This window comes from Pleurodeles waltl, chromosome 6 (assembly GCF_031143425.1).
Source record: "Pleurodeles waltl isolate 20211129_DDA chromosome 6, aPleWal1.hap1.20221129, whole genome shotgun sequence".
Taxonomy (NCBI): Eukaryota; Metazoa; Chordata; class Amphibia; order Caudata; family Salamandridae; genus Pleurodeles; species Pleurodeles waltl.
In genome coordinates, this window is record NC_090445.1 from 1,167,594,789 (window position 1) to 1,167,738,967 (window position 144,179).

General features: G+C 43.6%; 1 pseudogene; it reads right to left on the reverse strand.

Moving 5' to 3' along the window:
• Nucleotides 1–118,764: 118,764 nt before the first annotated feature.
• Nucleotides 118,765–119,225, reverse strand: LOC138301750 (testican-2 pseudogene; annotated as a pseudogene).
• Nucleotides 119,226–144,179: the final 24,954 nt, after the last annotated feature.

Genomic DNA, 144,179 nt, shown 5'->3' on the forward strand with positions numbered 1-144,179 from the left:
CCTCTGCATGCCTCGAAAGATCTACAAATGGATCCTCACGGAAACCAGAAGAACAGTCACCCAAGCCCTCAAAAGCAGCAAACTGGCCTACGGCAATGCCCTCTACGCAGGAACCATGGCCAAACTCCAGAAAAGGCTGCAACGCATCCAGAACGCCTCCGCATGCCTCATCCTGGACATGCCCCACCACTGTCACATCACAGGCCACCTGAGAAACCTGCACTGGCTCCCCGTCAACAAGAGAATCACCTTCAAACTCCTCACTCATGCTCAAAAGGCACTGCACAACAAATTGTGGACCAAAATACCTCAACAGACAGCTCTCCTTCTGAACCCCACCCCAACAGCTCCACTCCGCCAACCTCGCCCTCGCAACCGTCCTACACATCCGCAGAGCTACAACCGGCGGCAGATTATTCTCGCACCTCGCCGCCAAGACGTGAAACACTCTTCCCACCCACCTGGGTTAGACCAAGGACCTCATTACCTTCAGGATACTTCTCAAGACTTGGTTGTTTGAGCAGTAGCAGCGCACACCAACCCCCCACCCCAGAGCCTTGAGACCCTCAGGGGTGAGTAGTGCACTTTACAAATTCCTTGAATGATTGATTGATTGTAATTGGATGACGGCAGGGATAGCAGCAGCAATAAAAATGCTGTCCAAGTCAAAAGTAGTGTATATCAAAACCTTCAGGGCCACAGTCTCACACGTGCCACATGTCTTTCTAGCTAAAATGATGGATCACACCCAGTTTGCTCTTCGTGTTGCAGGCATCATTGTGGCTCCATCAGTCATGAAGGATAATCTGTCTGACATCAGCAGCACACCCTAAGTCAAATACCCTGCCCTGGCACTGCCATACGGCTTGGCTGGCAGCCATCTGCACCTGCACCCTGGAAGCTGCTAAGCTGCGATGCCAATATGACCTCCCAATGTACTACTTTGGCTCCATGTCCTACCCATTACAGATGCCAACAATTATCTTATGGAGTAGCAGTGGCTGTGGTAAGTATAGATTACTTCCTCCAACTTCAAGCTACCCCACATTGCACTTTAGGGGGGCTGAGAAGGTGGACTGAGTGGTGTGGGTTAAATAACACTTTTAAGGCTGTTCTTGAGTCTTCACCTTACCAGTATATTAAGGAAAACGCCACAAACTCTACAATATAGTCTTCATTGAGAAAGGCATTGAGCATGTTTTCAGGCATTTCCGCTGGCTCTGTGCTGTCCCTTGATCCGTCAGTTTGACTTACTACTACACTATTACATATAGAAAGGGTTGTTCTCTTGCTATATGTATAGGGCAGTGAGAGGTGTGCCCCATCTTGATGGGCAGGGTATGGAGGTGTTAAGCCCTAGGACACGTTGCTGAGTGAGGGCATGGGAGACACTGAGCATTCTGGAGTCCTCTTTACAGACCGCCAGTGGAATCTATGGACAGGTAACTTTTTGGATCCACCCACCTTTGCTTATAATACAGTCCCATGATGGTACTCCATTTTCTCCTGTTGCCAGCCTGCACCATCTTCCAAACTAGCTGTGTCATTTGCAAAGCCATCACAACCAAAATCCCCACCTATCTTGCAGACACGTCCACCATCTCCGGTGGTTCTCTGCATACCCACAGCCAGGACACCATCAGACTGCAGACTAAGTAGTGTAAAACATTAAAACAGGCAACAGGCTTTTTTCATCGATGCACCCAGGATCTAGAACAACAACCCTGTATCCATCATGGCTCCCTTAACATTGCTCCTATAATTTAGGACAGACTAGAAGACTCACCTGGTTAAAAAGCATTAGGTCACAAAGCAATAGCAGTCCACTGCTCAGCTTCTTCTCCTATTACTCACTGACTTTAAGCTTGCCTTTGATCATGTACAGTTTCCCGCTGATCTTTGGCTAGATTCGCCCTTTAGAAATACCATATGCATACATAAGCGCATGCAGTCTGATGATATGATTCAACAAAGATGCACATCTATTATACACCAATTTCATCTCAGTATTTGTGTTTCTTGGAATGTTTGCGTTTTGCGAGTATTTGCTTAGTTTCTGGATTATCTATCTGCATAATTGTTTTCTTTGTGAAGGTGGGAGATCAAGGAGTTGTGTGTGAGGGTGCAATCTATGAAATATTCTTTGGGTGTGTAGACTGTGGCTGGAGGGTATTTGTTGTATTGGTATACTGTTTGTAGCTGGATTATGCTTGCAGATTTGCTGCAGCAAGTGTGTGTGTTTTGAATAGTTGCAATGTGAGTGGTGACACATTGCATAATTGGAAAGTGTATAGGTGGTAGCAGCAGTTGTACAATTTGAGTGTTCATCCTCATATCTGCAATGCGTTAAACACATATCTGATGAGTGGGTTGATGGTAAGTGTGTTGGGTGTGACTGATGGTATGTTGAAAATGTGTTCTGGAGCCGAAGCAATAGATGCATTAAAAAAGGCAACAAGGCGTCCACTTCTGATTACCAAAGGACTGAGCTGGAGATCAAGCAGGGTTTTATCATAAGTGGGAGACTACCTTCAGCTGCAGACCCTGCTCCGATGGGAGCTTTGCACCGTTGGCTGTCCCCACTACCTGGACCAAGGTGACAGCGAACACCGCGACCCTCAGGTCCAGAAAAGCCATTGTCCTCTTACTATCTCCAGGCTCAGAGAGACGCTCAAGCCTAATCATAGAACGCAATGTTTGGTCAGTTCACTAGATATAACGCACCTTGTTTAAGCGCAGTCTGAGTGACATCCTGATCATCAAGATCCAATGGGTCACATATGTGCAGATGCTGGTATGGTACTATGCCAGTAGCAACTGAGAGTTTGAACCATCTCTTCTCTCCCTGGAAGCAGGCACCCTGATCTGCCGCCTGTGGCCAGTGGGGTGCCCGCAACTCAGGGCTGTCCGAGACACCTCCAACAGATAAAGGCAGATAAAATGCACTGCGGTGGCAGAAAGGGAAGATAGAGCAATGGAAAGAAGAAGCATGGGATAGGGAGATTGGTGGCAGAGAAGGAGACGCATGAGGACCCAGGAAGTGGAGGGCACAGCAGGGGAAAGAAAGACACAGCAGAATAAAGAAAGTTGCAAGAGCCACCTCGAGGGGCAGTGCAGGTGAAATGGTCAGAGGCGTAGCTACCAGTGGTGCAGCCGGTGCCCCCAGGCAGGAGGGGATCAATTACAGCAGTCCCTTGAGCCCTGAAAGGGCAGCAAAAAATCCATGGTGTATTTCGGAATATGAACGAGAATTAAAGATGACTTTACATTTTCTTTTTGTTTTTTTTCTGGTCACATTTGCTGTGCATTCAAAGACAGAGATCAAATGTCAGTCTATTCTGACAAATTGCTGTTTTTTTCTTTTAACATTGAGACTGTTATTTACTTTTCTTTTGCTTACTGCAAGGTGCAATGATTTTCGTATGTGAAAATCTTGCTGGTGTGAAAGGAAAGGTAGTAGGCTGTCATTTTCTTCTAACACAACATCATTTAAATACCCATAATGAACTGTACAAATACTTCAACATAAATAAACATGGAAGCACACACAAAGCTCTTTTTTCCTAATCTTAACATGTGAGGGAAACAAATATTTTACTATGGTCAAAACAAATCAAGACACCTTACTTGGTTAAGTGCAAAAGACAAATATTCACTGATACCCAATTTCCAGTTTGTGCACGATGTTGTTTTATTCAAAACATTGTATCTTTGTGGAAATGTAATGGTCATTTCAATAGAAAATGTGCTGTCTGTAAATGACAGTGGCTACCACACCATATTTTAGTGATATATTTGTGGCAGTGTGCTCCTAAAAGCAACACCAGCTACATACTACACACTAATGCCTCCTCTGCTGAATCGGCATGGATCATTTGCAGCACATATTGTTTGTGTGATGCTTGGATTTTTCAGAATTGCAAAGAGTTCAGTGATGTAACATTGATGGCTGCACCACGGACCTGAAAATTGTTACAGCACTGCAGGCTACTAGGGCAGCAGCAGGTTTTACGCACTGGGAGGTTGCTGTCAGCTCCTTCCGATTCACTCAGCTGCAGAAGTCAGACTCTGAGCAGCAGCATCTACTAAAGCACTGGCAGTAGCACTGCGAAACCTTCATTGCACGCGTAATGAATGGCCGAGCAGTGTGCATGCTCCCTTTTGTAAATGCATAGTGCACCATTCTGCCCTGGCTGCTTGACACCACCAGAGGTGAAGTAAGTTATGCCCATGCTGCTGGGTAGATTCTGAAGACAAGTCAGTCACAGTAATCACCATGTTCAGCCTTACAGGTGGAGGGGCAGATGATAGCAGTTAATAAATGAACACACAACTTTGAAAAGAGTGCTGGTCAAATTAAATATTTCAGTGCTATTTGTTTCATTTTATGCTACAAAATGCACAGGTATCTCTAATCAACTTCTTGGAGTCATGAATGCACAATTCTTCCTCATTAAAATAAGAAGTAGAAATAGTTATACTATAAGACCTGCGGATACAGGTCAGAATCTCTGAAAACAAGATGTTTCTCCTTAGAGCGAGCTACTGAGAGAGGTGGAACTCAAATAACTGTTATACACAGTAATGTAGTGGAGGTGGGTGAGACAACTAGTTAACACGAAGAGCAGAGTTAAGGGTCTGCCTTGGCACTAGAAGCCGTCTTGGCTCTAGGAGCCCAGGCCCAAGGTGAGCTATGGGCGCATTTGTAATGGAAATTGTCCAACAAAAATTATGTAAAAGTATGATAATGTATCTTCAAAATTCAAAAAAGTATATTTCTTTGAAAAGTGTTTCACCTTGGTACACAAAGTTATATCACTGCATTGAGAGGTGTATATTAAAAGTTTGTAAACATGAACTTGGAAATATTCTTGCCCTCTCTTCTCATTACCACATCAATGGTATTAGTGAACTAAGAGGCAAGTCAGGTGTCATGAGCACTATATCTGTGGGCTATCTTCTTATTTTACAAGAACCAACATTATAGCCCTATGAAGTCAAGCAAAAGAGAGTTTTTTGGACAGCATGCATCCTCACATATCAAGGTTTCTCATATGCAATAATGAAAAAATAGAAGGCAAGTTAAAATAAAATGTCTACGATCACACAACTTGGTTAGGTGTCGAAGCCATGACTAATCCCTGGTTTTTTGGTCTCACGTGGTGTCCTTCAGCCTCTAGATTACTATCCGTTGTCACTCGTGCTTCACATTAAAGTTGAAGGCTTTTTCTTTCATTCTTGCTGCATTGGGACAGGGCGCGACTAGCAAGCAGAAGACCCAAGAAAGCTGAGCTTATTTTGGGGCTTGATGGCTCAAGTGGACTTAGAGCTGAACCAGAGCCTGGCAACTGGCTCAAACCTTCAGTAGCGCACCCCTTCTATGCTTTACATTAGGTGTTCTGTTTCTCAAATAAGCTTAGATGTTGCTGCCAATGTGATACTTGTTTTGTATGTTAGGCTACCTTAGATTACACTGCTGATGACCATCCTGTACCTGAACTGTGTGTTAGGGGAACTTATACTGCTGCCAAATGATGCACATTGTGTATGTGCATTTACACACAGGTTTGTCCTGCTGCTGCTGTCCATGTTCAGTGCATGTGATGGAAACTTGCATTGTTCCTGACCTGATCAGTATGTGTTCAATCGGTGTGAGGGAACTATTTACTCCTGCCTGGTGCTTTACCAGTTATGTGTGTGCAAAACATGATATGCATGAGTCAAGCTTGTATTCACACACCCCAGTGCTATTCCGTACACTTATACCAAGCCTGAAATGCTGTTTGTTCATTATATCTATGCGATGTCCCAATACCCAATGCCACACCTGTTCCAGATCTTTCAAGGAGGCTTGCACTGGCATTGCTATACTACACGTGTTTCATGTCTTTAAAGGAAGCTCGGACTGACTGGGCCTTCAGTACCATATGTGTTCCATATTTTTGAAGCAAGCTTGCACTGGCCAGACCACCACATTAGTTCCATGCCTTTGGGGGACGCTTGCACTGTCTGGCACTGAAGTGCGACACTTGTTCCTTGTCTTTAAAGGAAACTTGCTCTGGTCCTGCTGTACCACATTTGATCCATATCTTTCAGTGAAGATTGTGATGCTCTTAACCAGTGCCGTATTTTGTATGTCTGTGAGCTACGGAGCCCCTGCACTCCAGCTTGCTGTTCTCTCTATATTTCTGTATATTTTAGGTCTGACCAAAAGACTGTTGCAGTTGTCGCACCAGCCTAACATTTTCTCAAAAATAATACATAATCTTGCTTAGAGGAAATTGGCATTGGGTAAGCCCACTTCAGTTACGAGAGTGTCATTCACAACTAGTTCAGCCCTTCAGAACAGCATACATACAAATGGGCAGTGGATCAGCCATTGTCTTTGTTGCCAATGTTTGCCTTTGTCTAGTACACAACCACTGGTCTTTAGGATATCAGGTAGTCTGAGTGACAGTATTTTGCCTGCTTACTCTGTATTACTCTGCATCTATAAAGTCCAACTTCGGGAGCTAATTCTCCCCAGAGCAACTCCTTGCAAGTGGGAATGTTAGAACCGGCAGCCTTAGGGTGGTCATCCACCAACTTTTTGCCTGCCTCCCTACACTTTTTCTGACACTTGTTTTGCTGGTTTGAGGACTCTGTGCACTTTACCACTGCTGGCCAGTGCTAAAGTGCATGTGCTCTCTCCACTAAAAACTTAATATTGGTTCCTACCCAATTGGCATATTTAATTTACTTGTAAGTTCCTAGTAAAATGCAATACATGTGCCCAGGCCTATAAATTAAATGCTTCTAGTGGGCCTGCAGCACTGATTGTGCCACCCACATAAGAAGCCCATTAAACATGTCTCAGGCCTGCCATTGCAAGGCCTGTGTGTGCAGTTTCACTGCCACTTTGACTTGGCAATTAAAACTTCTTGCTAAGCCTTAAACGTCACGTTTTCTACATATAAGTCAGCCCTATAGTAGGCTCCAGGTAACCCCAGGGCAGTGTGTTATTTAGGTAAAAAGCAGGACATGTATTTATATGTTTTACGTGTCCTGGTAGTGAAAAACTCACAAAGTCGTTTTACACTACTGTGAGGCCTTCTCCTCTCATAGACTAGCATTGGAACTGCCCTCATATACTTTTAAGTGGCAGATTCTGGTCTGGAAGGGATAGCACTGGTCAGGTTTAGTATGGTCAGGATGGTAATAGAAAATCCTGCTTATTGGTAATATTACTATTTTAGAAATGGCACTTTTAGAAAATTGGCATTTCTCTGCACTTTCTGCCATCTGTGCCTTACAGTCTGTCTCCAAACCACACCTGATCTGTGCTGGTTGACAGCTCTCCTTGTGCATTCCACCCAGACAGCCACAAACACAGGACACTCTGTCATATCTGCATTCATCTGCATAACAAATGGGTCTCCCTGAGCGGGAAGGGTGGATGGGCTCTCCCTTACATTTCAAAGGCCAATGGCCTGCCCTCACACAAAGGACTGATAACCGCCCACAGGGATCTTGGCAGACAGGACTGGGCTGAAATGGGAACTTGTGTACTTCAAAACCACTCTTTGAAGTTTCCCTCACTTCAAAGGCATTTTGGGGTATATAAACTGGGTCTCTCTGAGCCCACCAAATTGGACACTTGTGGATCTACACCTGAACTCTGTCAGAGGAGCTGCCTGGCTGCCCAAAGGACTCATTTGGACTGATTTGCTGAATAGCACTGCATCCCTGCTGTTGCTTGCTCGCCTCTGGCTATGCTGGAAAGACTCTGCCTTCCCCAAAAGTGCTCTTCAAGTGCTTGGATTGAGCTTGCCTCCTTTTCTGAAGTCTCAGGGACATCGAAGACTTCACCTATTAGCTTTTAGCTAGTTGTCTGACTTCAGCGACACCAGGAACGACTTCAGTGACGACAGCACAGACGCCGCAGCCTGCTCCCGCTGCGTGGACATCGCTGCATGCAACAACTGCGGCATGCAGCTCACATCCAACGTTGCTGTGACACCGCTGACTTCACGCAGGGTCACTGCGACACTGTGAAGTTGACACATCACGTCTTGACTGACTGAATCCATCCACCCACTGGGTCACAAGGAACTGATGTCTCGCTACTGATGCTGCACCAGCTCCCCCTGCAACCAGACAGAACCGACACCTCACCTCCCACTGCCTTGCAGAGCAGAACTGATGCCTCATCTCCTCGGATGCCATTAGGGACTGACGCCGCACCGGCCCCAGCTACTCCTCATCTCCCCAACTCCGTGTGACTTCTTTGTTTCTTCGTTTTCAAAATGTACTGTACCTGGTGCTGTGCGCGACTCTGTGACTGGCGGCTGTGGTGTCGGATTATTTGGAACGACTCAGTCAACGACGCCGTGATAACCCCAGTGGAGCTATTGTGTTTCTAAGTGTTTTAGTGGGATTTAATTGTTTTAAATTCATAACTTTGCGTGTGTACATTGGATTTTAATTATTTAACATTATGTTATTCACACATTGCCTTCTAGGTTAAGCCTGACTGCTCAGTGCCAAGCTACCAGAAGGAGGGCACAGGATAATTTGGCTTGTTTGTGACTTGCCCTGGCTAGGATTGTGGTCCCTACTTGGACAAATGTGTATACCTCTGCCAACTAGAGACCCCATTTCTAACAGAGAATAATGCTAATTGAGTAATACGAGTACCAGCAGCTCTGCTGCCATTTCTGCTCGACCATAACTTTCTTATGCAGAGCGCCAGGCATCACTGCTGTGAGTTTCAAAACCATTCCGCCATCTTGAAATGGTAGTCTGCATACTCTATAATGTATTTTACTGTTACAAAAATGGAAGACCAGTGTGCATCTTTATTTTTTAATGTATTATTAAAACACAAGCCCTCCACATTTAGCTGGTATATTTTATTTTTTTATTTTAGCCTTTGCTAGCAGTACAAATAAAACCATCACCTTGGTTCCTAAAAGGCAAGTAGGACTTTTTTTCTTTATACCAAGAGGCTTCCCTGAAGTACTGATGTGGGTGTAGCTATTGGGAGATTAGATAACATCAGTGTACATTCAGGCTTCAGTGTAGTTTACTTCAAGAGCTTTAAATTACACTGGTGTACCAATGCACCAGGTATTGAACCCATGTCTCCTATGCCACCATCTGACCAAACTCTGCTCCTTCCTGGTGAGTGGTGTATCTATGTGTGAGCAGAGTGTTTGTGTGAGTGCAGGATAGCCATTATATTTTGTGATTGCATTGTGAGGGATAAGCATGTGTGAATACAGGATAACAGTGTCTTTTGTGAGTGGAGGGTAAATGGTATACAGGGTGAAAGTTGTTCCTGTGTGATGGCAGAGTGAGGCATAAGGGAGTAGTGCGAGGGATGTGCCTATGTGAGGACAGCAGTGTGAGTGTGGGGTCCCTTCATGTTATGTCTTGTGTGCATGGACTTTATAAGGGCCAAACCTATAGGCTTTGCTAATGCTTTTTAGGGTTGTGGCTTTGACTTGCAGATTTGCAGTGCAGAGAGTGGAAATACAAAATGTGTGTATAAGAATGGTAGTGAGTTTCGATATGGGAGATGTAGACTCTGTCAAAGGAGGTTGAGAAGTGTTGAGGGCAGCTGACAGACTGAGATGTCACCCTGGTGATGGACCCATTCCTTTGCTTGCACTCGGGCCCATGGCAACCTAGTTATGCTACTGCTCAGGTCACAATTCCGGAAGTAAATTACTGGCGAAGGAATCTGCTTCTGTTGTGAGACGACCTAGTGTATCTATTTTCTACTTTTACAGGGATGGTCATACACACCTTTATTTTTACCCATTTCGTACTTCACCTTAAGGCCTTTATTACAAGTTGACCATTAAATTACATAGGTACAATAACTACTGCACATATTATAATTACGACTATCGGGTTTCAAATCACAACAGAACTCACGTTACTTCCCACTATCGGCTAAAACGCATAATTGTGTGGTATTTATCACACCCAACCCTGCAGAGTGAGATTGTATCGTGAGTAATAAATATTGCAGCAATTTTATTACAAACACGGAGGCTCCTATTATGCTAACTTCTCTTGCTTTAATTTGAACAGCAGCCAAGATAAACTACAAATCCCAGCAAACCCAGCTGGGAAACTACTGAAATATGTCATACAGTGAGTAACCAATCAGAGTCACAGATGAGTATAAACATATTGGCTGAGAGCAGCAAGTCCTCTTTTCTTGCTGCTCGCAATCAAGATAAGTACTATCTTTCTTCTCATTTGTCTATTTGCCTTTAGTATGTTTATTTGGTGTTTTTTACATTATATGGTTTCGTTGTGCCTTTATTTTTAATGTATACTTCCTTTTACCAACCCTTTCTTCACACGGGCCCGTTTATTTTTATCTTTTTCCATGTTATTCGTTTCCCTTATCGCGTCCCCAACGTTCTAAAGTGAACGCCTGGGGCGCGCGCTGTGCACGGCTGCGTTTTCCTTGTGAGACGCGAGCCGGCTCAGCACTTGACAGCGCCTTTCCCCAGCGCGGGCTACAACAGCTGTTTTCTGTTTACTCGCGGCATCGCGGTCACGCTTTTATTAGCGCGCCCGCTTTCAACAGCAATAACAACTTTGTATCGGTGAGCGTTTCTCTTCCCTCATCTATTTTCCACCGGTCGGCCTCGCGTTAATTAGCGCGGCTATCTTTCAGATTCCAAAGCTTCGGCCACACACCTTTTTCAACTTTCTTGGTTTTTCTCACAAAGAATTATTTAATTATCTTTTCTCTAGTGCAGGCTACTAATATATTTCAAAAATTGTATAAAAATTTACAGAGACTATTAGAAATCCTTCCTTTTGCCATGGAAAATTATTCTGAAGATGAAGAAGCTCAACAATTTAAAGAGGATTTAGACTCCTTTATTCAGGACTCAGTCCAGAAAGCGGTCTCCTCCTCAATTTCAGATTTTTCAAAGACATTCGAGGCCTCTGTCAAACGTTAACTTTCCACCGCTACCCCTTCCAAGTCCAGGAAAAGAAAGACAGACAATGTCAATGTTGATTCTGACTCTCCGTCAAAAAAAGTCCCTAACCAACCGTCCACCTCTAGTATTTCCTTTCCCATACAAATCACAAATCTGGGAGATACAGATGACGATATGGGTGATTCCGACTCGGATAAAGACACAGATAAGGATGATCCAGACATAATGATCTGGTCAGGGCCTGTGGAGAAGAGGCGTAAAACTTCTCTAAACATATTGGGAGAGTCATCTAAAACCATTCCAAAAAATACCTTATTGGATTTCGCGCGTCAACCAATGTTTGACCCATCCCTTATCCGTCACCCAAATTCCACTGAATGGACTCCCTGTGACCATGTCTCTGACTATGTTTTAAAGAACCTACGACAACCTTTAGATAAATTGGTACGCAATAGACTCAAATCTGAGTGCCCCAGACCCTCCCTCCCCAATAATATCACTAATACCCCGGTAATTGATCCAAATATGATAATGTTTTTTACCAAATTTGGGAAAGATCCCAAGAAAGGTGTTGACAGAGCCTGGACCAACTGCCAAGACAGGTTGCTTGACCTCTCTGGCCCTCTCACCAGGATTTTGGATTTGGCAGAAGAAGCCAGAATGGAAGGCAAGAAAGTTGACCCGGTCATCCTTTCCAATTGGGCCCAACGGGCGATTTGTCTACTTGGCAACACAAACGCCTCAATGGCGCATGAAAGACGCAAAAGCTTGCTACTTAAAATCGATCCCAAACTTAATACTCTAGCCGCTAAGGAGACGGGTCCAGAAGCCAACGGCTTGCTATTTGGAGATTCTTTTATAAAATAACTCAGTAAATATGTACAAACCTTTACCTCCATTGACAAGGCGCAGTCTTCCATGCAAAAGATTTTTCACTCCCGTGTTTTTGGAAGAGCCGGCAAAGGAAGGAGCCGCTTTGCCGTCCGATACACCCAGAGAGGTGCGGTCAACCAGACCAGAGGCTCCACTTCCTACCAACAGGAATACAAGCCACAGTTTTATCCACAAAGGTATCGTTCCTTCAGACGTGGCTTCAGATCCAGAGGTTCACAAAACTCAGGTAAGCGTTCCTCTTTATGGTCCATTGTTGGTGGGAGGCCGGACGGCATTATTTATGACAAATTGGCGGTCCTTGACCACAGATCCATGGGTCCTGCAGACAGTCTCAGGCTATCATATAGAACTCTATTCCGTTCCTTTTCAACATCACGTTCCAAAACCCCTAATTTTTTCCAAACATCAAGACACTCTTCTCTCTCAAGAGATTCATTCGCTAATTCTCAAGCATGCGATAGAGCCATGCTCCCCTCATCCTTCAGGCTTCACCAGTACATTATTCTTGGTCCAGAAAAAGAACAAACAATTTCGTCCTGTCATAAACCTCAAATTGTTCAACAAATTTGTGGTTTATCACCATTTCAAGATCGAAACTATCCTCCATCTTCGAGATTCGTTATTGACAAACGACTGGATGGTTAGTTTAGACTTACAAGATGCTTATCTCTCCATTCCCGTTCACCACTCCTTCAGGAAATTTCTACAATTCCAATGGAAAGACCAATTTTACTGTTTTACGTGCCTTCCTTTTGGCCTTTCTTCGGCCCCTTGGTGCTTCACCAAGGTGTTAAAGCTGGTGATAACTCATTTGAGAGCACAAGGGATCAGAATTATAGTATACTTAGACGACTTCCTAATTCTACACCAGGACAGATCCTTACTCACACAACAATTAGACATGTTTGTTTCTCTCCTTCAGAGTCTAGGGTTTCTTATAAACAAAGACAAATCCAACCTCATTCCGTCCCATCACATGGAATTCTTGGGGTTTCTCATAGACTCTACCGAGGCCACACTCCATCTTCCGGCTCAAAAGATTTCCCACATAAAAAAGGAGATACACTCGGTTCTCAACAAATACCAGCTTACGATCAAAAGTCTTGCCCGCATAATTGGGCTTTTAGCCTCATCTATTCAAGTCATATTTCCAGGTCCCCTTCACTATTGAGCGCTTCAGCAACTAAAAATTTGACATCTCCGCGAAGGCTCCACATACGAGGATCTAATCCTTCTAGATCACGAATCCCAGATTGAACTCCAATGGTGGCTCGACCACCTAGACACTTGGAATGGCCGGGCAATATTCTCTACATCACCAGATCTTGTCTTAAAATCCGATGCAAGTCGGACTGGTTGGGGCGCAAGATGCGCTCAGTTCTCAACTGGAGGTTTATGGTCAAGAGAGGAGTCATCTCTGCACATAAATTGTTTAGAGATTCTTGCAGGTTCCTTTGCGATCCAAACCTTTGCCAAAGACAGGGTAAGTTGTTCTATTCTCCTCCGGATGGACAACCTTTCAGCAGTTCGGTATAGAAATCACCTTGGAGGTACTCGGTCAAAACCCCTCGCCGAACTAGCGAAAAGTCTATGGGAATTCTGTCTTCAAAATCAGATTTCTCTACGAGCAGAATATCTGCCGGGAAATATGAACACAATCGCAGATTAGTGCTCCAGATATCTTCGGGACTCCAGCGATTGGCGTCTTCACCCTTCTATCTTCAACAACCTCTCTTCCAAATTCGGTCCCTTCTCTGTCGATCTTTTTGCCTCTCGTTTAAACTCTCAGATCCCTCATTTCTACAGCTGGCGGCCAGACCCTCAGGCTTTGGCCACCAACGCCTTCCAACAGGATTGGCCAACCAAACCAACTATGCCTTTCCTCCCTTCATCATGATACCCAGAGTTTTGGCGCAGGTATGCCGTCAATCCACCAGGGTACTTTTGATCACCCCCCTCTGGCAGGGTCAGCCTTGGTTCCCCTCAGCTCTCGAATTACTCGTAGATCCCCCCGTTCTTCTTCCACTCTTTCCCTCTCTTTTATTGAATCCTCAAGGTCAACCTCACGATTTAATTCTCAACCACACTCTTCAGTTGGTCGCATGGATGGTTTCGGGTCTGCCTGGAGAACCCCAGGAATTTCGCAGGAAGCTGCAAGCTTCATACGTCAAGCCTGGGCTCCCGGCACAACTAAAGCTTACAAGTCAGCCTGGTCAATCTGGCATAATTGGTGTTTGGTCAGGGGTGCCGATCCCGCTTCAGCAGATGTAGTCCTAGTTGTTAATTTTTTTGCCTCCCTGGCAGCCCAGGGCAAGGCCTACAGAACAGTTAACATGTACAGGTCTGCGATTTCTGCAGAACATGACCGAGTCAATAATAAACCCATTGGCGAGCATCCTCTAATTTGTCGACTGTTAAAAGGAGTTCGTTTTACCAAACCCCCTTTACCTAAGTACAACACTATGTGGGATGTTAATGTGATCTTACAGTTTCTTTTATCTCAACCATCTAATTCCCTTTTATCCCTAAAATGTATTTCTGCTAAACTAACCATTCTCCTATGTCTAGTTTCTCTTAAACGTATTTCTGATGTTAGAGCTTTAGATGTCTCTTCTGTACAGTATACTCCTCAAGGTGTTTTCTTTCAAGCTCGAAGAAGAAAAAAAACTAATTTAATGTCTGTTTTTTATCCTTATTTCCCTGATCATGCTAATTTATGCGTAGGAACTTGTTTGAGAGAATACATTTCAAGAACTAGAGATTTGAGAAAGCCTTCCGAAACTCAACTCCTTGTCTCATTCAGATCCCCTCATACTCCTGTCACTTCCACTACTCTAGCCCGTTGGGTAAAATGGATTATGTACCTGGCCGGTATCAACATTTCCCTTTTTGGGGCCCATTCCACCAGAGGAGCTATGGCTTCCAAGGCCTTTTGGGCAGGATTGAGTTTGGGCGACATTCTCAAATCAGCTGATTGGTCAAATGTCTCAACCTTTAGAACCTTTTATTGTAAGCCTGTTTCCCATGCAGCTAATTCAGTAATTTCTATGCTTTGAACTAGCATAATAGGAGCCTCAGTGTTTGTAATAAAATGGAGATTTTCTTAGCTTTAGTGAAGGAAAGTCTTGATTTTATTAAACACACGGAGGCGAGTATTATCCCACCACTATTGTTCTTCTACTTAACCCTCCCTTTATTTTCAGCAGGTACAGCTACTGCTACCAACCAGACATCCTAAGGTTCTTTCTTCGCCCCACCAGGATTCTTCGATGGGCATATCTCCTTCGATTCAGAAAAGGACTCTACTTCAAGACCTTTTCATCCCGGATCTTGATCAAAAGACTGTTCATATAGTATACCGTTTTGAAGCTTTATTCTCAATTTTATTGGCATGTGCTATTTTACTCCTGATTGTTCCTTTATTCAGAGTGTCTTAACTGCTCTACAAGAAAAGAGGACTTGTTGCTCTCAGCCAATATGTTTATACTCATCTGTGACTCTGATGGGTTACTCACTGTATGACATATTTCAGTAGTTTCCCAGCTGGGTTTGCTGGGATTTGTAGTTTACCTTGGCTGCTGTTCAAATTAAAGCAAGAGAAGTTAGCATAATACTCGCCTCCGTGTGTTTAATAAAATCAAGACTTTCCTTCACTAAAGCTAAGAAAATCTCCATTACTTACCATCTCGTTGTTGGGGCTTAAATCAGTTGAATGCCAAAATGCTGTGGTCAATACTATCGACCAGACCATAAATAAACACCAGAATATTGACTACCAACATATCAAGGTAACAATACACATTGAAGTGTAGATTTACTATTCTTAACTCAATATCTGATAGCCATGTCAGCATGTTTGTAGTCGATATTACAGAGTTGATATACGTGTAAGTTGATATAAGAAAGTCGATATTTCGGCAGAATATCCTCTAAATCAGTCTATATATGCTGGTGTTCGCCTCCACTTCATATTTTGGGAGAAATAGTAAATTTACTTGTTACGCTAACTCAAGAAGTAATTACCCAAAGGGTTCAAGCATTTTGCATAACACAAAGAGGATGAATCTTATTTATGGCTTGGTGGGTACCTTTTCAATGTTGATTTTCACAAACATCGCCAGCAGCAAGCACAAATGCATGCAGTTTCCTATCTCTTGCAAAACACCTATACAGTGTGTCTTTACAATTTCGAAACTGCCCTGATTTGCAAATATGGCCCATATTTCAGCTCTGTGATTCGCTAATGGGGGCAGAGGGGAGCAATCTTATTCTGATGCCTGGGACTATTTTCGACACCAGTCCGAACTGCCCCACAACCACCAGTGGTTTACAATTTTGGACTGAGAGAATAGGAGCAAGCGGCGATTCCTGAGGCCAGCTGCAGTGGGTCCCTTTGTAGAGGTGCCAGTGAAAGGTCAGGTGCATTAATTTTAATTATTTCCAAAATAAGACCTGTCAACGACCAGCTTGCTGAATGTCACAGATTCAGCTGGGTTGTGACCAGTCAGCCTGATTCTCTCAGGCTTGAGGCACACAAGCACCAAAAATAAAGAGAAACACGATGAGAAATGACAAAATGGATGCCGCAGTGAGCAAATACGGAAGCAGCTCTTGGCTCTGTATGCTGAGAATCCTCAAGCTGAGTGGACAGAGGTGGCGCCTAGCAGACCTACAGGCGTCAAGAGTTATAGTGATCATTAGGGCCGCCGGCATAGGGACACAGTTCACGTGTAAGGGGCTCTATGCCACAACAGTTCTCTTCTACTCCCTAACTAGGGGGAGCACACCACTCTCCCTTCCTGCATGCCACCCTCGTGGCGCAACTGCTTGGCAGACACTAAACACAAAGGTTTCTTACAGATGCTGGCGTAGGAGTGTTCAAATGTCTCAAAAAGCCTTTTCGTAGCTGTGCTCAACCACAAAGTTCATGGGTCATTGGTAAAAAAACTTGTAATTTTCAGCTAATGGGAAATGCTGCTAGCAATAATATACTTTCCGGTCAAAAATACCCCTCTTTAGCGGAATCCGCCCTACTGTTTACTGACTGTATACCCCTGTAGTAAAGTTACTGCTGGTGATAGTGTCATTGCAAAGACGTTCCAATTAGAGGAAGTAATACCATCTTAAAATGTGGCTTTTATAGCCCAAAATAAGAGTAACTGTGAGTTGGTCTTAACGTGTTAACACCTTAACGAGAGGCCAATACCTGACACATAGACAAGTTATGATAATAAGTTACTCAGGTGAGGATAATCGTCAATTACAGTACCATGAATGTCACCACCCGCTGCAGTGGTAAGGTCATCAGTGTGTTTTTTACCATCAGCAGTATTCGTTTTGAAATGACAAACAATGAAGAAGCGGAACATATAAAGACAGAGAGAAAGTGATTGACCCCTCCCTCTCCAAAAGACTGTACACTACCCGGAAATCCAGTTTTAAATATCGTTCTACAAAAATATCACAGCCGGAATATTGACTACCGCTGGGTGATCTCCAGTGCAGTGTAATCTCTCTTTTTGCTAAATCTAGGGCAATGTCAATGAATTTGGAGGTGACTTTGTGTGACCCAGGACGTGGAAAGTCCCCCAAAAGAGCCACTGGAGAGGCAGGGAGTCTTCTAACAGTCACATAATACATGCTTTGGAACACTTCTTCCCAGTTCCTCCCTACGTGGGGCTATGACCACATCATATGGAGAAAGCCGGACATCGCACATCCTCAACGCCAAGCTGCTGGGATATTTTGTGCGGGTTGAGGTACGCCCTATGAAGGATGTAAAAGTTCATCAGTTTAAAGCGTGCATTTCTGGAAACTTTGTATGTATGCGAGGTGATTTTGGCCCATTGCACCTCATCAAGGGGGGGCACCAATATCAATTTCCTAGTAATGTCCCAGTGTATCTAAGGGGACCAGCACGCCTTTCCCCATCGCCCTGTACATGGAGGTTATTGCTTTCTCCCTGCCGGTGATTGTGCTGGCAGTCCGCTTGTGTTGGCACCTCTGCTGTTCCTTCATGCTAGTGTAAACTAATTGTGGTTGTCAATGCTCTAGGTACCTAGAACTGCCCCAGGGGAAGCCCGTAATCTCAACCAGGGTATCAAATTGTAGGAGCTCTTCGTCTCTGTGTAAGTCTCCAAGATTTGTAATATTGTGGTCAACCCAGCTGGTCACTCCCCTCATGGCCAGGCTCCCTGATATAACAGCCCACCCCCTGAGGGGTATCCCTGGGGCATAAGGCAAGGAGGCCCAGGTGCATCGTAGACTAGGCAGCCAGCATCTCCTTATGACCTGCACAGCTGGTGAAGATGGAGGGCGCCGCCCTCTGGGGTTCAGGAGGATTTGCAACAAATCATGATAGGGAGGAGTGCCTTGTTGCCAATTTCCAGTAAGCTGGGAACAGTCATGCAACCATTGCGTGAACCATTGAAGTTGGCTCGCCAGGTAGTACAGATCTATGTCCGGTGCCACTAGCCCACCATCCTCCATGTGGTGCTGAAGTTTTGCCAGGGCTATTCTACACCATCCTGTTCCCTGGATGAAGCCGGTCAGTATGGAGTTAATTTTCCGAAATAGCGATCCAGGAAGATACAGTGGCAGGGTGACAAAAAAGTAAAGCAAATGAAGCAGGGCCACCATCTTAAAAAGGGCGATAAGGCCTGCCACTGAGAGAGGGAGCATCCCCCAAAATGCTGCTTCTGGCCTGACACCCCAGACCGCCCTGCACACATCGCCCTCATGGAGATCGGCCAGTTTGTGATTGCTCTGTACACCTAGGTAGTTAAAAGTAGAGGAAACCCAGGAGAGTCCCTATAGGCCCCGGCTCTGGGACGGGTGCTGTTGTAGAGGGAATATGAGAGACTTCTGCCAGTTTATATGTAATCCTGATATGTTCCCAAAACTCTCAAGTAGTGCTACTACCTCCACCAGCTCCTGATCAGCGTTTCGGAGGGAGAGCACCATGTTGTCCACATAAAGTGCAATTTTATGCATGCGTCTGTCTGTTTCTAATCCCCTGGATGATGTCCTGTTCTCGCTGCCTGTGCCAGAGGCTCCACAGCTATTACAAATAATAGGGGGGAGAGAGGACAACCCTGTCTCGTACCCCTTCCCACCTCATAGTGCTCTGAGATCGTGCATCTCGGCTATGCAACTGCCTCTGATTGCCACCTTAAAGGCCTCACATTCTACTGCCCGGGAGGCCCCAGTGGCTTCATTGTCCGCAAAGTAATTTTGAATGGCCTTCCCGATCTAATGTCGAAAGGCAGCATTCTCTAGTGTTTCAATTCCAAGCCACCAATCCAGTATAGGGGGGCGTGCCATGTCCCATTCCAATGATAGCAATAGGAGATTGTGGTCAGAAATCATGCAACGAAGATATTCTGTTTTGCAAATGTTGCCATGGACGTCCAGTGTTACCAAGAAGGCATCCAACCTGACACGCAAGTTGTGGAGGCCTGAGTAGAATGAGTAGTCTCGCTCATCAGGGCGCAAGTGCCTCCATGTGTATAGGAGTCCCCAGTTGTGTTGCCATTCGCTAAAGGCCTTAGCGGGCCGGTATATTGGTGAGCTTGGCAGAGGGGGCTGTACTCTATCTGGAACAGTATTGGAGACACAATTGTAATCCCTTCCTTTCACAGCTGCTTGGATTAAGTGGGGCCCCAGTGTACTGGACAGAGTTGAAAGGAAGGCGCCCTGTTCATGATTGGGTGCATACACCCCTGCTATACTAAGTTCTTGGCCTTGTAAACTACCAGAAACCGGGGCATAGCGGCCCTCTGGGTCAAACAGTTCCTGCGTGGTCTGGAAGGGGACCTCTGGGCGAATCCATATCAGGACACCCCTGGCAAATGCTGAGTAAGTGGTAGCTTATATTTGTCCACGCCATCTCTTTTTGAGGGCACTGTGTTCTTGAGTGGAATAGACCTTGTAGAGCTTGAACATACCTTTCAGTCCTGTGACACTACAAGTGATTAAGTTATACATTAAGGGGGCACCATGTGGGGTTATTTATGACTAGGAAGTGTGTGTTGCAGTGTTGCGTGTGCCCACAGCCTGCAGGCCCCTCAGAGACCCCTCAGAGGCATGTAGCAGAATGAGTGAGCAGATGCAACCACAACGTTAGATCCCCTACCCAACATAACATTTAAGGGAACCACCCAGCTCCCCCTCCCCAGGGCCAGGATCAGAACTATCCCCGTCCAAATCTTTTACTAAAGTTAAATCGATTCCGACCATTAACAATTAGGGGGGTCCATGTGAGGCACTTCAGGCAGTCTTTTCCGGTGACCACACGTGCCGTCCAGTCCACCAGAAGTAGCATAAGGTCCCCAGCTGCACTGCTGAGAGAGCATAACTCTTGTCCATGGGTGAATGCCGTGGAGAGCCAATGGGGACCTCCCAGAGTTGCAGACAAGGTGACCGGGCTCAGACTTCCTGCATCAGTGATCCAAGCCATCAGTGCAAACCCAGGTGGTGTCCTCCGAAGCTACGGCGCCCAGCAGCCCCCTCTGGGCCCGGGCCACCAGTGCTATCTCATGAAGCAAAAGAATCATATGATCTCATTGGATGTTCCAGGCAACACCACTGGCGGCAGGTCCACCAAATCCATGGAGGAGATCAAAGGTCAGTCCGACAGTGAGTCTCGGTCCGACTGATTATCTGTCGGCGGCAAGATGCTATGGTTTACTCCACTAAGGTTTGCTGCCTTCTCTACAGCCCTGCACATCTCTCTGAGTGCCTAAGTGCGCGACAGCACCAAGTCAGTTTTAGGTTGCCGACCGCCTTGTGCTGGCATTCAAGGGTGGCCTGGTCGGTCCTACTGGCTCCCTCTCAAGTCATTGGAGTTTGACCCTATGCAGTCCCACACCTGCTGAGAGGAAGTGAAGAAAAGTGTGGAATTGCTGGTAGCCACGCAGAGCCTGGCAGGGAATATCATGGCATATTGGATTCCCAGATCGCTCAGCTTCCTCTTGACCTCAGTGAATGATGCTCGTTGCCTCTGCATTTCCCTAGTAAAGTCCGGGAATATCATGATACGGCTATCCTCAATTTTAAGCTCTCTGCACAGCCACTCTTGAGCCAGGATGTGATCCCGGCCCCTAAAGTGGAGCAGTTTGGCGATGACCAGCCAGGGACCTACACCTGGTGGTGGAGGCCGGAAAGGAACCCTGTGAGCTCCCTCAAGTGCAAAGTATTGGAAAAGTCCCTCCAGGGCCACCTCAGTTCAGAGCCAGTTTTTCCTGGAAGGCATTCATATTCGCTGCTGTATCTTAGATTTTTTTAGGCAGGTTGACAATGCGTATGTTACCTAGTCTTGCTCTAGTTTCAGCATCCTCAGCCCTCACCTCCAGAGACTTCACTTTGCCTTCCACTTGGGTCATGCGTTTTTATATTTGTCGAAAGTCTGGAGCAATGCCATCCAGTGTCGATTTTGAGCTCCAATGCCTCCTGGGAAGTAGCAATGGCCTGCAGAATCATGTCCAGTGTGGTTTCTGTGGATTCCCAAACCGGCGCCACAGTTCCAGAATCCCCATTCAGGTGGTGCAGAGTAACAGGGCCATCCGGGTTCACCAGGCCTCTCTTCCTTGTGAGGTTGCCCATGGTGATTTGCGCGGGAGAGCGCAGAGTGGGTCAACGGTCTGGACAGCCGGCGTGCCAGGTCCATCTGTTCAGTTTGCGGTCATGGATGCCCTGACCAGTGGTTGACCGACAGGGTCTGCCCTTGCCACCCCCTTGTGTAATGCAGAGGTGCAAAGCAGAGGCACAAGCCCGAAAGCAGACGCCCCCATAGGGCTCCGTGTCACTCCCTCACTTCAGGTGTCCATTCACCCCTGTCACAGTCCTCGGAACTCACTCCAGTACCGGCTAGGGATCTCTCTCTTCCCAGTGGGCTTCCGCACTCTTTCTCTTTCCCAGGGTCTTGCCCGCACAACCAGCATTCGGGCCTCTACATGCAGAGGAATCGCCCCCACAAAGGCAGCAGCTGGGGGCAGGGCTGCACCCAGGCCTACACTGCCTGCCCCAGAATAGGTCAACCGCCCGTGCTTCCTCTGGGGCCCGGGCTCACAGCACACTGGAGGCTCAGTGGCCTGTTGATGTCAAGGGGGGGCAGAGGTGACCGGAGTCATTGGATAGCTCCGTTTTGTTACAGCGCCTCCTCCTCTGAATTCCACCTCCCCACTCTTATCTCCGCCACAACCTCAGACCGCCATCTTCTCAATCTCCGTGGGCTCACCGTTGTGGTTCGCCGATGCAGTCACACTGTCGGCCAGGACTTCTCCTCCAGGGCAGGGTCACCTCTTCTCCAGTCTTCGTGGCTCCACACCCTGCCAGCGTCCTCCCGCAGGTGTTCGGAGTTTCGCTCTGAGGGTAGCTTTGGCCCAGGCGCCCGCTGCTCCCCTCTTTACAGGAGGTCACAGCTAGCCCCAGATCTCCAGTCTCGAAGTCACAGCCTCAAGCAAGCAACGTGCACAGTGCAATCACTGTGTGCTGTAATCCGACCCAGCAGGGCCTCCACTTAGGCCGCACGCCTCCGCCTCCACCCTAGCCTCCCCCAGGTGGGCCCATCAGTAGTCTCTTCTCGGGTGCTCAGGGTCTCCTTACAGGGCCGGCTTTGTCGCACAATGTTCCCCATGCCACAGGAGGTCCCTGGGCAGCCCAGGGGCCTTGCGCCCAAAGCCAGTGCCTCAAGTAGGTTTGCGTGCTCCGGTGCTATCACCCCGCGCCGCCATCTTGTTAATTCAGCCCTTCGCTCAGGTCACCCATCTTGGTCTCTCCCGGGCAGGTTCGAGCAAATCTTTGCTCGTAGGATATTGGGGAGCATCAATGACCCTTTGCTGCAGTAGTGTGAGGGTTCCCCATGCGGCAAGGGCAGCAAGATTACTGTGGATGGCGGCAATCAGCCGGGAGACTCACGCAGTGAATGTTACTCCATTGGCTCCAAGCCACGCCCCCAGTCTCTAGTTCATGCTGAGTTATTAGCATGTTTATATGGGTTATTTTGAGTCTTTCATGTTTAACTATAAGCCCGAAGTGATGTAAGGAGATGTCACACTGTACAAACATCTGATTTCACAGGGATCACAATTACAAGCTGGTTAAGTTTTACGCACATAGTAATTACCGTGCGCGACAAACATAGAACCCCCATGTTAATTTCTGGAGGATAACCCTGTTGAAATTTAACTGGGGGAAAGCCCTGGTAAATGGGGACACTAGGGTTTTTGGCTGTTTATAAACAAACGTACAGCTGGTGTTTTACAATTTTTACTGCTATATGACATCAAGTGAGGAGCAATTTGACATCTACCAATTTATCAAGAAGAAAAAAAATGTGAATAGGAAATAACTTTATGTAAAGGGCCCAGTTTCTTAAACGTACAAAGCAAAACAGCACCCTTTAAGTTTAAAATCCTAGTCTTTATGATTTTAATGGGCGCGCTGAAATATCGGCGGCACTTGTAATGGTGGAAAAGTGAGAATCATTTTCTAGTCGGAGGTTATATTGGATATCTAGATGAAACCAGATTTGAGGGCCTATGTTGGACACCGCTAGGGGCATATTTATACTCCCATGCAAAAATGGCGCATGGGAGGGAGGAGGGGTCAAAAAATGGTGCAAAGCTTGCTTTGCCCCATTTTCTAACACCTGGGTCAGGGCAGGCATTAGGGGACCAGTGGGCCTATTTCCATGGTGGAACACCATGGAATAAGCCCACAGGTGCCCTCCCCAGGCCCCGGGGACACCCCCACCTACGCTTGAGGGACAGTGGAGGATGGGGTACCCAATCCCAGGTAAGTACAGGTAAGTATTTTTTTTAAAGTGCCATGGGGGGCCTGAAATTGGCCTCCAACCATGGCACAGGGTGCAATGGCCATGCCCAGGGGACCCTGGTCCCCCGAGCTGACCATTGGGGTGGTGGGCATGACTCCTGTATTTTCTAAGACAGGAGTCATGTGGTATGGATGGTTTTGCGTCAGAAAATGACTCTAGGCAGGTTAGAGTCATTGTTTTTTTACTCTAACCTGCCTAACGTCCTTTTTTGGTGCAAAACCCCCTTCTTTCATACCGCCAGCTCCACCCAACTAACGTCATTTTGTTTTTACACTACCCTACCCTTTGCACCGCCTTGCACCATTCCATAAAAATGGTGCCTGGCTGGTGCACAGACATGGTGCAAGCCGGTGCTAAACCTTTTGGTGCAAAACTTTGTTTGTACAGTTTTGCACCAAAAAGTATAAATCAGGGCCCTAGTCTACCCGCTGCCAATGTACAGAAGGAAACAGGACGTATGCTATTTGAAGACAGTTTATGTTCCTCTCCTTTGCTTGAAATGCTAAAGAAGCATAAATTGTACCTGTTCAGGTTTTTATGGTCAATGTCCTGCAACAAACCTCCACATAGAAAGGTCAAGTAAGCGGTTAGCGCGGCTGTCATTTTCTCTGACGTCGCAACAAGAAAAAAAATAATGGTAGAAGCTGAACTGAAGCTTCCCCTTGGTTATCCCAATAACATGCGCAGAGTAGAGGGTACAGATGCCTGACCCCTGTACTGCTCCTAATCACAGTATATTGAGAATCATTTTTGAAGCTCCGGTCTTATTGGTTTACAGCTAATGTCTCTCGGATGGTTACAGCATGCCAGATTAGGTCATTTCCCAGGTATTTTTCTAGCGGGAACGATTTCTGTCTCGCGGCACTCTGATACCACCAGTCTCGCTCTTTTCAGCGGCTGTTTGTGTGCTATGGTAACGATGCGTTGACTTGAGGGCTTGCTGTGGGTCTCTGCACATTTTTGGCCACAGCCTAGTGAAGCAAGACCACTAAGTAAGGACTTAGCAAGTGTGCAATTATTTTTAGTTAGTGTGTTTTTTAGAACGTATGTAATATGCACAAAAAAACTGGAAACACTATAGAAAATATAAAAATAAAGGGGTGAAGTAGGAAGCTAGGTACACCACTACTGGCAGAGAAGAAAATGCCTTTTCCGGCAGCTGTGCACGAGAGCGCGCAAGATGGCCCAGGACAGCCAATGGATGGAGTGGGCTGATCCGTTGTCCCGTTCAGTAGCTGTCGTGGGCGAAGCAAAATGGTAATGACTCTTCAGTAGACTACTAAATGAGGAGGGAGGTTGACCGAAAGCAACTGATCCATGTATTAATTTTTATTATGATTTTTTGGAACACATGAGGCAAGCGATACAACTAAAGCTCTTCTCTACGCCAGACCTAAAAAGAAATAGGGCCTAGTAGTTAATTAAATCATACATAGGGCTCCTTTATTTAGCAGGGCACATTTGGTCAGCATCTCCCCTTTGTTGCCTGAAACCTGTGATAGACAATCACTGTGAAGTTCCCACCTAACATTGTGGAGGAATCAGCTGTGCAGGCAATCGCCCAGTGTACTCATTGTTCACTTCACCTAAAACCTCGTTGCAGGTGCAGCCATGTTGCATTGAGGCCTTTAAAAAAAATGCTTATACATGTGGCGACCAAATGCTTCAATGTGCCCAAGAGACCACAGGCAAGATTTACTTTTACTCAGCAGCCCACTTCCGCAACATTAAACAACACTGAAAAGTTACTTGAAATTTCTACTTCATGCTAGACAGCCCTGGGTCACCTTTGTGGGTAGCGCAAAGCTTAGCATTACCCTTGTCACCTCTATCTCTTCTTCTCTAGCCTTCGTTTCCTCGACATTCTGCCCCCCCCCTGTTCTCTTTTTTTGTAATCTTCCATGGTCTTTCTCCCTGCCCCGTTCCATCCTCACCGCTCTTGTCTCATACCCCTACCTCCTTTATCACGGCCTCCTCAACTTCCACTTCCCTCCACAGCTTCCTTCCATCCCTTACCCCCTTCTATTTCACTTCCTCTCCTAACTGCCCTCTCCCTCTCTGTTCTCTCTCTCTCACTCTTTCCCTGTCTCCCTCTTTCTCCACCTCTGACTCCCTCTGTCTCCTTTTCGTACCCTCACTCATCTCTCTCTATAGCTCTCACTTTCTCCCCTTTCACTCCTCTCTCCCACTACTCTTATTCTCTCCCCCTTCACCTATTTTTTAGTTCTCACATCGACCTCATTATCCTCATCTACCTCATTCCCTCTCCACCTGTCGCGTTCCTACCTTGCCTGCCAACTCTCTCCAATTCTGACCTCCTCTCAAGTCCTCATGTCCTCTTTCCTGCTTCTCCTTCTCCAATAACTCATTATCATGGATCTATTGTGAACTTGATGAAGCAGAAAATGAAGGTTTTACATTTATTAACGCGTAAACGTAGTGTGAAATAATCATGTGTGACTTTAACCGAACTAATAAAGATTGTACGGGGACAAAATGTGCCCTCAGAGTAGTTTGCCAACATTTATAAGCGTGCTTTATATAACGTGATGTATTAGAATTGCACTAATCCGACATAATTATAAACGTGTGCTATGGTTTGCTTGTTTGAAATGTTCTAGCTTAGCATAACTTTAGCGGAGGCTTTGGCCTAGTTGCCTGGTCTCACGGTTTAAATGCTCGTATTTTTCCAATGTGCTAATAAACGTGTATTTTTGCTTGAAGCTGTACTTTTCCACTGAGATCGTTCACATGCTTATCTTAAGGTTTCGTGCCAGCCTGGCATATTTCTCTTTACTCCAAGGTCGATCTGCAGGTGCGGACAATGGAGGCTCTGAAAGTGAGCTAATTGGTATAAAATGTTGCAACTTGCGTACCCATCTCCAAGGATAATGTATGCTTAAGTAAAAGCTTGAGAACTGTCGTTTTTGATTGGACAATTTGAAGCTAACCTATGAACCCTCCAATGGAAGACCCTACTGGATTTGAAATGTTGTCTATTTAAACCAGGTGCACGAGAAGAAAGCAGCCATTGCAGCCATTACCAGCTCGATACCCGCCATTTTGCAGGACATTGCAGCTATTATGGCCCACTTTGCTGCGACGCCATTTTGAAAGAGACTTTGATGCTTTCTCTAATCGAGAGAAAGAGACCTTAAATGATTCTTGCCTTAGAGACTTTAACTTTGATTTGTCCCTTTGCATGAAGTAGTAGTTTTACCTTGCCGCCGTGAGGCAATTGCCCCGTCCACCCCTGCCCCTTTGCCCCGTCCCATGCCGATTGAAAAGGTACCCATGCAGATCGAGAAACGGTACCTGTGAGACGAAGACTTCCTTGTATGCTGATCGTAATTGGTAAATATGAAAGGAAATTGTACAATTGCATTGTGTTTCTTTTAGGTAACCAACTGCTGATTTTGATAAGATCCCTAGCTAGGAGTTTTTCCAAATTAATGTTGCTAAATTGTTTTTGCATGAAGTCCCACATGCCGATGCTAATTTGGGTTAGATGAGGATTCCTTTTGTTGCACGGTGCAATTTGAGACCTTGTTATGCTGACTAAATGTATGCCATTAGTTCATTACAGATTATCGTATTAGTGATTTGCATTGCTATTATCGAATGCCTTGTGATTCAAATGCTACATAGATTGCACCTGTTTCGCCGCTACGGACAGCTATTAATGTTCATTTATGTTTATCATCTGATGTTGAGACACATCTATATTGTGCTAGCTTTGTTAATATAGGGAAATAAATTCACTAACTTTGAATAAACTGGTGTGGTTATTCCTGACTGAAAGGTCAGGGTTCGCCGAAATGTATTCTGGATTAATTGTTAAGTGTTATGTTGATCAAGGTATTGCTTATGTTCGTTATTGATTATTGATTTAAGGAAATCGATCGATATAGAGTACAGAGAGTCCCACTTAGTCAAAAGATTCATCGGCCTAAAGAGCGTCCGGATACAGGTAAATTATTAGTACGGACCGCTCTATCAAACTATATGAATTGATCCAGAGCTTTCATACCTCTCAGTGCTATAGAAATCTTTTTACATGAACATACGACATGCAGCTTTTAATCAACAAGTCATTATGGCCATATTTTTAAGATACATTTGTTGTAATTTCTATTAAATTTGTTCTCAGGTTGAAACAGTTAAAGAGGAAAAACTGGACAACAGAAAACATTAAAAATGAATACATTTACAACACAAGTGGTAAACTGCATGTATTTACTGCACTCTAACAGAGGTAGAAGAAAATGCTGATGCTTGACTTCTACACTCGAGTTATAAAGTACTGATCACTTTTGGATATGAATACACCGAATCAACTCAATTTATGCATTGCCAACTGAGGGCATACTTAAATCTCCAAGAAACGAATATGTGTTCATTAAAGCTGTGTGAGTAGCAACATTTTCAAAAGATTCAGACGTAATGGCAGACCAATACTCCTCAGAAATGCCTTCAATCTCTTCGTGGAACCAGAAGTTCGTTGAGTTCTTCCTTGGGGCCATCCGAGTACTTCAAAGCATCCATCAGGGAGGCTGATTGGTCAGATGTCATGATTCTTATGGGATGATGTGCTTCTTTATCATGGGAGTTTCATCATCTCTTCCTCCTTTAAGTAGCAGGGGGTCCAGGTGAGCCTGCTCCTCGGCTTGTCTGCTGTCTGTGGCCATATTCTTTGGTGGGACCGATTACTCTCTTCTCCTTGTTTTGCCATTCTGTCTTGGCATCTCGTAATCTCTGACCCACAGTAATTACATAGCACATGAGAATAACCCTTCACCTACACGCATATCTTTGTTAAAGAGATTTTGCCTCACCTCACCTGTACTTAGGTTTCTGAGGTTAGCACCACCGTGAAGTCCAGAGTGGCTAAGAGGTCTGTGATAAGTTACATTAGGGAGTCATAACTTCTTTTGAATTAATGTCTCATCCTACTCCTCACTGCCATTTGCCATCACTGCTGATAACTGCCAAGAGTTAAGGTAGAGAGAATGTGCAAAATGGAAATGGCTTCCACAGGTCAACTCTTTCCATGTGCTGCAAACCATAGAAAATGTGAAGTCAGAGACACCTGTAAACTTGTTATAATTTGGGAATGTGAGAGGAGAGACCAACAGCTGTGCAAGTAATAGCAAATATATCACTAGTGAAGGATGCGTTCCTGAATCCTGATCTTCTGCCTATCCAACAAGATGAACGATCACCTCTTCCTGTGAGTGATCTCATTCATAACCTCTTTGGGGGGGGTGGTTGGTGAAAATGTGTACTAATGTGTTATAGTGTATCAAATTACATGCACCAAGCTGCAAAGCTCATTGCTTCTATGTTGTCGGTGTAAATAAATATGTGTCCAGTTCTGCACAATGTTACACATACGGGACTCTGTTCTCTGATTGGTGGATGGAGAGGCTTGCAACGATTATTTCAGTCACACTCTTCAACAAAAACCGGCATACACCATCATGAATGAAGGATTGCCAATCCTTGTTGGCCTAACATAGGCGTCGCATAGACTGAGATCGTGACATTGTACTGATTAGCAAACGTATGATATGTTAAACATCCGCTCTGGGTTCGTTGACTGTAGGATGTCTAATAATGTGTATTAAATTAGAACAATGTGTTGATGTTTAGATTAAAAAAAGCAATGGGTTTATCTGCCACAACACAACAGGAACCAATGCAAAAAAGAAATCGAGCAACAAATCACCCTCTCCAATATGTGATATGGTGTTAACAGTTCACCAATTGGCAGTTCATGACCATTAGGCCGCATACCGCCCTTTCAAAGCGCACTGACATAACAGTTATGAAATTAATGCTTATAAGATGTAGATTCTCCATGGGGCCACGACATTTTGAGAAAAATAGATGGCTTCCTCATTCTGCCTCCCCTTTGTTGAACAACCACCCCTTCTCATTTCAAGATATTTCTGCCAGGACATCTGACACACAAACATCCACACATCCACATTCGGGCCCAACACAAACATATACACACGCTCACCCCTTACAATTCCAAATCCCCATTTCATTACAGCACCACAGATTCCACAATACGCACACACTCACAAATATTCTCCAAGCCCCACATTTCCAAACCCCATTCTATCATACCTTCACAAACCCTGCCACACACCCACACTGCACAGCACCACATACACTCTTCAAACACCTCAAAAATCCACTTATACCCGAAAACAATACACAAAAATACAGAAACATGAATACTTCAGCTAACTACACAATACATTTTTTTTTATAAAAACAATAAAACATTTTAATTTTAATGGATGGGTTAGATATTTCGAACGGTATTTTTATTTCTAAAAGACACAGCAGTATGCTTGACTCTAACATTTCACTTTTACTTTTGTTTACTCCTAATGCATGCTTTTTTATGTCAGCAAATACCAGTGCTTCAATCGAGGTCACCAATCACCCATGGGTGATTCTGTTTGCTGTACTTGCGCTGCTCTTAAAACAACTCCAAGGATAGCAATCTAGGGGCAAATATTCATGCCTCTTGCAACACCACTGCATCACTTTTTACGACGCTCTGGTGGCACAGAGTGCAAACCCATATCTACGACGCCACGCAAAGCCACTTTGTCTATTCCTGGCCTCATATGTGTGGTGTAAGGCAATGCAGCGCATGTCGCTGCATTGCCTTACCCTGCATTGGGGGGATGCTTTACGCCTCCCCAGGGCGGGCACAACGAGGAGACATATCTTTATTTCTCCTCGTTGTTCCCTCTTTCTATGTGTGCTGGATTGCAGCACATATAGAAAGAGGAAAAAGCCCCATGGAATGTTTTTGTGCAAGAAGGAGGACCGTGATGCACATAAACATTCCTGCCAACAACACAAACACCCTTCCACCAAGGTGCAAGGGTGCCTGTGTTGACACTAGACAGCAACTGTGCGCCTGTGCAGGGGGAAAGGACAGAAGTGCACTGTAACCATATTTTGTCAATACTGTGCATTTCTGCCCTTTCGCTTTGGCGTAGGGCAGCGCAGCAGAAAGACTTGCAGCGCTGCCCTAGGTCAAATCCTTGAAAACAGGCCTCTTAGGCCCATATTTATACTTTTTTAGCGCCGCATTTGCGCCGCTGTTTGACGCAAAAATGGCTCAAATTTACAAAATACAATTGTATTTTGTAAGTTTGCGCCGTTTTTGTGTAAAAAAATGACGCAAATGCAGCACTAAAAGAGTATAAATATGGGCCTTAATCTTTAGCCTCCAATTTCAAACTCCTTCACATTTCTTGAGCATTCGAAAATTTTCGGCTTTACATTTTGTTTTTTTAAAGCATAGATTTAAAACAGCTGTAGACTGAGTAGGTGCCAACGACCCCAAGGGGTCCACATAACCCAGATTAGAAACCGCTGTGGCAGAGTCCCAAGGGCTGTGCACAATGGCGCATAAACACAAAACGCACTTAGTCAAGGGTGTGAAACATAAGCTGCATCTGTGGAAACTAATTTAAAAGCACCTACCTATTGTCTGAAAAAATTTCACAGCGAGAGGATGTGCTGGGAAAGCAAAATAAAAGGAAGCATCTTACTAATAACTTGAGAATCACACCGGTGCATGCTGCGTGAATTTCTCTGTGGAGGTGAAGGGAGTTTTGTCTAATTGGATAATTAATTTTTCACCCGCCACCCATGTTTCGTCACATGCCAGGCAGTGAAATCAAACAGGTTAATGTCACACCCAATTCTCATCGCCAGAGCTGCTGGCAGGGAGAATTGTGAGCTCACTATAGCAATGGCGGATGTTATTATGTATATTACCAGTTCCAATTAGGGAAAAGAGCATAGGACCCAGCTCAGCTTTGTCCAGGAGAGTTTTACTCAGGAAATCCTCCTTATAATGTTTTAAAAAATGTGTCCAAAGGCTTCATTTGACAGCACAGTTTTACCAATATTTTGACTAAAATGCTACAGCTTTACAGACTGAAGAAGCTTTAAAGTGCTGAAGAGCATCTTATGAAATATTCCACTATTTTAAGGTCTGGTCTAATAGCAGCACGCTTTATTGTTCTTCTTTAGTGCATCCTGCACTGAATGTGTCTTTAAGATTGTTGTATGCCCCGCCCTCATGGCCGTCTTGAGGGTTGCGTGAAGCTTTGTTCTCTCAACCAGTGCTACGTTTCTGCTGGAGGTTGGTGGTGATGGAGACAGGTACTCTTTTTTTCAGACCATGACTTATTTTTCACAATGATACTTTGACCCACAGTAGGAGAAAAAAAGACAGAAAGATAAAAAAATACTGATAAAGAGCACAAAAAGGGACAAAAAGCACCCGAAAAGTAAGACAAAGAGACAAGAAATGTAGACTTATAAAAGAGACATGAGATGGAATCAAGAGGAGGCAGTCTTGGTGTTTGGCAACCCCAGCATTCAGGAGTACCTCAGAATGATTCGGCGAAAAACTTTGGTGCCTGCACTTATTATCTATCTATCTATCTATCTATCTATCTATCTATATATATATATATATATATATATACAGATTAAGTACTGGCAGTGACTGAATTTAACAGTATCCTGATGGGTTTCAAGAAGCGGGTCCTCACCATTTCTTTTTTTAATTTCATCAAAATGATTAAGTTGACAGCCAAATTTTACAAATATTTTAGTTAAAACACCATAGGTTTAACAAGCAGTTCTGAAAAGAAGCTCATTAGGTAAATGTTTCAGTTTTTTAGAGTATTTCACAGCACCTCGGTGCATGATTGCTGCAGTAAATCTAGTAATCTAGTACTGTATGCACTTATAAAATAACTGAGTTCTGAAATCATAGCTGCCACGGCTGGGTCCCTCAGCATAGCACCCACTCTGAGCAGTACTGTCCGTGTCCTACAGGGGGACTTCTGTATGTCATGTAGCTTGTCCCGCACTGGGTACTGAAGAAGTTCATACTCTAAGCAGAATGCTTTGCTGGTATTGCGAGCGATCGGTAGTGGGGCAGTGTGAGATCCTCGGTGGTGTTAATTCAATAACAGATTTATTCAGTGAATAATGGCAATGCTATGAAATGTGCCGGTGTTGTAGATGACTTAAGTATTGCATTCCTGCCTGGAGGGAAGTTGCTTCTGTAAAAAACTGGAGGAGAGGCCCATAACGAAAGGCCGCAGATGATCAGCCTTCATTGGGAAAGAGGAACTGGACAGTGTCCATAAGTAGACGGGTGGTCAGGAAAAACTAAGGCGGAATCCACCCATTTTGCTTCTGGTTCAAAACGGGTTTATCAAATAAAGTGCTTTCAAACCCTATTCTTTACGTTTTTACTGATTGGCACATACAGTGCTCTGCTTTTCAAGAAGGAGTTAAAAATACAGTATATGTTGAAAACTAAAATAAAACAACAAGCTCAAACAAAAGTGTGAATTTATAATAGAACATTTTAGTAGGTACCAGAAGCACTGGAAATTTAAGTATTAAATTAGGGAATCTCCTTTGGCATCATTCTATGCTGTTGGTGCATGTGGGAACCTGCTATTCAAAGTAGCTTTTTTAATGTCTTGTTGAGCCAATTAGTCAAGATAGTAAGTTGACATGAACTCATCCAGTCAAACTGGTTGCTTACTGAGGTAAATATGGGCTTATAGAGTTATACTGGTGTTATAGGAGGTACACATGAAATCAATATAGTATGTTTTATTTCAAATAGAGAATCTATGCTGACTCAATCAATTTACTTCGCCAAGCAGCTGCCAAATTAACCTAGCATTTTGACAAAATATAGCTTATTTTTCCAAGTAGCCAGGCATACTCTTAACCAAATACCTAATTACAGTCAGAAACCCAAACCACCTCCACTTCATTCACCTCAATGACATGAAAATCATGACACAAAGAGGGCTTCAGCGCATCGCTGAATCTGTAAATCTAATCTCCAACCATGCCTAAATTACAGCGATCCTGAAATTCAAGTCTACCACCTGCAGATCCTTCCTAATCCACAGTGCTTAATTTGTAAAAGAATAAGGGGGTCATTATGACCCTGGCGGCCGGCGGTAAGCTGGCGGTAACACCACCAACAGGCTGGCGGTGTTCCGCCAGCTATTATGACCGTGGCGCAATAGCCACGGCCATACCGCCGGCCCCTCCACTATACCGCCAGGCTTCCGCCTGGCGGTCATAATCCCCAGGGCAGCGGTGCAAGCACCGCTGCCCTGGGGATTATGAGTCCCCGACCGCCAGCCTGTCCATGGCGGTAAACACCGCCATGAAAAGGCTGGCGGTAAGGGGACTTGGGGTGCCCCTGGGGGCCCCTGCACTGCCCATGCACTTGGCATGGACAGTGCAGGGGCCCCCAGGTATAGCCCCGTCGCGCATTTCACTGCCCGAATTTCGGGCAGTGAAATGCGCGACGGGTGCAACTGCACCCGCTGCATATCAGCATTGCCGCCGGCTCTATTACGAGCCGGCAGCAATGTTGATGTGACTTTTCCGCTGGGCCAGCGGACGGTAACACTGTTACCGTCCGCTGGCCCAGCGGAAAAGTCATAATAGGGAGCCAGGAATACCGACGGCAATGGCGATATTCTGGCTCCCGCAGCCTTGGCGTTCTTTTTCCAAGACCGCCGAGGTTGTAATGACCCCCTAAGTGCCCCCGGCCAAAGATTTTCACAGAAGCCCGTGACAGGGTGACAAGCAGCAAATTCAGATTACTTTACAATCACTCAGTTTTTCTCCTTTTATTTGCTTTGAAAACCATTGCATTTTTTTGTACAACGTTTGCCTTGCAAAGTCTATGGTGCCGTTAGACAAAACCGTGTTCTTTCAGATTTCTATAAATTCTGTGCTGTTTTTTTTGCATTTAAAGTAAAACAGGGAAAATTATAGTGCTTTAAGGGATTATTTTAAGATTCCCTTTTGTACACTGCGAGCAATACTAATAGAGTGCCAGTGCTGGCCCATGACGGTTGGATCCAAATAGATTTTCAGGGAAATCACTATCTAAGTTATTCATCCAAAGATTAAAATGATGTAAATATGTGCCACGTAGCTACCTTGACATCCTGCCCTGAATTAGTTGGGCCAAAGTTGTAGACCCTAAGGTTAGAAGCCTTCATATGTGGCCTGTATTTGTTTATACATATGATGGACCACTCATTCTGCCACCACTGATTTTAAATCCATTGATTTTTCTGTCAACTTTAGTTTATAGCATGTTTACAAACAAAATAAGGTTAGGGGTCATGTTCTAATCAAAACTCCACACACCTTAGATTTCAGCAGTTTTCATTGGTCTATCTGGCCATTTCATAAAGTGACCTTCGGAAGAGCTGGTGGTCGAGTCACAAGGGGACTGCTGAGAAAGTTGGAAAGGTACTGCTGTAGACTTAATTTTATTTCGGGAGCAATTTTCACTTTCTTGAATTCTCAAGACTTTTTATCAGTATTCCTGAAAAGCAGGGCTAATCTCAGACCCCCTTAGTATGTTTGCATACAGTAGTGTCGCACTAATGTGAATTGACACCAAATAACTTTTTTATCCATGGAGAACATATTTTTCTCTTATAGAAAACTCTCCCCTTACATCACTGTCAGTATTTGGAGGCTTTCCAACCGTTTGCCACCCTGGAACCGGATTTACCTTGTCTTTAACCCTTTCCCCTGCCATTGTGGCTGGTCAAACACAGAACAGGGAGGAAAGCAGATCTGCAAACCCAAAACATCGAAATTAGCAAGAACGTTATTTGTTTTTAATGAAGCCTCACATAGTCGTTGGTCCCATATCCACCCTCTGCAAAACATACATTATTTTGTACAATGGGGATGACATTGCATCCAATACAGTGAGTATGTATAGAACTCTCCACAGTGTGGTTTCGATATGGGCACCCGGTGGGGTCTGATTTATGAATCCTGAGTCATGACCACGTTAAGATTGCTTAAAAAGGAGGTGGAGTGAAGGTAACACTTTCAAGAATAGGTTCACGGAGGAAAATTCTGTCAAGTCAGTGAATCTGGGAAAAGGTTCTGAGAAGCCTTGATTAGAATTACTGGCTCTCAATCCGCCTTGGAAGCAGGAATGGCATGGTCATCAGTTTCACTGGGATGATCCTTCCGCTCCAGCCTACCTGCGTGCAGTGGCATTCAGAATGCTCCAGTGTAGGGGAAGTGGTATGGATTTAGAAGCTATGCTGCAGCTGCCTCCGGCTTTGGATGCAGGAGGCATCCCTTCCGAGCAGTGGCTAGAGGACTCTGCCTGTAAAAAAAACAAGCATTTCCAATGCAACTGGGTCTCGCATTACGTCGAGTTAGGGCTATTAGCGTTGTAAACTCCTAACCGGACTTTTCTTGCCACGAAACCATACGGAAAACATGAAGCCTCTTATGTTTCCAATAATTTACCGGTGCTCTCCAAGAGGGCTAAACACTGGAAAAGGCATGATGTATGCATGCCTTTCACGAATGAAAACAAGCGGATTTTAAAAGGCAAGCCCACAAACCAATTAAAGTTACTGACGTAACATTGGGATTGTTCAAATCCCCCTAAAGAGAGATTAGAAGAGAGATGGAGCGCTTTGCGCTTTCCCCTATAAATGAATGCTGGAGCCAGTGTAAAGATCTGGTGGTTTTTACTTTTTCGTTTCTTGCCGCCCCCGTTAATGTCTCTTCATAGGTTGCCCAGATTATCTTTCAATAAAAAGAGTGATATTACCATTTCATTCCACATGGTCATATGAATGACATTCACAGTTCTAAATGCAGGGACAGAAGAGCAATGTTAAGCAAGCCGACAAAGCCCAAATAGCTTCAGACATGTTTTGAAATCTGCATAGCATTTTCACATGTTGTTGGCCTCACCAAGGGAAGGGCTGCCATGGCCACACACCATCTGTGGCTCTAAATTGCTCTGACATACCAGAAGAGGCAATTAGATAATGGTTGAATACATTTTGACTGTTGCATTTGGTCTCTTTTGTGGCCTATTTGGATAAATGTACAAATCCACCTGTCAGTCCCATATGAGCTTTGGGTTTAGACTGCCATTTAGGACAGAAGACAAGCAGCCTCGTTTCCCGTAAGATAGCAATTGTATACTTTCCCCTATCAAATAATCATGTGCTTTCCTTTCCGTAGGAGCCCTGGGAGCATGTGCAGGTTAAGTCTGTAGATTGCGATTCTGGGAATTCTATATTAAATCTGTCATATAATGTTTTCTTCCAGGCACAATTATGGTTCAATCCTTGCATGGGTGCTGTGTTTTAGTTCCCAAATTCTCATATTTTCCGTGTAAAATGGAATATTATTGCTTGACATTGTTTTTAGCATTGTGGTCCTCCTATTCTTCAGGAGATCTCTTTGCTGGGCTGCAAGGTCAGGAATGTGGTGTGTCTTTGAAAAGATTTTCTCAAGGTCAGTGGCCAGCATCAGTGCAAGCTTCCAACACACGCACTCACAGACACACAGGCTCTCTCTCTCTCTCCTTCTCCCTCTCTCACACACTTTTTCTTCTGACTGACGATTATGAAGATCAGTAAATGTATTTACTTAAAACTGTAACTGGTGGGGAAACATAGGGGCGTAACGCAGGCCCCTCTTGCCCCTGGGGTGCAAGAGGCCTCAAACTCTTTAAGGGGGGGGGATAATTGAGTCCAACACCAATGAATATCTGCGCAATATGTAATGCTCAGGAGCTCCTCGTCATATTCTGCAGGGGCTCATTATTTTATGTTATGCCACTGAGGAATCAATGTGTGGCTTCTGTGGATTCATGTGTGGTCTTGGACCTGTGTTGCCACAGCTTGACAAAAAGTGTGAATGGGTAGTAGCATATGGGTCCAAGACATTGGGTGAATTAGATGTCAACTACTAGGTTATAGAGAAAGAGATCTTAACTTGCATCTGGGCTGCAGACATGTCCTACATTTTGTGCGGGATACCATTTCATTCCGAAGATGAACCATAAATGTCAGGTGAACATGTTTATGCCTGACATGGCAGAGTCATGACAGCCAGATTGGCCGGACTCACAGCCATATTTGAGAATTACCAATTTATGATTGAGCATGTTTGTGGGACGAATAACACATAGGCTGACAGAATAGCTTGTCTATCTTTGGCTAACACTGGTCTTGATAATGGTGTATGTAATGGTAATGTTGTTTAATCACATGGGATGTTGCGCCAACAGGTAAATTGGTTCGTACTGAAGAGGAATGGTTGGAAGTCTCAGAATATGAGTCATATGTTAAGTCAAATTGTATAAGAGTGAACGTTGGTCAGAATAGCGAATGTTGCAAAATTCAAGGTCAGCTGGCTTCTTAAAATTGAAATCTTATATATGGACATAAAGCCATTCTGCTGCATGCTTTCAGAAACAAGATTCTTGCCCTGGGCCCTATGTAATGATGTCTGTTATCAAGCGGCATACCTGGAATTATTACTGGTGGCTTGGATTGGATAGGATGGTGGATCATGAAGTAAGGTTTGTGCAGGATGTGTTCTAACAGTGATAAAGTCACCAAATCATGTGGGCTGGTTCAGCTGCCTGTGTCTTTGCCAGCTGGACCATGGAATGTTGAAGTTTGACATAATTTGTCCATTCTGTCCTCCCAGTCACAAGGAAGTATTTAATTCGGTTTTGGTCGACTAGTATTGAAGTGGCTCAAAGTGAAGGTGATGGATGAGGTATCCACAGACAATAGGTTTTCTGGGAAGTGTTTTGTAGAGAGGGACTGCTTGAATGCCTGGTTTCCGACAATGATCAACAATTTTGTAGCTCAAGGTTTGCAGCTTTTCTAATCAGGTTTGGGCTAAATCTCAAACGAGTTACAGTTTATCATGCTGAGGGAAACTTACAGGTGAAGCTTTATTCAACCACGTCATAAAGGATTGTATAGAGTTGTCTGTCAAAAGATGTGATTAATTGAAAGAAAGTGTTATTGGCTTCCTTCCTATTCAACAGAACCACCTCCAATTCTTTGATTATTTATTCTTCATTTGAACTAAGGTGACGAAAGCCAGGTTAATGTTTTGCTTCGTGGTGGAAGAAGGAATGGTCGGGAGATGTTGAGGGCAATAAGAGCCCGATAGGTGACCTCCATCATGAGGTTAGGTAGAAAGTGGAGGAGCGCAAGCAGAATATTGGGTTTTCCATATGACAAATGAGGGGAAAATTGTCTCATAATACCTTCAGGTTAGCAACGTCGGTGAGGTTGAAGTTGCAAATTGAAACAATGGTTTTTCCAAATAGTCAGATCCTGTTAAGGTTGTTGAAATTTTAACTGGTGGCGTGACAGCGGAGGGAAGTTCAGTTTGGAATATGAGTAGTGTGTCAATTTGTGGGGTTGGCAGGACGTTGGCTCACCCCTTTCTTCAAGGAAAGAGGACGAGAATAGAAATGTGTTTTTTGAACACGGTTTGAAGAGGCATGATGGAGGGGTGGCCGAATTATTTTCCTTCTTAAGAGAGTGAGCACTCTGTTGTGTTACCTATCGTGTCACAAGGTAATGAAGCTTTTGAGGTGGGTAAGGCAAGATCTACATGGAGCCTGAAATTCACACAAATGCCTGTAAGGTAAAACTATGGCCCATATTTATACTTTTTTTAGTGCCGCATTTGCGTAATTTCCTGACGCAAAAATGGCGCAAACTTCCAAAATATAATTGCATTTTGTTTAGTTTGCGCCACTTTTGCATAAAAAAATAACGCAAATGCAGCACTAAAAAAGTATAAATATGGGCCTATATGTTTTATCATAAACCACTTTGGTTGTATTCAGGGTGTTGCCTTTGTTTTCCTTTTTTTCTGTTTTTCTTTTAATTAGGAGTTGCCGTAGATTTGCTTTTTTAATGGTATTTGGGTTTTGAAAGGAGACAGTGTGTGGTATTCCTTGCGTTGTGATATATTGGCAGAGGTGATGCAGTATGTCTGACATAAAACTTGGAATGGTGTTGGACATTTATGCATTTGGATGGTTGTTTCAAGCTATTCTGTAGGGAATTGGATGTGAGCTGGTGGAAACACTTGTGAGAATTTGCCTATTGCTGTTGGACCAGAATCGGTGAAAATTCTGTTATAGAATTTCTAAACTGCTTACATTCCACTTACCTGGAATCAGAATCAGACACCTTTCTGCAAGCCGTTTGTCAGTCTGGAGCAGTTATAGGTGGTATGTTACAAAATACTCCAGGTTGCAATTAGATTTTCTGTTTATTTCTAGTTGGTTTAATCATCGGATGATATGTATATTCAATCTAGCACTTTATTTTCACACAAGGCAACTTAGATCTGTATGCAGTGTCAATGACATATAGTTGGATTTGCATTATGTACACTCACACACCATCTGAAAATATTTGAAATTATGTTGATTTTTGGGGAATTAGGATTAATTTTGATAATTCAGTGAGTTAGATAAAATGCATCCAGTTCAGAAATGTTTAGGCTTTTGTATTCATTTTGATGTTATATTATTATTGTTATGTAACTTGTGGATGTTTGGAACAACTTCCAGGAGTATCATTCCCCATGATCATGCTAATAAGCATCTACCTGTTAAACAGGACTTCATGCCTTGTCAGCCGGAGTTGCTCAAGGCTTCTCTGTATGCCCTTGTCACTCAAAGACTTTTAAAGACACTGAGAGCCAGATTTATCATTCTTTGACGCATTACAGCAAGGCACCTTGTTGTGCTGCATGAAAGCACAGAAAACTGCTGTATTTACCATTATACGGCATATTCCTGTACTTTGCTAGCGCCGGGACACTATTGGCCGTCTAGCGCCAATGGAGTCACTCTTGTGTCATGGTGCAAGGGTGCATGTGTTGTAGGTAGGATTGTTTTTGGGCAGGAAGGAAAACCTTCCTGCACAAAAACAAATCTAAGGGGCATTTTCCTCTTTTTATCTGTGCTGCAGGTTGCAGCACACACACAGAAAGAGGGAAAAACGAGGAGAAATAAAGATATTTCTCCTCGTAACGCCTCACTTGGGGAGGCACAGTATTTTAACGAATTGCCAGGTCTATCACTGATGGTAAATCTGGGAAGGCTCCAAAATCCATGGGGGGGGATTCGTGGGAACAACCCCACCCCAACCATGGAACTCCTCCCTTCCCCAGACTAACGCAAGGCAGTGATTTGCTCTAAAACTCTAGTTTTATTAACCCATGCAGGGTCACGCAAGGTGGCTTTGTGTGGCTTGATAAATCTCACTTGGGTTTTGCGTTGCCCTTGCACCCCCTTGCGTGGTGTAAGGGCAACACAAAATATTGATAAATCCGGCTCTGAACCTTTAAGGAGATTATTAAAGAAGGTTTTGTACATGGTGCAAAATGACACAAAGTGGCACAAAACAAGCAAAATATTGTGTTGATTTATTTATCGTTATAGAGGCCTGAGGGTGGTGAGTAAAATTCCGCATTACCACACTTTATCCTGCCATACCACACTTGTGCCTACATAACCCATTGTAAATAACCCTCAAAACGTAATAGCAAAAGCATAAAACATAACATATTTGTCGAGGTCTGCTGGGGGATTCTGCCAGAACAAGCGCAAGAGTGGGAAGAAGACTTATTTTAGTAAGCGAGAGACCTGGCTGGGAACGCAGTAACTAATTATAATTCTAGGCAACCCGTGAAGAAAATTAATCAACTGTTGGTAATTTAAAATGTCATTAAATATTGTGCCTAAGATGCCAGCATGGAGAGCAAGAGCCATGAAAGATTCCAATCTCTGCAGCATTTCCAGCAGACCTAGAGCAGTTGAATATGACACCATCTTGAACACACATTTAAAGGAATACATTTGTAGTGGGCATATTTTTGTTATTTCCAGGTTCATGACATTCAGACACATACGACTGCAAACCCACTCGGAAGAGACGACACCACAACAACAGCACTGCCAGGTCGGCCAGTGTGTCAGCTGCCTTTTTGGTCTCGTTGCTGCACAGGGGACAATAAATAAAATCCCACACGGTGGCCCTCTCAAGCTGGTCCATTTGGAAATGTCAGACTGCAATACTGCCCTAAGTTAAACAGTGACTGCAAGTTCCGCTTCCCCACCCAAGTCTGGCAACCTGTTTGAAGGAGGAAATGCTGACATTCAGTTTTAAAAAGAACTCACCACACCATCTCGCTAGATATTTTCTCCGTATTTCCCTGAGGAATTTAAAACTGATTTTGAAAATTGTAAAAACAGACTCGTGGATACAGACATCGAGGTGGCAAGGGCTCTCTGCATGTTGTGGCTCAGCCTGAAATCTAAGAGGGAGAGAGGGTTGGCAATACTTCATCTTACTCCTATAAAAATAAGGTGGATTGATTCCATGGCAAGCAAATCAAGACATATCATGCATTGAGCTGCAGGCAAACAAGAGGTGCCTTCACGTCAGCATAAAGGATGCTCAAATTGGTTGTTAAATTATATGGGCAAATGATTCTAGATATCGAATTGTGACTTTGTTCATACAATACATACTATCCCACTGCAACTAGCCGAAGTGCATCATCAGACAGGTAACATTATACACCATGGTGGGGTGCTTGGTTGGATGAGTGTTGTGCTTGCAGTGGCAGCACGTGGGAAGCATCTTGGTGTTATGTACCAGTGACCAGAGCGGTGCTCTTGTTGTGTCTCGAGTCACAGCGCTTAACACTTTGATGGTAAAAAGGTGGGTGAGCGATAGTGTGCATTCAGATTCATTTATCTGGTTGCTATAAGGTACTCTGCAGGGCCCATGATGAGTATATGCTGATTGCAGACAATGTTCTGTCTACCTCCTGTAGAAGAATCAGTAATCTGAGTATTAACTCCGTAAATCATAAGTGTATGGAGAAGAGGGACGGCAAAGATCTATATAGATGGTCTGTTGCTGTTCTCAAAGAACTTGTAATATTGGACGTTGTAAATTTTTGATCATAGTGATGGACATGAGTGACCTACAGGGATGAACTATAATAAAGATCCCTAAGATGCCAATCATTTGTGGCATGTCTGGATACATGTCCTCTTTTTTATTGAGTGGTTTGGAATTGGAGGGTTGGTGAAGGATACTTGACAATGTAGGTTTGCTCTGTGGGTTTATAATGCATGTTTCCTTTAGGTGATCACCTCCACTGGAGTACACCTGGATTAAGCTGCAGAATTTCCAGGTTGTTCTTGTAACAGTCAGGTGGGATAGAAGTATTTGATCAATACTGCCGAGGGGTATTAATGTCATCCAGACTGAGCTGATTACTGCCAGTTGTGGTGGAGTCAGTTATGGTTTCAGAGCATCATCGCAAGAGTGCTCTGTTCCAGATCTCAGTTGCGCAGTGGTTTTATCCTATTTTTCTAATATTCAGCTATGTTTTTTTGCCAAATTCACCTAATTTGGGTCTTCACTGATAAGAATCATTTACAAGACTTATGTGGGAGAGACAGTATGCTACAAAATCACAATAGTCATTACTTTGACCCCTAGCGTTTTACTGTGCAGAAATGAACCAACTACATTTGTGTGGCGAATGCCAACATTGTAAACCATGTAATTAAGGGCTAAGCGATCCCACCCATTCAAACTGGAAGAGAATGCCAAGAGAATAAGAAAATTGTTGCAGATGCAACCAGGGTGACGGCAAAACAAAGGGCAGTGGTGTAGTGTTTCGGGGTAGGAGAATGCCCAACACTACGCAAATTCCATTAAATGATCTTTAGAAAATGTAACCAGCAATACAGCATAAAATCAAGCACAGCAGCAGAATTAAAGTGCCCCTACAGCCAGCTCAGCTCACCAAGTCCTCAGTAATGTGACCACAACAGGCATAGTTACTGTCTGGTAGAATCAGCACATTCCCAAATAGGTGTAGGTTGGGAAGATTGAATTCCAAATTTCAACTGGTCACTATATCATGACGACAATATCAAGAGACAAAGTAATGAACTGTGCGTTTTATACATTTCCTATATCTAACTCCACATATGCCTACCTTGGTGATATTCATCTCTTCAAAGTACGTAGATGGGGAGTTAGGAATAGTAAATCCTTCGTCTGTGCATTTATCTGTTCAATATTATGTTCCTCAATATTGTGGCCATGATATTTTGACCAATCATTATATTTATTCGATGTTCCCTACTTCATTCTCCCACATATGTTGTGAGGTTATTCCCTTCAAGCATCACACTGTTAGGAAATGAGTGAAGAGCAAGGTTCAAGTGATACCTTTCTTATAAAGATGCCAGCTATGATTTTTAGAAAATATCCTCAGTTTGATGTGAAATAACAAAACGTAAATACATATAAATATATGCAAGCAAAGATGATATTTCAGCTTTTTTAATAGCTATAATTTAACAACAATGAAGATTATTGGTCAAGGGTCTGGAATATGCACTAACAAGACGTCAAACATAATTACAAGCAAGGGTAGAATTTAACATATCCCAAAGTGGATTACCGAACAATTTACTTACTCTATCACCGTCCCCCAAAATTATTGTAGAGACAAATATGTTTTGTGAAATATCCATGCCACTTACCTCTATGATTGTATTTGTTTAAGTATACGTGTTTTGTTTTGTTGCCTTTTTAGAATGCACAATTAAGCTACAATATTATAATTATTACTTAAAATGGCTTTGATAAGTAGATTGCTTTACAAACAAACTGGTTAGACTCACCGTATATGATATAACTTAATAAAATATAATTATCAAAAATATGAGTTTGGGATATCGAACCAATGGTCTTATACTTATGATTACTAGGAGAAAGAAGTTGAAGAGCCAGATTTAAAGTAGGAATAAGACTAAACTTTCATTTTAAGCTAAATTATTACCAATTATTTCTTACATAATAAACATTGTTCATATTTCAAAACTTACTATTTTATTTAAAGTTTCTCAGATATTATGATGGTATAAGAAAAAAGCGACAGTTCAATCCAAAATGTGTAGATTTTCAATTAGGCCACTTCTAAGCAATAAAAAGTGGCAAAAATGGTAACCTTAAAAGTAGTGAATAATAAAGATAATTTTTACTAACTTGTAGGCACCCAGGGCATGGTGTCCATACCAATCAAAATGCCGGCCCTGGCACCATGGTAGGAATTCTTGAAATCTTTTGGATGTCCGTCCACAAAATGGCAGAATAGTTGTAATTCTTGCCATGCTGGCGATATCATGGTTATGATAGTGTCCACCTCAAGCATAATGCTGGGCCTTCCATAATGGTAGTAATCCCTTGCCTACAGCGGGCTTCTATGGCATGCCTATCTTTGGCATAACACTGGTTCTTCTTGACATATCATGCACATATATGGTGCACAAATGGTGCAGGTGTGCAGACCCATCTCCTAATGGAGGACACAACGAGAATTGTGGTCATTCTTTACATTATGTGGGCATCAATACCACATGGTGCCCATTCTTTGAGCAATGTACACCTTGGCACAATTATGGTAATTCCTGACATATTGTAGCCATTCTTGGCACAAAGATGGTTCTTGAGGAATAGGACATTTATTTTACATAATGTGAACATCCATAAAATGTATAACTGCATTATGAAGGCAATTCATGAAATATTGTGGGAATGCATGGCAAGACGGTCCTGACCCTGGCTAAACAGTAGTAATTCTTAAAATAAAATGTGCAACCATAGTATGATGCTGCCCAAACATTTATGGATAATTTTGAATACATTAAAGTTCAAGCAGGCTCAGGCAAGAAAGGAACCCATGCCTATTGTGTAATTAGTGCATGTGCTTATCCCGTACTCTTTTCAAAACCCAGAATAGATACGACTTTGCCAAGGCACAGGTTTCTGAGAGATGGTTGGGAAAGGTGAACCTTTCACATCTGTGAATGTTTTTTTTATTATTAGCATTCAATCATTGATCTTTGAATATTATAGAATGTGTTAAAATCATGCTTGCTCTAGTCTCTTCTTTCTGAGTTACGCTGGATATATATTGAGTGAAAATGTTGATTTATGTTGCTAGTACTGATATTTCAATTTCTGTACCTTTCATATCACTGTCACTTTTCATGTGTCGGTTTTACACATGTAAAACTGAACAAAATATTTGCTAAATTAAAAAAGCAAACACATAACAGTCAGATAATTCACAGTTCATTTAAGGGAAAAAGAAAAAAAGATAGGGCAGGTCAAAATAAAAGAGGCACCTTAAAAAGAAGGATCCTAGGAGATGGGAGAGGCTGAAATATGAGAGGCAAGATGCGAGGTGTTTAATCTAAAAAATGAGATCTTTTAACTTCGGGCTAATAATTCTCAAACTTCTTGCTTAAGGGAGGCAGGTCAGTGATCTCTTATAAATATCTAACCGGCTGCTCGCAGTATTCGGGTTTCTTTGTCTAAGGTTCTTTTTCCCTTTAATTAGCAAGTAGTTGGCCGATGGCAAACTTCAGGTCATGCCTTCCACAATGGAAAATGTAAATCGTTGTTAAACATAGTTTGTTGTAGGAGGATAACAGGATTGTTAGTAGGTGGAAACTACGGACGTATTTCAAAAGGGAGAGAATCCAGTCTTAGAAAAAGCTTCTTATCATTTGATAGTCCATGGTAAAAAAAAAATCTGGTTCAATATTTATTATATGACAAAAATGTAATTATGACTAACTCCGTCCCAGCATTGACAGCATTTCAAAGACAGAGGCCTGTCCCAAAATCTTATTTCATTTTAAGCCATTTAGAAGGGAAGCTCAAGTAGTGAGATCTACTTCTGATCAGTGAAAATCATACTGAGGTACTGAAGGAAAAGCAACTCAAGCATTGTTACCAGACACACCCATGCCCAGCTTCACTGACTTTAATCCTGATGCCCATGAAGCTAGATACTATGGTTTGAACAAAATACTGCAGGGCTGCCATGTGTGTCAGTGACAGTGTGGTACTTGGGGATTTATGAACATGTGTGCATATGAATGGAATATATGTATATGGGTGACTGAGAGTCTGAGTCGTATATGCTTGTGGCACAGGACATACCTTTGTAATATATGTCATCCGTTACATGTAGAACACAAACATACAACAATTTGTTTTAAACGAGAACTTTAAAGTGCAGAAAAATATTCTGCCTGCACTGTAAATTTCTCCCACTTTAATTAATGGTTGTATTTTGAGTTATAAATATGGCACTGTGTCTAACAGTCACTGGGAGCAAGTTGCCTGCTGTGTGAATAGGCAACACTTTGAAATGGTAGAAAATAAAACTGAGTTAACTTTATGTTAACAAGGATTCCAGTTAACATTTTCTCCCATTTTCAAGTGTCACAGTTACAAACACCAGGCATCTTGCTCCCAGTGGCCTGTCGACACAGTGCTGTATTATTTATAAAAAAAAACAGACATTTGTTTTAAAGGGAGGAATTTAAAGTAAAGAAGCATGCTGCATAAAACATAAAGACGTAATTTGCTTAATTGAACGTTGAGAAAAAGATTAAGACAATGTTTCATAAAAATAATTTTCTTGACTTTAAATTCCTTCTATTTAAAAATATGACGGAATTGTTGAGTTATAAATATCAAACTTTGTCTATTGGCCACCGAGAGCAAGTGGCCTGCTGTTTATAATTGGAATGCTTTGAAACGGGAGAAAATTAAAATGAAGAATTAACTTAATCATTAAGGTAACATTTCATCACATTATTCCCATTTAAAAGCATTCAGGAACATCTTTTTTGTTCTCACCGTCCAATATTAAGTTGAAAAAGGCTTTTATTTAAGAGTTAAATGTCTCAGTGCTTCAGTTCTCTACCTCTGTGCCTCAGCCTGGGTCATAAATCTGACTGAGCACTGCTCATGCACAGGTACTTCTATCTGCAGCCTGATGTTAATAATATGAAATAAACACAGCCTTCTCTTGCCTTTAAAAGGAAAATGTGAACCTGTTCATATTTAAAAATTGACTCAATGCTGCTAGCTACTCTGAAGGTGTCTGGGGGCTACCATTAGCTCGTGTTGAACTGGTTGGATGCACCTGCTGCATATTATATGTCCGAATACCCACATTTTCAATTGAATCAGCCACTGGTATAGATCCATGAAAGATATAAAGTGACAAAGAGAACATGGTTAAAAAACAATGTGTGCTTTGGAACAGAAGCAAGTGAGAGAGGTAACACATGCTGATTAGTCATAGGCACCAATTTTGGGCTACCCAGGATGAGCTGCTGTTGTACCTGGCAATTCCTACGGAATCCTTTGGATCTCCTGGACCTGCCCATGCTACACATGTTTTTTGGAGCTCAAATAACTAGAGCTTCAAGAGCTCTGTTTATGTTCTGCAGTTTTTCCCTTTGAGCCCTTCATCTAACATGCAGCTTCAAATAGAAGGCTATTGAGTGTCAAAGGGTAGTACATGGAGCCAACTCTGTAATGCCATATATAGTAATTTGATATTGATAGTATTATGGAGACTTGTCTTCCATGTGAGTAACAAAATAGCACAGAAAAGTGTAATTCATTGATAGGCACATGATAAGAGAAATAGGAAAATAGATATAGTAAACATAAAATATAAGTGCGGGTGCTGCATTGTTTGTATAGCATTTTCTTCATCATATGTTCTTTTTGCATTTGTCACCTTAAGTGCACCAGGTATGCCCAGACATGGGTCCTGCTCTCACTACGTCACTGGATTCAAGCTAGCATGGATGATGGGGGTTGATATCCCCAAACTGGTCCCAGGATACTTGTTTTCAGTTCAGGGAGGACAAGGCTTGGCAGTTCGGGCTGGAGTCCCCCCATGGGAACCAGAGTCAAGACTGATTTGCATATGTCTGGTTCCAAATTGGGGTGACATGATGGGCAAAAAAAGATTAGTTTAGGCTTAGATCTCTGATGGGGTGAATGTTTGATATTGTTCAGTATTTTTTGCATTTGTTTTTATAGGCAATTGCTGGGGTGTCTGAATATCAGGGTTGCCTAAGGTTTGATTCCACCAAATGTCTCATTCTTTCACCGCCCTACAGTTCTTGTCTCTTCGTCCCATTTTCACAGGTTCTTTTCCAATCCTGCCCTCTCCCCTTGGCACTATTTTCCTATGTTTATCCCTTTCTCAATTTTTCTGCCCTTCTCTCTCTTGCCTCGGGTCAAAATCTGATGAACTATCAGTTGTGCAGTAGGTGCAGTTCCACTGGGGCTCAAGGCTGTAATAGGCACACTGCACCCCAATTATGGGTTTTGTAGCACACAGCTGGTTGTACGAGGGTCCATTTCAAATGCCTGCATTAGAGCCAATGGCATCCTTTCTACATCGTTAGTCCAAGTCCCCAAAAATGATTACTGGTGCCTAGCACTTGCAAACACCAACGCAAATTAAGCACCATGCTCACCAATGCTTGGCCTCACCAGAATTTCATTGCATTCACGAAAAATTGGTTGCACTTTTTCAAAAGTCCTCTCATAAAGCAACAGCAAACAGTAACAGAAAATTATACCAATTCACTGCCAGCTTATGGCCTGAAGGAAAACCACGGATGCACTGGTTGGCCACCGAGATATTGCGATCACATCACAAGACCCTTGGGCCAGACATGTGAAAGGCAAGAGTGTTATGCTCTAGGATTGTGATAACATAAAAAAGGGCTCTAATCACTCCACAAAGTTGCTCATGATTTAGGAAAGTAATAGGATTTGACAAGGCTCAAAATGAGACCCAGATGAATACACTAAACTAGTAGGATATATACTAACATGAACAAATGAGGTGACAGTACTGTAGCTTTAGGATACACTAAACACTCAGGGGTCATTTCCCACACATGTTTCTTCGGGTTGGTGTGACTTACTTTTGCAATACTCCCAGCTCATGCTGGGAGCCAGATTGGCCGTTTATTGTATCAGCATTTACTTCGGGCCTGAGTTCAGAGAAGGTCAGTTTTTGGAAGTTAACCCTCTGTTGCCTTGTTAAACCTGTCAGATTTTAGGCATGTCTTCCCTGTCTTTTTGCTTGCTGACCTCCTGTTTTTTATGGGTTACTGGACTCTGTTTTTGCTGGCTTATTGTCTCTGCGCACTCTACTAATGCTGATCAGTGCTAAAGTGCAAGTGCTCCCTAGGTAAATTATACTGTTGATTGGTTTACCATTATCGGCATATATGATTTACTGGTAAGTCTCTAGTAAAGTGCACCAGAGGTGCCAATGGCCTGTAAATCAAATGGTACTAGTGATCCTGCAGCACTGATTGTGCCGCCCACATAAGAAGCCCGGTAAACATGGCTCAGACCTGTCACTGCAGTGTCTGTGTGTGCAGTTTTAAACTGCCAATTTGACCTGGAAAGTGTACCCATTTGCCAGACCCAAACCTTCCCTTTTGGTACGTGTAAGGCACCCCTAAGGTAGGCCCTGGGGACCCCACAGACAGGGTACAGTGTAGTTAAAAGGTAGGACATGTACTGGTGTGTTTAACGTGTCCTAACAGTGAAATACAGCCAAATTCAGGTTTCACTGTTGCAAGGCCTATCTCCCTCATAGATTAACATGGGGACTGCCTTTCAAATACTTTAAAGCACAGATTCCCTTTGAGGACAGAAAGACATTTTGAATTTGGGGTCTCTGAAAAAGAAATCTTTTAGTGAAGTTGTTTTTTAAATTGTCTGTTTGAAAATGGCACTTTTAGAAAGTAGGCATTTTCTTGCTTAAACCAATCTGTCACTCTGCCTGTTTGTGGATTCCCCGTCTGGGTCAGTTTGACAGTTGGGCTGTCCACACATCTCCTCTAGACAGTGACACCAAGGGAGCTGGGGTGTAGCCTTCATATCTTGATGAGCCATCTGAGCTAGAGTAGAGGGAGGAGTGGTCACTTACACCTGAAAGGGCTGTGCCTGCCCTCAAACAATGCAGTCTCCAATCCCCTTGTGTGTTTCTGGGGCTTGACCTGGCCCAGGAAGGATCTTGCACACATTTGAGACTTTGCTTTGAAGTTTGCCAACTTCAAAGGCAGAACAGGGTATAAGAAGAAGACCCAAAACCCCAGACTTTTAGAATCTTTCTGGAATCAAGAGGAACCTCTGCCCAGGAGAAGAGCTGAAGGAAGAGTACTGTCCCTTTGTTGTGTTACTTTGCTGGACTGGCCTGCAGTTGCTGCTTCTGCCTGAAAAGAGTGCAAAGGGTGAAGTTTGCTTTGTGTCCTGCTTGAGAAAGTTTACCAAGGGCTTTGAGTAGTGTGTGCCTCCTGCTGGAAGTCTCAGGGACACCGAAAACTTCAGTTTCCTTGACCTGCAGCACTGGGAACTGTGTGTTTTGTGCTGTTCAACAGGAGAAACCAATGTGACGCTGCCAACGATGCCGCTGGCCTGCCGACTCCACACAGAGCTGCATTGCCCCGCTTCTCACCGCGACCCTGGTCTCACCGACGCCGTCATCAGACGACTTCACCAAGCCAATGCTCGCAGTGCGACCTGTGGACCCCGCACTCCAGCATCGCCTGCTGACACCACAGCCTGGACATTCCCGACGATGCCGCTCCTGCTGACACCAGCACCACTGCCTGCACCGTGGCTTGTGAGGTGCACAAAGCACCGTCCCATCACCGCACTGCAGCCCTGGTCTACCGACACCAGCATCATCGACTTCAGTGTCGTCACCAGGCATCCTGCCAGCACTGAGGCCTGTGGACACCGCTCGTGAGGGTCACGAAGCACCGTACCGTCCAGCATCGCTGGCTTGGGCCTATCAACAACAGTGCTTCAGCAACGACGACGACACTGCCTGCACCATGACCTAGTGACACGGCATGTCGCACCGCCCTGCTTCACACAACAGCCCTTGTCTCACCGACGCTGCTGGATGCCATCACCGAGCCGCTGCCTGCACCGTGACCTGTGGGCACCGCACGTCGCATCATCCTGCTTCGCACCGCAGCCCGATGCCATCCACGCCAGCGATCCTTACTTCATCAGCCTGGAGTTCGATCCACAACACGTGTGACTTCAAGGGTCCGACAACCCATGTACCAACTCCAGAACCGACACCGCGATGCCGCTCTCTGGAGCTCACTGCGAGGATCACTATGCTCTGCAAATCCAAGGTACTATTTGCGGGTCATCCCGACATCATAGCTTGCAAGCGATGTCACGGCCGGCCTGATCTGTTGGTTTTGTTGATCATGAAGCCGTGATTGCCCCAGGTGGAGCCATCAACTTCAGAGAACTGTATTTTTGAGTAAATCTTTATATATATGTTACCGTATGGTATATTTTTTATCGCATTTTGTCTCGTCTTATATAGATAAATATTGCCTATTTTTCTAAAACTGGTGTGGTGTCCTTTTGTAGTGTTCATTTATTACTGTGTGTTATGTGCAAATGCTTTACACATTGCTTTTGAGATAAGCCTGACTGCTCGTGCCAAGCTACCGAGGGGGTGAGCAGGGGTTATCTGAGCAGGTATCTCCCTTATCCCGACTCGAGTGAGGGTCCCTACTTGGACAGGGTTCAAACCAACTGCCAACTAAAGACTCCATTTCTAACATGCCTGCTCCGTGGTGTTTATTGCAGAAAGCACAACACACAGCAAGTATTGGAAATGGCCCTCTCTACAGGGTCACCCCCAAATATTTTGCCTTCCCCCTCCTACGTTTTGCTGGATTTCTGCTTGTTTGACTTAGGACTAGGTGCCTGGAGCCTTCTAGGTCACATGACTGGGTGTAACTGACAGTTAGGACCTTGTGTATTCACCCCAGACAGTCACACAATAGTGGGATTATTAGGGCCTGAATGGGCCATTAACTGACTTGATGAAGGCAGAGCCAAGCACAGCCCTACTTACACATGAATAGGCTGAACTCTGCCACCACACAATAAGCTTACCAACCCTGTATTGCCAGTGTAGACAGCTAGGAGACAGGGCAGGGGAGACTGGAAATTCCTGGAACTTCAGAGAACCCTTCTGGAAACTTCTTCTAGAAGCAGGGCACCAGGGTACAAAAATAGGGCTGTCAGACATACTCCTCAGTTTATTACTGGAACTGTGGAGGGACTCCTGGAGGACTGCTAGCTGCTGTGTCCTGCTTTGCACTCTGCAAGACTTCTGCTGTACCTGAAAGTACTGCTTAGCTGCCAGGAGCCTGCCTTAAACCTTCAGAGGCCAGACCTGCTGTGAAGCCCTGCATTCTCGCCTGCTCACAGGACTTCAGAAGTGACTCCAAAGTCTAGTTTAGCTGGCCCCCAGTTCAGAGCCACAGGGACATAACAGGCTCCCACCATCTTGAAACCATGCCTGGACCCAGCCTGATTGAGTTTTAAACCCCAAGAGGTCCCCATCCACTCCTGGACCCTTAGTTGTAGCGCTAAAGGTGCCTAGGTGGACATTTTCCAAATCTGAGGACTTGCTATTTTGAACCTTAAGCTTTAAAAAATCATAACTCCATTTCTACTATTTGGCTTTTGGTGGTTTTGGTGTCAAGTAACTCATTGAACTGTAATCTGTTGTTCTAAATCGGTTCTGGAGTTTTATTGTTGTGTTTTAACTGTGCTAATGTTTGTGTACTGCATAAATACTTAACACATTGCCTTTAAGTTTAGCCTGACTGCTTTTTTTTTGTCCAAGCTACCCAGGGTTAAGCATAGGTTAAATTAGTGACTTTTGCAGTTCACCCTGCAAGGGATTGTGGCTGTTGCTCGACCGGGGCTTGCACCCCAGTTGACCAACAACCCAATTTCTATTGGCTTTGGCAATGTGTTTTTGTCATGTTGTTCACCAGTGTGGTTGCTGTTCAGCATGGCTACAAGTTGGTGGTATGCAATGTCATAGAGTGGAATTGCTGGTGTAGTGTCATATAGTGGTGCAGGAGTAGTAGAGTGCCATAGAGTTGAGTTCAGGGAAGTAGAGTTCAGTGGTTCAGTGGTTCAGTGGCAGAGAGTGTCATAGAGTGGGGTGTCATATATATGGAGTGGAGTGTGCTGGAAAAGAGTTAAGTGGGTTGGAGTGGATTGGAATGTATTGAAAGTAGAGTGAGGTGGACTGTATTGGTATAGAGTGGGATGGCTTGAGTGGGGTGGATTGGAGCGGGAGGCTGACTTGGGTAGATTGGATTTGAGTGGGGTGGATTGAAATGGGGTGACGTGGATTGGATTGCGATAGACTGAAGTGGAGTGGGGTGGATTTTTACTGGATTGGGTGGGTGTATTGGTTTGAGTGATGGGGGTGGGGTGGATTGGATTGGGTGAGGTGGAATTGGGTGGGCTGGATTAAAGTGTAATGGTTTGGAGTGGGTGGAGTGGGCTGGACTAGACTGGAGCGGGGTGGCGTGGATGGGATTGGACTGAAGGGGGAAGGATTGGATTAGATCAGGGTGGACTGGATCGGAGTTGGGTGGATGTGACTGGAGTGCATTGGAGTGGGGCAAAGTGGATTGGTGTGGGGTGGTTGGATTGAGTGGAGTGGTGAATTAGACTAGAGTGGGGTGGATTGGGTTTGAGTGGATTGGATTCGAATTGGGTGGGGTGGAAAGGATTCAAGCGGGTGGGTTCGGTTGGATTGGTGGCGTGGATTGGTGTGGGGGCATATTGGAGTGGGGTGTATATTTTGGATTTGAGTGTGACACATTGGAGTGGGGTGGATTGTTTTGGGCTTGAGTGAAGCTAGTTGGAGTGGAGTGGATTAGTTTGGATTGGTGTGGGGCAGATTGGAGCAAGGTGGATTGTTTTGGATTGGAGTGGAGTGGATTATTTTGGATAGGAGTGGGGTAAATTTAAGTGGGGCAGGTTATTATGGATTGGAGTGGGGCAGATTGCTGTGGATTGGAGCTGGGCAGATTGTTTTGAACTGGAGTGGGGCAGATGGTTTTTGACTGGAGTGGGGACAAATTGGAGTGGGGCAGATTATTTTGGATTGGAATGGGCAGATAATTTTGGTTTGGAGTGGGGCAGATTGTTTTGGATTGGAGTGGGGCACATTGGAGTGGGTTGGATTGTTTATTGATTGGAGCGGGCAGATTGTTTTGGGTTGGAGTGGAGCAGACTGTTTTGAACTGGAATGGAGCAGATTGTTTTGAAGTGGGGCAGATTGTTTTGAAATGGAGTAGGGCAGATTGTTTTGAAATGGGGCATATTGTTTTAGAGCAGGACAGATTGTTCTGGATTGGTGTGGGGTAGATTCGAGTGAGTCAGATTGGAGTGCAACAGTTTGTTTTGAATTGGGGCAGATTGTTTCATAATGGAGTAGTGAAGATTGGTGTGGGGCAGATTGTTTTGGACTGGTGTAAATTGTTTTGGACAGTAGTGGAGCAGATTGTTTTTGATTGGAGTGGGTCAGATTGGAGTGGGATAGATTATTTTGGATTGAAGTGGTGCAGACTATTTTGGATTGGAGTGGTGCACATTGGAGAGGGACAGATTGTTTTGGATTACAGGGGAGCAGATTGGAGTATGCCAATTGTTTGGGATTGAACTGGGGCAGATTGGAGTACGGTGGACTGGAGTGGGGCCGATTGTTATGGATTGGATTAGGGCAGATTAATTTAGATTGGAGTGGAGCAGATTGTTTTGGAGTGGGGCAGATTGGAGTGAGGCAGATTGTTTTGGATTGGAGTGGGGCAGACTTTTGGTTTAGAGTGGGGCAGATTGTATTGGATTTGTTACTGGAGGCTGGGATTGCAGCACTGCAGTACCAGTGACAAAACCCGCCCCATCACTGCAAAACCGGCTCTCCCCCTTTGAGACTGCTGGGAAAACGCCCAATGCCCGCTGCGGCCAGTCTGGCCCTGGAATTATGGTTATAGATGGGAATGATGAGCCTATATCTGACAAGGCAGTTCCAATTCAATAGATTTTTTTTCGGGTTTGTTCTGAAGTAGTTGTAGTACACAAATGCGCACAGCTGTAGGGGAAGGACATTCCTCAGTTATGGCCACAGAATTCTAAATGATTTTCCAACCCATCAGTCTTTCTTATCCCGGCAGGACTGTCACATAGTTCCCAGATACAGATCTCAGTCAACACACTGGAATATAGGAACAATGAGATGTGACAGAAACTTGGGGCCCGTATAAAACACTGCCCTGTGCACAAAAAGAGCCTAGTTTTGGACCCATTGCTTAGTTGGGATCCTGTGCAGTGCTTTACAGGCCGTACAGAAATCATGCTTCTGGAGATACTTAGCCAAGCAAACAGTCATATTCTGAATGTGATGTAACTTTCTTAGTTCTTTTTCTGATAGACCAAGGACACTGCATTTGCGTAGTAGAAGCAGGCATGAGCGACACCACCACTGAAGCTTGCTCTTTTTTTTAGAAATAAAATCGTAGCATTTTTACTAAGGAGTGGAGTAGGGAAAAGCAGGATCACCAGATATTTTGGATTTGCAGGTCAAAGGCCAGCAAGTCACTTCAAGGTTCTTAACCTTAGGTGTATGAGAGGTTAGGTCACTCACTGAAGACGGCCAGTGAATTTCAGATGACAATAGCTCTCCAAAGATTACAACTTCAGCTTTGCTTCCACTTGGATTGAGGAAATTATTAGACATCTATGTGTGAATTGCTGATAAGCAATCCCTCGTTCTGCCTACGTTTCCTATGGCGAAGGATAATATTTCAGCAACACCTGGGTGTCATCAGAGTAAGACAAAAACTTGGACCCACATTTTCGAATCAGTTCTCCAAGAGGATGCACAGAAATATTAAAATAGATGGGAGAGAAAGCTGACCTCCGTGGCCTTCAGAAACGACCCAAACCAGTCTAGCACAACTCATGGCAAGCCTATTGCTATGGAGACGTGTGGTGGTCTTAGTTGAGAGTGATTCATAATTACTCCAGAGTAGCTATCAAGCTGTCCACCGCGCTATGTCTTGAATGAAAGTCATTGTGTGACAATTCCACAGCATTTGTCCTCACAATCATGGAGGATAGCCACTTGGCCAAATGCTGCTACATAAAGTTGGTGATCGCAGATAACAGAGTCATTGGTCGACATTATTTTTGTGTTGTTAGTCATGATCAGATTTTTTTTTTTGTATACATGTAACAATTTTTTTTTTTCACATGCCTATGGAGTTCCACCTAGAGAAAAGGAGGAGTTAATAAGGTGACCTAGGGCAGATAAAATGTCTGAAGGTAGAGCCTGTAGGAGGAAAGGTGGTCAGGGTTCATCTGGAGAGGCTGTCTTAAATTCCATTAGGATTATATACATATCATGCGATATTTGAGGTAGAGTGAATAAATTGCCTGTGGACAAAGCATCCGTGGCACCAGATAAAACGGAAATGTCCGCAGGGCAGATGGGAATTATGTCATCATAGATCACATTGAATATGTTGTCAGTGAAGATAGCTAGGTTATCCCGTAGGGTTTACAACATAACCTTATTGGTCGGACAACATGGTAGGGACGTGAACGTGTCAATAGCTGAAAAGAGTTAATGGCTGCCTTTGAATAAGTAAGGTGGTCTCTATCTCAGTCTGCATATGTGAATAATGGTCAGCACTCACATTTAATAAGGCATTTTATGTCATTTTTCATATTTTTTAAACAAATTTCAGAGAAAAAAAACTTGCAATTTTGCACAGATCTTTGTTGGTCCATCATTCACAGGTATAGTGAATACGCTTTTCCTAAGGTCAATGAACAATTCAATCACCTTTGAATAGGGGAACTGTGCATACCCAATGTTACAAAGTGTCGAAAATATGACCTGTCAGAGGTTAGCTAGACAATTCCACCATTTCAGTGCTGTATCAATTCACAGCACAGGGACTGGGAATCGTCTTGTTTTTACATATGTCTTATATGTGTATTTATGTTTTCCTGTAGTCTACCTTGCATAAATGAAATCTCTTAATTGTGCATGTTGTGTTCTTGCTTAATGTCAAACTAGCGCCCAGAAACCGTCATTGTCAGGATGTGGCACTTTACAAACGAAATATTTAAAATAAAAACACGTGAATAAAGACATGCGAGTGTTCAGCTCCATAACGCACGTTGAATCAGTATTTATTCCACCACGGTGCGTGCCTTTCCTCCTCAGTCAGTGTATGGTCGCTATATGGAGTAATCGAGTGATTGGGAGCGCGTGTGGATATAAAAATCGGTAGGGTCACCAGAACGCTGGTTCAAAAAAAGACTGATGGCTCCTTTATGGGATCAAAAAGTGGATATAACGTTTAATCTAAATTAAAAACGGGACTCGGCAATGCAGGGAGTGTTGAAACCCGTGAATTCGTGGCAATAAAACACCACCTTACTATTGTGCTTTAAGACTGGCATTAATTTCAGCAATAAGGTTGGTTTATGAAACACCAGTTAATATAAGGAACAATGTGAAAGCTATTTAGCGGGTTATAAATTTCAACAAAATGGGGAATCCTCACGGCAGCGCTCATTTAGGAGCAATTTCTTACCCGCCATCATTGACTTTTCACAGGGTCCCCACATGAGCGTCATTAGGGCAGAAAGAACAGCCAGTGATAACAACATGAGTTAGGTAAATAATTACACAAGTTTCCATGTTGCGAGGCAAAGAAATATGAATTTGCAGATTTGGACACATCAGAATCCCTGCAGGGAAAGATAATTATTTTTCCACAGGCAAATCTGCAGCGTGCCTTTCACATTTAGTTTTATGTGCTGCGTGGTTCTTGGGGAACAGGCAGCCTGAATAAGCATGGCGAAATATCACTAGGCCTAGGTAGTACAATCAATGAGGCCATTTTGAGGACCTGTCAAAATGGAGGGTCTCCAGTGGGTGAGGAATGACAGCATTTCTCCTGGGCTTGAAGATCCAAACTCGCTTTAGACGTAAACACTTTTTCACTTTTGGAACTTGAGATCTAGAATTATGTCACCTGCTACAGTGAAATTTACAAGGTAATATATAATCTTCAGCCTCTCTCAGCACCCCATGCTGTCAATACCCACAATCACATCCAGAAGTAGGCAACGCACAGTCAGATAGTATTCACTCCATACATAGCCCCACCTCGTATACATGTTGACAAGCCTTTTCACTCTGTCTGCATCTCAAACCATCGCCTTCTATCTCATCGACAGCCCTCCAATCTGAACGAGGACTTCATTGAGGAATTTGCAGGACTCACAACCTCTTCCATCCAACACCTTCACTCCACCATCTTGGTTGACTTTAACCTATCATACAATGCAAGCTCAAAAAACAACAGACACCCTCTTCAACCTTATTGATATATTTAACGTGTACAGGCATGTCACACAATCAACACACTCCAAAGCCCACATCCTCAATCTTATCTTTTCAACTTCACCAACAATCCAGTGCTAACCACCTATACCCTTTGGCTGAACTTACCACTTTTCCATCCCTATCACCCTTTTCAGCATACTACCAACAAACCAAGGTCAACAAAATAGAGAAGACCAAACCGTCAGATCCATCAAAGACTTCTTTATGGACAACTTAATCTTGAACTCATCTCTCACCCCATCAACTCTAAGTTTGGCACCAACACCTTCTAAGCAACTTTTTTTGTAAAGCTTTGTGAACATCCATGCCCAATTACAACATGCAAGTCTAAGCCAAAGACCTTGCTGACAATAAATGATCCATCTACAGACAAGAAAGAAAATAGAAGAAAAACAGAACTCCAGAGGACCTCTTGAGACTTGAAGTCATTCCATGCAACATGAAGACAGCTCATCATAGCAACTAAATCACCACATTTAATTAAGCCACCAACAGAAGCAGAGTGCTGTCCAACACAATCAAGCTCTGCATCAGTCCACGGCCAGAACAACCTATTCTTGACTATACAGAACAGTGCAGTGAAAAAATACAGAACATCTGACACACCATCAATACTACTATGCCTGCATTGTCTTACATCCCCCTTCCAGTAGAATATTGCAGTAGTCAGCCTTCATAGCCCTATCCCTCCCTGATCTGACTGACATACTCAATTCCACAAAAGACACTTCTAATGAAGATGATGTCTTACCATCATCTTTCACCAATGCTCCCTCTGGGGATGCTCTCTTACCCCTACTTATCATTGTTAATGTCTCCCTCATTTGAGGCATTTTCCTAAAAGATTTCAAGACTGACCAGATTCTCCCACTCCCAAAGAAACCTACACTAGATCATGATGACCTTGCCAACTACCAGCCATTCACTCACATAGCATTCATTGGCACGATCACTGGAAAAGCAGCCTATGTTCAACTCCAAGACTTCATCAGTGCTACCCATCTTCTGCATGACTACCAGTCTGGCTTCAGATCAGGCTACTGCATGGAAACTGCTACCTGACACATAATATATGATGCCTCTTGACCACAGATGAAGATTATCCATGCCTCCTGATATTGCTGGATCTCTCAGCTGTCTTTGACACAATCAACCTCCCACCCTCATACTCACCCTTGAGTCGCAAATGGAATTCACTTGTAATGTTCTTCTTCACTAGTTCTCCTTCTACTTTTCCAACAACATTAGAATGATCATATGGGCATCTCCAGGTCTCAAAAGACCCTTATCACATATTCAGCCTTTACATGGAGTAGCTTGGTGCTCTACTCACAGACAACAGCATCAAGAGTCATCAATACACTCATATTACACAACTCTGTTTGAAAGTCTCTTCTGTTTCAGGTATCCAATTCTTCAAATATTGCCTGTACATCATCCAGACCTGGTTGTCCAGACACTACTTGAAGTGCAGTCCAACTATAATAAACAAGATACAGAACAGATCTGGCTCGATGACATAAACTGTGACACCTTCAAATCCCAACTACCGAATGGCAAATCACTTGGAGCCATATGTATAAACACATTTTCCCATAGACACAAAATGGATAAAACCCTTTGATACATCTGACCCTTGGATTCTTCTTGGACACCAACCTCTCCCTCAAGGAACATGTTGCCAAAAAAAGACAACCTGGTACCAGCTTTCTCTTAGAAAGAAAGTCAAACCGTTTCTTCCAGAAAGTGACTCCAGGATTGCTGTTCAAGTCCTTGTACAGTTGTATCTGGAGGGTGGTAATGCTCTACTCCATGGTATTGCAGATTCCACACTGGCACCCCTTTGCAGCATGCCTCATCTAGGGCCTGAGAATGTGATCTCATACCCTATACTCATGGAACTCCATTTTCTCCCTTTGCTGGCCTGCACCATCTTCAAAGTCAACCGCATCATTAACAAAGCCATCATGAACAGCACCCCTGCTTATCTTGTAGACAAGTTCACCATCTCTGGTGGTTCTCAGGACACTGGCAACCAGGGCACACTCATACTTCAATCTAAGAAGTGTAAAAAGGAAAAAAACACAACAACAGGCCTTTTACACCAATGCACCCAGGATCTAGAATAACATCTCCTTATCCATCGGGACCATCACAGTTGTTCTCCAATTTAAGTTAGAGTTGAAGACTCACCTCGTTGAAGAACAACACAATTAATCAATCGTTGTCAACAATTCAGTTTCCTCTCCTATTACTCATTGCCTTTGACCATCTACAGCACTCCTCTGCCTCTCTGCTAGGTTTGCGCTATAGAAATACCTAATTCATACATACACACATACATAAATACATACTGTTGGAAATGTCCCTTTTTGCAGGGTCATGCCCAAACCTTTTGCCTTCCTCCTCCTCACTTTGTCTGACCTGTTTTTGTTGGCTTTAGGACTCTGGACACTTTACCACTGCTGACCAGTGCTAAAGTGCAAGTGCTCTCTGTCTAAATTGTATTGGTGATTGGCCTATTCGAAGATTGGCATATTTGATTTACTGGCAAGTTCCTAGTAAAGTGCACTATATGCCCTAGTAAAGGCCCAGGGCCTGTAGCACTGACTGTGCCACCCACATGAGTAGCCCTGTAAACCTGTCTTAGACCTGCCACTGCAGTGTCTGTGGGTGCAGTTTTTACTGTCAGTTCGACCTGGCAAATGGACCCACTTGCCAGGTCCAAACCTTCCCTTTTACTACATGTAAGTCACCCCTAAGTTAGGCTTGAGGCAGCCCTGTGGGCAGGGTGTAGTGTACGTAACAGGTAGGACATGTACAGGTATGCTTTATATGTCCTAATAATGAAATACTGCTAAATTTGTTTTCACTATTGCAAGGCCTATCTCTACCATAGGATAACATGGGAATTGCCTTGCAATATCTTTTAAGTGCAGTTTCCCATTGGGAGCAGATGGAGATCTGGGGTTTGGGGTCTCTGAACTCACAATTTAAAAATACATCTTTTGGTAAAGTTGGTTTCTAGATTATAAGTTTGAAAATGCCACTTTTAGAAAGTGGGGATTTTCTTGCTTAACCATTCTGTGCCTCTGCCTGGTGGCTGAGTATACGTCTGGGTCAGACTGACAGTTGGGCTGTTTGTGAATACACTCTAGACAGTCACACCAAGGGAGTTGAGGTGTGTCCTGCATATCCTGATGGGTCTTCTTGGGCTAAGGTGGAGGGAGAAGCTGACACTTGCACCTGAATAGGGCCGTGACTGTCCTCACACAAAGGAGCATCCATCCCCCTGGAGTGTGTCTGGGACCAGGGCAGGAAGAGGCAGGGTCTTGGCAACTACAAAGACTTTCCTTTGCAGTTTGCCTACTTCAGAGACAGAAATGAGTATAAGTATTGGTCTGCTGATCCCACAACTTTAGAACACTCCTGGACTGAAGACATTCTGCCAAGAAGAAGAGCTGGATGATGTAGGAGGGACTGCCACTCTGCCTGGTGCTTTGCTGTGCTGGCTTGCTGCTTCTGTGCTGGGAGTGAATGGACTGGACTTGGCTTTCTACATCCTGATTTCCAAGGTTCGCCAGGGGCTTGAATTGAGCTTGCCTCCTGTTGTGAGGTCTCAGGGACATCAAAGACTTCATCTGCCAGAGCCTGGGTTCTTCTGCTAAGAGTCCTGAGTTGCCAAGTGGTGTCAAATCCATTCCCTGGGCCCTTGGAAGTGAAAGCTGGTGATCCGAGGTAAAATCCATGCACCAAGGCTGTTGCGGCAGTAAAACCGATGCAACGTCTGCACCTTGGCTGAAAAAGTGATGGAGAGCCTGTCTCACAGCTGTGAAATCGATGCAATGGCTGTTTCAAAGCAGATCAATCATTGATGTGCGTCTGGATTTTCCATGCATCATCCTGGGGCGTCATTTTCTTTATCAACGCTGCACCACAGTAAGGAATCGACAAATCCCCAGCCCAGCAGGAAAAGAATCCAGGCATCGACCGTCCAGCGTGAAAAGAATCGACACATTGCAAACCTGGCGGGAAAAGAATCCATGCATCGCCCATCCAGCAGGGAAATAATCGACATATCGATTGCTTTTCTGACAAATCGCCTCCTTTGCGGCCCACATCATCTTTGTTTTAGACACATCCAAGGTACTGTGCGTTAAAAGGATACAACCACAGACTTTTCAGGATTAAGCCTCTTTTAACCTTGAAAAAGTGATACCGTTGTGTATGTTGGATTTTTTTCATTGTGGTCTTGTTTTACTCAGATAAATATTGACTATTTTTCTAAACTGGAGTGAATACTTTTGTGGTCTTTTCATTGTGTTACTGTGTGTGTGTGTTGGTGTGTGTGTACAATACTTTAAACATTGCCTCTGATATAAGCCTGACTGCTTATGGCAAGCTACCAAGGGGGTGAGCAGGGGTTATCTTAGATGTGTGACTTCCTTACTCTGACTAGAGTGAGGGCTCCTTCTTGGACAGGGTGTAAACTGACTTCCAACTAGAGACTCAATTTCTAACACATACATACACACACATACATACCTACATACATGCATACATACTTACGTAATACATGTCCAAAGCTCTCCAAAGTTGAAAATAACCTGGGTCTCCCCAGATCCCTGAGATTTAGATAGTAGTGGTCTGGAAAACGATGTAGTCCAGCAACACACAGTCAGTGGATTACACCAATCCACCTCTAAAGCAAAGATCTCCAGATTGACAGCAATCACAACACAGTGAACTGTATTCTTATTCCATATTAATACAGAAGGATTGGCCCGTCGCCAATCACTGCAAAGAGATATGTAATCTTAGTCTCTATTTAAAGACAAGGATTTACTCTGGGCCAATTTCAGCACATTTATTTGCACAAAAATGTGGTCATATAGTAATACCAGGATTGTCTCTGAGCCAATCATTGCACAGCGAATTGCACATGTCATGCTCATATGGTAGCTGAATCTAGGCCCTGCCTGTGACCACCCTAATAGCATGTCATGGTAATCTATTCTATCATACATGAAACTAGCACAGGTTTCTCTAAACACTCCAGTAGACCCCCCCTTCCACTGTCCTGTACCAGAGTCGGACTGGCCTATAGGACAATCTGGCAGTGCCAAAAGTACTTGTCTAATAGGTCAGTGTAGCGGTCGGTTTTTAGGCTGCTTGTGGGACTGTTTTATGGTCTTGTGGCCCATTGTTCTGGTTGATTTCTCAGAGATTAAAACAAACATTGCCTGAAGCAAGCACAAATGCATTCACTATCCCATAACTTGCAAGCCACCCAACAGCATTTCCTTACAAGTTCCAAACTGCCCCTGTTTGCAAATGTGGGCCCCTTTCTTAGCTATCAAATTCACAATTGGAGGACCACTTTAATTTTGATGCAATGCCTATTGTCTGTTCCAGTCCCAGCCTGTCCTGTACCTATGAATCATGACGATACGTGCATTCAAATTTACTAGATTTTCCTCCGTCAAGCTCAATCCATCCTCTCTTGTCTAGCAAAGTAGTATTTGTCAATCATTCTGTCTTGGGAAGGGTTTTGTACATAAGTACGGTGGTGACAAAAAAAGATCAACTATGGAAGGACCAGATATTGAACGGTGTAGGAGATGTTTACTAATCGTGAAGGAATAAAAATCATAAATCAGACTGACGCCGATTCTGACATGCTGGTCTTGAGAGAGTGTCAAATGAAGGATCAGAGATATGTATATTCTGTCATGCTGCTCTAGACAAAGGGGCATATTTGTCAAACTTTCACCCAGCGCAGCAAGCCACCTTCCTGTGCTGCACTAGAGGGCAGGAATGCCCGTTATTCAACATTATACTGCGTATTCCTGTCCTTTCATTGCACTGGCGCCATTTTGGCTGCCTACCACCAATGCAGGCACCATTACGCCCTAGTGCAACGGTGCCTGTGTTGAAGGCAGTATTGATTTTGTGCAGAAAGGAGCACCATTCCACATAAAAATAATCATTGGATCCATTTACTTCTTTCTAAGTATATTGCACATTGCAGCACACCTAGAAAGAGGAAACTACAAGGAGAAATAAAATGTTCCTGCTTGTTGCACCTCTCCTGGTAAGGTGTAGCATTTTTGATGCATTCCCAGAAGTTGGTAAATCTGAGATTGCATCAAAATCCATTGGTGGATGAGTGGGAACATTCACACTCCACCCATGGAACTTCTCTCTGGAGCAGAGTAATGCAGTGCAGCAACTTGGCAAAATGATCTTGCATAGCTTGATAAATCTGACTTGGTGGTTGCATCTCCTTGTGCCCCCTTGTGTGTTGCAAGGCAACGCAACTTAATGACAGTATTCGCCAAAGTGTCAGACCTAAAATCAGACAGATGCATTCCGCTGCACAATTTTATGAGCATTCCACCACAGAGCTCCAGGCAGACTGTCAAGCATGACATGGAGAGATGCAGATTCTGCTGTGAAGTTCCAGACAGACTATCAGAACTGAAATAAAACATACAGATTCAGCTGTAACAGCTGTGCAGTTCCATGGAAAGTGTCAGTTCACAAAACAGACAGATACAGATGCAGCCGTGCAGCTTTAGAGATCATGTCATTTTGGGTTCGACATGTCAACGTGCTCATGTCGAATGAATAAACATGTCAAACCTGAAATCAGGCCGACGCAGATACTGCCAGACAGCCATAGAGCTCGCATCAGATATGGAATCAAACAGGTAAAGATTCTGCTGTGTAGCTCTAGAAGACGGTGTCAGTTCGGATATCTGGATTATACTTCATCTTCACAGCTTTGTCAACAACATAGTGTCCATATTAAAGAAGACCACTGGAAGCTTTAAAAGTACTATAACAAGTCAAAACCGTAGAAATGCTATAACAAGACGCCAGAAAAAAATCACAGGACTTGATGAAGCTGTGATCACGTGGGATACTAGCGTAGTAACAGGAGAAATAGTTGCTAGGTTACCAGAGATAGTAGTGAAAGGGGTATAATTCCAAGTGATTATTCACATCAGAAGATGCAACAAGAGTCTTTGAAAAATGAATGTGCGAGGCCCCCATGAGATGAATGAGCTTCCACAGATAACATTTTAGTTTACCCCCTCCACATGGTATTAAATCAATAGCTGACTCACACGACTTAGCCTTGCAAACTGCTCCCCTCCCTATCCTTTTAAGGTTTACTGGCTGCATCAGATCTGCCTTCAACAATCTACATTCTCAAACTCCTTTCCCTTTAACTACAAGCTTTCCGGTCTGGCGCTTGAAAAGCGATTGTTTGGAAACAGAATGCAAATCGCTTTTAAAGGTTGCTTTTTAAGCTGTGGGGAATCTCTGCGACCTCTGCAGCCTCTTATTTTTACAGGCACGGCAACAATTACACAGGGGGGCACCTCATTGTAACAGCATTCCCCATGGCAGGCTTCATTCTGGTTCTGTACCTGGAAATCTATTCATGTTTTAAAAAAACAGCACCGACCTTCTAGTTAAATCTATAGGTAGAAGGCATCAGGCCCACATTTTGGCAATTTCGTTTAACGCTTGCATGCCAAAGTCTCTCATTACAGGAACCCAGTAAACTGCCTGGTAACTCCTCCCTCAGAGTTCGTAAATAATTTGATTAGTAGTTAATTAAAACCAATGCTAATCACATATTCGTATAATCACTCAGACGTGCTCTTGAGTTAAAATTTAAATACACATAAAAAGGTGTGATTCAGAGCTATCATTACGAAGAACACTACTAACGTCAGAGGGAGACAGTGTTTTGGGGCACCCAAAGCTGCCCGGGCAAATTTTGTCAGATCAGTCCCCATAGGGTACATTGCAAAAGAGCATAGCGAGCAAGCCTGACCACTAAAAGGGGACTTGGAAGAATATTTGGGAAAAAATGGGAAAAATAATGCATTCTATAACACATTTTTCATTATATGTTTAATTGTATTTACTTTTAAAGCATAGTAAATGATGACCATAAAATGCACCAGGATACAGCAATCTTTATTGGGGCTCTTCAATGGTTCCTGCTCTATCACCTCCCACAGTGCCTCTCATCTCTGCATAGACCTTCTCTCACACGGATTTCATTTGTTTTATGGCACCTTTCTTACCAGTTTAGGGTGGTGGAGCACTACACACACACACACACACAATAAATCATACATGTGTAAATCAGTGTTTAGAAAATTTTACACAACACAAAGGAGGCTACACGGTGTAGGATTCACTTCACCCATACTGGTAGGGATTTTGTAAGCGTGCTTGGTCTGAGGAGGCATAAAATTAAGATTCAGAATGTAACACAGTGTTTACAGTTGACTTTCTTGATAATAATTTGATTGTACGCAAACAAATCCTTTTTAGCAAATTTAGTATAATGAAAGACTGGGGAAAACATAATTTTCTAACCTGAGCCATGCTGTTTGTAGGCAGCTCTTTGATGGCAGTTCATAGCAGCTCTCTGTGCTAGATTATGATTGTAATATATGAACCGCAAAGTAACAAAAAGATCTTTGCAACAAAAGCAGTTACCCAAGGAGCTATACACAGAAAACACTGTTTTGTGATCTGCATAGTACACGTTCTTTGAAGCGGGCATATTATCCCTCTGCACTACCTTAGATGAGTCAAAACTGGCACTAGACAAAACTCCGATCTCTCTCCTGCAGATACATTAATCACCAGCATTATCTTGGCAATTTTATCATAGCGTGAAAGCTGTTGAATATATAAAGAACTCTGCAGTGCTTTTAAAACTGCTGCTCTGCTACAATACCGCCCCCCGCCCAGTAACTAAAGCAGCCACACCCTTCCAGCCTCCCAGGGAAGAGTCTGATGCCTGCTATAGCCAGTCCAGCTCTGAGCACTTGCTTAAGAGTGAAATACTTTCAAGCCATAGCTTTACAATGGATCTTGTAATCCCAATTTGGCCAGAAACAGTGGGGACCTTGTAATGAAGTCCTCTATAATATTACAAAGGGTTTGGGCTAACAAAGAAAATAGTTTAAAGATAAGATGTTCCTAAATGTGCATATTGTAATTATAATTGCATTTATATAGTGCATACTACCCCTGACGAGGCGTTGAAATGCTCTACAGCTGAAAGCACACTACTCTGGCACCCAAGGTTTAGTAGTTAATTGTTTTGCAATTTAATTCCCATCACACTTGCAAATGCCTCTGCAAAGGAGATGGTGCTGAGGGGAGGTGCGGAGTTTATCAAACCAGGTGGCTGCTAAGGCAGTGGGTTTCCACTGGCCTGCAGCACCTCTCTTCTAGGCCCTTTCTGAGTGATGAGAAGTTAATGTGAGGCTTTAACTGGATGTTGGCATTCAAAGACTCTTATTGTCAAGTGGTATTTTCAAGCTAATCAATATTTGCGCTCTCGTGTTAGTTAGCCGTTCTACACTTGATGGCACTTCTGAGATTACTGAGCAGTGAGGATTCTGCACATATTTCGGAAGACCAAGATTGTCAGAGAAGAGTGAGTAACAAGGAAATATATAGAAGCCTTGAGACAGTAAATGCCCTAATATATGCTATATAAATTATAGTTCTCACTCAAACATAAAGGAAGTCAACATGATGCAGAAATGTATTGAATGCAACAAAAGGAGGCCTTTTGTACAAGGAGACCTGACTACAAGTAAAGAATGCACAGATGAAAAATAACTGAAAAACGTGAACTTGTCAGCAAATCCAAAGTGGACTCTTAAAGAGGCGGAGAATGAGAGCATTGAAAAGATAACTGCAGGATGTCACATTGCTGGTAAACAACACAAAACAATAAAGTGGTGGGCTAAATGCTTTAATCAATGTCGGCTGCTGGTGATTAGTCGGGACCAAATTTCAATCCATTGTGTTTCTTGCCCACTATGCCATGCAAGACAAATAGAACCAGGATGGAAATTAGACTTGACCTGCTGCAGTTGCAGCAGTCCAAAACAAACTGTCAGGTCAGTTCCCTTCACAATGGAATCTAAGCCAATCAAGATCAGCTTCAGCCTTTTGGCCATCATCAGTGAGGTGCAGCTTGAGCCCAATTTCACAGTAAGCATGGGACCCATGTCTGGACATAAAAGTCTCACTTACAAACAAAAAAGTGATGGCAAAATTACTGGTGCAGCCCAATTTTTGAGTCCCCTTTCGAGGTGTTATGATTTAGGAGTTGCAGAAAGTACTGTGTATTTTCCTATGGACACTTCAGAGTTCTCAGATTGGTGGGATCCATGATTATGTGTTAATGCAGACAGAGCACTTTGGTGTCTACTTGGATGTACATGTCCCCACAACCCAACGTCACTACATTTTGACTCCTGAACCGCAGGATTTCAGCTGAAGGCACAAATGAGCAGCATAATTTTAAGGCTACTCGTTTACTCATAGAAAACTGAGGTTTTACTATCAACCTGCCAAAAGAGTGGCCCAAAGTTGACTACCAAAACATTGTGACAGAAAATATTTTAGTATTCGGATTACTTTGCTTAACGCCACATATAAAACGTAACAATTTATATAACTTCAAGGTACCTACATGTGGATTCAAGGGTAGTATATTTATATTTACCTATATATACATGTCTTCACAATATTCTGGTAGTCAATGTCTTTGCCACAATGTTTTGGCAGGTCGATCATTTTGTGTTTGATACTCTCACATACAACCAACGTTTTCTCAAAATTAATAATCCTTATTTGTTTTAAATCATTGAATATTGATCCAACAATTGACACTTTGGCAAGGTGGACATCAGACCACATGATACCATATTTTAATTTTCAAATGCTTATTTTGTTATGGCATTCCAGGTATTTCCATATATTACGCTGATTGGCATCCTAGTGCATGATGTGTTCTTGGTACCGCACTGTTAGGTCTTTGTGACTTCTCTGTGCTGTTTATTCTATTGAAATTGCCAAAATGGTTTGAATTAGAATTTGGTGTCTTAGGCGGCCATACGGACACATCAGCTTTCATCCTCTGAATTGACAATTGTAAAATACAGGATCAAGGACATTACTTACATTTTATTTAATAAGTGCGCTATTGTCTATTGGCTATTTTCTGAACAGCTTCAATGGTGAACCATGTTGGCTATTTCAATAGAAAAACCATTGCTGAGAAGCCATAAATACGTAATAGTGTGGTACTAATTCCCTTAATGGGTGTAACACCCTGGAATCTCATGAGTATGTTTCAAATGTCACATAATATATATTGTTTCAAGTTCTGGAGGCCTTGTTGGGAATTTTGTTCTCAGTTCCACAAGCTGTATCTGAAGGATTCCTGTTCCTCTCTGGAGGTCACATCTGAAGAATTGGGTCAGCTTCCCATGGTCAGATATTGAGCTTTGTGGCCAATACTGCAGGCCATACTAAGTCCAGCAGGTAATAGCTGGAGAATTGCAACCATCACTGGCGGCCACACCTCCATTTCAAACAAGACACTTAGGCCCATATTTATACTTTTTTTAGCGTCGCAGTTGCGTCATTTTCTGACGCAAAAGCGGCGCAACCGTACAAAATACAATTATATTTTGTACGTTTGCGCCGCTTTTGAGTAAAAGAATTAAACAAACGTGGCGCTAAAAAAGTATAAATATGGTCCTTAATACTAATCCACAGCAAGGTTATCAAAATGGTGAACATTTCAAGCCACATGTACAGAGATGAGAGGTTTCAAAAGTGAAACTGGATTGGATGGTGGACGAGGAACAGGGCCTGTCAGAGAAGCATTTTCATTCCAAAAGGGAAAAGGCATATTTTCAGAAGTACGTTGACTTGGTTGTAGAAGACACAATGTCAGATCTGAGCAAGGCGGAGGCATAGGAGGAGCGTTAGAAACAGACGCTCCCGATGGGCTGTAATGAATGCATAGAAGGGATTCCAGGCCAAGGTTGCAGCGACAAAAATACTACGGTTATCGTGATACTGATGAAGCCAAGAAATGGCCAGGATACTGGCGAAGAAGGGACTGTAGCAAGTGTAACCCTGTGCATCATTTGTAAATTACATACCGGTGCTCAAAGCTTTCTGTAAAACAGAGGCTGCTGCAATTAAATGTGCGCGCACAGAATACCCTGGCAGAATCATCCTGAACCATCCCTGGCCTCTTTAAACCATTTACAGCCCCCTCCACTTACCCCCCTCCGTCCCCTTCAGCACCCCCTTACAGCCTTCTGCTTTCTCCCTTTGTGACGCTTTTCGGTCTTTCTCTTCCTTCGGCTTTCCCAAATGTGTCTTTTTCTCTGCGGTAAATCTCTGACTTAAAAAAAGAAGTGCCGTCCCCCCAAAAAATAAGTGTCTGTGCTCCCCACCGGCTCAAATTAAGCACTGGCACCTCAAAGAAATTAGAAATGTCCAAAACTGAGACATTTTGATTAACAAAAAGTTGTGAAAATTATACAAAATAACGACGTCTGGGTGGGACTTTGTGGTAACTTGCGTGAAAATTGAATGCAAGGGCAAATTTGCCTTCAAAAGCCATGTTTGATAGCATTGAAAGAACTGATTCCTGACTGTGAAATTGACGAGGTATTGTGAGGGGCTCTCAATGGTGGGTAGGGGAACCTAGTTCACTTTGGTGATGGTTCTCTTTGGGACATAAACATGGCTATGTGAAAGGCTTTCTCATTATTTAAACCACTGAATCCACATAGTCACAAGTCACGCAGTAATAAAAGAAAACCTTACCGTCCATGGCTCATGTTGCTTCTAAGTGCCTACATCCTTCTTAAAAACAATTTGATACACGTTACAGAAATAGAACAAAAAATTGAAAGAGGGATAACTTGTAACCTGAGAACAGTAGCTATATTAATTCCCAAAAACCTTTCACTGCTGAAACATATTATGGATGCGTTCCCTGCTTTCCTTGACTGATGTACATATAGACTCCACAGAAATCACTACGTTGCCAGTTTACACTAAAAACAATGTATCGGAAAGCCTTTCAAGAGCAATTATAAAAACTGAAAAAGGTGTAATTGGCAAAATAAAATTAGAACAGAAAGTTTTATATGAAAAGGGGCAAAGTTTGAGCTAATAGACTCCCTACCGCTCTGTCCTTTATTTGAAGTCGATAAAAGATGTGTTAAATTAAATCACAGTCGACATGCAATCAGATCTTATTACAAATTCTGATGTCAAAAATAATGAAGAAAACATCTTATTTTACATTTGATTATGATACAGGTTGCATTCACCACATTTACATACTTAACTAGTATTTTGAAAAGTTTGATAGAAAATAAAGGCAAGAAATTAAATTCACATTTCGAAATTACTTCCAGTAGTAACAGGCACTACCTGGTTTCCTCTGGCCCTCTGCATCCACCACTGGTATGGACACGGATCGCAGCCTTCTTGTAAAACGTGATTGGATTGTGGCAGGGGTGTTATAAAACCTTTGCCACCATCAGTACTACACCCAATCCAAAGCCAAGTCAATGGTGTCCAAACACCTAACGTATGGCACATCAACGATTATAGCCATGTACCTTCAATCATCACTCGCAGGGCCACCTGCACTCCTCCTGTCCCTCCTGAACAATCTGCAGTCAAAAACTTCAAAGACCACCCAGCCAGTCATCAGTAACTCCAGCTACTCCAAAGGCACCAACTCACTTTCTACTTGACAGCTGCCGGTGCACCTAGGTCGTCAAAGCTTAAACACAATCTGGTGCTTTGATAAGAAGACTGCAAGTGCACTTCGTTTGGGAAGGTTTGGTAGGCTTGCAACAGAAAAACTGCATCTGAGGAACTGAGTCAGTTTGCAGGCTAATTATGTTTTTCTAGGATTACAGAAATGAATGCTTTGTTGGTCTTTGTTTGCTATATGAAGTTCCTTATTGTATTACATAGTGATTGTTTGCTGCGCTGCATGCGTCTCCTCTGACCTTCTGCAGGTATCATCCCTTGCGGCACTTCTTCGGTCACTGCTTATCTTGGATACATTGTGCGGGGCCAGGTGTGTTTTCTCATTTCTTGCAGGTATTCTGTGTAAACGTATGTTAATTTCACTCACCTACACCACACCCCATCAATCCCACTGTAAAGATGAGGCACCCTCAACCACAATGTCACATTGTAAGGAAGGTATTGCTGTTTGCATAAGGACCCGTCACCTACCTATTGCTGGTAGGCAATTCACTTAACGTAACCTTCATTGCCCCCCTTTATAGAAGGCTTAATTTAATAAAAAAAGGTTCACCACATGATGATACATCCAGTGTCACCAAATGTTCATTAAGTAGCAAAACCAGGGATGGAGGCATTACATTCCTGCATTCACACCTTAGGGCAGGGAAATGTCTTTAGACACATTAAACTAGGCCATGCTGTGATCTCCAGGTAGCAAGGTGAAAGGGTTTCTGTTTTTCTGAGGTCATCTTTAGTAGGCCATGCCCACCAGCTATGCATGAACGATCGGGAAGAGGCTGGAATATCCATCTGGATTCTGGACCAGCATACTAGGCAATCCATAGATCTATAGCATGTCCTAGGCTAAAATTGGGTCTTTTTACGTCTTTTTAGAACTGCTACATGCAAGTACCTCAAGTCACTATCAAGCATCAGAACATTTCCCAAAATGTATTTCCTGTGTCCTTTTACCATTGATTATTCTCTTCTTAGTTCTTAAGACCCCCCAAAATAACAGAGACTAGTACTTCACAAGGGAGCCCTTTTTTAAAACGGCCATCAGGTGAATAATGTCACTATAAGTCTCAAAGTCCAAGCTGGCGTCATCGAAAAGAGCAACATTTTAGAATTCCTACGGCGGGTGGTTGATATGTGATGCAAGGTCGAGCTAAGGGAACAGTTTTTTTCTCCGAGTTAAATGACCTCTTTAAGCTCAGGCGTTATATGGCCCTATTTGCCTACATGCCTTAAAAGACATGTGCATTTTGTTTTTGGGCGAGCAGAATTTTTGGGATGGCTGCCCCTAATAACAAAGGCAGTTATTGTAACTGTGAACCAAAATTAGGTACTGTGTGACTAATATGCTGCTTGCAGTCCGTAGATACAGTCATATTATTTTTTATTGCTTCAGGAATCCAACCTTGGATATTTTAACTACCCATCCTTGATCAGGTTAAGTCATATTGACATTCCGTTCCAGGTACCTTTTCCAGCCCTCTCTCCCACCGCCCTCAGCCTGACGTTCCTGCACGCCTCCAGTAATTTGAAGAAGATTAAAAAAATATATACATGAGGTAATATCCAGTGTACCTAGAGACAATGTTTAATATCTTAGAAATATTTCACAGCTGCTCCTCTTTATTAAGGTTTTACCAAACAATATAGAAAAAGTTTGTTAATATTTGAGTCCTCCCTTGCATCCTGTCAACAGTGTCCCTTTCCAACACGGCATGCAAAGTCAGCTCAAAACAGCCAAGTATCATAAAAGCAACCTAATCCCGATCCAAAATAACCACACGAGAAAACGGATATGCTTTTTTATAAGTCTATATTTGGAGTCAAGAGAAAATATTGGATCCAAAAAATCAAGCTTGATAAAAATAGGTCCCGATGGAGCTGGATCCATTTGTCATGTTCCTCTGGCACCTCTTATGACTATCCTCCTCGCAAACTCAATTTCTTCTTCTCTGATACAATCTCTAAAGTATTACAAGATTTTTCTGTGATGGGTTAAGTGGGTTACTTATGAACAGTGAGCACTATTTCCTAGACTTATTCCTTCCCGACTCTTACTAATTTAGAGGTTTTTTTTAATTAACCATGTAACCTTGCATGATGTAGCCTGATAAAGGTGTCATTACTCCAACCCACATATTGTGTAATTCTTTATTTTTTAAAAGGTGTACTATTCGTTTGACTAGCACAGTGTATTTCCATCCCTCCCTGTTCGTTTTGCCTAATTGTGTCAGTTTTGGGCTACATCTAGAAATCATTCAGGTAATATGAAAAATAATCAGCAGAAAGCTTCTTTCTGTTCGTCCTAAACACTAATATTATATGGAATCAACATGCTGCTGGACACGTCTCCAAGATTACGATGAGCTGAAACAGTACTATTGAACCCCTAGTGGCACGACCGTTTCACCTCTCAAAAAGTACAAACCTTTATTATAAGGCATTTTGTGCGTGTGAGTATCGGACATTTTTTCCATTCTGGTGTCCTGGTTGTAGGTGTGATGCAAACCACAGGATACAGGGAACTTTTCAGCCAGATAGGAGAGGGAAACGGTCAAGATAGCATTCTAAATGTTGCAGCTGGATTTGAAAATGGTGTGGTCCGGCATTGGGAGCCAGTGGAGTTTGATTAGGAATTGTGAGATGTGATCTGATTTATGTAGGCCCTTGAAGACATGCTGCGTCATGTATAATGGTGTTTGGACTGCAAAGTGGAGTCTAGGAGGCCATGGAGCAGGGTTGGCCACCATCCTGATGAAAGAATAGGAGAAATTGAACAGCAGTTCTGAATTTGCTTTCTGGGAGGAATGGCAGTTTCACCTGGACTCTTCCTGGTGAAGCAGAATCATGGCTGAGTTGCATTTGGCTGGGCTCTAAAGTGATATAGTGGGTGAAATACAATGGACTGCAATGCGATGCAGTCCTGCAAGATAGTGAGTGGATTAAAGTAATTGAAGCATGCCTTCCATCCGTTTGTTTTCTGTTGCTGCAGGAGCCCTAAGTGTGACCGCTATGTCCAGATGTTGGAACTGTGCACACTATATGACTGGGCTCAAGTTATACTTCACTAGCAAGACCTAAGAAGGCCAAAACTGGGGTTGCTTGTATTCCCATCTAGAGGGCACTTGACACAGCAACTCGAGCTGGACTGTTCCTATTGGAGCAGGACCAAGGCTGATTTACATATGGTCAGTTTCTGTATAGAGTGACATATTGGTTAAATAGCAATGGATAGAAGGTGGTCCTAAGCAACTGCCAGTGGCTAACATTAATTCAAGCATTTGATCCATCATACTTTTGTTGCTGAGCCCATCAATGGCATTCTCGGCTTCCATCTCATACTGATTTCAGGGATTTCCTCCTTTGTCCTCACTATTACCTCTTTTTATTCTCACCCAGCTTCTTCCCTCGTTCAGGCTCTCTCTCTGAACTGCAGCACTCTCTAACCTTTTTTTTGCTGCCAGCCTCTCTTCCATAGTCGCTGCTTCCCTCCTTTACACTGTGCGTAATGTGGCCCTTCTGCCACCACCTTCGGAAGCAACTGTCCTTTTCTCCCCACCACTGCACACCTCTTCTCTCTCCCCATTGCTTCCTCTCTTATTCTTACCCTCTGATGTTCTCTCTTCATAGTGCTGTGCATTCCACCTCTTTGTGTCTCACCACTCCTGCCCTACTATTTCAGGCTTCTCCTTTGATACCCCTGCCACCGGCATTGCCAAAAATACAAAGAGGGCTCAGGAGACTGGGTAGTCTGCAGTCTGCCTTGCTCCAAGTTCCTTACCAACAAATGGGAGGCTGTTGTTGAAGGATGAACTGGGAGACGAGGAGTCACCCTGGTGATGTCTTCATGAAGTCAAAGTGCATGTGATTACTCCCGCTTCCCTCTAACATTTGGATTTATTGGCATCCATGTTTCCATGCTGGGACTGCACCTCTCCATCCCACTTCCCGCTTCGTCATTTCTCCCCACGTCTGTCCTCGTGCCGTCGCTCCTCTCCAGTGCACCCTCCCCTCCATCCTCTCCGCTGCATTGAAACTCGTTTTTGATGAACCTGCATATTTCAACAAACGCCCCCTGCTTGGTAAAAGTACCCGTCAGCCCTCTACAGGCACTGCCGGCCGTGACTCATCAAGCCCAGGGGATGGAGAAGCCGTCCCTGTGAACATCTCCTGCTGCAGCAATCCGCCAATCACCGTCCTTTCAGGGATGGTATACATACAACTGCAGTTCAGTCCTGTCTGAGAAAAGCAAGAGACAAAATGGCAGCAGGACGTCGTCCACAGACATCGATCAGTCTGACTACACCAAAGCTCCGCGAGAAAACATAATCTGAATTACATCTATTCTAAACCAGCCCCAAATATCTCCTTGAATTTAAACCAGCAATTCCTGACTCTAGCACAAGCAGACCCAGATTTTTACGGCTGAGTTAGTTGACTGTTCTGTTTGGATTATGTGTTGCACAGTGTTATTAAGTGAAGGCCGAAATTAGTGTAGGGAGGTATTGAAATACGAGCCATAGTTGGTGAAACTACCTTTTGGAACTTATCTCCGTTGTTGCTAGCTTTTTTACAGTCTATCTTTTCAACCTCTGCCAACACCAACAGTCCCCCAGACTACCATATGTCCTCAGACCACCATATGTATATATTGAATTCGCCTGCAAAGCAGAGTAATTCCGATTTCAGTTCAAATCCTACTTATTTGAAAAATGTGGTCCATAAAACAACATTATTATATCACGAAGTCCGTGTATTCTGCGAATGAGCTTCCCTCACAGCATAACAGCAGAATGTTACAGCAAATTTCTATACAGCCTGGAACTTTCTGGAAATGTACAATAATCATCTTATCCAGAAAATGCCTTATGAGGAGGTTGTAAGGAGTCCTATGTCGGTAACATGGCTTCGACTTGTTTCTTCGTCCATGTTTTTGTGTATTGTTTTTCAAATTACAGGGTCATAACCGCAAGCAAGGCCCAGAGTATATCGATAAAGTCAATACTAGATGGCAGGCTCACACCATAGTAGACAATTAAGACTTCTCTTTAAGCCATTTTCATGATTATAAAAAAGCAAAGGCACTTAAAATTATTTACATCATTGGAATGTTGGGAGCAATGGAGCAGCAGCGCCCTGTATAATCAGGTATCGACCCCCTGCTCTCAACATTTCAAAGTCCTAATACACACCCTTTGCCCTTCTCTTTCACCTGCCTTTCTAAAATATATAGAGTGGGCAAGAGAAAGCGAAAGGCAGAGGATGTGCTGCAGGGACACCGGAGTCTTCCCTCTCCCCCCTCCCATAACTCACAGAAGTCACTTGGAAAGAGGGAGGGGGTATGCTGCTCAGCTCCAGGGACTCCCTGGCTGGACTGACAGAGAAAAAGCTGTTTATCAAAGCCCAGGGAGAACCAGGGTCTGACTTTAATGCTGGACCTGGCCTTTAATAACTGGTATAGCCCACTACGGGGAGTTAAAAGGATGTATTAAAACATCAGTTCCATTTTGCTAGCCCATTGGTGTAGCCACAGAGCTATCAAAAAACAGTTATAAAAAAAACAGTGCAGTTTGCCTCAGAAAACTGACTAATGGCAATATATGAAACCTTCACCTGTCTCACATTTCAGAGTGAGTCAACTGAAATTTGAAAAGGCAACCTAGTAGCATGCATGTGATCAAACCAATTATATCACTCAGTGGGTTATAGCGCCGAATGCTGGAGCACCCCATACCTCATAGCATACATAGGGGCAATGGGTCAACACAGTTCAGCCGTGAGTGACGGCATTTGTCTGACCACAGGTGCACATCCATTGGTCTCTGATGGGCAGCGCATTGGTTTGCGACCGGACGAGTGAGACATTAACATATCTTACTGTCCTTCACACATTTGGAAAATTCAAATCCTCTCACTGCCCCAAACAGAGGGAATTCTTTAACTGAACAATTTATTTGCTTCAGGACAGTGCTTGAAATGGAAAAATTAAAGTGCAGGTACTCTGTGCCAGAGTACCTGCTTGTTTCCGAAAAGTGCCGGTACTCTCCAATTAAAAGTATTACGTTTTTCTTGAGATGTGCCGGTACTCTCGCTCTCAAAATAAAAAAGTGCCGGTACTCAGTACCGGAGAGTACCGGCCCATTTAAAGCACTGCTTCAGGAGCAACTTGATGTGGTTTAAGTTGTGAGAAGCGGCATATTTAGGAGAACCTACGCATCGATTCATCGATCCATCAAACCACGACGGGTCGCGTTAGTGACATTGTGCAATTCCAACAACATCACAGGGTTGACTCGGTCTCCTACCCTTAGCTCATCCACAGGCTCTTATATACTTCAGAGGGGTTTAGCTGAAGGCCGTGTGGTGGAAACTGGAGAAAACAAACTGCTATTAGAAACCTATTTACTTTCCGTTACCGCTGCAGCTTACATGACCCCTGAGATTACGGGCACAGCCAAGAGCCTTAATGGGCAAGCCTGGGCCAGCAGCTGCTACCCCTTGACCATCCATAATTACCATCAGAATTGGGCAGATAGCTTAGAATCAAACAGGACATTTTATTTAGCTGCTAATTAGCTGCTAGAGCACATCAGGGAGTGCTAGACGACGACATTAGTGGCCGCCTCGGGCAGTGGGGACCTGAAAAAGACACACACATGCACATAGAGTGGGCATACATATGGAACAGCGGCGACCCTGTGCAATTTTTAACAGTGTAAAGGCAATTTGTCGCTGTTAGCATAAAAAGTCAAAGCATTACTAAAACAGTTCAGGCGTGCTGTTTTTGGTATCATAAACACCTGATTTAGGATTCGAATTACGCACTAGAGCTAATGCCACAGAGAATGGACATTGTGGGTGTACGCCCTCCTGACTATCTGACGAGCAGGCCTTGTAAAATGTAATTTCAGGGAAAATCAGCACTGAAGAAAACCACATAAGTGAACAAAAATACACCTATTTGCCCAACTTTAACACCTAGTGAAACGGAATATCCCACAGGCTGTCCTTACGCGCAGGTGTTACTACCAGACGACCATTCAAAAATGTACCTGCCATCACTGTGTAGTGAACTCTGTCCCTTAACTTAGGATCAGGCATACTTATTAATAAAATTACCCAGATGGAATGTAGTCAGTGTGACAAAGTAAACATAAAAAATGCCTTGTACCACCTACTAAATCTTTTTATGGTATTCGAGCTACTTTGCAACTTATTCATTATCTTAACTATGGATTTTTACTCATATCAACGGAGAGAACGTCTCATCTCAAGCAACATGAATAACAATCGGAAAGTTCAAATGCTAAACCGCAAAAAGACAGCAGTGCATCGTCCCTTTCTTCACCAATAACATTACACGTGAAGAGTTTGGTGACCCGTCACAGGCAGTGCCTTAGTTTGTGCACGTCCTTACAACTGTGGGGGCGCAGGAGAGTCACACTCATCTACACCATACTGTGTATGTAATTTTTCAAGTACTGTTAGCATTTGCACTTGTGTGCTGAATCACTCCACTTAAAACATAAAGGCCCAGATTTACCTACTGCTCACACAACGCAGCACTGCGTGAGAGGGAGAGATCAGGAAAGCACCATTTCTACAGAGATATGGCACTGTCCTCCCCTCTCCTTAGCACTGGTGTAAAATCAGACTGCCATGCACCACAAACACACCGTTGCACCTTGGGGAAGACGTGTTTGCCCAAGTCTAGCATAGGTGTTATACTGGAAGGGTATCCTTCCAGCACAAAATACTATGCCTAGACATGCTATAAAACTTTTCCCACTTTGTATGTGTGCTGTACAGTGCAGCAAAAATGCAAAGATTGAAAAGAAAGGAGAAATAAAAGTATATAAGTGTGTTATTTGTTGGCATAAAGTCCTGTCTCCTATTGTTAGTAGATAGGGTTTTGCATCACAAGCCGTGGGTGGTTGCACGGGAGCACCCATGTACCATCACCTTGCCGCAGAGTAATGCAAAATCCTAGTAAATCTGGACCAAAGGGTTTGATTTTGAGTTCTGTGAAACTCAGGGGTATATAACGTGCCGGTTAAATATAATCACCCCAGGGTAAGGTATTTTCTGGTTGCAGTAAATATCTGTTAATATGTGTTTCTAACCTAGTAATGAGGCATATAATGCAGGTGTGCTATATATTATACCAAAACCCACCATTTGACTTTCTTAAATGCCATTTTCTTCCGTACATCTTACCAAATTCTGATGACCTCTTTGTGCATGGATCAAAAATGACACTCTAACTCGTGAACTGGACAAAGGTATGATTTGACGTTAGGCACTAATGGAAAATCCTCTAAATCCTGGAAGAAGTGTTCAATCTGGAGGAGAGTCCCCTATTAGAATTCTATCCTACATATCACACATAGGTTATAGGAATTCCATCAGTGGTTTCTGAACTCGAGCTTTGGAATGTTTGTTGTACCAGTTTTCAACTGTGTTCTGCAAAACTCTCTAAGGACCTGATTTAGAGGCCAATGGATGGTTTATCACAAGTGCATTATATATTTATGTATGTTTGTGATGGAGTAACCATCCGCCAGAGTCTGAATCAAGCCCTAAGCTTCTTATATCAATGTGCACTTACATTTACTCCACAATAGCTATTACTGTTGGTAGCCGCTGTTGTGGAGTTGATGAAAGTACAGATCGATATACGAAGCTTAGTAGTTGCTACTGTTTGACTAAACAGATGGAAAGATGGTAATATTAAATCTATACTTTCCTAGGAATGCTTACCATGACGATAAGTTACTAGTTGATATTCTGGAGTTGGTATAAGTGCCTATCAGTATTATTCACCTTGATATATTGAAAAGCATCCCAACAAAATAATTTGGATACCTTTCTTCACATGAAGAACGTGTGACCCCCAACCTCAGCAACACATCTTTGAATTCCAAGCAAGAGCTTAGAGTAATTTTATATCAAAAAGTTAACTTCTTGCCAAAATGAGCAATCGCATTTTACTAGAAAGTAATACACATCAGACTCTGATACAGTGACTACCCTAGTGCACAATTTTGTTCACAGATGTCAGGAAGCAAGCACACATCGTATCTTGTTCTCTGTAGGAGCACAGGGAATCTTCAGCGAGGTAGCCAGTAATAAGCCAATACAATACTCACTAAGTACAGCAAGTATCTCACAATGACAAGCAATCAATGTGCAATCCGCCAGTGGTTGATGAACATTTTAGGAATGTATCTTTTCGGCTGACATAAATATGCTAGAACTAAAAAAAAGATATAGTGGATTATATGTACTTGTAATATGTACTAGAATGAATCATGCATAACAGGAGGGTGCCTATTAAACCATGCACTTGCATCCCCACTGTATTGTAATCACATTATAGGTGGACTCTGCCTGCAAATAATGATTATATTATTCCTAGCTTTCTCTTGGAATCGCAAAAGATAATAAAAGGTACCTTTCCGAGAGAGCAGTTCCTTCACACTAAAGCAAAGACTATGGTTAGCAGATGACCCCATGTCATAAGTGCTCCAAATGCGGATTTTCATTTGACAACCAAATGCATTCAGGAAGCTGGACTCATACCTCTCTTCAATTCAGTGGCGGCCGTTAATTTTACCAGGGAAGGGTCGGGCCACGTACTCAGCCTTACACTCTCAGACCCATGCAGTCACACATGCACATACTCCCATTCACAACACTCGCTCACAAATACACATACGTTCATTTGTACACACACGCACACACTAAACATAAAAACACATAAAACATGCCTTCACTGCAGCTCTCAGAGAGGGAAGTCTTGGAAGTCCCAGGAGGGGTGGGGCTGCTGCCTTCCCAAGGTCAGCCAATGAGTGAAGGCAACAGTCACTCACTCGTGAGAGAGTGGAATGGGGTAAGTGAGACTGCTGAACCCACCTCACTTTGTGTATTGGTGTCACTAATTGGCACTGGGCCCTGGGCACTTCAGGGCTTAAAACTGAAGAGCCCACCAGGTCTGAGGCAATCAGTGAGGACCCCCAGAGTGTCTGACAGAGTGCCTGTCAGGCTGAGCTTTGTTCAGATCTTCTAGCTTTGAAAAAGGTTAGGGGCTTGGCCCCTCAGCCCACACAGACAGACTGCTACTGCTGCTGCTTCAGTTGATGCTATAGAGCTCACACACTTGAAAGTAATACTCTGTAAAAGAAATTCAGGTACATACTAGGATTTTTACCTAGATATATGTTTTCTATAGTACATTACAGGTAATGTCCATTTTTCTCCCTGCATCATTGAGGGTGCTATGAACTTAGTTAGAAAAACCTTTCTGTTCATGCTCCTACAAAGGTACCAAGCTTGATAGACCTAATGTCGATATCCACAATGTACAGTGCCCTTTTTCTGGGATGATGAGAAATGATTTATTTTTCTTGCTCCGTATAATCTTAAACTTCCAGGCAGAAGCAGCTGGCAGTGGGCTTATGGCCAGGTGCTCACTTTTACATGCAGTTGTTGTAACTCAGCAGGGGTGGTGCTGTATGCAAATATAATAAAGTACATTAATACACCCCAGATAGTAAGGTTTCCCTGCAGAGTCATCAGTCTCTGAGAGCTGCAGTCAAACACCTTTTGGTGTCGCATCAAGAGTCACTTTTCAGAGTTCCTTATACACACAGGACAGGAGGCAAAGGGTTTCACTCCCACGGTGGGGACATGAAAAAGCAAAGGCCATGATCTGCGGAACTACATTTTGACTTGAATATGCACAATGCACAGGGTCAGACTGGCCAATAAGGCAACCAGGCAGTGCCCGATGGGTTGATCTGACAGGCCAGTGTGTGGGCTGTTTTTTTTGGCTGTTTATGGGTCTGTTTTATGATCTGCTGGGCTGGTTTTTACTGTTGATTTCCAGATATTAAAACAAAAATTGTATGCAGCAAGCTCAAATCCATGCAGTCTTCCACAGCCCTAAAAACACATACAGTGTGTATTTAACAGGTCAAAACGACATCAATTTAAATCTAATTCAATAACATGTGCAGCTTTTATTGTGGTTCCTGGGCCTATTTTCTGTCCCAGTTCAATTCTGACTGTGCACAAGCAGGTTTTGAGAAAGCTGCTGGGTGGGCAGAACAACAGTTACAGTCTGATGGCAGTGGAGAAGAGCTGCCAGGCATTCTCACAGTCAGAGCAGTGGAAAGGGAACCATTGTGTGAGCTCCCTTTGAAAAGCTTCCTGGTTGCAGGGGAAAGGAAAGGAACTCCATGTAGGAGACAAAGAACTAAATGTGAAAAAAGTGTGACAGCTTCTGATGTGCAATAGTCCTGTACATACACAAACAGGCAATAAACAGCGAGACGCAAATACTGCTGTGAGCAGATTCAGGGATCATTTATAAGATATGGGAGACTCTGGGGCCCTTATCATATTCTGCAAGGGATCCCTATCATTTTGCATTATGCCACTGCCTCTCAACTATGGCCCCTAGTATTGCTGCAGTGATGTAACAAAGGCCCCCCATGGTGCAGAGGGCCTCGAGATCCAGGACCCACCCCTCAGCACAGTACTGTGGCTTTAGAACTCCTGCGGGAGTCTGTGGGGGCTCTCTGTATACTTTGCGGGGGCTCAAGTTTTGTTACACCAGAGTGTTGCTGGAAGGGTTGGCTCCTTAGCTGTACAGGTATCAAGAAGGAATGTCTCAGAAAGTGGCAATCCCCAAATTAAGATATTTTTGTAACTACATACATTTATGACTTTTACTATCTTCAGTCACCTTGGTTGGTCTATGTCTGTTAGAGATAGTTCTGCATCTCTAATGCATTTCCAATCATGGTAACATTGCAGTTAATGCTCATATTTCTCTAGATGAAATTGGGAAAGTTATGAAAAATCTGAAGCTTAGTAAACCACCGGGTCAGACTGAAATACTGCCAGTTTTTATGAAGCCTTCTGGCCAGTCCTTCAGTCCTCTTTATTGGATCTATATCATTATTTTTCCCCCACAGGTGAGCTTCCTAGCACATCGGCAGAGGGCATGATTGCAGTTATCACAAAAGAGGGCAAAGATCAACCATCATCCAATAATTATAGAACAATCCTATTGATTAATATAGACTAGAAAAAATACTACCTGATCCTATTAATCAATCAATGGACACATATTACAACCTTACCATTGTTCTTCTGAATGCTAAACTTAGGGGGCACAGTTATCAAAAAGTGACGTGGTTCAGCAAGTCATCTTGCTGTGCTGCGTGACAGGGAAAGGCAGGAAGCTGCTGTGTCTAACATTATACAGCACATTCCTGCCTTTTTCCAGCACTGTCTCACAATGGGCTGCATAGGGCCATCGCAGGCACTCTTGCACCACGGTGCAGGGGTGAGTGCGTTGTAGGCAGTATTGTTTTTGTGCAGGAAGGGAGATCTTCCTGCACAAAAACTATCCCCTGAGGCATTTTCCTCTTTCTATGTGTGGGGTACATCACAGCACACACAGAAAGAGGAAAAAACGGGAAGAAATAAACATATTTCTCCTCGCTATTCCTCACCTGGGGAGGCTTCGGAGTTCAGGTGCATTCCCAGGTCTGTGACTTATGGTAAATCTAGGAATGCTGCTAACTCCATGGGTGTTGCATAGGAACACCCACCCATGAAACACGTCCCTTTGGCAAAGTAATGCAACCCAGCAATTTGCGCTGCATTTCATTACTTTGGAGTTATCAAGCAACTAAGGGCTTGCATGGCTTGATAAATCGCACTTTAAGGGTTGCATCGCACTTGCACCCCATTGCGTGGTTCAAAAAAGAAGCAACTCTTTAATAATTCTGTCCCTAAACCTTTGTGTGGCGCTTGGATTTTTCACAAACCCTGTGACTTCAATGACCTAAATGTGGTGGCAGCTCCCACCACTCTGAAAATTCCTCCACAACCACTGGATTTCCATCTAAAATACATTTGCCTACAAGGTCAGAAAATATTCTGAAAATATGGCCTGGATTCATCCGGCCTTCCTGTACTTACCTTGAACACCCTTGGAGCAGAGATTTGCAAAGGTAAAATAGTAAATTGCCAGAAGACAGAATAAGACATTTTGGTGGCAGATTCACCTACATATATTTACGCTGTTTGACAGAAAATTACAAGAAGTGCAAATTGCACTTGACAATTGAATGTCATTTTGTCCTCATCTGTTCGATGTTTCCTGGCTTCATGCTGACTCAGTGAAATATAAGATAATATTTCACAGCAGCATACAGATCAAACCTGCTGTCTCGGGAGGATTTCTGAGGTAAAAAGCATGTCACTGCAGAATGACTCCTTCAAGCCCGAGGTATTCAACGGTAAAATCCCTCTTATAATAGCACAAAATATTTCAACACGGGGGAATGGCCATGTGTCCAACAGCTGCGTAAAGTGTGCTCAATTGCACATTTATAATATTTAGGCAGTGAATAACTGGGTGACCATGTCGTCTCTCCACACAGCGTGGTAATGCTTCGTGTATGGCCCTCTTTACGGGTGAACTTTTAATTCCCATGGGGCTGGTGACAGCAGTTACCGGTCCCATTGGAATTATGAGGTTGGTGGTGTGTCTGCAGATTTCTTTACTTTCTCATGGACTTTCAGATGCTGAAAGCTCCATGGTAAATTGAGGAATTGCGGGTGAATCTGCCCCAAAATTACCGATTCCCCTGGTAATTCCTTATTTCTAATGAGGCCCTCAGGATCCCACTTGTAATTGTATGGATTTTCCCAACCCATAGACTTACAGATACGTCCACTATTGGTAACTCCAAGGGTGGGAAAAATCCTGGCCCTTTTCTAGGCCACTTGTAAGGAGGGACTAAGTGTACCCAAGTGATCGGTAGTGATGGGAAGTAAGAACTGGGCAATATCAATTTAGGGCGAAATGCTTGAATCAATCCACAATACATTATTTTAATTTTCATAAGGGACTTTTCACCAATTGTGGCCTCAGAGTGAAAGTTCATTGCTCATACTAATCAACAGCTTATTTAATTTCCCTAGTAACATTAGTAGAGTAAAATACATGTGAATGTATAAATATATAATTTAAGTAAAATTTCAAATATGCTGTAAAGGGAATAGAGGGAATGTATGTCAAAATATTAAATACAATATTGCATCTAGAATATCGGCAAACAAAATATCATTAAGCAAAGTGTATGTAGGGAAGTGTAGATTTACCATTCTTAAGGCCACACCCAGTAGTATTCATCAAGACATAATTAGACAATAACGCAATAAGGTGTAACTAGAGCACCAGAAGAGCCTTTAAGGTAAAAGACTTCAGCCCTCTGGATAGCTGCTGTGCTGCTCGTGGTACGCAACAGTCAGAAGACAACATTGCTCCTTTGAGAAAAGTACCCTCAAACAAAAAACAAACAGTGGAAACAAAAAGTAGAACTGATAAGTGTACTGTTGAGTAGGGTACAATCTTTTAAGTAGTTACTTGATTATTACTTGCTAGTGTGGTGCAAGAGACTTGAGACCACGTTCTCCATTTTCTGTCCCATAACTTCAAGGTGCAAATAGTAATTTCTATATATGAAATAACCTCAGCTGTGTGTATGTATCGGTTAGTGTATGCATTCAGCAGACGTGTGTGTGCCAAGAGGGACAATGAAGTGCATTGGGAGAGCAGTTGGATGTACTGGTACTGCACATCCCCAGTGCTGACAACGTACCCATTGTGAATTCCCTTTTTTCTAGGCCACCAAATGGTAATTATCTTGAAATCTGGAGAGAAAGTAAGATATTTTTGTAACTACATACATTTATGACTTTTACTATTTTCAGTCACCTTGGTTGGTCTATGTCTGTTAGAGATAGTTCTGCATCTCTAATGCATCTCCAATTATGGCGAAATTGCAGTTAATGCTCATATTTCTCCAGATGAAATTGGGAAAGTTATAAAAAATCTGAAGGTTAGTAAACCTCCGGGTCAGACTGAAATACTGCCAAATTGTATGAAGATGTCTGGCCAGCCCTTCAGTCCTCTTTATTGGATCTATATCATAATTTTTCCACCACAGGTGAGGTTCCTAGCACATCGGCAGAGGGCATGATTGCAGTTATCACAAGAAAGGGCAAAGATCAACCATCATCCAATAATTATAGAACAATCTTATTGATTAATATAGACTAGAAAAACTACTACCTGATCCTATTAATCAATCCCAGGTAGGCTTTATTAAAAACAGGCTTTCCAGTGACAACGCTAGATGATTCTGTCATGTCATTGAGAAAGCACAGATGTTAGACTATCCCACAGTTTGATAGCTTTAGGTAATGAAAAGGCGTTAGATACAGTTTCTGGGACACTCCTAAGGCCCACCCCTCATAAATAGAATCTAGGCAAAAACTTCATTAGAATGGTTATGGCTTTATATGTTAAACCTAGAACTAGAATTTGACTAAATGATTGCATATCAGACTATTTCAAACTGAAACAAGTTACCAGACAAGGCTGTCCACCAGCTTCTGTCCTGTTAGTAATCGAATCCCTACTACTATCTATCAGAATAAATAAAAGCTATCACAAATAAAGCATTTGGTATAATAACGGTTAAGGCAGCTGTATATGTGGCTAATGTACTCATTTTTACTGAAAAGGCAGATCCTTCAATGAAAGCTTTAACTGAAATCATAGGGGTCTTCTCACCAGTATCAGGATACACCCTTAAAAAGGATAAATTAGAAGGGATCACTTTAAATAAATTAGGTGGCAAAGAAGTTAGATTGCCAAGTAAGACCAGAATTACCTATAAATACATCAAATATCTTAGAATTGAATTTAATGATAATAATGTTGAATCAGCCAAACACAATGACAATATTACCCGCAAAATTATTTTGGACTTGCTGGAAGGATGATTTCCCAAATTCTTTACTTGGTGGGGCAGAATTAAGACTATACAAATGATGATTACACCAACTGTAAACTACATTTTAAGGAGGATTCCTGTGTTTTTATTATACAATGTTTTTCTCTAAATTAGATATAATAATAAACAATTTCCTCTGGGAAAAATAAACACCCCTAGATTTTGCTAAATACCTAAGATTACCCAAGGACCAAGGTGAAGACAAACTTGCCAATGTCAAACAATACCATATTGCTTTCTTTTTCAAACAAAGTTCCACATGGTTAACTCAAATGGATCCATATAAACACCTATAGTTATATGTGAAAAACAGATTATCCAAAATAGCAGATTAATTTCATTTCTGACATTGACCAAAACTGTAATTATTCACTCTAATATAATGTTTAATACAGCAGAAAAGTAAATCTTCTTTATTGACTCAAAACTAGATATTAGACTTTGATGGTGAGATATGGGATAAGAGGGGAATGTACTACGCCTTTTGGTATACACAGAGGAGTACGTCAAGGCTGTGTACTAGCTCCATTCTTGTTCTCAATATATATAAACAAGCTGGAATTAGAACTAACAAGTAAATGTAAATATCTCCCTCAAATAGGTCATCGCCCTGTTCCAGCTTTACTCTATGCAGACGATGCTGTACTTATGGCCCAGACTCCACTAGCCCTTCAAAGACTCCAAACAACTTATATAACATACATGACAGACTTGGGCCTTACTGTCAACTGCTCGAAAACCTTTATAATGAACTGTGGTAGGAAATCAAGTAAGACCTATGATATCATCATGGAAGGCGGAAAGATTGACATAACTTCAACATTTTCTTATCTGGGCATAATGTTTGGCAAACAAGGCTCCTGGGCACAGTGTGTAAAAACGAAGAAATTACAGATCATGAAGATAACGACGGCCCTGAAGATTTTATCCAAGAGGTTAGGGGTGATCACTCCACAGAACATGTTAAAGGTCTATAGATCTTAATGTATCGTATCCACCATGAACGGAGCGGGTGTTTGGGGGTATACCAATTGTAACCCGATCCAAACGGTGGAATATGACTTTTAGAGACATTTGTTAATGGTACCAAACGGCACTTCATCATTCATTAGTCATGCAGAACTAGGGGTCCCTTTCCTAGTTGACCTAATAAAGATACAGCCAATATTATTATGGCAGAAAATTTGGATTTCAGAATACACTGGCCTAAATAGGGCAGTTTTACGGAATTGCATGGCATCGGCTTCTTCTTTAAGAGTCCCATGGTTGAGGTATATTATGACCTTTTTTGAAAACATGGGCCATAAAGAATACTACGCAAACCCAGAATCATTGGAGAGATTGACCAGGAAAGAGTTGAGGTCCCTGTCCTTGAAGTACCTAGAAGATCAGAGGTGGATAGTAGAGGCAAAAAAACACAGTGTCATGTCTAACCAATTGATTTTCCCCATGGAGGGCATGCAGCCTTACTTGGTAGATGTAAACCCAGACATCGTTTTGTTCTTACTAGGCTAAGGCTAGATACCTTCCACCGTTTGGTAACTTTTCCGACTATGAATGGTTGGAGCACAATACTAGGGGTTTGTCCTTGTGATACAAAGTCAGCACAATGTACAATAAATGTGGTTCTTTTTTGTAAATTTTTTGTAAAACAGAGAAAGCGCCTTTTAATGCCTTTTTTAAGATCTACCCACATGCGACAATGTCGCCCCGCATATCTTCATCTACAGATGTTACCTTCTATTGAAATATGTGGTATTTTAGCAAATTTTCTATGTTCTATAATAACCGTATTGGCAACATGCTAATTTGGCCACCCAAACATTTATGACTGAATGATTAATAGGTCACTGTATTTTAATCTCCTGTATTTATTGCTATGTTTCACCTACGTTTTCTATATTGTAAAATTTGTTTTATGTGCTGCTTTTATGACTTGTTGAAAAGTTGAATAAAGTCTATTCTATAAATATTTATTAGACTTTGATACTCAAATTTGTTTTCATTATGGAATAATAAGGCCTTTAAAAATGATGAACAAACTGAACACTGGAGCATTAGTTTTCTAAGGGAGCTGACAACATTTCAATTCACCAATCCTCATGAACATCCATCCAATACCCATCCTATATGGGAAAAGATGGACTTCTACCATGCCAAAATCAAACCTCAGTAATGCTACGATGTTTCCTAGCCTGAAATTGTCTGTAGAACATGCTTATGGCTCACTTGTAAGCCCCCTCTTGTCCTATACCTTTATGCATGTTTTCATTCATTGTATTACTGTAACACCTCTCTGTTCCCTGTTGCAAAAGTGTCAAATGTTGTTAAATATTACTCAAGGTCCTTGCATTATTTTCCTTCTTCTTCCTTCTTTATATCCTCGAGAGGTAGACCTTAATGGTTTCATAAACTTGTATTTGTAAGCATATACTATATGTACATGCCTCATTGATAAGGTTTTCTTATTTCTGTTTATTTTTCAAACTCAATAAAATACGCTGAAATAAATAAAAAAAGAGAAGGTTCGGGGCAGCTAGTATTTAATTTCCTCCAATTTCTCAAAAATGAACACCATGATCCAACATGTGTCCCAGAGATTTACTCCAACCGTACACATAAACCTTCATGGACCTGTGGTCGGGCAAAGTTCGATTATTTACTGTCACAATTTAAATCTTTATTCATTCATAGAAATAAACAATTTTTAATACTAGTACTTTCAGTCAGGATTGCCCATCTGAAAAATTGTGCCCAACATTTGGCGACAACAATAAAAGCATCCAGTCGACACCAAGCCTTTTGTTCAGAATGTTCAGGGTTAAAGGCCAATGATTGACTTTTGTATTTCAATGCAGTGTCTAACAGTGGGTCCAGGATAATACATTTTAAATTGTAAATCTAATGGAATCAAGCTGTCATTAAAAGATGTGGGATCTCAGGAGTCAATGTAGCGTACTACAGCGGAAGAACCTCCTTCTTGGATATGATGTACTTCATGTATTCATGGTGTTTGTAAAACTCGACTAGATCTGAATAACTGTGCCAGGTAGATAAGCCACACTGGTAACTATTTAAACCAAATGAAGTCGTGGTAAAACATAAAGCAGGCAATCCAACTTAAATTAGGTTTATTTTATTTGTCATGTGCTTCATCTGTTGGCAACTCACTTCTTTTTCCCATTCCCCCTTTCCTCTTGCCTCCTCCTGGTACAACACTCTTCTTGTAGGAGGCAACCATTTTTAGGTCGAGCCTGGACAGCACTTGTGCTCTCTGGATGATCGTTTGTATGTATTTTAGGGGCTTTGACTCCACCATCGATTTTCATTTGTCTAATCGGTTATCTTGTAAAATTCCTTGCTTGCCAGTGGGTAATTTGTCTTCCTGTTCCCTCCTCTTTGCAAGTTGTTTACTCCCCTGGAGTATCATCCCAGGACTTGTTGGCTTCCACTAGTTTCTATTTTACTTTCTGCTCAGGAACTTTTACAAATTCTGAACAGCTCTTAAAACAGCGTGGGGCCCGATTAACGACCGCTGCGCTACCTCTGCTCTTTGCTGGTGCTGTTTTCTCTCCTACACCTTCTCTTGCCGGCTTCCCTGGTACTGCTGCTCGCTCTCTCTCCTCGGGCTGCTGCTACCGCCGACTCCTCCCTCCTACATTAAATCTTGGTTTTCATTGGATCTGCCCTGTCATTGCCTAAAATTGCTCAACAACAAAACTGACAGCCCTCAACGCATATGCAGTTCAAGCTTACTAAAAACATGCATTTGCAGAATGCTTCGAACGGATGACTCCTTTGTTTGGGGGTCTGGCTTTTATTTTGTAGATGTGTATTACTGAACGTAGGCTGCAGAGCGAAGCTATTAGCACCTCTGCGCCTTTCTGTGTCGCCTGGAAGGAGGCGCACACTTTTACTTAGGGAACTTAGGATCAGGGCTTCCACTTTGTCAAAGCAAAGGAGTGAAGCAATTGACAGACGAGGGCAAAGCCTTTTTATTCTATGCCTGCATGACTTGCTTTTGGCTGTGATTGTTAACCCACTTCTGAGTTCGGAGGGGTTCCAGCCTTCGTGTAGGCTTGTTATCCATGCACTGACTTTGTGTCTTTCGTGCACACCTGATTCCTTATTTCACTGTAAACCATGCCTTCCCCTGCTGTGGGCAAAGCTGTGAGAAGAAACGTGACCTCCACTTACCATTTGTCACAGCACCTGACTACCAACACTCCAGGGTTGAAGGCAGACTGTGAGACCCTGCTAAGCTGGTTCCAGGACATTGACTGTGGGTGATTCGAGGTTTTCTCTTCTCTCCGGAGAGATATGACATTCTCAACAATATTATATAAAGTGATACCTCCTCAACCAGTAGTTTTAATTGAAACAGAAAGCACAGTGTGGCACAGCCTCGTTTTATATTGGTCACCGACAGACCCTATGTTTAAGGACATTTTAAGGGATTGGGCACCTGTATAGGACATCTATGTGTAAAACTGGTAACATATCTCAGGATAAGAGGGATTATGTTTCTGCTTCTCTTGTGTACCTACACGCCACAGAGTGCATTTTGTGTTATGTTGCTCAGTGGCTAGATGAGTTTGTTGTAGACATCCTTGTTCGTCCTGGAGTTCACAGTTTACAGATCATGAAAATAGCTATTTGGTTTATTCACGTACTGCAGTGGGCTGCCTGTAACCTGCAAGGCATGCATTGGTAGTTTTTACTCCTGTTTTCTCTTTTTCTATTTCTTAGAAAATGATTTACATGAGTTGGGTGTAGTGTACCTTACTTACAAACATGAATATCTTTAATGCTGCAGGGCTTGTGGAAATACTACACTTTCGAATCCCAATTTATCTCTTTGCCAACTTGTGAAATTGTATGCATAGTTCATCTTTGTTTCCCGTGAGAAGCTGCCAAGATGGAAGGCAAAGTGCAAGTGTTCACTTCTGATCTCTTGCTTCCGACACCTGCTCTTAGCTAAAATCCATCTCAGACAAAGGAAAAGAATGGTTTTCCTTGAAGTAAAAAATGTGGACTTGGCTCGCCAGTTAAGAGGAACAAAAGACCTTCACGTTTTTTTAGTTATTTTATTTTTTGGCAGTTTTATGGAGCACTAACTCGGCAGTATTTGAGTGCTCCACTGGTACATTAATACAAGGTCAAATTGTTTTTTAAAGGCAAGGGGTAAATTAAGTGATTTGCCCAGATTCACAGGATGTTGAACCAATGCTGGGACTCGAATTTGGTTTCCCTACTTCTTCTGCCAAAGTTGGCTACTGTCACTGCAATGCTACATCCTCCCATGTTCTGTTCACCATATTTTGATAATCTCTTGGATAGATCAACATAAATACTGCCTCTGGCATGCAGGAGCAGTGCAGTTGGGCTACTGTGTGCTCTGCCAGTGACCTGCCCTGCGGCCATCAGTCTAAAAACAAGTGCAAAACTGGGGCAAGCTACTACCTGAAAACCATCTTTAATACTTATATTATCATCTGAACATTTGGAATGCATGATTTGTAGCACAAGAAGCATGTGAAACTCACCAAATCGCTTAGCACTCTGGGACAGGAAGTTTAGTATGAAGAATAACCTGAACGCAGAGAATAAAATTAAATGAGGACTAGATTGCCTATTTGCGTCAGAACTGCCCTAACTTAAGAGTTATGCATATAATTATAATGCAAGTATAGCTAGCATGCTCCCAGGTCCATTCGCGACTAGTTAGCCAAGTCCTGTTGTTTTCCTTATAATCGGGGTCTTTTAGTCCTGGATTTATACTGGTTAAATGAACCTGCAAATCACTGAATTCTAAGAAAAAGCAGGCCTGGCATAACATATCACTCAGCTGTATACATGTAAGAAGCGTGGGCCTGAGTGAGAATACAATGTATACATCAGTTACATTAACCCAAATAATTCAATGCTCTTTTGTCTTTTGCTTTAGCTGTGTATGTCGTTTTCAGTGTTGTGGAATGTATGTGTGCCAGTGTGCTGCTAGCTTTTGGTGTTTTGTGTGGTGGTTATTGCTCTTGATGTATGGCAGTTGTCTTTGTTGTTGGTGCGTTGTGTCTGTATGGTTATGGTATTTGGGGTTCATTTATCGTGCTGGCAAATTATAATCCTTGTAGGCCCCAATTAAGTTGGGCGTTTTTGTGTTGGTGTGTGGTAGTATTGATTCCTAGCACTGATGTGAGGTGGTTGCTTTTAGCTTTGTTGAATGGTAGCTGTCTTTGGTGTTAATACATTTATGTGTAGTTTTTAGTATTCTTATGTAGCTTTGGTGTGTTATGGTCTAGAAGGGTACTGCTCACTTCTTGCTTTTGATGTTGATGTGTAATGGAGCCTGTTGTTGGCGCTGATGTGTGATGGTTGTTTTTAGTGTTTGGTATGTCTATGTGTGGTAATGGCCTTTGATATTCAAGTCTAAGGCTAGCGTTAGTGGCCATTCCTCGTAGTGTGTTTTGATGGTGTGTGTTGTGCCACATGCTTTGTCTTCCTGCTGCATAGTTCATTCAACACTACCACATAATTTGTTCTAATGGTACCACATAATTACAGTTGCCATGACTTAAACAAAAGTCTGTCCTCTGGTAAATGTTCTTCTGGGACTCAGTTCTTAAATTTCTAAGATCGCAGCCTCTGTACTAAGACCCTCTTTGTCCTACACCTCTCTCCCTGTATTTTCTAGCATTAGTATCCAACTACAACTGCACTATCCCTGCATAATGCCGTCTACACTTCTCTGATCTCTACAATTAATTTTTGATCCTTATGGACTTTAACCTTTGATTCAGTAGATGTTTTGAATGCAGCATCTGTTCAAATCAGTGAAAATACTACATTTCTCTTAATGTACATTGCATAATGGTTTTGCTAGGTTATATTGATGTCCATCTATTGCAACAAAATTTGCAATATGAAAAAAGAGTAAGTAAATTCATAAATAGAGGCATTGAAACAAGGCATGCAGACTTTGTGCTGCTTAATGTGATTGTTTAGGGTTTAATGCTTTAGGGTTTGGGGTATATAATATGTAATGGTTTAATGTGCCTCTGTTATATCTTATTTCACTAAAACTCTTTTTTCTTCATTAGCTCGTATTAAAACACTTCCAGCTATATAAGTTCAGACTACCAGTTGTACAAAAAAACACCGTGAATAAGTACTTCTCAAAGCAACGCTACAATGCGCTATTAGTGTCAAGGCCTCTTTGTTAAGGAAATAGACTTTTTTGAATTTTGAAAAGTCATTATCATATTTTCATTAAATAGCATGAAAGCCGATCATTGGGTGTGTGTGGTCGTTCATCAGTGGCATGTGAAGTAACACTAGATGTTGTAGGACCCAGGAAAATGAGCTGCATGGCTAATTACTTATAAGGTCTCAAAGGCTATTGGCTATGCCAATGCTTGTTGAAAAGTACACGTCTTCCTGGGATTCCATAAAAGGAAAAAATCCCTGTGTAGGGTGAAAAGATGGAAGTCGAGGTTGAAAAAAGCAGGTAAAATGTGACCCTAATGGCAAAGCCTGTAGTAGTTACATTAGGCATAAGTGCTCTACACAATGGGCTGTGGCAGAAATCACTGTTCTCTGACGTATATGAATATTCTACCCTAACTTTCATGAACCTACACTTCAAGAAATGCTTCCGGCATAGAGCGTTGTTCTTACTGTCCCACGTGGGCGTAGAAATGTGACAAAAGCGTACATTTCAGGTCCTGAGAGTGATGGGCTGTCTGTGTTACATTGACCCCAGGCAGAGCTCCAATAAGCTGGTCACGTATGGGGCTGGATCAGTGCGTAACAAAACGGTAGGGAGCCCCCTGCAAGATATGCTGAAGGGGGCCCTACACTCACATCAGTAGGGGCTGCTCGGGCTCCCTCCAGCATGGGAAAAACCTGGGGGCCCCCGGTACCGGTGGGGCTGCGGGGGCCTCTGTTATGCACCTGAGTTCGATTTTAAGGGCCCAGTGATGAACAGTAACAGAAAATGATGAAACATCGAAACACAGAGACAGCATGAGGTACCAAAGCAGGGCAATGCCAGAAACGTTACTTTTTAAATGAATAAATGTGACTATTACATCAGTGTCGCTGGTAGAGTTCTGTGAAAGGCATGATGGGCATTTGGTGAAAGTTGACAAAATTGCCCTTGTTATCCGTTGGACATTTAATTATTGGTAGCCAGAGTCTGGGCTGTAGTATAAAAGTGTGATAAGCAGTCCTACCATGTGAGTCAGTCACCTAGTTCTAGTACTGTGTTAACAAAGGCTTAGGCAGTTGTGTGCTCCCTTCATACCTGGTGCTCTAAGTCTAGACTTGAATCAGACCATGTCATCACAAAATGGCTCTACCTGCAACAACAGTGGATATCTTTCCAGCACGCATCACCTCTATATTCTGGCCTGCCAGAACTGGTCAAAGGCCGCGTGCTGGGTTCTCCAGAGTTAGATTGTGTAAGCCAAAGCAATGCCAGATTTTCGAAACAACCACTAGCTATGTAAAGGATGCCTAACTGATGCACAATCGATACATTTAACATGCACATGCGGTACGTCCTCTGGAATGTCTCCAGCCCTCTCTGGCCACAGTTGGGTGCCCGTGTCCTACTGGATAAAATGTACTCAGATCTTTCGATACAGATAGTTAAGAGGCGAGAGTGATGTAATTAGTGCATCCACTATCCCTTTATTCCTAGGAATCAAACGTGAATCACCCAAAGCCCTAGACCTAAGTAGTCATGTGATTAAGTGAGATGGACAGTCTGCTCTGGAAACCAGGTGCCTTGCGTGACCACAGAGATTTGTAGCAACACAATTTGGTAACCCATTAGCAAATGGGAAGGGGACACCTTCCCCTTTGTGAATGGGGCAGACAACATTTATTCAGAGCAGACAGTGGTCCCACGGACCACTGACCGCTCTAAAAAATAAAATAAAATAAAACTTTTCATTTTTATTTTTGAAATTCATCCCAATTTCTTTTAAAGAAAACAGCCTGCATTAAAAAAAAACCTGCTTATTTAAAAGCAGTCACAAACATGGTGGTCTGCTGACTCCAGCAGGGCACCACTCCAGTGAGTCAGGCCTCTCCCAATAAGTTGCAAATTGTGACTTGCCTAACGAATATTAATGAGACAGGTCTCTTGTGACCCAGTTGCGAATCACAAACAGTATCTCGGACACTGTTGTACATCAGTGTTTGCGACTCGCAATTTGCGAGGTGTTAAAAATCGCACATTGTGAGTCGCAAACACTGGCGGTCGTACATCTGGCACCATGTTTATTTAAGTCTTTGATTCCTCCAGAACATAATTTCAGATATGGAGAAACAGTACTTCAATGTTAGTTCTAAACAGCAATTCGGCTTCATGATGTCTGGTTTAACAGCACAGCTTTCTGCCAAAGTTTTTCCACTATTCTTCAAAAAAAGATGGTACAATCTCAATCACATGAGTAAACCTCTATTGTTATGTGCTGGTGGCTGTTTGGTGTATCATTCTACCTTGTATGGATTGCTTCTGTTACCATGCATGTGGTTCTATTTAACGACTTACAACAAGCCAGACCTGTTGGCTTTGCCATTACATGTTTCTTTTTGGTTGCAGATTGTGTGTATATGCAGTGTAGGAGGGTGCTCTTTACTCGTTACTCGTCTGAAAATCAACATGCTGTTTCTGTTGGGAACAATTCTCGGTGCATCATTCAAAAAGTACTTCATTGGTGAATGAGGCAATGACAAACAATGAGAAGCAGGCCAGGTTTCCCAGGTCCATGCATGATGTGTTGCTCCAGTTCAGGTTTTTTCTTTAAATCCTGGGACTTGTAGTCTTTTGTATTCCATTCTAAAACAAGAAGTCCCAGAATTTAAAGGAAAACATCTGGACTAGAGCAGCACATCACACATGAACCTGGGAATCTTGGCAGCCAAGCAGTATCAGTTTTCTAACTGCACAGAAAATACATTTTGTGCCCACCCTTTGGTAACCTGATATCGAAGCATCTATTTTAGGGTTAATTATTCTGATTGAATTTTGCACTAGCTCAAACCCCGCTCCCTGTATGATGTGTTCACGAGAGCTGCGCTAAGAGCTAAGACAAATGGTGCAGAAATGATGTCATTAAATAGAATTACATTTTAATTAACTTCTTCAGGACCAGATTCAGCTTGTCAAAGCATGTGCTGGTGCGAGAAAATTGTTCCTGACGGATGCGGCCAGAGAGATGCAATCTAGACATAAAATATCGATGAGTCAATTAACTACACTGTTTCAGACCGGTGATGGTTGTTTACAACCGCACAGAGGGACACTGGTCATAGAAGAGGCCATTTATGGATCTAGTGTGACATCTATGCTTCACCTAGACAGATCGATGACCTGTCTCAACAGCCACTTTTGCCATATTATTTGAAAATGCATTGTTTGGTGACATTTTTTCAGAGATCTTTTTGAGATAACACCTACGCCTGCAAATACCCCCTGGAAAAGAATTGCTCTCCTCCTTTTGGCCAATCAGGAACTTTTCACAAACCCTTATGACTCTGGTGAACTGATGCCAGTGTGTCAAGAGATTTTCCGACAAGCAGGTCTGTGTGAATTTCTAGTAGGGCTTGGGCAGAATTAGGCAAACTGAAGTAAATCTAACATGTCACTGACATGCCCCAGACTTAACTCTCTTCCTGAGGGAGCATCTAAGAGATCTTTCTGCCACAAGTGAATCAGGGAAAATGGATCAGTTCAACACTGTAACAGGTGTGCAAACCTTTCTGAGGATCTTGAGTATCACATGAAGCCTGCATTATTAGTGTGGTAAGAACCTCTGTGTTTCCCATACTTGACTCTATAAGCTGCCAGAATGATTGATGTTTGCTCAAAAGCGATGCTCACGCTCCCAGACATCCATCACAGGAGATGCGTGCACTGTATTCCTCATGGAATTACACGGGAAGAAGATCAATTGGCATCCCGCCATCCTTGTGAAACAGCTCACGTCAGGCTCACCCTAAGCGTGCATCCATATCAGTACTAATAGCAATGCAGCTGAGATTATTATATGCATGAGTGCTCCCTCTGTCTGGTACTGAGCTACATTTACATTACCTGCAACTAAACACTTCTCTCCCTACATGAACTTCTGCTTTAATCTAGAAAGAATGTGAGAGTTCCATGTACAGCCAGTTTTCTACGGACTCTATTTAATACCCTTATAAAACTCAAAGTCAGCCTGCTAGCCCCAGCCGCAAGCACACTAATGTTTTACCTATCCACAGTTCATGAATTGTACTGGTTCTCTAACCTACATACAAGTAACCTGCGGCACTCTTGGCTGGCTAGGGATGCGGCAGAAATAACTTGTCTACATAAATTAATTGTGGCCTCTATCAAGGTTGTTTCTTTGCCACCAAATGGCTCCCTTGTATGTGGTGCTTTGCTATTTCAACAGAAACCGTTCCAAAGTGAGTTTATTCCTGGAGTGTTGTGACTATATTTCTGAGTTTACATCCCTTAACACCTACATTCCACAATTATTATTCAGGGGCTTCCGATATCCAGCGACAAGAGCTACTCTCGCGGCCCAATTCACAAAGGTAAACTAAACCTGAAGTCTAAGCTTAAATCTGAAGTCTAAGGGCCCAGTTCACAAAGACCTAAAGTCTAAGTTTACCTTTATGAATTGGGCCCTTAGACTTCTCATGTTTTAACTTAGACTTCAGGTCTAAGTTTACTTTTGGGAATTTGGGCCCACATTAATTTCAATACACACAAAGTGATAAATCAAAGGACTTAATTTATTCAAGCCTACAGGGACCCGCTCTTGGCACACTCCATTCCTTCATTTTTACCACTTAATTGCCCTTAGTGATAAGGATCTACCATATGTAGGGGCATCTTAAGGTTTTTGGGAGCCCTGGGAAAGCAAATTTTGGGGGGCCCTGTTTGAAATATTTTAGAATTTATTATCCAATTTCATCTCTTTCATGCCTCTTTGGCCAAGTCTCTGACAGAGCACATGCACACTCGTGCAAATTCTAAATGTGTTTAGATCTAATCTTCAGGGATAGTGTTTCTTTTTTTTTTTTTTTAGTATTGTAACACAGCAGCAGCTCACTAATATGATTGCAAATAATCTCTTTGACCCCTCCATTTCTCATATGTGAGGTCCTACTCCACAGTTAGGGTGATTGGCAATTTTTCATCACAGCACTGTTCATTAAAAAGTGACGTTTTCTTCCGAAACATGACCCAATAAATCTAAGGCCTTGCATTGTATTATGTTTAAATTATAATTTTCAGGTTTGAAGACTTGGAATTATTATTGAACTAAGAGGTATCCGGTGTTTTTTCTCATCAGTCACTTTCTCCACTCGTCCTGCCCAGACTGACACTATTACAAATCACATTGACTTCTGTCTGTTCTGCTTTGCTCTCAGAATCGAAAATAACAAATAAGGTGCATTTTGCTTGGCTCCTCATCTAACCATGACTTCCAAGTATTTGTCAAGGAAGTCATTTATTTCCACATTTTAAAGCTGGAAGTATTTAAACTGCCAGGAAACGGGAATTGCTTGCAGAATTTAAGGCATGACATTAAATAACTTCTTCTAAAAAAGGTTAATTGATATTCGGAGTCAAGGGTGGGGTGACAATTAACCTTAGATTTAGATTTATGGTTCTGCTTTGGGTGGGGTGCTACGTTCAATTGTCATTATGGTGGTATTTGTTTAATTGTATTCTCCATGCATAATAGTTACTTCATTATTCACACTGTAATGGTAAATTACGTTTTCGAAATAAGTAGTCATTCCTTTTTTGATTACTGCACGTTCACTGCACTTTCTGTGATTAATTGAAAAGGGCAGTGGACTTAATGCATGTCACTGCAAACACATTTTTCAGGAGTCACTGCAATTAGATCTAAAACATAACAGATATTTGAAAACAATACCAGCCTCATTAAGTAAGTAGTTAACTAAAATTACATCTTTTTAATAAATTCAATTCATGGGGTCGCCCAATAAACATTACTCAGTCTGCAATCCACTCTTCTTGTGTACAACGTCCCCCATAAGAGCTGACCCACCTCACGTTTCTTTTTCCAATATGCTGAAAATCACAGGGCCCGACAGTTATCGGTCCGAAGTTTATCCTCTATTTTTTTGTTGTTGCAGGTCATACCTTTCCAAATAAAAGATATCTAATGGTTCCCTAACCACAATTGAGCTTAGCATATCCAGTTATATCCCGATTCTCATTGTACAAGTACCTGAATGCACGAGGTTGTTAATTAACAGACACGGTTACGCGAAAAATACCACGGGAAAGCTGTTAGCCGGAGTGCAACACACAGTTCGACACGTTTAAGATTTTCAAGATTCATTAGCCACGTTGGACTTTTAATGCTTGTTTTAGTCTATTGCAGTTTCTCTGTAGGCCATTGGAAAACCAGTTCCTCATAACAAAATGCTCTATGTTATTATTTGCATACATTTGTATTTCTGAGAAACGCAAAAATAATCTGAACACTGGGTTACATTTATTGTGCACGTTTTGTATTTCTAAACTCACCCATGAATTTCTTTTTGGAAACGATCAGAAACAACGTGCACTGAAACACAATGTTGCTGTTCAGGCAATATGACAGGATGAATGATGTAAATCTGTGTGGATCATAGACATTGATTATCTGGGCCTAACTAAAGTTTTTCCATGCAGACTTTTAGAATCCAATCTGCATTAGAAACAGGAGTAGTCAGGCCATTAACAACCAGCGACGTCAGCAGAGCCCTTTCAGCGCTGTTATTTGTCGAAGTGACTGCTCGGTACAGCACACAGAATGCAAAGGGAGTATGAATAAAACATGTGACCTGATAAGAGATCTGCTTCTGAAAACGGTGGGGCATTTAAATGAGGCAAACTTTTCTTTACCCACAAGCCTACGGGAGCTTAAATGATGGGGAACAAACAGCAATACAAATGCAGATTCAGAGTTCTTTCACCAATGATGGTACATGGGAAGCAACCGTGACTATAAAAGGCAGTAAAGACAGACTGTATGGACTAACCCAACAACCAAGGCAAACCCTACTTAATAATTTGTCAAAGGTATTTGTACTTTTGTGACTCTGCGCAGACGCAGAAATGGATCCCCCCTTTTCACGACCAACCAAACATTATAATTAGGTTATGCTAGTGTAATCTCGTGTAATTTCCGTCATTTTTATGTTATGCTTGTTAGCCTAAATTCCAACCATGATGCCATTAAGACTGGTCGCTTAGCATTTGAGTAAAAAAATTCTATTGCAGGAGCATTGGAACAATGCAAACAACGAGCACTCGAGCACCGGATGTTGGCAGCATTTGTTTTTTTGCGCTATTTTTTTTTCTTCTAAAATGTGCCCCATCCTCATTTCACACTAAGTTATGGCACTATATTTCAAGTGATTTCACATAGTTTTTCCAACATTTCACATATGATAATTCTTACTTAAGCATGACCAAAAAATATAAATTGCTATGTGAGGAAGCACAAATCTGTACAAATACAAGCAGATAATGACCTTAAAGACAGATTGCTCAAACAACCAAACATACCCCAGCACAAAAACCTGACCTACTGGATCCACCACCAGTTTACTTCACCAGTTCCCTAAAAATCAGCAGTACTAACAAAGCAGCAGGGAGAATATGCAAATACTGCATCAAACCTGAAAATCAACTTGAAGCCACTGTTGCGATATGAAAAGAGCTGTTGCATCTTGTTACATCACTTGTTACTTTCAGCTATTTCTACTACATCAGCTTCCACAAGATCCAATTTTTTCCCCAAACAAACAAACAAATACTTTAAAAGTTCATTTGTATGTTGTTCTTGTTCCTGGTGCCCATAAATCATTGAGGAGTTTTGAAGCCTCCTTCAAAACTTCTTAGATATCCTCCAAGCTAGAAGGCTGATTCCACCCGATTCCACTAAAGGATGCTCTTCCCCTTCTATTCCTGTCAACATAGCTAGTGTGCACTGAATTAAATGAGGTATTTTTGTTGCTAACTCCATCAAACCTGGAAACCAAATTTGAGTCACTCAAAAAGGTGTTACTAAGACAACTTTACTCTTTTCTCTCGTCATCTGCACCAGCACTCACTCAGTCATCACAAAAAGGGGAAACGCATAAACCTTGATTCAACTCTGAGTGAAAGCATTTACTGCTACTGCCCCGGATCTGGTCTCCAACTGAAATATTCCTTCTTTTGACACGATCGGTGGGAAGGAAACAAGATTACCTCTATTGGACCTAAACATTTCTCTATCTTCCTGAACAAATCCTCCCTCAACTTCCACTCGCTGCCATCTCGCAAATGACGAGAATTCCAATCTGCTGCCATATTCTTCTTTCAGGCATATATTGGCCTGTTGTCTCGTGTGTATTTGGTAAAATTCCCATAACTGTTTGGCAATCTGAGAAAGCCTTTTGGACCTGCTTCCACCAAACTTGTTCATGGAGGTCACAGCTGTGACATGGTCCATCCTCAATAGCACTGTAGATCCCTTTACCTGATCCTTGAAACTACAGAGAGCAAAAAGTCTTGTACCAATTCCATTTATATGCCCCCATCTTTCCTTCCAAAACCATTGTCCTCCTGTTTCCTGTCCCAAACGTTGCTTTCCACCCACATTTGCTTGCATCTGAATCTATCACAAAATCTGGCACCAAAAACTGCTTTCCCATTCCAGGCATCCAAATTCCCCAACCACCAGATTAATTCCTCCTTCGCTTTCTCTGACATCTCTATGTTGTCTATAACATAATTATTTTGAAAACCTGATGTATTTGGGCGCTGCAAAGCTCTGTAATATAATGGACCTGGGAAAATTGCCTGAATTGAAGATGAACAGAAACTCGTGCCAGCTCCGTCAAGGACACCTCTGTCTATTTCCTTAGATACATACCTTTCTAACCTTTCTGCCTGGTAGCTGCAACTGAATCTTGACTGTATCTGTTATGAAACCTAAAAACTCTATAGAGACCGCAAGGGTTGAAAATTTGACTTTTCAAAGTTCATAATGAATCCCAGACCTTCAAAAAGATTCCTCACCAACTCTAGGTGACTTATGAATATCTCTTGCTCTTGACTCATTATAAGAATGTCATCTAAGCAAACAATTAGCCTCACACCTTTCTCCCTTTAATAACCTACCATTGGTTTTAATACCTTCGTAAAAGATCACTGGGTTGACAAAAGCTGAAACGGTAGACACTGGAAATTATATAATACTCATCTCCATCTGAATTGAAGATATTTCTGCCTTTCCTTGTTAATGGATACTGCAGAACAAGCGTCATTCATATCCAATTTTACCATCTAATTTGACCCTTGCAAAATGTCTTTTAGAATGTGACTATCCTCCAATTTGAAACTGTGATAAGTTACAAACCAATTCAAAAACCTTAAGTTTATCACCATTCTCAATCCTTTTTCTTTTTTCTTAAAAAAAAAAACAATGTGCCTACAATGTTTTTTTTCTTTTCAGTTACCTCCACTATCGCCTCTTTTTCTAATATCATTAACACTTCTTTCTCGCAAGTGTCCCGAGTTATTTCTCTGTATTTTTTTGCAAACATTTGAAAATCTGCCCCCTACTTCTACTTGGATAGAACCAGAAGCTTTGTTCATACTAACCTTATTGGGAAGAGTTTTGTTGTCCTCTTCCCCTGGATCCTCTTTCTCTGACACCTCTATCTCTTGTTAGGTAAAATGAGCCTGGGGCATAATAATTTCTCACTGTTCCTTTTTCTTGATTATATTGGATCTTATAGGCTGCACAGCTGAAAGGTTGCCCTCTTCTTTCAACTCGATGATATAAAGCATTCAAATGGAAAAATCTGCACATTGAGGTACGCACTTTGTTCAGAGCAGCAAAATTTGACACATATTGCTATGGGATTTAACCATAGTTTCTCCAAATAATAAGCCCCTAGCTTCCTTGGATGACTCCTTCCTAACCAGAACACCTAAAATCAGGCTTATAAACATCAAAATCATTTTGCGTCTTTCAGCAATTAAACTTTTGTTTTCATTTTTCCAAGAAACATATAGCCCTCTAGCACCATCCTTTCAAGAGTTAATCTTGAGACATTAATATAATTTGCCTTCAGGAGGAAAGCCTCCTCCACTAAATCAAAATTTCTTGTTAGAGGTCCTAGAACATCGAGTAGTTTATCCTTGCACTATATCAGCCCACATTCTAATCCCTTTTGAAGATTTCCCCCTAGTTTAGATAAGCTTAAATGATAACAAATGTGTAGTCATAGCCATCTTTTTACCAATAACTGGTCTTGAGCACTCAGCTCTCATCACGTTTTCATATCTCTCAAGAGCCTTCTAATTCTGTATTTTATGTATTCTACCACATGTTTTATAGGCCACTAGTCTGAACTCCTCCTTAGAATCAAATAATTTATGTCCTAACAGATCACTCACAGCCTTTCCCTGTTCATTGTGAACTTCTTCATCATCCCTAAAATCATTATCTGAGTATTTCTCATTTTCTAAATCCAAAATATATTCACCCCAATTTTCATATTGGTATTAGGGGTGGGGTACTTTTGGGCCTTAGGGCAGGTGGGGGGTGGCATGATAGAACCACGTATGTTGTTCCCACACATGCCTTTACCAGGCATGCTTTTACAACGAAAAATTGCATGAGTGGAAACAACGCCGTTGTTGTTCCGACCATGTTGTTGAGGCATGCTTGGTCCTCACATGCATTGTTCGATCACACATTAGAGAAATCCAAGTGTGCGAAAGAAGAGAAGCAGGGAGAAATGAAAGGGAAGAGAAACGAAACGGAAAAGGAGAGTAGAAGGAAGGATGCAAGGCAAAGAGGAGAAAGGAGAGAGTAAGGAAGGAAGTGAGGATAGAAGCACCTCAAGTCCAAGCTGCTTTTGTGTTCACTTGGAGCATTCAGGCTTGCGATTCATCTGCCCAACAGAACAATGCGCAGTGTTCTGTGTTCTAAAATCTCCAAGCCCTGCCCCAATCTCCTTCTTCCCCGCCATACTGCAGCAAATCTCGGATGAGGTACAGTCGAATACCTTCAGAACTGATGATGAATGGCACTGGGAGACAATTTGGTCCGTCTCTGACAAGGATTGATATCATTTTGTCCTCTTCAGTTACAGACTCTATATCCCTGAAATGAAACTGCTATTGTTTCTCTTGGGCCCATCCTTCATTATTAAACCTCTCACACTGCTCTAGATAACTTGACTTTCTCCAATTCTGAATACCTGGCCCAGCTAAGGAAAGGCCGCTGACTCCCTCGGGCTGGTAGCCTTGACAACCTGACTGTTTGATGCTGCGCTTCAGCAGATAGAGGAGCACTTGCGCCGTAAAAGCACGTCTGTCTGTCCTCCTTTCTCTACTGTCATATCCGGAATTCGCAGTGCACTCTACACATTAGAAATAATGGCCATAGATATGTTTGGGATGTGTTTACATATAAAACAGGTTTTCAGTTGCTGATATGTGTGGATCTGTTTCAAAATACTGCAAATGTAAAAAAAAGTACTTACCCACGTACATTCGATTTGAAATGTTATCCTGATTCGGCGGGCAAAAAGGAATAAAGAGAATCCTAAACACTTAAATAAAAATTCCGATTAGATTTTCAGGGAAAGTGGATGAATTCATGCCACTTTGGACCAGTAATAGTGCTTTCTCCGAATTGCGAGCCCTCTTGGTCCGGTGTTAATGATTCAAGATATTTGTGTAATATTCGCAAAACCACTTTTTGTCTCATTATCAAATAAGAGCTGATCCTTTTAGCTCTGACGGCTTTTGCAGGATTTGCCAACCCTAAAATGGTTCAAAAACGTTATTGTTTACTCCACGAACTCGACTTGTGTGACGTTTTTATTCCCTGCCAGACTTCAGGTGTGGTGAGATTCATTCTCCTGTCCTATAACTTTAACCCTATCCCTAACCTAACCTAAGCTCTAAGTCCTCTCCCCAATGTTCATGGCCTTCGGAGGGAACTCTGGGAAACGTAATGCCCCACTACGTGTCAAGGAGAACCCTGCATTCAATAATAGCATCATTTGCCACCCCTCAAATGGCTCAAAGAGAGAGGCAAAACCTTAGTGGTGAAGAGTTGTAGTGTGTTGTCCCATTGAATCTAAGACCCAGGGCAGAGCCCCATCACTTGTAGCTCAGGAAAGCTCCTAAAAACTGAAGTATGTAGGCTAGCTGGCAACAGAAATACACACAGTCTGTGCAGTGACTGAACAACATCAGTGTTAGGTTCACACTTTACTAGCTGTCTTCATGTCACTCACAACTGTTGTAGAAGTCAGTGTTGAAAGATACAGGGTTACTCGATGCAAGGCATAATCAAAAGCATCTTCCCATGTCCAGTGTCCAGTAAGCATGACTGCCTGCCTTTTTCTGGAAATAGTGAAGCAAAGTTGCTGGGCACAGGTCACGGTCAACGGCCATACTCAACTTACACTACCCACAGCATACAGACACAGATCATGGCCACTGGGTACTTGAGGTAGCGGTACTGACAAAGAATGCTGGTCGAAAACCATGCGCTGCACCCATTCGCATCAGGAAATAGCCTGAGCAGTGCTTAATTTGGGCTTGTTGTTTCCGGTGCTGAGCACTGGCACTTGAGGGCCTGGGCTTATTCTTCTGCCTAAAGCATTTGCTGCCAGCAAAAGACACATATGGGAAAGACGGAGGAAGGGAAAAACTAAAAAGTATCATAAAGAGAGAAAGTAGAAAGCTGCTAAAGTGAGCTGAAGGGGCAGGGAGTGGCTGTAAACGAATTGAAGAGGCCCGAGATGGCTTCAGGATTACCCCCCTCAGTATTCCGTGTTTTCACATTTAATTGCAGAAGCTGCATGTTTAAGAGGAGGGCTTTGGGCACCGGCAAGTTTTTATTTACAAATTAAGCACTGAGCCTGAGGATACGCCTAGTGAATATAAGGGCCAAGGTACTGGGCTTATGGCAGTGTTGAAGAACATTCCTTGTGTCCAACACCTCCTTGGCATAGTGAAAGGCAGTTCATGGTGAGCGTAGGAGGCGGAGGCACTTTACACAAGGCGTAGTCAAATGCTGAGCGCTTTGCCCATTAAGTTCAGAGAACAGGGCACTAAGCTGAGCCAATGGCCATGTCCTCGGCCCACTTCAAGTCATGCACAATGTGCAGCGGAACACAGGGTTCCAGGTACGTTGCATGGAGGCAACACCCAGTGGCCATAGTAACAGGGGACAGTATACAGCAAACGTCCAGGCAGGTGCTAAAGTATATCTCTACAAATCCCCCAAACCACTACATAGTTAAGATAATAGAATATGTAGTCATTTGCTAAGCTTAGCTACTAATCAATTCAATAAAAAGAACTTTATGAGAAATAGGTTGTAGTTACAAAAGAAAATCACTGATATTTCCCAGTTATGGTTAGCTATGTACAATGGACTGCCCACCCTCCAATTGCATTGATCTTGGCCTGACACAAAAATCACAGGTGACATCACAAATTACATATTTGCAGGTATCACTGCTGCTATTCATGTTGACTTCTTGATTTACACCATGTATGCCTCATAGAAGACAACATGATTGCACTTTTTAAACATACAGCCTTTAATATGTATATAATCCTTGCAAATACATCTCGATTTTAATGTTGGTCTTCCAGCCGTAGAGTTCCATTTCATGTTTTAAAAGACATATAGCATTAATTATCAGTATCACTTTTTAGAGGAAATCTATTTGGCGACAGTGCACTGCAGCTTCACATTTGTGTATAATAAAGTGAGGATCACTGTTACATGTGACTCTACATCTGCTCCACCTCCAACGAGGACGTAGACTGAGCAGGTGAGCCCATGATATGGCGAGACTCCAGGTCTGCAACCGCCGGGGACCTGTTCCCTTGCCACCTACTCCCCCGTAGACCTGCCCCTGGGTGAGTTACTTCGCCACCGACAGGGATGCCAATAGCGCTGACCACCAACATCTGCTATGTCGCGTGTTGGTGGTGATACACTCTCAGACTCAAGCCACTCCCAGGCCTCTGTTGGGGATACAAAGAAACCAGTAGTACCAGAATCCATGACTCACAGCTTGACTGGCAACATCGTGGAGTAGCTCAAGCCTATGCGCCAAAGCTTTTGCTTGACCCGCATGAAGGATCCATGCTGGGACTGCACATCAGCTGTGTAGTCTGGGTATATATATATGTGACTGTTCTCCACTGCCCAGGGGCCCTTGGTGCTAGCAACCTATAGGATATGATTGCAGTCCCAATAACTGAAGAGTCACGTCACCACTGGTCCCAGCGCAGCTTCTGGGGTGAGGGGCCCTTCTGAGGACTCTGTGTTCAAGCTTCGATAAGAAGAAAGTGGACCTCCACCTATCAAGAACAGTATTAGGCATCCAGTCCTCAAGAAAATAGTCCATGTTGGGGCTCTTCGCTCCCTCCAGGATCCCCACTATGTGGCTATTATTGAGCCTAGAGGGAACCTAGGCATTATTCACCCGACTGCGCAACAGAGTCACCTCAGCTTAGAGAGCCTTCAGTTGAGATTACATGTGCACCATCAAAGGGCAAAGAACAGCCAACGCAGATTCATTAGATTACTCCCTGTCTCTCAACTTGGCCAGGTCAGCCCTAAAAAACTAATTTTGATTGTTAAGGCATCCTGCTTGGGGTTCAAAGAAGTCCTAATGTCCTAAATGGCACCCAGAAGCTCATCAAACCTGTCTGCAGGGGAGGGCCCATCAGCCGACACAGGGGTATCCCAACCCACAGCAGTGAGTCACCCTGTGGGGGGTGAAATTCCCCCCCCCCAACAGTCTACGGGCCACATTTCAAACTGCACTGCTTGACCATGGTGGAGAAGGTAGGCACAAACATGCGGAGTGATTCAGGGCAGTGAGGTTGCCAAAAAAGGAAAAACGTCCCGTTCTTACCCTCAGAGCAAAACCCTCAGGAAACCCCTCAGAGGTGTCACACACAGTACTTATGCACCCTCCCGCGTGAGGGTCCACACAGCAGAGGTGCCAGTCCAGGGAGGCCTGGGCAAGACTCATGCCAGCAGTTGCAGGCCCCATGAACCTCCATCACTCCAGAACCTCAAGTGCACCCTTAATCTACAGTGCAGGGCCTTCAACCTGGGCCACCAACCATAATGGCAGGGGAGTCAGCACAGTGTCCATCACTCCACAACCCCTCTGCCAACTGTGTGGGGCAGCATATATCCATTGCAGAAGTGGGGGTGCGGGGTAGCACCAGGAAGTACAACATGGCAGGGGGTCTGATGGCCCAAGGTCAACTGTGCAGTCAAAGTTTGATTAGAGTGGGCCCCTCTTAGCCTCCTATCTGTCTCACCAGTAAGTGGCACCCGAGGGTAAAGCACTAACAGGTGCACCCCCCTATGTTGGCTGGGTGCAATCCATCATCGTCCGTTGGCAGGGGGAGGGCAGCATAGGAAGAGGTGATGTTGTTGTATCCTCCAAGGCCCAATGGCCCAGGCCAGTCTATGTGGGTCACAACTAGCCAGTGAAAAAAACTCAGAAATAATGTGGACCTCTAAGATCTCTCTGGGCCCCTCAGGCCCAGACCATCACATAGAAAAGACAACACTGACGGTCAATTCTGTGGCCGACCCCATCTCCAGCATGCCCGGGTCACAGGATCATGAGAGTCCCCAGCTTTGACCTAACCAACAGCGTCACACTCTAGATGGCACTCCTTCACTGTTGAGGCCCAGTCCCCACCATTGTGGAGACCTCTAGGGTGATTCTTGCAGCTGGCAGGTGGGGGGGGGGGGTGGCACCAGTCTCCAGGATGTTGTTAGACGGGAGAGGCACCCAGAGCTCTTCAAAGCGCGTTCGTCCCATCTGCCATCCTGGCCACTCTCCAGAGGAAATTACACACTTTGATGTTATATCGACAATCACCAATTTAAAACCTAATCAATTTTCAGCCTCTATTCCGTACAAAATTATTTTAAAAAATCACTACTGCCTTCTCACCCATCCTGGCAAGGGTGAAACAGCTGAAAATCTTCATCAAAGAGAACAACCTTGTCGGCCATCATCAATCTGTATTCCTGACCACCTGTAGCACAGAATCAGCTGTTCCACACATTATCAACAAAGCCCTCGACATCTTGGAAGGGGTGAATCACGCCTGCTTGTTCTCCTGGACTTGTCAGCAGCATTTCACTCTGTCAGTCATTTCTCACTACTGAAAGTCCTGAATGAACAGATAGGTTTAGAGGGCCCAGTTCTATCATGGTTTGAATCATACTTCTCAAAATGCTCTCAACAAGCAAACAACATATCAACCACTCTCATCCACTAAAGGAGTCCCTCAAGGCTTTATCACCACTTGTATCCTTTTTAACTTGCACATGGAGACCCTAACAACCCTCCTTAGAAATCAAATATCTCTTTCCACTTATATGCCAGGGGTACACAACTATACATGAAGGTCTTCTACCCTGACAACATAGCTGCACTCCGAAGAATTTTGAAAGAGTTACAGGCATTATGGATCCAATATAACCATAAACGGAGCCCCAAGAAGGCATAATTCCTTCTGATCTCAACTTGTCTCAGATTCACTCCTGTACAAACATGGTGAGATGTATCATACATCCTCAACTGTAAGCCAACCATTGTTGAGACAGTGAAATCCCTCAGCTTCACCCTGGACAAGGATCTAAATCTATACTCTAACATCAATGCTATAGCAAGGATTGCAGAGCACCAAATCATCAAGTTTGCAACTCACCTGGTATCAGGCTCCAGTCTCCATGATCACATCCCAACCATATTACTCATCCTCAATTGGCTCCCCTCTGAAGCCAGAAGTCAATTTAATCTGTCTGATGTTACCAACAAAGCTCTACATAGAGTGATTCCAAACTACCTAGTCATTCAACTAATAATCTCAAGTGTTTCCGAAAGACTCAGAAGTGAAGTCTCTCTTTGTTTAGTAGCTAATCTCTTCAAAAAACCCTTCACACTGAATCAGACCTTTGTCAGACAGGACACTTGTGATCTGTAACTCTATGCCGCAAGCTCTAAACAAATCCTTCTCATTCCCCTCCAAGAGAGAATTTCAATACTGTCTCTTTGCTCAATACATCCAGTCATAAGTCATCTGCAGTGAGATATCCCTAGTTGGTCATCAAGGAATTAGCAGGAAAATACAAATATCAACCAATTTGAACCAACTGCAAAGCAGCTCTGAGCAAGGAGGTTTGGCAAGCAAAGCAAATCAGACACTGATTCAGGCGAATGCTTCACCTGAGAGAATTCCGAACTTTGTAACATTCCTCCCTTCTCTCCTTCTTTCTGTCACAGCTGTGCCATTCTTTCTCTCCATATTTCTTTAGTTCATTTTCCATTTTGCTTTCCTCCTTTTTTCTGATCCCTTCTGAGCTTTTTCCACGATTCCATCCAACTACTCTTGATCCATCTATCCACTGATGCATCCTTCTTTCTGTCTTTTCTATCCACTGATACATTTACTGTTCTGTGTCTCTCTTCATTTTTATCATTCCTTCTTTTTCTCTCTCTTCTTTTATTCTTTCTTTCCTTCCTCACTTCTCTATCCATCCATTATTCATCCATCTTCTCTTCCTTTTTTCCATTCTTCGCTATATCTTTCCTTTCCACCCATTTATCCTTCTATCCATCCATCCATAATGAACCCTCCTATCCATCTCTGCATCTCTCTATCCATCCATTCCTCCTCAATCCAACCATCTCTCACCCATTCCTCCTTAATCGTATTTCCATTCTTTCCTTCATCTTTCTCCTTATGTCCACCCCTTCCTCCCTTTGGTTAAAGGAGAGGTCGCTCTTATGAGGTTTTTGGAGGTCATAGTTTCCGAACAAAGTAAAGAAACCAAAGATACAACAATTTAAATGATGCATGCTACACAGAATTTCCCAGTGACACCCCCACCCACACTCAAGGCGTTAAAGTGTGGGGTCAATGGCGCCCTTGTTATTTATCTATAGTAGCCGAGGAAGAAACCACAGAGAATACAACAATGTCCATGAGGAGCCACGAGTCTGTTGCATCTACCATCCTCCAATCAACGATGACCCTTCAACCCTTCGAAATTCGTTTTGCCCACCTAGCTCTCCTGCTCCATTGCAATCTACCTCACTATGAACGAACTTGAACTCCTTCCTTCATACTACTGACACTTTCCACCACCTACACTTTTTGTGTAAATATTTACCAAGTTTTAATAGTTGTAAATAATTCTCGTACCCACATGGGTCTAGTTTGCACTATCTGAAACCACAAATACATTGTAGAAAGTGCTCTCACATAATTGTGGCGACTACAGAATCTTTACCTAGTCTCATGTGGGGTTAGGCAATGCTGTTTACTTTAGTATTCCAAGGAAATATTTGAATGGACTACAACTTATTCGGAATGGGGTGGTTAGGACGGTGTTTAGAGTTTGAATATCTGTCTGCCAAACTTTGTCAACCTTATTGGCAACCCATCCGCAAGAGAAGTTTGCATAAATATGCATTTTTTATGCACTGCATATTTTGTTAGCCTTGCCCTGTCAATTTGAGGTAGAAATGTAATAAATGAAGGAGTCCTGTTCATTTACGTCTTTTCCAAAAGTGTACGGGAAACTCTAAGTTTTCCAATACATATAGACCTCATCATGGGTGCCCTGGTAGCCCAACATTTAATTTTCGCCCTCACCACAGAGTTACCCAAACTAGGGGGACCGGTAACTCTGGGGGGTGGGGTTAATATGAAATTACGAGCGAGGCCTGTACCGCCCCTTAAGAAATGAGCAATTACCAGGGTAATCAGTAATTTGTGCCCTATTCCACTGGTAATTTCCCATTTCTCACCGTTCTTCCATTCCACAAAGAGAAACTAAAAACAGATTTTCTCCTCAGAATGACGTGAACCTAGTGAATAAAAGCTAGGCAGTCACCAACGTCGACCTCAAGCAAGCAAACTCATGTGTCCAAGGGCCATATGTACGAACACATTTCCCCATTGACGAAGAATGGGAAAAACCCTTTGGTACATCTGGCCCCAACTGTAGAGTGCCAGAAGACCCTCACCAGGGGTGAATATTAGCACTGTATAATTGCAAATGTCCATATAAAAACATTGGATGGATGGATGGATGGACCATAACCGTTAATGAAGCGTACTTTATTTTCAGTGCCTGATGTGAAATGTAACAGGCGTCCACGGTCAGTCTACCCTAACTGACACACCAGATGAGTGAGAATCTGTAACTTCCCCTACTGGCCAATGTGTCCCTGTCACTGTTTATCAGAATTTGAGCTCGAATATATACTTTGCTAATGATTTATAAGCCAAACCCTTTGAATTTTAAAAGATTGCCCATGACTTCTGAAATGGTGGTAAACCTCTTGCAGACCTCTTAACATGCACTGCTAACTAATTGAATATTATATTAATTCAAACCTATTGTTTCCATGTCACCAGCCATGCAATTAACAGACTTTGCAAAGGAAAACTGTGAAGCTGTGTTGTACACACTACTGGATATTGTCACGGCTAATTAACAAGACCCATCGTCTAAAAACAACACAGTATGACTGATTTTCAGCTATTTGCAATTCTTAGCCAGATAACTGAAAACATTAAAATTGAAAGTTTCCTCTGTCCAAGATTTCACGTGACAACCTAGACTAAAAACCATAAACTGTGAAAATAAATATAGACCCAAAAACACCCCCTGACAAAATTATTACCAATGATAATTATAAAAATGTTAGTATAAGAAATAACAAAATATATTGGGGACTAGTGTCCATAGTAAATGTTAAATTAACCTCTGCACCAAGATTATGTATGCCTGCTGCCGCTGTAGAAGACAGCATCATATTAACTTGGTGCACCCCATAAATAATGAAGCACATGTGTCCAAACAAATTGGATTTGGAAAAACCAACTCATACATAACATCCTAGTTCTAAAAATACACTAAAATCTGAAAGGATGTGCAACTGGTTTGGGCCACTGAGCAATTTGATTGGGTGCTTAAATGAACATGGTTTTGAACTAATTATGAATGTTTTTGTACTCTATTTTCCTTTATGTCAAAAAATTATGTTGACTGATATCTTTAAACTTGCATTAGAAATGTTTTAATGATTAAATAGCCTCCCCAGAGGAGATGAGTATGTAGAAAGATGATATGGTGAAGTATTTTGTCTATGTTGATTGCTTCTGTGAATTCTTTAAGGGTGCTGAGGCACTTTCATTATGTTATTGGCTGTGAGGAAGACTGTTTAGGTCGAAACGTATTGCCTAATAAACCCTGCTCGAAACACATCATGAGTGTGAGCATCTTGTGTCAAGTACCCTGTGACAGGTATTTTGGGATTTAGAAGCAGCTTCCTGCACCTGCTGCTCGGCTCCGACCCCCCAGGTGGATGTTACCGGAGTCCATCAGGTTGTAGCAACTATATATATATATATATATATATACATATATATATATATATATTTCCCCGAAAAAATCAAACCAAACAAAGCGTTGTTATAGTTTCCGGAGATAATCATCACTGGTGAATTTCCACCAAACTATAAACTCACATTATTCTCTGGTTTCAAAGATTTTCAAGGTTTTTTTAATGGAAAATAATATTTTAAGACCAACTGTAAAGCCAACACCCTACTGTACATGGCAAAGGGCGTGCGCAGTGGAGGGTTGGCTGCAGGGCAAGGCCCGTGTCCAGGCCCTGTGGCCAACACCTTGCAGCCAAGCAAACTGACATCACAGAGGCCTTTGGCCATGCACTGCATGAGATTGGATGCAGGGCGTGGCCTGCAACGAGGTCCTGCTACCAACACTCCACAGACATCTGACCTTTGTCACATATGGCCTCCAGCATGCATGGGGTGTGGTTAGCCATAGGGTATGGCCTGTGGTCAGGGCCTGCATCCAACAACCATCAGGCAACCAACCCCCTGCCAGGGCACAGGGCCCCACTCCCCAAGCCTTTCGGCTCACGTGAAACCCACCCAAGGGGCAATCTTATTTAATTAATGGGCTTCCCAAGACACTATTGGCCCCAGATACCACAAATGTATTATTTTTGTCCCAAATGATGGGACCTCTGATGGGTCTTCACGGCATAGTAAATCTAACTTCAGGGGTTGTGTTGCCTTGCGGAAAGCAAGCCCTTGATAAGCCTGGGCCTATGTATTGCATGCTACACGATGCAAGGGGAGATGATGTTGCCATCTCTTTCTTAGTCAGAATAGATTCAGATTTGTAGTGGTTACTCATAAACAGTGATATAACATGGGTTGGAAAAGGGGCTTGCAGATGCTGAAGAGATGCATTGGGACACAAGGCGTCTTACAGGTAACCAGAAACATTACTTGTTTCCATTGTGTGGCCTGTGAACAAGTGCTGGGGTAGGAAATTATGCATTTCGGAGTGTGGTCAGGAGATGAAGCTTTCGAGATCCAGGAAGTGAGCTTTCAGTTTTCATTCGAATTCTGTACTGGAATGGGAGATTGTTACACGGACAAGAATGTATAAATACAATTACAATTACAGTCATATTTTTGAATTCTAGCATCTAAAAGTAGTAGACTCAGTGCTTAATAGTTAACAAGAAATAAGTACAGAGGCCCAACTTTACCAACAATGCCGCATGTTGTGATTACCAAACACCACGAATGTGTGGTCTTAACTCCATTTCGTGCCTCTTTCCTCCGCCTTTCTCCACTTTATCTCAATCTATCCAGTTCTCTTTCATCCCTGTTTTCACTAGTTATCACTGTTTTCTTATCTTTCATTTCCACGTTCTGTCTCTCCTTTCTCTCGTCCCATGATGCTGAAAATTAAGCTCTGTCCCCTAAAAATCAGTATTGTTGCCAACAGCCAGCGTCCATTTTGTTCTGCACAAATTAAGCCCCTCAGGGAGAGTAGTTTAGCAATTATGCCGTGTCCCCCAGGCAAGCGAGAAAAATTGACCCTTTGACTTCTGCTATTGGTAGCAAAGTAAGTAATTATCTGGGTTCAATAGGCCCTCGTGGTTCTGTGCAATAGCTCTGAGGCAAAGGGTGCTGTGCTGAGGTGTTGCTCCGGAGCTCGGGGGCCCCCTGCACTGTGGGGGCTGAAGGGGCATATTTTATGTCACTGGCTTCCGCTGGTGCAGCAGGTGCAGTGGCACAGGGGCCCAGAGGCCTAAAAAGCCCACTGACACGTGATTATTGCTGTATTTCACGGTTCAAACAGCAGTGGGTGGTGGAGGGTGGGGGGCACGTCTTTCCTGCACTAGAGCCTGTGACACACTGGCTACACCACTGCCAGGGGCGAGGACTATTGCTCGCCCTTCTGAAATAGTCGAACAGAATTATAGCGATGCAGCAGTGAAAGTTCGCCCTCACACCCGTGTTCACCGAGCCCTCGCAGGCGATAGCGGGGTGCACTCCAGTGTGTGCACCGGCGTGTGGTACAATGTGAGGGTGAGTGCGACTCCCTCGCCCGGGATTGGGGCGAATTACTGCTTTCCCAGCGCACAGAACAACGTAGATTGTCAAAAAGCACTGGGTGTTTGGATTGACGATTGGATTGACGACGATGTGTGAGTCATTTTACTCCCCGCCCCCCCTTTCCCCGTTGGGCGACGAAGGTGCAGTCCGCCTCTTGCCACACCTGCATACAAGGCTTGCACAAATGCAGAGGTGAAATAAATACTCCTGTGTGTACCATGACCCCTTCAATCAGTGCAGTATTCGTCGTTCCCTAAATACAAACACATTGGAAACAGAACAGCTCGAAAGTGCACCCCCTCCCCAATGCAGCGTCTGTCCTACCCATAGACATGTTAAGGAGTACTGAAAGGCACGGGTGAGAGGGGCATCCATCCCCTTGGAGCACGCCTCCCGACCCCGCGAGGGGATGAGTCAATGACTTTCCCTCCGCGCTCACTGATAACAATACAGTTACAGACAGGCAAAAATGAGAGGTCAACTTCTTGGTCCCCCCCCTCCTCCCAGGGACGTAATACACTGTCTGCGCAATCCATAAAACGTTGCATAGGTGAAAGGTCATTCTGTGCGCATTGATACATCACTCTGTATAATACAATGACGCCAAACCAACGCCTCCATACCATGCTCCGCAGCCACCATGCCTATAGATTCACCTGCTGATCGTTTCTTTCTCCTTCGGTATCTCACCCCCCTTTCTCTCCCGTTTCTCTGTGTCTCCGTCTCTAGTGCCCCCACCTTTCTCTACAGCTGCCCACTCTCTTTTCCTTCTTGAATGCCCCGTCCCTAGCTCCGACAGCTCCCTACCCGCCCAGATGCACTCACATCTCACTGGCTTCCACCCATAGCTCCACCATGAATGCGCATCGCGAACCCTGGCTTTCTGTCCCGCCGCCCTCTCTCCTCCTCCACCCCAGGTGTGCCCTGCACCGGGCCGCGCCCGCCCCCGCCCCTTCCCTCTCCGCCCGCACTCACGTCTCGGAAGCGGTTCCAGTGCTTGATCTTGCCGCTGTACTGGGAGATGGAAGACAGCCATTGCTCGTCCTCCATGAAATTGCCCGTGCTTTCTCCGGGCTCTCTGGCCGGGGCCTCGCCCTCGGCTGCGGCAGCGGGGTCCAGGAGCAGGGGCAGGAGGAGCGGCAGGAGGAGGCCAGGGGCCAGCATGGTCGGAGTCCCGGGACGGGAGAGGGTGCTGGGGTTTGCGGGTATTCAGAGACTGCAGCGAGTCCTGGGGGCAGTGGTCCCTGGGACGCCGAAGATGCTTAAAGCCTGGTGCTGATGAAGCCGCTTGTATTTCAGCCCTGGAGCTGATGCTGATGCTGAGCAGCAGAGGCTGGGACTGAGGGATGCAGGAGCCCGCAGAGGAGGAGGGGAATCCGGGGCGTGTGTTGGAGGGGGAGGGGGAGGAGGAGGAGGCTGACATCACATACCTGCAAACAAATTATGGGATGCGATTTCCAAAGGTCTGCCTGCTCACTGAAGGTCCCGAAATAGGACATCAATGAGCACACAACATGAACAAGAGGCTGTGAGCAGCTGCGCGACACTTACGAAAGATCACAAAATGCATTCTTCCACAAAATATTGTGTTTTCACCCATCACAAAGTTTCCTTTTCGTTCATGGCAAATTGAGGATAACAATTCCCACCAGTTCCCCATTTTTAAATAAAGCATTGTTCAAAAACAAAGGTCTCTCCAACTGTTTATTAAGAGTCTCCCTTTTCTCCAAAGTATGTGAAGAACTCCTGTCCTGCACCAACGACCCCATTGGCAATTGTGCGCTATTTAAATTAAAGAAGAGATGCTGTTATATAACGCGTCATTGGGAGATTAAGCAAGCTCACTCTATATATTGCATGCCCTTAGGAGTTTAAGAAGTCTGCCTCTGCTCCAAAGCATGTACATGGGAGATGAATGGACCTCTTTACAAGCTGCTTTTTAAGCACATAAAATAGTACTGCAGCAGTACTACTAAATGACTACACAATGTAGTTCACAGACTGTAAGACCTGTCAGCCTTAGGGTGGTCTCCACCAAGCATTTTGCCTTACTCCTCCTGTTTTTGTTGAATTAGTTGTTATTGGCCTTAGGACACTGCACACTTTACCACTGCTAAGGAGTGCTAAAATGCTTGTGCTCTCTCCTTTAAAAATGGTGAAATTGGTTTACACCCAATCAGTATATTTAATTTGCTTGTAAGTCTCTAGTAAAGTGGTACTACATGTACCCAGGGCCTATAAATTAAATACTACTGGTGGGCAGGCAGCACCCATTGTGTAACCCACTTACATAGCCCTTAAAACATATCTCAGGCCTGTAATTGCAGACTCTGTGTGCAGTTGTAAACTACTATTTCGACCTGGCAAAATAAACCTTTTGCCAAGCCTAAACCTTTCTTTTTCATACATAAAAATCACCCCTAAGGTAGGCCCTAAACAGCCCATAGGACAGGGTGCAGTTTATTTAGAAAGTTGGACGTGCACTTTTAACTTTTATGTGTCCTAGTAGTGAAAAACTCTAAAATCGTTTATCACCAATGCAGTACGGCACAAGTTATCACAGGCTCTCGTTTACAAACCCTTGACGGTAACGCAAGGCCTTGCATTGCAAGCTCCTGTCGACGGCTTCATCGGCTCCACCGCTGCATGACTCATCTCAGTGCTAGACCACGCATTGCAGCTCCTCGTCAACAAGTTCTCAAATCTGGGTCGCACAGTTGCAAGGACCATGCATTTCAACATCCAGGACCCAATGTTCTTTGTCAGTAGACTGAACCCTGTCCTGTACCCGTCCTTTGCTTCATCACAGTTGTTCTGAACTTGTGACTTTTCTAAACTGGTGTGCTATTGTTTTTGAGTGGTTTATTCATTTTATCACCGTTTAAGTACTTCATAAATGAGGCTCTCAGGTTTTCATTTAAACTGATATTTTACAGAGAAATACAGACAGAAAACATTGTGTTTTCTGTCTGCATTTACTTTTTAAAAGAAGAAAAATATACAAAATTGGGCTTCTTTTAAGTGGTACTCCCTGCTGTCTTTCACAAATTCCGGCCAACAGCTGAGCAGATAGACTGCATGGGAGTGAAAAAAATAGGATGAAATGTCATTAAATACTGTCACGTAGCAACATATCAACATATATGTGTAGAATAATGCTAATATTGATCTGTGGGTGTATTATTATGTTATATTTGACCGCTAAAACAGGACTGGCATCAAAGTTTGAGTGCTCATTTATCAGGTAAATGTGGAAATATACAATTTTAAACGTCATTTATTCACAAAACACAAACTAAATATGAATACATACGAATAAGATGGCTAAAAAGTAAATATGGATAAATACAGGTGGAAACGTTAAAAAAATAAATACGATAAATTGGGAGCCTTATTCATAAATACTTTACACATTGCCTCTAAGTTAAACCTGACTGCTTTTGTGCCAAGCTACCAGAGAGTTAAGCATAGGTTAATTTGGGGATTGGTCCTGTTTCACCCTGACAAGAATTGTGGTTGCTGCTTTTTCACCCCCTCAACCTGTAATCCAATTTCTCACACAAACCTACTGGTGGAGACCTACGTCTCTTCTATTTTTTCTATATACAGATCTGTGTCAATGTGGCAGAGATCTCAGCACACATAAGTATACAATTTAAGTGTAAAAATGAGAGGGACAAGGGAAGTGATTGGAAAATGGGGAATCCTTACTCAAAAACAGAAGAGATTTGGCAAAAGGTAAGGAGTGATTTCAGAAGCGGTGTGGTAATACATATATTCACACACAAAATAATAATAACACTGCTGCTATTCACAAAATAAACTTTTAAAGTTACCAGTCATACAGGTCACAAAACAGTCACACATGCACTTCATCCCACTCTTGAAATAAGCCTATTACTCACAGCTACTCACAGATACTGAAACACACTCTCATAGAAAATAATGGAGGCCCCAGTCTACCTCTACATTCCACCAAGAGCAGGAGCTTAAGTGATAGGTAAACAGAAGGGAGATGAATGAATGAAGGAGAGCAGATAAGAGTCACAAGAAGTAAACATTCAGGGGCAGATTTATGGAAAGTGGTGCTGCACTGAGTACAGCGCCACTTTCCCTACGGCCCTCAGCACCCCCTACCACCACCATATGTGTGCTGTATTTAAAATACGGTGCATCATGGTGCAGGGTAGGGGGCAATGGCGTCATTCTATGTGACACTATTGATGTACTCTGCAGGAGTAGCACCAAAATGTCGGCGCTACTCCTGCAGAGTACATAGGGGCCTGTTCTAAATAATGGAAGCCCCCCTTTTAACGTTTGCTCTGAGCAGGTATTAAAAGTGCCAACAAAATGTTGCAAGAATATCTCATAGATTTCCTTGTGCCATTTTTTCAACACCCCTAATGGGGGAAGGCCCCCCCCCCCGAATACATTATGCCTGGTGCTGGCATAATGTGGTGCAAGGGTTTATAAAGTGGAGCGATGCAAGCATTGCACCACTTTGCAAATATGGTGTGTGGGAAATGCCACCTTAACTCCACATTTGCGTCAAAATAAATGCTGCAAATGTGGTGCAAGGTGGCACTAGAGGCTCATAATACGCCCCTCAGTTCTGTAATGCTGGATACAAGTCTAGCCAATATCATTTACAAAGGACTGACCTGAGATATGAAAGCAGATTCCATTCATGTTTGTGATTATGCCAAGTTTTTATTAGTGCCTTGAAGCAGCCCTCAGAAGACATGAGGGCTAGGCAAAACATAGCAGATGCAATACATATTATCACAATTAGACATGCAACAAGAACACATGAAAATTGTCCTCTGCAGCGGCAAGCAGTCCAAATAGTTCCCCAGGTGTGCAGACATGCTAAACAAGACAGGGACAATCAAACAATCAGTTGAATCAGACAAATTGTATTCAAGTAAATTACAAATGTGATAGGCACACGTGTCCCCTGGCAGTGATCCCTCCCAATCTTGAAAACACACAAAGTAATCCGCACTGCGCTTTTCATGGGGTAATTGACATAAATACTTGCAGGCCACTAGCAGCGAGCACACACATTGCCAGAAGCATGTAGAGAAAATACTTAGGGTCAGATGTGATAATGTGTCATTTACAGATTCGCAAATTACAACTAATAAGAAATCACATTTTGCAATTCGGCAAATGAAATGTACTACTGAGTCAATGCTCTAAATAGCGATTTCGTAAGATTCGATTTCCTAAAATACCAAATCCAAAATGCACACGTCACACAGACAGTGATGACATCAGTATCGGGAAACATATTGTTTCACTCACATTGGAAAGCGGAGGAGATGGCAGCAAACAAGTACTCACAATACCATACTCTGCAATCTACAAGAAGGGCAAGTCAAGAAGGTTAAAAAGAGGAGATGGGAAGGAAAAGGAAGCAGAAATTCTCAGATGAGGAAATAGAGATACTTGTGGAGGAATCTGTGACCAACTCCTACCGAGTTTAGGAGACATGAAAATATTTTTGTGAAAAGCAATGTAAAAATATTTATTTTTCTCTTACATTATGAATTTAAAAACGAGGCTTGAAAAAATCACTGTATTTAATTTCACTTTCCTGTAAATAAACATGGAGATAAGAATTACCTATCTCCGTTTGGACTATGTCTTCATTACTATACATTACACTGTACGTATAATGCCCTTACTTTAGAAAAAGTATGTTGTTATGTACGTATGTCAAACCCTTCCATCAGCAGCCCTCAGGGCATCATGAATTGGGTTATGCTGTGGTAGCTCTTTCTCATCAGAGATGTAAACCTCAGACTGGAGTGGAAGTCCATTTCTTGTTGCATTTGTTTTTGCTTTTATGGAGTTCAACTACTGCTCTTGTTCACCTGTGAGCACCACTGTATATTCTTTGGCTACATGTTGTAGCATTCAGCTATGGGGTCATCATCTAAGTAAACAGAGCACATGCACTTAAACATAATACACACATAGGGCCTCATTTACAAAGTTGAACATAGATGTTTGTGTAAGTTCACATTTGTTTTGAAGTTCACAAAACTGCATTTTAATGGCACGTTTACGAGTGTGGAGACTATGCAGTCTTTGAACTCTGCACATAAAAAGATAAGCCTGTCCTATCTTTCGATGTGCAGAGTTCTGGCCCCATTGCGGAGTCTCCAAACTTGCAAACCTATTAAAATGCAGATTTATGAATTTCCAAACAAACTTAAGCTTAAACAAACATCTAGGTCCACAATGTTACATTGTAGATCAGTGCACATACACATTTAAAACAAACAATGTGGGTTAAAATAAATACCTAATAGAAAGTCATCACCAAAGACTACTATTGAAAGGCATTTATATAGGTCACAGAGCCTGAAGATGTAAGAATCATGGGTTGATCCTGAAAATGTGTTCTATGAGGTCTGTTATTAAAAAAACTGAAATCCATATTGCATGCAATTTGTAAGATTGAAAGATTACATGATTTAAATGATTACAAAATGATTAAATGATTTAATGAATGAATGATTTTCCCATCTCTATACAAATATTCAGTGACACCTGGTGGACACATTAAAACATGTGGGCCATCCACACAGGCTAGAACCTGTGGATAATGAGCCATAAGAAAACAATCTAATACAATCTAATTTAGTTTGCTGCAAATACTGTTGATTGTTAGGAAAGGCAGTGTGTCTGCTAATGTTAAGGAGCATTGTAACCAGGAAATTATGCACAAAAACGGGAAGTTGAGCTCTTTGATGCACCTCCTGGTCCTATACCCCCAAAGCTCCCTGAGGCTAAATGGTGAAGGCAGCAAAGTACTTGTATGTGAGTGGGGACAGACACACAACCGTGTGTGTCCCTAGACAACAAGTGAGATAATTCATCAATGACATTCAAAATAACATTGCTGCATAGCCTGTGATAGATCTCCTACACAACAGCCTTCAAGAATAAAGTGAGTATGACTCATCATCCTTGCCATTGTGGAAAAGGTGTTTTCGCTCCTTTTATAGTTTGACCTGATATCCACCTGCTCCTACATAATGCTAAGTTGCAAGTGCAAACACTCGTTTTTGCGACCATTTGCAATTTGCAAATTATTAATATGCACCTTTTAGGAAACCCAAATAGGGATTCGTAAATAGGTAATTGCTATTTCCAGTTGCAAAAATAGCCAGTTGGACAGATTAGGTTTGCATCACTATTTTTGTGAATGGAACCAAAAACACTCTGATACATTTCATACTTACCTTTTCACAGTCGAAAACCATTTTACCGCTGATTTAGGAGTCACAAAACCTTTGTGCATCCTGCCCTTAGACACCGCCACCCAAGGCGATGGTTTCAACATTAGATGTACAGTTGTTTGTATGTGTTATTTAAGTATAGAAGGGACTGACTAATGAGCAAAATTATGATAACCTGATACCCAAGGGCATAGTTTGGTCAGGGAGACTGGGGGTTGTTAGCTTCAGATTTTCCAATAATCACTCTGGCATTGCAGGAGAGGAGCTTAAGGGGCAGTAGAAAGGGAGAGGGATGCAGAATGGGAGGACTACTAAGTAAGAGAAAACATAAGATTTTGTAAAAAAATTACCACATTTTCTAAGTCCTTTAAAACAGAGAGAAGGTCAGTGTGTGTGTGTTCCTGTGTATAAGTACAAATTTCTGGTGAACTCCGACAGACACCTCACCGTGCCCAACTGAAAGCATTTGTAGCCAACTATTTATCAGAAAATATATTTCCTAGAGGGTAAAACCCCAAACACCCCCCAAAGCTACTGATGACTGATATCACATCAACATGACGCACACTGATCCATTTACCTGCTAAACACACTTGTTTAAAAATATGAGAGTGAAGGACTGCTGCATAATGTGGTCTTGGAGCACCTCAAGTTGACTTCACCTGAGCAATTATGTAGCTGTCGAACATGTATTCTACATCTTGCCAAGGCATTTCATCTTAGCAATGAGTGCCACAGCATAAGAAGTGCAGTGTCATGTTCTGCTCAGCAGCAGCCCCTTTGCAGAGGAGATGTCCAGGTACAGGTGCTCACTCTACATCATCATAGAAATCTGTTGTTGTATGTCTCCTTCTTCTTTCTGAGGAAGAAAGCATGGAATCATGGCTGGGTATATCTCCCTTATTATGGTTTTCTGTGGATTTTAAATATGAAGGGTGGCACTCTCTTCCTATTGATAAGTTGCTTCCCACCTGTGTCCCATATACAGGTATTTTGTGCTTATATTGTCTTTAAGGAGAAGCTGGGCATTTCAAGCCGAGTGGAGACATCATGGCACTTTCCCCTTAAGAATGGTATTAAATATGTGGAACGGAGGTTCCACCAAAGCTGTGTGACCTGCCTAGGAATATGGATTGTCTTGAGGGAGAAAGGCTGCTAGTCCTGAGTTGGAGGACATGAGCCATGACACAGAAGAGACTGCAGCCTGCATGATGATCTACTTTAAGAAGAACCAGCTTAGGAGGTACTAGGATCAGAGAACAAAGATAAAAAAACTCACAGATGAGCCCTAGCACTGATTCTGTCATGCAAGCTGATCATCTGTGACCCCCTTTAAGTGAGACAAGCTTCCAAATCTTGAAAGGACGCTCAATCCATCAATAATGAAGGCACTATTAGTTCAATTCTAACTCTAAAAAGTAAAGTAATACACAATGACCCATGTAGAAGGCATTCTTCGAAAAACGCAAACCCTGCACAAATCCACTCCCATCGCCCTTATTCCCCAATTCTGATGAGCATTAAACCAAGAGCAAGCAGCTTCCTCAATAAAACAGACACAACCTACAGCATCGTAGATCTGTGGAATACTCAGAACCCCAATTCCCCCAATATATATCCCTTTTTAGTACTCCTTTCAGCAGCTTATTTTATTGAAACTACCAATCATTCCACATTCCTTTACAGTAACATGTTATATTGATATTCTCCCTCATTTCCTCCCCCTTATCTATACCCTATCAACACTCCCTCAAAGTAAGAATGTTCTATCCTCTCTCAAAGTAGGCCAAATCCACTGCTAGTTAAGAAACCTACTTTGGACCTCAATTTGAATAAATAAGCATTTCACTAGTCACCTACCCTTCCTCAGCAAGTTCCTCAATTTAACTTTGCTTCTACAACTTCAAAGCATGCTGGTCACCAAAACCTACTGCAGATCAGTGCCCAGTGCAGCCATACAATTGATACATTGCATGTGGCAGGCAATGCTCTCCAAATTAGAAAGATTGTGTCTCCTGATTCTAGTCCTCCGTGACCTATCTGAACCTTTTGACACCATCAATCAACCAGGTATATTTCCTAGCCTTTTTCCAACATGGTCATATCTGACACAGTTCCTAACCAGTCCTTTTCTTTCCCCAAAAAAAGACAGTAACCCAGGCATCAAACTGGGAAGTGTAAGGCCTGTCAACCTTAGGGTGGTCTTCCCCCAAACAAACCTTTCACCTCTCCTCCATTTTTGCTGGACATACGTTTGTTGGCTTTAGGACTTTGGGCACTTTACCACTGCTAATCCATGCTAAAGTGAATGTGAATGTGCTCTCTGCTTACAACATGGTACCTTTGGCTTATCCACAATTGACATATTTAATTTGCTGTTAAGCCCCTAGTAACATGCACTACATTTGCTTAGGGCTACTAGTGGGCCTGCAGCACTGATTGTGCCACCCACTCAATTAGTCCTTTAAACATGTCTCAGGCCTGCCATCGCAGAGGCTGTTTGTACAGTTTAAACTGCCATGTCGATCTGCCATTTAAAACCTCCTGCCACACCCTGGCTCCCCTTCTATTATAAATAAGTCACCCCTAACAGAGGCTCTATGTAGCTTATAGGACAGGGTGATGTGTAATTAAAACGTAGGGCATGTACATTTAAGTTTCACATGTCCTAGTAGTGAAAACCCTTCAAATTCATTTTTCACTACTGTGAAGCCTATCCCTATTACAGGATAACAGTAGGGATTCCTTATTTCCTCTAACAATCTGTAATTCCTAATTGGGAATGAATAGACCTGTCATGTTTAGTACCATTGGATTTTAATGGCAAAGTCAGATTTATTGTTACAATTTTCAAAATGGCATTTTATAAAGTTGGCATTATCCTGGACTTAGCCCTGTGTGCCTGCAGCCTGACTCCAATACACGTCTGCCGTGGGGTGATAGCTGGGATTGTGCATTTCCTCTAGACAGCCACACATAAATGAGGCTTAGGTGTGACTGATGGGCCATCCTGGGCAGGATGGGAAAAGGGAGTTGGTCACAGCCTCACACTGACAGCTGAATGGACTGTGCCCTGTCTACACACAATAGACCTTACAACCCTATATTGTCAGTACAGCCAGCTTGGAACTAGGGCAGGGGAGGAAGGGAAGTCCCTGCACTTCATAGCCACTGTCTAGAAGTTTCAACCACCTTCCAGAGACAGGACATCTAAGTATAAATACTGGACCTCAAACACCACCAACTCAGTACACTTCTGGACCTGTGGATACACTGCCAGGAAGAAGGACTGCTCTGCTGCCACAAGGACTGCTACTCTGGTGGACTGATTGCCTTGCTGTGTTGACCTGCTGCCTGCTTCCCCCCTGCCAGAGGAAGAAAAACTGGACCTGCTTCTCCATCTTGCTCCCAGTACCCCAGATTGACTCAAAGTGCTGGTCTGCTGGCCTCCTGATCTGAGCCTCAGGAACCTAACAGGATCCCCACAGCTCCTGGAGCCATCCTCACTGAACTCCTGGCCCCTAAGAGGCACCCCTCTGGTTCTGGGCTCTTGAAAGTGGTTTTGTGGATCCTGAAATCAAGCTTTTGGGCTCTTTGTGACTGCGAACGGGCCTGCTCACACAGGAAACATGTCTCCCCCCAAAGAATCAGTGCACATTGCTGCATATTCATCTCTTTGCACAGCAGTCATCGCCACTCTCAACCGTGAGGCTCTAGTCCACCCATCCACAATGCCCAGTTGACTCTTCATGTCCAAGAACTACCGTGAGAGACACTCTTCTTGCTCCCGGTGAACTTCTTCCCCAACTTTTGAGAAAGTAAAACTTCAATGGCACTTATCTGGGACTGTATGCGGCCCACGCTCCCTCGAGGTGAGTCTGAACTTTTAGTTTTCACCTGGTCTAGTACAACAAGATTGCCCTGGTTGATGCTTTATGGTTTCAGGCACCATGGGCCAGATGTATCAAGAATGCCTTTAGCGACTCGGAAATAGCGATTTTTAAGAAATCGCTATTTCTGATTTGCAAAATGCAATGTATCACATTTGCAATTCGGTAATAGCGATTTCTTAAAAATCGCGAATGCTATTACCGAATCGCAAATTGCGATACCGGCCCCATTCGCACCTATGGGCCTGTAGGCCCATATTTGCGAATTTTTTGCATTTCCAAAATTGTGATTTCTTAACTGGAAATCGCAATTTTGGAAATGTTAAACCCCAGGGTGCTGGGGGCCTAAAGCCCCCTCTGCTGCACCCTAAAAAGTTTTTTAGGACATGTAAGGTGCACACATGCCAAAAGGGCATGTGTGCTTTACATGTGCATTTTAAATATGCATTTTAAATGCATTTTTAAAATTTGCACATGGTTACCACCAAGTTCAACTTGGTGGTAAATAGCGATTCCTTAATGCCCAATTCACATTAAGGAATTGCTTCTTACATGTTGTAGGAGGCTGGCCTGGCTTGTAGTGGGTACCAGAGGTACTTACACATTGTGCCAGGTCCAGTTATCCCTTATTATTGTAGAAGAGGTGTTTCTAGAAGCTTAGGCTGATAGAAGGTAGCTACGGCAAAGCAGCTTAGGCTGAACTAGGAGGCATGTAAAGCTCCTACTATACCACTGGTGTCATATGCACAATATCATAAGAAAACACAATACACAGATATACTAAAAATAAAGGTACTTTATTTTTATGACAATATGCCAAAAGTATCACAGTAAGTACCCTCAGTATGAGGATATGATATATACACAAGATATATGTACACAAACCAAAATTTTGCAGATAATAGCAAAAGGACGAAATGCAAGCAATCTAAAGTTACAGTAGTTTGCAATAGGAGCACATAGGTATAGGGGCAACACAAACCATATACTCCAAAAGTGGAATGCGAACCATGAATGGACCCCAAACCTATGTGAGCTTGTAGAGGGTAGCTGGGACTGTAAGAAAACAGTGATGGTTAGAAAAATAGCCCACCCCAAGACCCTGAAAGGTAGGTGTAAAGTGCACCTACTACCCCCAGAGAGCACAGAAGTCGTGATAGGGGGATTCTGCAAGAAGAACAAACACCAGCAATGCAACAACAGTGGATTTCCGGACCTGAGTACCTGTAAGACAAGGGGACCAAGTCCAAGAGTCACAACAGTGTCGAGAGTGGGCAGGAGCCCAAGAAATGCCAGCTGAGGGTGCAAGGAAGCTGCCACCTGTTGGAAGAAGCTTAGTGTTCTGCAAGAACGAAGAGGACTAGGAACTTCCCCTTTGGAGGATGGATGTCCCACATTGTGAAGAAGCTTGCAGAGGTGTTCCCACACAGAAAGACCACAAACAAGCCTTGCTACCTGCAAGGGTCGCGGTTAGGGTTTTTGGATGCCGCTGTGGCCCAGGAGGGACCAGGATGTCGCCACTTGGATAAGGAGACAGAGGGGTGCCCAGCAAGTCAGGGAGCCCTCGCAGAAGCAGGCAGCACCCGCAGAAGTACCTGAACAGGCACTTAGAAGAAAAGTGAACCGGAGTCCACCCGAAGTCACAAAAGGGAGTACTACGACGCCGGAGGACAACTCAGAAGGTTGTGCACTGCAGGTTAGAGTGTCGGGGACCCAGGCTTGGCTGTGCACGAAGGAAATCCTGGAAGAGTGCACAGGAGCTGGAGCAGCTGCACATAACGCGGTACCCAGCAATGCAGTCTAGTGTGGGGAGGCAAGGACTTACCTCCACCAAACTTGGACTGAAGAGTCACTGGACTGTGGGAGTCACTTGGACAGAGTTGCTGAGTTCCAGGGACCATGCTCGTCGTGCTGAGAGGGGACCCAGAGGACTGGTGATGCAGTCTTTTGTTGCCTGCGGTTGCAGGGGGAAGATTCCGTCGACCCACGGGAGATTTCTTCAGAGCTCCTGGTGCAGAGAGGAGGCAGGCTACCCCCAGAGCATGCACCACCTGGAAACAGTCAAGAAAGCCGGCAGGATGAAGCGATACAAGGTTGCTAGTAGTCGTCTTGCTACTTTGTTGCGGTTTTGCAGGCGTCCTGAGCAGCCAGCGGTTGATCCTTTGGCAGAAGGTGAAGAGGGAGATGCAGAGGAACTCTGGTGAGCTCTTGCATTCGTTATCTGGTGAGATCCCCAAAGCAGAGACCCCAAATAGCCAGAAAAGGAGGTTTGGCTACCTAGGAAGGAGGATTGGCTACCAAGAGAGGTAAGAACCTATCAGAAGGAGCCTCTGATGTCACCTGCTGGCACTGGCCACTCAGAGCAGTCCAGTGTGCCACAAACACCTCTGTTTCCAAGATGGCAGAGGTCTGGGACACACTGGAGGAGCTCTGGGCACCTCCCCTGGGAGGTGCAGGTCAGGGGAGTGGTCACTCCCCTTGCCTTTGTCCAGTTTCATGCCAGAGCAGGGCTGGGGGATCCCTGAATCGGTGTAGACTGGCTTATGCAGAGATTGGCACCATCTGTGCCCATCAAAGCATTTCCAGAGGCTGGGGGAGGCTACTCCTCCCCAGCCTTCACACCTATTTCCAAAGGGAGAGGGTGTTACACCCTATCTCAGAGGAAGTCCTTTGTTCTGCCTTCCTGGGCCAGGGCTGCCTGGACCCCAGGAGTGCAGAAACCTGTCTGATGGGTTGGCAGCAGCAGCAGCTGTAGTGGAGCCCCCCGTAAGGCAGTTTGGCAGTACCCGGGTTCTGTGCTAGAGACCCGGGGGATCATGGAATTGCCCACCCAATGCCAGAATGGCTTTGGGGTGACAATTCCATGATCTTAGACATGTTACATGGCCATGTTCGGAGTTACCATTGTGACGCTATACATAGGTAGTGACCTATGTACAGTGCACGCGTGTAATGGTGTCCCCGCACTCACAAAGTCCGGGGAATTTGCCCTGAACGATGTGGGGGCACCCTGCCCACACACTAAGTAACTTTGCACCCAACCTTCACTAGGTGAAGATTAGACATATAGGTGACTTATAAGTTACTTAAGTGCAGTGGTAAATGGCTGTGAAATAACGTTGACGTTAATTCACTCAGGCTGCACTGGCAGGCCTGTGTAAGAATTGTCTGAGCTCCCTATGGGTGGCAAAAGAAATTCTGCAGCCCATAGGGATCTCCTGGAACCCCAATACCTGGGTACCTCAGTACCATATACTAGGGAATTATATGGGTGTACAAGTATGCCAATGTGAATTGGTAAATTTAGTCACTAGCCTGTTAGTGACAAATTTGGAAAGCAGAGAGAGCATAACCACTGAGGTTCTGGTTAGCAGAGCCTCAGTGAGATAGTTAGGCATCACACAGGGAACACATACAGGGCACATTCTTATGAGCACTGGGGCCCTGCCTGGCAGGGTCCCAGTGACACATAGACTAAAACAACATATATACAGTTAAATATGGGGGTAATATGCCAGGCAAGATGGTACTTTCCTACACATGTGCTTTAGAAATCGCAAATAAGGAATCCTTATTTGCGATTTCTTATTTAGAGAGTCGCAATTTGCAACTCTCTAAACAGGGTCGCAATTTTAAGGAATCGCTATTTAAACGATTCCTTAAAATTGCTTTCAGAATGCCTTTGATACATTCTGAAATGGCTTTTTGCATTCGCAAACGGGCATTCGCACTGTTTGCAAATGCAAAAAGCTTTGATACATCTGGCCCCATAACTAAGTTTAATCTTTAAAAAACATATCTTGACTTCTGAATATTGGGTGTTTGTCATTTTGGTCTTGTTTCATTTATTAAATTAAGGTATTTTTTTCTAGCTAGGTATGGTACCTTTTTTGTGTGGTGTTTTTCACAGTTTTACTATTTGAAGTGTTGCACAAATACTTTACACATTGCCTCAAGAGGTAAGTCTGACTGCTCTGTGCCAAACTACCAGGGGGCGAGCACAGGTTAAATTTTAGTGTGTATCTAACTTACACTGACTATAATTGTGGTTCCTGCTTGGACAGGGTGCATATCTCTGCCAAACAGAAACCCATTTTCTAACACTGGTGATCATCAGTGAGCATAGGACTTGTGTTTGTGCAGTGCCTTACAGTAAATTGGTTTTCACTACCATTCCACACACGAGACCAATTCAATACAATTCTCCCTGTTTGGCATTTTTGATTTTTCCAAAGTTATGCTCTCTCAGCCTACCTGTTGGATTTGTGGTTTCATCTGCAAAGATGGAGTTTGAGCCACACAGTGGCCCAGCTCAAAGAGTTTTGTCAGGAGAAGGGTCTGCCTGCCAAGATGTGCACCAAGATGGCAGAGCTTCAAAAGGCTTTAAGGACATGGGCAGAGGCCCACGAGGACCCCATAGACAATGAGGAGGAGGTGTTTGATACTGAGGAGGAAGTGGACCAAGGCTTACAGGAGGGTCTTGGGATACACCCTGATGGGGTGGGGACAACCTACTACCAAGATTTGAAAGTTCTCTCCTGTGCAGTGTGTCTTCCAGCGGCCTGACTCCAGAGGTGTTGAAGGGCAGGAGGGAAGAAAGGAAACTCAGACTGGAGCTGACCAAACTAAAGATGAAAAGAGAGGCCAAGCAGGCTGAGAGGACCTTAGCAAGGGAGAAGACCAAGGTTGAGAAGGCCTTGGCAGGGCGTGGTCTGGCCACATTGCAAGATGGCCGCCTGAATAAAGAGCTCCATGCCTAGGTAGGCCCCAGACGGAGACCAGGGCATCCTGGGCACAGTGGAGGCCTTAAATGCCAGTCTGGAGTGAGGTGCTGGTGTTGTGCCCCGGCCGGTAGGCTGAAGCGCCGCACTTCAGCTACCGAAGCCAGCTGCACACCGCGATAGAGGCAGTGGGCCTCGCGATGCGGTGAAGCAGTGGCCTCATGATGGGGCTGAGCCGGCAGAAGCATCAGCGAGCCTGGGAGCCATGGGCAATACTGACCCTGTTTTGTCTTGCGGGGGTGCGTTTGAAAGTAGCAGCCCCCCACCCCTGCAGTTGCTTCAGAGACATACCGGGGGTCTCCTTTTTAGGAGTGCACCTTCTCCCCCCAGCTTGCCTTTCATCTCCCCCGCCCTTCCCCCTCCCATCAATAAACACACAAAGGGGGCAGAAGAAGAGGGGAAGCACAACAACACAGGGGTTCTACCCCACAGGAGGTGGTGAGCCCCACCCCCGTGATGCTAATCGCTGTCAGCAGGGCAAAATGTCATCATCTGCCCAAACTGGTTGTCTGAATATAAGACCATAAGGCTGCCTTGAGAACCACCCCCCTCCCTTGAACATGTGAAAGCAAGGGCTGGCAGCATGACCGCACGACATCCCATCCCGGCTGGAGTTCCACATTGTAATCCCTGCCACTGCATGGCCTCCTCTGAGCCATGGAGGACTTCATAATATCCACGTAAGACCTAGAGCCCCCTCTAATACCGGTGGAAACAAGATTCAGGGGACCACCCATCCTTGCCGACGGGCTAACAGAACTAACATGGTGGTACCCTAGGGGAAACGTGCAAGATTATCCTTACATTAGACACTACTGACAACGAGCATTACAATGGCCCGAAGTCTCAACAGGGGAGTAGGACAAGTTGTAGGTGGACCAGATAGCGATGGAGGCACCCGGGACGACCCATGATATTTTCTTCCTCCTCTCTACATGGATGATGGGGGTAGTGGTCCTGTAGAAGTACTACTCTTCACCTCCCATCCAGATGTGAAGACCGTTACGTGGCAAAGCTGGCTATTTCTACCTGGAGAGAAGAAGTAAAAGTGGTAACATCTCAACCTTTAATTCCTGGACAGTGCCTGGATTATTACTGGATACATACCCATAGCAGCTTGAACCTAGGGGGTGCAGCCTGGAAATGCCCAATGGTAAATCATGAGGCAAAACATCTGGCAAGCCAGCAAAGCAGTTCCTTTTTTCTGAAGACTTAAGCATTCGTGTCCGGAGGCCTCAGCTCCAGATCTGCAGACGGCAGAGAGGCCCACCCTTGTAGCAGACACAGAGCAGGATAACACGATGGACCGTATTCTGCAAGAAATCACAGCAGTGAGCAGGCGACAAAAAGGGGTGGACTCTACCATCTCTACATTAGCAACTGAAACTAAATCCATTCATTCAGATATCAAGTTTTCAGACCAGAATGACAGTGCTAGAGCAACCCGTAACAGCTGTGGAGGTTCATCTGAACACCATGCCGGGGCCAGGAGCAGGAACTCCTCTTTTTCCGTAGTAAACTCATTGATTTGGAGGATAGAAGCCGTAGAGACAATGTCCACTTCTTTGGTTTTCCCAGAATGCATAGAGGTGCCGAACATCCAGGCCTTCCTCCAGAAGTTACTCCCCTCCCTTACAGTCATAACCGTTGATCCACTGCTGGAATTCCAAAGGGCACACCGCCTGGGATCAAAAAGGCTGGACGGAGCGTCTCGACCCTGACCAATCACTGCTTGCCTCCTGTGCCACACTCAGGTCCGACAGCTACTCACGGATGCCCACACCCATAGTCCGTTCCGTCACAAAGCTTATGAGATCCACATGACTGCAGACTTCACAAAAGAGAACAACAAACGGCGCAAGGCCTTTCTATCACTCCGACCTCGTCTTCACCAACTGGAAGTTAAATGTGGCCTATTTGAACCAGTACGCATGTGGATCACCAAAAATGGACAGCCAAAAGACTGTTATGATTCGGAAGACCTACGTCTCTTTTTGGACGGGCTGACGACCACCGTCATGGATGTGACCCCATCAATACCACCCTCCGAGCCACGTGAGGACTATTTGGGCACACTGTCTTCATATACTCCAGTGGATGGATGTAACAGCGGCAATGGCACATCCAGACATAGAGGCAGAGACCTGAGAGACTGAGAAGACCCCATGGATACAGAGACCAGGTGCTTTTAGCTGTGGCACAACAACCAGACAGAGACAAGTCCCGCTCCCCTCTAAAGCCTACAACTTCATCCAACTGAACTTTTGGAAGCTGAGCAGATCTGATGTGTGCGCTAGAGATGGAGGCAGGCCATGAGTACCATACCCCATACTGTAGGAAGGCACGCATCCTGCTGCATGTTCGTATAACCTATGGGTTAAAATGAGCGAATTCTGTTCTCATACTGAAGTGTGCATGTACATTAAACTTGCTCTCCCTGTATTTTCTACTATTTACTCACTGCCTCATACTTTAATGCCTCCCCTCCTCTAATGCTCTCTATGCCATCACCCATCTCCCACCTCACTTGTCTCTCTACGGTGGGTATGAGCTGGGGTAAGGTTGGGTCTAAGTCAATTTCAAATTCTGTTCATTGTTGCAGGTTATATTGTTGTATATGCCTCCTAAAATTTAATTATACCCTACAGTCAAGGATGTCCCACTGTTTCTGCTGCTGCACACATAGCACCAGCAAGACTCCACGGACTATTGGCAACTACTTCTATTAGTACCTCCTCTCAGAGACCAGGGACGGGTATTGTGCCAGCCGTCGGCGTCGCATACCTCCCCTACCACCTCTCCTGTTTCCATCCCCCCCAATAGGTGAGCTTGGGGCTCGGGCTCTGACTTTGATGTGGGCATTCTTCATCCTCCAGGCGCTCAAGGGCCTCTTCATACTGTGCCCCACCTTGCCTGCTTGCTTGTTTGTTATTGTTGCCTTTTGTCTTATGGATATTGTCAACACTCATCCTTCCCTTCTCCCCCCGCCAGCCCCTTTCCCTCCCCTCCTCCGCTTGCCCCCTCGACGCCCCCGTCACTTGTGGTGACCCTCCCGCGGGCGTGTTGTCTCCACAGGCTCAGAGCCGCGGTCTACAACTTCGAGTATGCGAGTATTTAGGGGTTTGTTCCTCACTAGAACCAGTACCCTTTGTCATCTCAACCAACTTTTTCTTTGTTTTGCTGTTTTTCTCCCTCTCCCCTCCACACTCCCTTCTTCCTCCCTCTCAACACGGATCTTCTCCCTCCCTTTACTCTATTCTCTATTCCTCAGGCACCTCGCTCTGTACTCCTCATTCTCTAACTCACCCTCTCTTCTTCGGACCACTGTTGGTAAGCAAGTGGCACTACCCCCCCATCTCTTCATTTCCCCATCTCTCCCTCTTTCCTTCCCTTCCCCCACTGAGTTGAAATATGTTCTTCTGCCTTCATAGTACCCATCACCCCCACACTACCCCCTTATACTCACCACTTCTTGGTGTTATGGCACACATGCTCCTGCCCCCACCTGACCACTTCGTGTTATATCCTGGAATGTCAGTTGATTGACCCACTATGGGAAGAGGAAAAAAGTACTCTCCTACCGCTAATCCAAAAAGGCAGATGTGGCTCTCCCACAGGCGACACATCTGGACGACGTGGAATCTGACAAATTGTGCCGAGACTGGGTTGGGAAGGTGATCTTTAGCAGCTGTCCAGCGTCTCAGGCCGTGGACGGTAGAACACCCAGGAAATGCGGAGTGGTGACCCTATTGCGTAAAACCCTTCCTGTATCTGTTGTTCTCACATGTTCCGACCCCTACAGGAAATATGTGTAGGAGGCTGGCCTGGTTTGTAGTGGGTACCTTGCGTACTTACACCTTATACCAGGTCCAGCTATCCCTTATTAGTGAAATGTAGTAGTTTTCTAGCAGTTTAGGCTGATAGAGGTAGCTATAGCAGAGCAGCTTAGGCTGAACTAGGAGACATGCAAAGCTCCTGCAATACCACTTATAGTTACACAGTACTTATACACAAGTACAGACAATACTCAGTGTTACCAAAAATAAAGGTGTTTATTTGGGTGACACAGTACCAAAAATATCTTAGAGACAATACTCCTTCTGGAGGTACGTATTATACACAATATATACACTAGACACCCAAATTAGACAAGTAAGTGGCCATAGAACAATGCAAACAATAGGAAATGCTATAGATTGCAATGGGAGAAAATAGGCCTAGGGGCAACACAAACCATATTCTAAGAAAGTGGAATGCGAACCACGAATTCCCCCCTCGACAAGTGCAGTGTGTGCAGAATCGCTGGGAGAGTAAGACTACAGTAAAGGTAAGTAAATTACCCCACCCCAGAGCCCAGAAAAGCAGGAGTAAAGTACTGCAAGTTTCCTTAGGACACGCTACACCTCGTGATTGGGATTTTGCAGCAGCCAACCAAGTCTGCAAAGAACAACTGCTGGATTCCTGAACCTGAAGACCTGCAAAGGAAGGGGACCAAGTCCAGAAGTCAAAAGAAGTTCCAGGAAGGACAGAAGCCCCTGCCAACCCCAAAGAGGGTGCAAAAGAAGAGTCCACAGTTAGTCGAAGACTGCAGGAATGCACCCTAGGAAGATGCCAGCAGGCTCCTGCATAATTCAGACGATGTCCAGAAGATCGTTGCAGATGTGATTTTGGTTGGAACAAGCAAACAAGCCTTGGCTACGACAAAAGTGTATTTTTTATCAAAATGGATGGACCCATGAGGGACGTGGGGGTCTCAACTCTGTGTGAGGAGGAAGAGAGCCCTCAGGATGCCAGCCAGCACCCCGCAGGTCCCAAGACACGGGAACAAAGGAGGTGTAAAACGCAGTTCATGAAGCACAACAAAGGAAGGTCCCACGCTGCCGGAGAACAACTCAGTGACTTGAGCATTACAGGATGGAGTGCTGAGGACCTGGGCCAGGCTGTGCCTGAAGGAATTTTGCAAATAGTGCACAGAGGCCTCAGGAGGTGAAGAAGGCGCAGAACACAGTGGTACCGTCGCTCTCTAAGAAGACAGGGTCTTACCTCCTCCAAATTGTGTTAGCAGGACCTCAGGACAGTCTATATCAATGATGTCCACCCTCTGTGTCTGTTAGGAGCATGGTCGTTGCTGTGAGAGGAGTACAAGGGTACCGGTCTGCAAAGAACAACTGCTGGATTCCTGAACCTGAAGACCTGCAAAGGAAGGGGACCAAGTCCAGAAGTCGAAAGAAGTTCCAGGAAGGACAGGAGCCCCTGCCAACCCCAAAGAGGGTGCAAAAGAAGAGTCCACAGTTAGTCGAAGGCTGCAGGAATGCACCCTAGGAAGATGCCAGCAGGTTCCTGCATAATACAAAGGATGTCCAGAAGATCGTTGCAGATGTGATTTTGTGTTGGAATAAGCAAACAAGCCTTGGCTACGACAAAAGTGTATTTTTTATCAAAATGGATAGACCCATGAGGGACGTGGGGGTCTCAACTCTGTGTGAGTAGGAAGAGAGCCCTCAGGATGCCAGCCAGCACCCCGCAGGTCCCAAGACATGGGGACAAAGGAGGTGTAAAACGCAGTTCATGCAGCACAACAAAGGAAGGTCCCACGCTGCCGGAGAACAACTCAGTGAGTTGAGCATTACAGGATGGAGTGTTGAGGACCTGGGCCAGGCTGTGCATGAAGGAATTTTGCAAATAGTGCACAGAGGCCTCAGGAGGTGAAGAAGGCGCAGAACACAGTGGTACCGTCGCTCTCTAAGAAGACAGGGTCTTACCTCCTCCAAATTGTGTTAGCAGGACCTCAGGACAGTCTATGTCAATGATGTCCACCCTCTGTGTCTGTTAGGAGCATGCTCGTTGCTTTGAGAGGAGTCCAAGGGTACCGGTCGTCGTCTTGGAAGGTGCCTGCTTGAGCAGGGGAGTGACTCCGTCACCCCACGGGAGATTTCTTTGATCCTTCTGTTGCAGGATGAAGACAGGGAGCGTTCAGAGCTTGCACACCGTCGAAACTGTTGCAGTTGATGACTTGGAGCTGAGGTTGCTAAAGAAAAGTATCTCTGGTGGATACTTTGTTGCAGTTACAGCGTTTCTTGGAGCAGGCTGCGGTTGATCCGAGGTCAGAGGAAGCTGAAGTTGTTGCAGAGGATTCCTGAAGGAAACGTGCAAGCAGAATCTGAAGAGAACTCACAGGAGAGACCCTAAATAGCCCTGAGAAGGGGATTGGATAACTTATCAGGTATGGACTTAACAGAAGGGGTCTTTGACGTCACCTGCTGGCACTGACCACTCTGAGGCCTCCAGAGTGCCCCACAGCTTGCAAAGCAGGATGGCTGAAGTCTGGGACACACTGGTGGAGCTCTGGGCACCACCCCTATGGTGGTGATGGACAGGGAAGTGGTCCCTCCCCTTTCCTTTGTCCAGTTTCACGCCAGAGCAGGAAACCAGGGTAGACTGGCTTATGCAAGGAGGGCACCATCTGTGCCCTTCAAAGCATTTCCAGAGGCTGGGGGTGGCTACCCCCTCCCCAGCCTGTAACTCCTATTTCCAAAGGGAGAGGGTGTAACACCCTGCTCTCAGAGGAAATGTTTTATTCTGCCTTCCTGGGACTGGGCTGCCCAGACCCCAGAAGGGGAGAACCCTGTCTGTGAAGTAGCAGCAGCCGTAGTTGCCGTGCAAGCCTCAGAGAGCTGGTTTGGCAGTACTGGTGGTCCAAGGTGGAGCCCCCAGGATGCATGGAATTGGCTCCCCAATAACAGATTTGGAATGGGGGACAATTCCATAATCTTAGACATGTTACATGGCCATATTCGGAGATACTATTGTGAAGCTACATATAGGTATCGACCTATATGTAGTGCACACGTATAATGGCGTCCCCGCACTCACAAAGGCCAGGGAAATCGCCCTGAACTATGTGGGGGCACCTTTGCTAGTGCAAGGGTGCCCTCACACTTAGTAACTTTGCACCTAACCTTCAGCAAGTGAAGGTTAGACATATAGGTGACTTATAAGTTACTTAAGTGCAGTGAAAATGGCTCTGAAATAATGTGTGCATTATTTCACGCAGGCTGCAATGGCAGGCCTGTGCAAGGGTTTGTCTGAGCTCCCTATGGGTGGCAAAAGAAATGCTGCAGCCCATATGGATCTCCTGGAACCCCAATGCCCTGGGTACCTAGGTACCATATACTAGGGACTAATAAGGGGGGTCCAGTGTGCCAAATGAAATTGGTAAATGAAGTCACTAGCCTACAGTGACAAATTTAAGAGCAGAGAGAGCATAAACACTGAGGTTCTGATTTGCAGAGCCTCAGTGACACAGTTAAGCACTATACAGACACACACATTAGGCCATAAACTATGAGCACTGGGGTCCTAACCAGCAGGATCCAAGTGAGACAGGCAAAACCTACCGACATACAGGTAAAAATGGGGGTAACGCGCCAAGGAAGATGGTACTTTCCTACACAACGCCCCCCAAACGAGGGACAAGAAGGCTACCCTTGCCCAGATGAGTCTTCATTGTCTAAGTGGAAATATCTGGAGAGTCCATCCTCATTGGAGTGGGTACTCCCAGGTCAATGTTCCACTGTATAGTACATTCCCCGTAGGGAGATGGACCACCTCAATAATTTAGGGTTTTCACCTTTCATTTGTTTAAGCCATACCAGAGGTTTGTGGTCTGTCTGAACAATGAAGTGAGTCCCAAACAAGTAGGGTCTAAGTGCCCAGACCTCAGCAAAGGCCTCCCTCTCTATGGCAGACCAACGCTTTTCTCTAGGGATCAACCTTCTGCTAATGAAAGCAACAGGTTGATCCTAGCCCTCTGAGTTAAGTTGTGATAGTACAGCCCCTACCCCTAATTCAGAAGCATCTGTTTAAGCAATTAATTTTTGGGAGTAGTATGGGCTCTTTAAGACACGTGCAGAGCACATTGCCTGCTTAAGCTCCTCAAAAACTTTCTGACAGCTAGCTGTCCACAACACGTTTTTAGGCATTTTCTTACTGGTGAGATCATTAAAAGGTGTTGCAATGGAGCCATAGTTCTTATTGAACCCCCTGTAATACCCAGTGAGGCCTAAGAAGGCTCGGACCTGGGTCTGAGTTGTAGGGGGAGCCCAGTCCATAATGGTCTGAATCTTCCCCTGAAGTGGTGCAGTCTGTTCCTCGCCTACCAGGTGGCCTAGATAAACCACTTTCCCCTACCCTATATGGCACATTGAAGCCTTGATAGTTAGGCCTGCCTTTAGCAGAGCCTCCAAAACTTTCCAGAGTTGGACCAAGTGTTCATCCCAGGCGGAGCTAAAGACAGCAATATCGTCTAAATATGCTGTACTAAAAGCTTCCAAACCTTGTAGGACTATATTCACCAGTCTCTGAAAAGTGGCAGGTGCATTTTTCAAACCAAAGGGCATCACTGTGAAGTGATAATGCTCTCATGTGGTAGAAAATGCAGTTTTTGCTTTAGCATCTTCTGACATTTTGATCTGCCAATACCCTGCAGTCAAGTCAAAAGTACTTATATTCTTGGCAGATGCCAGTGTATCTATTAGCTCAACTGCCCTGGGTATAGGGTGAGCATCTGTTTTTGTGACAGTATTGAGACCTCTATAGTCCACACAAAACCGCATTTCTTTCTTTCCTTTTTTGCTATGTGGTTTGGGGACAAGCACCACTGGGCTGGCCCAGAGGATATCAGAAGGCTCAAGAACTCCAAGGTCTAACATTTTTCTGAACCTCTGCTTTTATGCAATCTCTGACATGGTCAGGTTGCCTGTAAAATTTACTTTTGACAGGTAACCTGTGTCCAGTGTCAATTGTATGTTCACAACAAGTAGTTGTAGCAGGTGTGAGGGAGAAGAGTTCAGAAAACTGATCAAGGAGATTTTTACAGTCTTCCTTCTGCTCAGCAGTAAGGCAGTCTGCCAGAACTACTCCCTCCACTAAACCATCAGTTCCAGTGGTGGAGAAGAGATCAGGGAGAGGGTCACACTCTTCTTCCTGTCCCTCATCTGTAGCCATGAGCAGGGTTAAGTCAGCCCTGTCATAGTAAGGCTTTAGGGGATTGACATGAAGCACCCTAAGGGGGCCTCTGGCAGTGCCCAGGTCCACCAAGTAGGTGACCTTACCTTTCTTTTCTACGATTAGATAGGGACCACTTCATTTGTCCTGGAGTGCTCTTGGGGCCACAGGCTCCAATACCCACACCTTCTGTCCTGGGTGGTACTCTGTCAGGACAACCTTCTGGTCAAACCATTGCTTTTGGAGCTCTTGGCTGGCCTGAAGGGTTTTGCTGGCCTTTTTCATGTACTCAGCCATTCTACTTCCCAGGCCAAGTACATAGTCCACTATGTCTTGTTTTGGACCTTTTAAAGGTTGTTCCCAACTCTCCATAACAGGAGCAAGGGGACCCCTAACAGGGTGACCAAAGAGGAGTTCAAAGGGGCTGCAGGCCACTTCTTTTTGGGGTACCTCCCTATAGGCGAAAAGGAGGCATGGTAATAGGACATCCCATCTCCTTCTGAGTTTTTCAGAGAATCCCATAAGCACACCTTTGAGAGTTTTATTAAACCTCTCAACCAGTCCATTAGTCTGTGGATGATAAGGGGTGATGAACTTGTATGTAACACCACACTCCTTCCACGTCGCTTTTAGGTATGAAGACATGAAGTTACTACCTCTGTCTGATACCACTTCCTTAGGGAAGCCCACTCTGGAAAAGATTCCCAGGAGGGCCTTTGCCACTGTAGGAGCTGGTGAGGTCCTTAAGGGGATAGCTCCTGGGTACCTTGTGGCATGGTCCACCACCACAAGGATAAACCTATTGCCAGAAGCTGTTGCAGGCTCAAGGGGGCCAACAATATCAACCCCTACCCTTTCAAAGGGCACCCCAACCACTGGTAGAGGCATTAAGAGGGCCTTTGGGGTGCCACCAGTCTTGCCACTGACTTGGCAGGTGACACAGCAGCGACAAAACTCCTTTTGTGTCTTCTGACATATGGGGCCAGTGAAAATGTGGAACAAGTCTGTCCCATGTTTTACTCTGGCCTAAATGCCCAGCTAAAGGGATGTCATGAGCCAGAGTTAGGAGGAATTCCCTGTACTGAAGGGGGATGACCAGTCTCCTGGTGGCACCAGGTTTAGGGTCCCTTGTTTCAATATAAAGGAGATTATTCTCCCAGTAAACTCTGTGTGTGTGCCAGTGACATCACCATTTTGCTGCTTGACAGCTTGCTGTCTGAGGCCCTCCAATGTGGCACAGGCTTGCTGTGCCACACTCAGCTCTTCCCTGGCAGGCCCCCCGGCACCAAAAAGCTCAGCTGGATCAGCTTCCA